Genomic DNA, 134810 nt, shown 5'->3' with positions numbered 1-134810 from the left:
AACATGTTGTTGTTCCACTGACTGAATGACGAGGGACTGAAACATGTTGTTGTTCCACTGACTGAATGACGAGGGACTGAAACATGTTGTTGTTCCACTGACTGAATGATGAGGGACTGAAACATGTTGTTGTTCCACTGACTGAATGATGAGGGACTGAAACATGTTGTTGTTCACTGACTGAATGATGAGGGACTGAAACATGTTGTTGTTCCACTGACTGAATGATGAGGTACTGAATCATGTTGTTGTTCCACTGACTGAATGATGAGGTACTGAATCATGTTGTTGTTGTTGTCCACTGACTGAATGATGAGGTACTGAATCATGTTGTTGTTCCACTGACTGAATGATGAGGGACTGAAACATGTTGTTGTTCCACTGACTGAATGATGAGGGACTGAAACATGTTGTTGTTCCACTGACTGAATGATGAGGTACTGAAACATGTTGTTGTTCCTCTGACTGAATGATGAGGGACTGAAACATGTTGTTGTTCCACTGACTGAATGATGAGGGACTGAAACATGTTGTTGTTCCTCTGACTGAATGATGAGGGACTGAAACATGTTGTTGTTCCACTGACTGAATGATGAGGCACTGAAACATGTTGTTGTTCCACTGACTGAATGATGAGGGACTGAAACATGTTGTTGTTCCACTGACTGAATGATGAGGTACTGAAACATGTGTTGTTCCACTGACTGAATGATGAGGGACTGAACATGTTGTTGTTCCACTGACTGAATGATGAGGTACTGAAACATGTTGTTGTTCCACTGACTGAATGATGAGGGACTGAAACATGTTGTTGTTCCACTGACTGAATGATGAGGGACTGAAACATGTTGTTGTTCCACTGACTGAATGATGAGGTACTGAAACATGTTGTTGTTCCACTGACTGAATGATGAGGTACTGAAACATGTTGTTGTTCCACTGACTGAATGATGAGGTACTGAAACATGCTATTGTTCCACTGACTGAATGATGAGGGACTGAAACATGTTATTGTTCCACTGACTGAATGATGAGGGACTGAAACATGTTGTTGTTCCACTGACTGAATGATGAGGGACTGAAACATGTTGTTGTTCCACTGACTGAATGAAACAGTGTGTGTTATTGAACAGGAGTGATGCAGGATGTCTCACTGTGTGCTGTCATGTCTCTCCAGACCACCAGGGGGCGGAGGCCGAGCCGACAGGAGGACATTGAGCTGGATTACCTGGGTGTTCCTGCAGAAGAGGAAGGAGCTCCGGGAGCAGAGTAACACCTCCTTTAACACACACACACACACCAGTGGCGGCGCCAGAGATTTTCTCTAAGGGGTGGTCTGGGGTAGCTTGACGTTACATAGAGGGTGCTCAAACATTAAGGGTTTTTCACACGCACACACAGTGTACCCGCGACTTTTACAATGAAGGCTCGATAATCAGCTCACTTTTTATAGTGGGGGGTGGACCTCACCTAGTTACAGAACTGTAAACAGATTTTCTATTTCTTTATAGATATTTTACAAATCATATCACTCCCCTTTTAAAACAAACCGTTTGAGACCCACTGAGATAACTAGACTAAAGTGAACTATCTAAACCAGGGGTCGGCAACCCCTGGCATGCTGGCACGCGGCACCGTAACCAGTGGCACACTAGGAATATGTGGAATAAGTGTGCAAAAATATTTAAATTGTATTTTCGGATCCTGAACGAGACCGCCGCCAGAGCGCGTCTCCCCGTTACCTGCAGAAGGAAGCCATGCACGCAATGCAGCCCCGCTCTCTTTATCTCCAGGTGACTTTCTGCCGCTTTCCTCCGTGGTGCAGTGCTGATCGTTTCACCACGGAGGAAAGCACTTCATTAATTGCAGTACCCATAAGGAGCTGTACAAATGCCGCAGTTTTTGCGTGGCTGTGTATTTAGTTGAAAGCCCAGTGGCGATCTGCTCATCTCTCATCGAAATAATATCCTACAAAGGGGCGGACTGGCCATCTGTGTGTTGAACTTTCCTGCCGGTCCCAGACCGTAGTCGAGGAGGGCAGAAGCAACAAGCTTCAGGTTCAATAACCCACTTTAGCTTCAATGACTGGAGAGAGGCGAGCTCTTCTTAGCTGTTCTTCTGTTTCACAAAATACATCACAGACCTCTGTTTTTCTGCTGCCTCGTTTCACTTCCAGAAACATACACACGTGCTGTCGCTCTACCATCCACAAACACACATGCACAAGCCACACTCTCTCTCTCTCTCTCTCTCTCTCTCTCTCTCTCTCTCTCTCTCTCTCTCTCTCTCTCTCTCTCTCTCTCTCTCTCTCTCTCTCTCTCTCTCTCTCTCTCTCTCTCTCTCTCTCTCTCTCTCTCTCTCTCTCTCTCTCTCTCTCTCTCTCTCTCTCTCTCTGTCTCTGTCTCTGTCTCTGTCTCTCTCTCTCTCTCTCAAAGGGACAGCGATCTCATCTCACTCTGCATGACCCTAATATCATAACATGTGTGCTCTGGAGAATCACAGAACGGACGATCGTCCTTATTATTATGCCGTTTAAACCAATTATTTAAATGTGTTTGTTAAATTCGGCATCATGTAAGTTGCGCTGACAGGTCCACACACTGCTTCCCCGAGTGTCAAGCTCCTCAACCCCCCCCCGTTGATAATTCTCGATCGTTGGCGCTGATAAAAAATTTTTTTTAAATGGCACTTATATCAAAAAGGTTGCCGACCCCTGATCTAAACACTGAGAGTCCTTTCCTCCACCTGAGCTGAGGTTATCTGAGACTCTCAGTCTGACAAGAGAGAGTTCTCCCTCCACCTTGTTGTTGAAAAAGCTCCTTATATCCGTTAGCTTGGCTAGCTAGCACCAGATGCTAACCACAACGATGTCCGGTAGATACCCACCAGTAGGGTGACCAGATGTCCCGCTTTGCGCAGGACTGCACATCATTTTCACGACTTTTGGTGCGTCCCGCAAATTGAGACGATGTCCCGCATATTTCATTTTGATTGGCTAAAAAGCTTTTCTTAAAATCAGAGGTGGTGTGTTTGCTGTCAATCAAACTGTAACACACGGCGGGTGCTGGTCAAGTGTTAACCAATGAGAGTAACTCACTCACACACACCCCCCTCCCCCCCCAGCCAAACAACAACAACGAAAGTCAGTCAATAACGCAGGCGACGCAGCAGGTTATGGAAACTACAGCTAAGAAGAAAAGAAGATGCACAAAAAAAAGACTGGGAAGACACTTACCCGTGGGTGAAGCCAGTGCAGATTTTTTTGCAATCTTTTTAATTTTTCGATTTCACATGGCGGTGAATACGACGTCAAAAGACACTGAGAATGCGATTCTCACAAGAAACGTGTCGCTCAAAAAGAGACATCCCACTCTATGGAGACATTCCTGCTCGAACCAAAAAATGATGGCCACTCAGACAAGGTAACAGCAGCAGAAATAACAAGTGTTTACCATACAGTGCAACACTCCCAATCATACAGGTCAAATGACTGTGGTAACAAGCTAGCGCCGACCATTTTTCCAGACTCTGAGATAGTAAAGAAAATGTCATGTGGTCGTACAAAAGCAGCGTCCATAATAACAGATGTGCTTGCCCCTGCCTCTGGAGAGTTGTTTGACAGAGTTAAAGACACCACACACTGTGGGGGGGGCCACCTGTGGTTGCTGTGATGGACAAAACTGAAAGCTATTTTATTTTATGTATTATTATGTTTTTGTTCCCTCCTGGCCAGTTTTGATTTGTATTTATGTTTTTATTTTATCTATACATTTATGTTGTACGTACTTTTACAGGTAATACACACTTGAAGTGAATAATGCCTGCTGCCTTGGTTAGCCTTAGTTTACTTTTCTTTATTAAGATACTAAATAGTTACTGCATTTTGACTTCACTTTCTGTCATTGTTTATTGGATGCTGTTGAATAAACCAAATGAAACAGAATAGAAATGGAGATTTTTTTTCCGGGGTGCTGTTGAGAGGTTGTCCCACATTGTCCCACACAAACATACTCCTTACCCCACATTTGGACCTGGTCACCCTACCCACCAGTGCGCGAGCACATAGCTCTCTCTCTCGCTCGCTCGCGCACGCACACAAAATGGCTCGTGCCACACACACACAGAGCAGAGCTGTAATGAAACACAGAGACCCCGAAGTAAGCTACTTGTACTCACGAGGCCTGTGCAGAATCCCTCTCGCTTTCAGGTGGTTTTGATTGAGTGTCCACACGTGGACGTTTAAGGACTAAAAAACGACCAATTTTTCACTTTGCTGTTAGGAAATAATTTGGCGCTCCAGCTAACAGGAAGTCACTCAAGTGTCACCAAGTAATTTAGCCTATGGAGGGGTCAACAATCGAATGGGTGCTGGCCATTGGCCTAATCATATCACCTGTGTTGTTAGCTTTAAGTTTTTGGTCAAAAATGTGTTTGTTTCACATTTGCATTGATGTAATCAATAATTTTCTAATTTGATTTAATAAAAATAATAATAATAATTTTCGAAAAAAATAAAATAATAAACATATTTCTTGGGGGTGCATAGGGGGTGCTTTGGCAATCCTGGGGTAATAAGTGCCGGCACTAAGTACGGCAAAGTACAGAGAGAACAGGAGAAATGTGTTACAGCGCCACCTGCTGGTGGATTTGAGCTCATCAAGAGATGGTGTTTTTTATTTCTTTTTTTATTTCAACAAGCATTCAAAGCTCAGTTTTATAAAATCTGATGTGTTTTTTTTTAGCGTTCCCTTGTTGTTGACATGCTATTTGTTGTTGTGAGAAGTTTAGCCCAAATGTTGCTCAACATTCATATTATAATACAAATTCAAAACAAAAAGTAACACTTCCAACGCTTCTCGTGTTTAAGGATTCCATCAGTATTTTTGATATTTTAGTCATTAAGAAATGTTTTTTATTTCATAAGAATTTTGCTAAGTTTTGCTTTGAAGTAATTTGTTTTAATTGATTGTAATTTGGTGAAAATAATGTTTTTATATTAAAATATGTCCTATTTGCTGAGCTTAGTTCTGTAATTAAGATTTGCGCTTATTATATATCGTTAAGGACTTGTTTTATTTGAGTTGTAATTCATTTTGATATCATGTGATTGTGATTGTTTGTGGGGGCTTTTTAAGAATTCTGCCCATTTTTGTATTTTGCCATTTTCCTCAAATCCATAAGACTTCTGCCTGATTTAGTCATTAACACATCCTCCTAACTTACAAGTGTTCTGCCCTGTGTGGTAATCAGCTGTTGAGCTTGAAGTTAATAATGATTGCCCTGAACATTTCATAAGATTGTATCAACGTCATAGTTACGGACTGTTCTCATTTATTAAGAATGTTGCTTCATTTTGTGAAGAAATGTTTAGCTATGTGTCTATTTGTTAGTAAATGAGCGTTCCTATATCACGATACGTTTGCTTAATGTTGTATCACACATTGTCTACCATGTGACCAAAAAAACAATAAAAATACTTTAATAATCCAAAAAGATCTGTGGATATTTATTCATGGTTTTCTTCTTGTTCGAATAATTTCTTTAAACTTTCTTTGAATTTGCCATACCATATATCATATCATATATAATGATGACTCTGCATGACCCCCGATATCATATTATGTATTTATTGTTACAACTCAGACACAAAATTATTATAGTGCTGGGTCTAACCTTAATATAATATAATAGCATCCACATCAACAACATCTGAGACACCTTAATATATAATTATTATAGTATAATTATATCTCTATTACAAATAACACCATCCTTACTGTCCCTTTAATTGTATTGTTATAACTGTATGATAACAACCTCTTTACTTATTCTAACACACACACACACACACACACACACACACACACACACACACACACACACAAACTTCCATATGTTTCACGCCCGTTCCTCTGCACTACATGCTGCCTTCAGGAGCGCCTCGGAAATCCCTGCTTCCCACTGAGGCAGCCCAACGAAGTACATTGTGGCTTTTAAAACACAATATTAAAAGGAATAGATTATATATAAGTATTAGGAAAAACAGAAATTAGTCATTTATTATGTGGATATCTCATTTATAATACTTACTTTGTTGTTTCTTTAGTTTGTTTGTGCATTTTGTTTTGTTTACCTCTTTCAAATGTTTGTACATGCAAGTCTGGAAATAGTATTTAAAATAATCTGTCTGATAATCATATGTGGAATGGTTCAAATATTAAGCATGACACAGAAATAAAGAAAAACAAGAGAATTAATGAATATAGAAATTATATTATTATTATTTAATTATTATTACATTTCATTTCATTGAATTTATTTATAGATTTTCTCATAAATATTTAATTGAGTTTTCAGCTGCAGACAGATCATCATGAGCGTCGACACAACACATCAAAACATGTGTCAGGTTAGATCAGACATGTATACATAATCACTAAAGTATTTAAAGTATTGTTAATTCACAGTAAATAGATCCTCCAGCAGCTTCTGAAAACACCATCACTTATTAGACGCTTATTAACTATCTGTTATGCTACGCACGGAATTCTTTAACTTCTCCAACTCAGTGTCGTGCAGCCCGCATCTCTGGTCCTAGGTCGAAGAGGCTGGCTTCAGAGGGTGGTCTATATAAAGGGCAGGTGGTCTAAAAGGGCAGGTGGTCTATATAAAGGGCAGGTGGTCTATATCAATGTTTATTTATATAGCCCAATATCACAAATGTTACATTTGTCTCAGTGGACTTCACAGTTTGTACAGAATATCAGTATGACAATACGACACCCTCTGTCCTTAGACCCTCTGTCCTTAGACCCTCTGTCCTCAGACCCTCTGTCCTTAGACCCTCTGTCCTTAGACCCTCACATCGTACAAGGAAACACTTCCAGAGAAACCCCACAGTTTAAAGGGAAAAATGGGAGAAACCTCAGGGAGAGCAACAGAGGAGGGATCCCTCTCCCAGGACGGACAGACGTGCAATAGATGCCGTGTGTAAATTGAAAAGATAATACATTTGCAACATAGGTAGACCAAATGTTTGGAAATGCATGTGTGTATAATAAGAAGATGAATCCACGAGGATATCCATCCAGGACTTATGATCCAGGACCACAGCCACGACTCAAGATCCAGGACTCGCGATCCATGACACAGGACCGCAGGATCATCCATGACTCCGGATCCCGGCGTATATAGACACCAAAAAGAAAGACATTTGGGGAAGCTGGGTTAATCGGAACATGAGAGTACACAGGTATAGACAGAGAGAAGGAAGAAGTAAGATGTCCCCCGACAAACTAAGCCTATATCAGCAAAACTAGGGGCTGAATCTAATCAGCCCTAACTATAAGCTTTATCAAAAAGGAAGGTCTTAAGCGCACTCTTAAAAACGGATAGGGTGTCTGCCGCCCGAACACAAACTGGAAGCTGATTCCACAAAAGTGGAGCTTGATAAGAAAAGGCTCTGGCTCCCATTGTACTTTTAGAGACTCTAGGAACAACCAACAACCCTGCATTCTAGGAACGCAATGCCCTAGTAGGACAATAGGGTATAATGAGTTCTTTAAGGTAAGATGGCGCCTGCCCATTAAGGGCTTTGTAGGCCAGAAGAAGAATTTTAAATTCTATCCTGTGTTCTATAGGGAGCCAGTGTAAGGCAGCCAGAACAGGAGTAATGTGGTCCCTTCTCCTAACTCTGGTTAGTACACGAGCTGCAGCATTTTTAATCAGCTGAAGCCACTTGACTGACTTCTTGGTACACCCTGATAATAAGGAGTTACAATAATCCAGCCTTGAAGTAACAAATGCATGGACTAGTTTCTCTGCATCGTTTTGAGGCAAGATATGCCTGATTTTTGAAATGTTACGTAGATGGAAGTAGGCGGTCCTTGAAATTGATTTTATGTGGGTGTTAAAGGATAAATCCTGATCAAATATAACACCAAGATTCCTTACAGTCTCACTGGAGGCCAAATTAATGCCATCCATAGTTAATATATCTTCAGATAATTTGTTTCGTAGATTCTTCGGGCCAAGTACAATAACTTCAGTTTTGGTCGTGTTTAACATAAAAAAATGTAAGGTCATCCACGTTTTTAAGTCCTTGAGGCAGTCTTGCATTTTATTTAGATGATTAATTTCATCAGGCTTGATTGATAAATATAGTTGAGTATCATCCGCATAACAATGAAAATGTACAGAATGATTCCTTATAATATTGCCTAACGGAAGCATATATAGGGTGAACAAAATAGGTCCAAGCACTGAGCCCTGTGGCACTCCATGGCTAACTTTGGTTTGCATGGAAGATTCATCATTGACACGTACAAACTGAGAGCGTTCAGATAGGACCTAAACCAGCCTAAAGCAGTTCCCTGTAAGCCAACTAAGTGCTCTAGTCTTTGCAATAGGATATCATGGTCGATAGTATCAAATGCAGCACTAAGATCGGCAGGTAGACCACCTGCCGATATGAAGGGTAGATGGTGGTCTATATAAAGGGCAGGTGGTCTATATGAAGGGCAGGTGGTCTTTATAAAGGGCAGGTGGTCTATATAAAGGGCAGGTGGTCTATATGAAGGGCAGGTGGTCTTTATAAAGGGCAGGTGGTCTTTATAAAGGGTAGGTGGTCTATATAAAGGGCAGGTGGTCTATATGAAGGGCAGGTGGTCTATATAAAGGGCAGGTGGTCTTTATAAAGGGCAGGTGGTCTATATGAAGTGCAGGTGGTCTATATAAAGGGGAGGTTGTCTATATAAAGGTCAGGTGGTCTATATGAAGGGTAGGTGGTCTATATAAAGGGTAGGTGGTCTATATAAAGGGCAGGTGGTCTATATAAAGGGCAGGTGGTCTATATGAAGGGCAGGTGGTCTATATAGAGGGCAGGTGGTCTATATGAAGGTCAGGTGGTCTATATGAAGGGTAGGTGGTCTATATAAAGGGTAGGTGGTCTATATAAAGGGCAGGTGGTCTATATAGAGTGCAGGTGGTCTATATGAAGGGAAGGTGGTCTATATAGAGGGCAGGTGGTCTATGTGAAGGGCAGGTGGTCTATATGAAGGGCAGGTGGTCTATATAGAGGGCAGGTGGTCTATATAAAGGGCAGGTGGTCTATATAAAAGGCAGGTGGTCTATGTGAAGGGCAGGTGGTCTATATGAAGGGCAGGTGGTCTTTATAAAGGGCAGGTGGTCTATATGAAGGGCAGGTGGTCTATATAAAGGGCAGGTGGTCTATATGAAGGGCAGGTGGTCTATATAAAGGGTAGGTGATCTGTCTGCCAGACCCCACATCTTCATCCATGTTTTGAGGCGACCGACCCCAGTTCGTAGACGGGTTAGTGTGGTCCATTGCCGGCGTGGTAGGTCGTCTCCTGGGTCCCAGATCTCCACCTGTCTCTCTCTCACCTGTCTGTCTCCACCTGTCTCTCTCTCACCTGTGTGTCTCTCACCTGTCTCTCTCTCTCTCTCTCTCTCTCACCTGTCTGTCTCCACATGTCTCTCTCTCACCTGTCTGTCTCCACCTGTCTCTCTGTCACCTGTGTGTCTCTCACCTGTCTCTCTCTCTCTCTCTCACCTGTCTGTCTCCACATGTCTCTCTCTCACCTGTCTGTCTCCACCTGTGTGTCTCCATCTGTCTCTCTCTCTCACCTGTGTGTCTCTCACCTGTCTCTCTCTCACCTGTGTGTCTCTCACCTGTCTCTCTCTCTCACACCTGTCTGTCTCCTCATGTCTCTCTCTCACCTGTCTGTCTCCACCTGTCTGTCTCCACCTGTCTCTCTCTCTCACCTGTGTGTCTCTCACCTGTCTGTCTCCAGATGTCTCTCTCTCACCTGTCTGTCTCCACCTGTCTCTCTCTCACCTGTGTGTCTCTCACCTGTCTGTCTGTCTGTCTCTCTCTCTCTCACCTGTCTGTCTCCACATGTCTCTCTCTCACCTGTCTCTCTCTCACCTGTGTGTCTCTCACCTGTCTGTCTCCACCTGTCTCTGTCTATCACTTGTGTGTCTCTCACCTGTCTCTCTCTCTCTCTCTCACCTGTCTGTCTCCACATGTCTCTCTCTCACCTGTCTGTCTCTCACCTGTCTCTCTCTCACCTGTCTCTCTCTCTCTCTCTCTCTCACCTGTCTGTCTCCACCTGTCTCTCTCTCACCTGTCTCTCTCACACCTGTCTGTCTCCACATGTCTCTCTCTCTCTCACCTGTCTGTCTCCAGCTGTCTCTCTCTCACCTGTCTGTCTCTCTCCTGTCTCTCTCTGTGTCCACCTGTCTGTCTCCACATGTCTCTCTATCACCTGTCTGTCTCCACCTTTCTCTCTCTCACCTGTCTGTCTCCACATGTCTCTCTCTCTCTCACCTGTCAGTCTCCACCTGTCTGTCTCTCACCTGTCTGTCTCTCACCTGTCTGTCTCTCACCTGTCTCTCACCTCTCTATCTCTCTCTCTCTCTCTCTCTCACCTGTCTGTCCCCACATATCTCTCTCTTACCTGTCTGTCTCCACCTGTCTCTCTCTCACCTGTCTGTCTCCACCTGTCTCTCTCTCTCACTCTCTCTCACCTGTCTGTCTCTCACCTGTCTCTATCTCACCTTTGTGTCTCCACCTGTCTCTCTCTCTCTGTCACCTGTCTGTCTCTCTGTCTCCACCTGTCTCTCTCTCCTGTCTGTCTCTCACCTGTCTCTCTCTCACCTGCCTGTCTCTCTCCTGTCTCTCTCTGTGTCCACCTGTCTGTCTCCACATGTCTCTCTATCACCTGTCTGTCTCCACCTTTCTCTCTCTCACCTGTGTGTCTCTCACCTGTCTGTCTCCACCTGTGTCTCTCTCACCTGTGTGTCTCTCACCTCTCTCTCTCTCTCTCTCTCTCTCTCTCTCTCTCTCTCTCTCTCTCTCTCTCTCTCACCTGTCTGTCTCCACATGTCTCTCTCTCACCTGTCTGTCTCCACCTGTCTGTCTCCACCTGTCTCTCTCTCACCTGTCTGTCTCTCTCCTGTCTGTCTTCACCTGTCTCTCTCTCACCTGTGTGTCTCTCACCTGTCTGTCTCCACCTGTCTCTGTCTCACCTGTCTGTCTCTCACCTGTCTGTCTCCACCTGTCTCTCTCTCACCTGTGTGTCTCTCACCTGTCTGTCTCCACCTGTCTGTCTCTCACCTGTCTGTCTCCACCTGTCTCTCTCTCTCACCTGTGTGTCTCTCACCTCTCTCTCACCTCTCTCTCTCTCTCTCTCTCTCTCACACCTGTCTGTCTCCACCTGTCTCTCTCTCACCTGTCTGTCTCTCACCTGTCTCTCTCTCATCTGTCTCTCTCTCTCCTGTCTCTCTCTCACCTGTCTATCTCCACCTGTCTCTCTCTCTCACCTGTCTGTCTCCACTTGTCTCTCTCTCACCTGTCTGTCTCTCACCTGTCTCTCTCTCTCACCTGTCTATCTCCACCTGTCTCTCTCTCTCACCTGTCTGTCTCCACCTGTCTCTCTCTCACCTGTCTGTCTCTCACCTGTCTGTCTCCACCTGACTCTCTCTCACCTGTGTGTCTCTCACCTCTCTCTCTCTCTCTCTCACCTGTCTGTCTCCACATGTCTCTCTCTTACCTGTCTGTCTCCACCTGTCTCTCTCTCACCTGTCTCTCACCTCTCTCTCTCTCACACACCTGTCTGTCTCCACCTGTCTCTCTCTCACCTGTCTGTCTCCACATGTCTCTCTCTCACCTGTCTGTCTCCACCTGTCTGTCTCCACCTGTCTCTCTCTCACCTGTCTGTCTCTCTCCTGTCTGTCTTCACCTGTCTCTCTCTCACCTGTGTGTCTCTCACCTGTCTGTCTCCACCTGTCTCTGTCTCACCTGTCTGTCTCTCACCTGTCTGTCTCCACCTGTCTCTCTCTCACCTGTGTGTCTCTCACCTGTCTGTCTCCACCTGTCTGTCTCTCACCTGTCTGTCTCCACCTGTCTCTCTCTCACCTGTGTGTCTCTCACCTCTCTCTCACCTCTCTCTCTCTCTCTCTCTCTCTCACACCTGTCTGTCTCCACCTGTCTCTCTCTCACCTGTCTGTCTCTCACCTGTCTCTCTCTCACCTGTCTCTCTCTCTCCTGTCTCTCTCTCACCTGTCTATCTCCACCTGTCTCTCTCTCTCACCTGTCTGTCTCCACTTGTCTCTCTCTCACCTGTCTGTCTCTCACCTGTCTCTCTCTCTCACCTGTCTATCTCCACCTGTCTCTCTCTCTCACCTGTCTGTCTCCACCTGTCTCTCTCTCACCTGTCTGTCTCTCACCTGTCTGTCTCCACCTGACTCTCTCTCACCTGTGTGTCTCTCACCTCTCTCTCTCTCTCTCTCACCTGTCTGTCTCCACATGTCTCTCTCTTACCTGTCTGTCTCCACCTGTCTCTCTCTCACCTGTCTCTCACCTCTCTCTCTCTCACACACCTGTCTGTCTCCACCTGTCTCTCTCTCACCTGTCTGTCTCCACATGTCTCTCTCTCACCTGTCTGTCTCCACCTGTCTGTCTCCACCTGTCTCTCTCTCACCTGTCTGTCTCTCTCCTGTCTGTCTTCACCTGTCTCTCTCTCACCTGTGTGTCTCTCGCCTGTCTGTCTCTCACCTGTCTCTCTCTCACCTGTGTATCTCCACCTGTCTCTCTCTCTCTGTCACCTGCCTGTCTCTCTGTCTCCACCTGTCTCTCTCTCACCTGTCTTATGATATATGTTGCATTGTGGGAGGAGCTCAGGTCAGAAGAATATCATTGCCATTTCTACACTGTAGCTCCTGTTCATATGACATTAAAATAGGGGTGTCCAAACTACGGTGCGGGGGCCAAATGCGGTCCATCTTGAATCGTCCCTCAGCTAATTAAAAAAGTACAATGAAATTTGGCCCACAAATTAACGTGTGCTTGTCATATATTGTGTGTACACATATATTACACAGTATATTCATCTGTTAAAAAGCCCACTTTTCAAATAGATTCAGTAAATTAAAGTTGGGAAACATGTCAAACAAATCTTAGTTGATTAAAAAAAGCCCAATGACTTTTGAAGTTTGAAATCTAACCTTCATATTTCCTCTTTTTATCATCAATCTGAAGCTTCTGTGTTAAGGGGTGAGCTGCTTCACGTCTTATAACTCAATAAAAATAAACCCTCTGGAGAGCTGGGATGTAGGCTGTTGTGTTTCTAACAGCATTTTCAAGTATGAAGAATAATTTACCTACATTGGATTGAATTTGCTAACTTATAAGTGCAATTATGAGGCGATATACCTCTAGTGAGCGGCCCAGACCTTCCTATATGTTTCTGTATGTGGCCCTCAGTGAAGAACGTTTGGACCCCCTGCATTAAAACCTTTGAATTTTGTACTACAACTGTGTTCTCCGAGCTGACCCTGAACGCCTCCCTCCTCCCCCTCTGTTTGCAGCAACCGAACAGAAGTAGCGGAGTTAGCATCAGGATAGCATCAGTGTTAGCTCCAGGGTTAGCATCGGGGTTAGCATGGCAGGAGTTCTCTTCTCTCTCCTGCTTCCTCTCCATCTTATCTTCTCTTCCTCCATCCGACCCGAGTGTTGATAAACTCCAGCCGGCATTAGAGCCCTCTCTCCGGGGAAGAAGCAGCGTTTGTCCCGCTGGTCCTCCGGAGAAAAGAGGACTGGTTTCCAGACGGATCGCTAACGAGCTGCAGAAAGGCAGAAAAAATAATTTGGGGGGTGGAAGTTTTTCTGAGGTAAGATCAATATTCTTTATATTAGATTTATTTGAAAGTGTTTGAAGGTTGTTTGCTTCTGTCTGAGAAGTTATAGGAGACATTGTTCTGGGCTGTAAAAACTTAAAGTCACAGTAAGAGGAGGAGACAGTGAAGTCAGTCTGATCACTTTGCTTTAAATCTGTCAACAAGAAACTCGCTAAAAAGTGACTTTTACTGTTTTTTACACCAAATATTGTCTTTTTGTAATGGTGTAAAGTTACACTGACTGTGAGAAGTACTCTGATCTTGTACTTGAGTAAAAGTAGAAGTACTCTGATCTTGTACTTGAGTAAAAGTAGAAGTACTCAGATCTGCTACTTGAGTAAAAGTAGAAGTACTCAGATCTTGTACTTGAGTAAAAGTAGAAGTACTCGGATCTTGTACTTGAGTAAAAGTCGAAGTACTCAGATCGTGTACTTGAGTAAAAGTAGAAGTACTGAGATCTGGTACTTGAGTAAAAGTAGAAGTACTCAGGTAAAGTACAAGTACCTCACAATTGCATTAAAGTACAGTACTTGAGTAAATGTACAAGTTACTTTACACCTCTGAATAAGACCCATTATTAGTATTCTTGTAAATCACAGTTTCCAGGTTTATATTGACTAAATATGACTTCCAATATGATTCCTACTCTGATATCAGACAGCAAAAACGCACTGTGGACACGTCGTATTTCCAGTTTATCATTTATCTCAGTGTTTACTGCATTTATAAAAAATATAAATGGTGCTTATAGCTGCAGTTTTAATGTAAATGAGCCTTTTGTCTCAACACGTGGTACATTTATATATATCCCAAAATATAAGTTTTACTATTCCCTCCTTAATTACTAACTGCAATATCAGAATCGGGTTAATTGCCAATTAGGTTTTCACAAATAAGCATTTTTTTGAGGATTGGTGCAAGAAACATTAACTTACAATATTTAAAATGTAATACATATGTACAATATTGCTGTTTAAAACAAATGTGCACTAAAAGATATCGTGACACACCATTACATCGTTTGAATTGATAATAACAAGCTCAACATGTGATTAAATATCCTGTTGAGAACACAAACTCTGTTGAAAGTAATATATTGTAATCTGATTACTCTGTATTTGTGTTTATGCACATAAACACAATTACATTAGTAATTTAATTCCAAAGATCCGGTTGTTTTGCCCAGGACTCATACAGAAGCTGAAGCATACAAAACAGAAAAAGCATCAAAATAAAGTTGTTTCTTGGCGGTTTTTAGTAAATGTTGACGACATTGTACGACTTGCGATGCAATTATTGCAGACATGTGGAAGAGGAGAAGCGGGACACGCAAACAAATGATTAAAGGTCCCATGGCCATTTCTACTGATCATGATTCCATTGTTGAGGTCTACTAGAATATATGTACATTGTTCAATGTTCCAAACTCACATTGGTTTCTCAAACAGCATCTCTGTATAGTATGTGTATTCACTCTCTGTCCTACACGGCTTGTTGGAGCTCCTGCCCCCCCCCTCCCTGTGTGCCCACTGTGCTCTGATTGGTCGGGACGTTGCGAGGCTCGTTGCTGCGAGGAGCGGACAGGTTTCCGGGTCGGCGATACAGCGAGAACAAGCGAAACTCATCCTGAGCACACAAACACTCACAGCCGAAGTAAAAACAATAAGTGTGTCTTGATATTGAGTCAGAAACAGGTTTCTAACGCTGAGAGAATGGGTCTGAGGAGAGCGTTTCCCCACCATCCCAACTCGTCTATTACCAACCAGGGAGCTCTATGCACGTCAATGGGACTCCCTGTTAGTTAGCCAAGGGGTCCCGGTGAGTGAGGGGCTCCACGGATTGGTCCATTTGGGCCAATCCAGTCCTTTGTTGTTGATCTGGGTGTTCACACGTCACAGAACCCAGGAAGCAAACAATGGAAAAAGAGAAATGTCCAACGAGGCGTTCAGGGGCAGCATAGACAGGTCTTCTCTGTGTTAGAGTTTGACTCCTACAGGGTACACTTTGAGGGTTTGTGACTCTGCAGACCGTTCACATGCAGAACAACCTTCATAACACACAAGGGGACGGGTCAGAACCCGAAAAGCATCACATGGGACCTTTAAGAACTGACTAAAAGCGTTTTTCTTTTGGGAGTTCTGATAATAAAGTCAGCATTTCTGAAAAGTTCTGAAAAAGTCTTATCTTTCAAACAGGAAGTGTGATGCTGTGTCTCAGCTTGCGTTATTTTGTACTTAAACTTGCTATTTTCAGTGTTGAAAGGTGGGGTAGGTAATTTACTTCAGAAACACTTTTTGTTATATTCCATGGAATGCTCTTAACATCCGAATGAATGAATATCTGAAGTGCTTTGACAACAAATCCATAAAAAAATATCATCAGTGGAAGCCGTGGCGCTGTAAAAAGGACGACCAATCATCTGAGCCGGCCCGGCTGAAGTAACTGGATGGCCTACCTGCCTGTCAGCCTTCCATCTGTGCACAAACTTATCTGGTGCCCTCATTGGTCATGTGCGCGTTCATGTGTGTTGGGGGAGGGGCTCTATGAGGAAGGGGCAGATTGTTTCTGGTTGTGTATTTTCAGATTCTAGCGCACTGGAGCTGGTTTCTCCATTCTTACCTACCCCACCTTTAATTGTGTGATATTTTTCTAACATTAATACGTCCTGTTTCTGCAGCTGATGCCGTTGCCATGGCCACGGCGTTGGGATGGGAGTGACGTGATGGATCTACTTCCTTCTTCCTCTCTGAGCCTCCTCTTCCTCTCGTCTTCCTGCTGAAACATGGAAGAGTCGGTGTTGTTGGATCTCCTCGAGTGTCCCGTGTGTCTCGAGCGTCTGGACGCCACTGCCAAAGTTCTGCCGTGTCAACACACCTTCTGCCGCCGCTGCCTGCAAAGCATTCTGGGATCTCGTGGAGAGTTGAGATGTCCTGAGTGCAGAACTCTGGTGGAGAGCGGCGTGGACGAGCTGCCCTCCAACATCCTGCTGGTGAGGCTGCTGGATGGCATCAAGCAGAGGCCGAGGGGCGGGGCCTCTGCAGCGAGGGGCGGGGGGCAGAGCACTCAACAGGGGGTCCAACCCTCTGGAGCGAGGGGGGGGAGCCAGACCACCCAGCAGGGGGTCCAACAACCGCAGAGGAACGCCACCAAGAACCCCCTCGTACGGGTCAGTACACATTTTTATAATCTCACTTCATCTTCACCGTCCCACTAGAGGACGCCCTGAAACCCTGACATCACTTCCTGTCCCCTGGTCTGGAGGTCAATGTGTTTTTGGTTGTTATCCTGAAATAAGGTCTGTGGTTCTGACGTGAAGTCAGGTGACCGTGCTGTAGTTCCTTTATAGCCCAACGTTTAGCTTAGCGGTGGTGACGTGAAGTCATGTGACCGTGCTGTAGTTCCTTTATAGCCCAACATTAGCCACCTTTAGCTTAGCGGTGCTGACGTGAAGTCATGTGACCGTGCTGTAGTTCCTTTATAGCCCAACATTAGCCTCCTTTAGCTTAGCGGTGGTGACGTGAAGTCATGTGACCGTGCTGTAGTTCCTTTATAGCCCAACATTAGCCTCCTTTAGCTTAGCGGTGGTGAAGTGAAGTCATGTGACCGTGCTGTAGTTCCTTTATAGCCCAACATTAGCCTCCTTTAGCTTAGCCGTGGTGAAGTCATGTGACCGTGCTGTAGTTCCTTTATAGCCCAACATTAGCCACCTTTAGCTTAGCCGTGGTGACGTGAAGTCATGTGACCGTGCTGTAGTTCCTTTATAGCCCAACATTAGCCACCTTTAGCTTAGAGGTGGTGACGTGAAGTCATGTGACCGTGCTGTAGTTCCTTTATAGCCCAACGTTAGCCTCCTTTAGCTTAGTGGTGGTGACGTGAAGTCATGTGACCGTGCTGTAGTTCCTTTATAGCCCAACATTAGCCACCTTTAGCTTAGCCGTGGTGACGTAAAGTCATGTGACCGTGCTGTAGTTCCTTTATAGCCCAACATTAGCCACCTTTAGCTTAGCCGTGGTGACGTAAAGTCATGTGACCGTGCTGTAGTTCCTTTATAGCCCAACATTAGCCTCCTTTAGTTTAGCGGTGGTGAAGTCATGTGACCGTGCTGTAGTTCCTTTATAGCCCAACATTAGCCTCCTTTAGCGTAGCGGCGGTGACAGGATCACTGTTGGCTGCAGTCTTTGTTTCTGTTTGTTGGGTCGGGTTTATACAAACAGATTAAAAGCAGCGTGTTGCATTGCTCTCTAATCTCTAATCTCTGGATTAACTGTCAGGCTGATCCAACGCCAGACGGTGACAAGAGTAACTAATGGCAGAGATTTACGGTCAGCAAATGATCCTGCAGACATGCTCTCCCTGTAAGAAAGGTTCCCAGTTCTTTCTGAAGGTGCTTTCATAATCTAAAGCTACCGTTTGTCCCAGTCTGAGCAAAGGTAGGGCTGCATATTATATGTTTTTATCATCAATATCCACATGGGCAAGGACATTTAACTCAACCGTGTAATGCTAAAATGTTCTTTAGTGCTTGATCCAAAGAGAAAACTCCGGAGGGAAACACATAAGAAGAAGGGAAACATCAATCATATGGAGATATTTAGGCTACAGAAAAGTCAACGTTGACCGTGTTATCTGGTGACCTTTTGCATATACTCTTCTGTTACTACAGTACATTTTTCTCAGGAGAAAACATAAGTCTGTTTTTATTTACTGATGCACGTGTCCTTTCAGAAGTACTTCTTTTTGGACAGAAATGTGCTGCTTTGCAGGTGCTTTTGGTGACACTGGGAGATATCCTGCTTTAGCGCTCCTACAAAATGCTCCTAAATACTTCTGTTCTGTCACATTTGGCCCAGATGTCCAACAAACGTGGGTCTTCTCTGATGCCTCTTTCACACCAAGGCTTTTCCCGTTCTAGCTCCGTGCTAGAGCTTTTCTGGTACGGAACCGGTTCTTCGGTTCAGCTCCCGCTCTGTTCACACCGCTCCGAGCCCGACTGGTGCTGCGTCATTGCGTCATCGTTTGCGTCATGACGAAACCGTTTGCGTGCCTGCTTCGTAAAGCCAAACCGCCACTCCGTCCGAGGTCTCGCTTTTGGTCCCAATAATCCTTCTTGACTTTTTTCAATTTGTTGCCAATCTGTTCAACGGTACGGTCAAAACCAGTGGTTGCCATCTCTTGCTGCAATTGTTATAGAATTGCTTTGGACCGTGTGCTCCCCTCCAGCTTCCTCTGTACCTCTTCGGAAGACCAGATTCCCATTAGGTAGCTGGTCTCTTCAGTGGACCACTGCTGCTTGGTTTTCCATCGTTGTGTACAAACTGGATAAAACACGGGCTTGTTGTTGTTAGAGGTTGATCCTGCACCTTCCCCTGCCTCCGACATAAGCGTGACGTATGCGGTGCTTGCTTTCTAGACCGACAACTGTTTGGTGCTTGAAACGAACCGGATTCCGGAGCTTAGAGGCGGCTCCGCTGCGGTGTGAACAGGAAAAAACAGTGCTTTTCAGGCTCCAACTTCGAACCGGCCCTGGAACCGCGTTGGTGTGAAAGGGGCATATAAGTCCCTCCCTCCCATGTTTCCTGTTGTCTCCGTCTCAACAAATGTCCACACAGACGGCTCAAAATCCTGCGTCTTGCTCCACTTCCTGCCCTCAAGCCCCACTAAGGGTCTGCCAGTAAACAAGTTGTTTTAGAGTTTGATTTCTGCACAAACACACAGACTTTAGTGTAAGCAGAGTTTGATGAAACACACTCAGTGTGAGGTTGTGAAAGAGAGCTGTTGCTGTGAATGTTCGTGAGAAAGTCAGGGCGGGAACACAGTCTGGAGTTTAATCTGCAGGAGAGGAGAGGTTAAGTATGAGTTGGAGAAAAGACAAGTTCAAGAGAAGAGAGAGAGAGAGAGAGAGAAGAGCTTTCCAACACGGGAAATGGGATTACTTTAGTATGTGTGTCTCATACTGGTGTGTGTGTGTGTGGATGTGTCTTCTACTGGTGTGTGTGTGTGTGGATGTGTCTCATACTGGTGTGTGTGGGGATGTATCGCATACTGGTGTGTGTGTGGATGTGTCTCACACTGGTGTGTGTGTGGATGTGTCGCATACTGGTGTGTGTGTGTGGATGTGTCTCATACTGGTGTGTGTGTGTGTGTGTGGATGTGTCTCATACTGGTGTGTGTGTGTATGGATGTGTCTCATACTGGTGTGTGTGTGTGGATGTGTCTCATACTGGTGTGTGTGTGTGTGTGTGGATGTGTCTCATACTGGTGTGTGTGTGTGTGGATGTGTCTCATACTGGTGTGTGTGTGTGTGTGGATGTGTCGCATGCTGGTGTGTGTGTGTGGATGTGTCGCATACTGGTGTGTGTGTGTGGATGTGTCTCATACTGGTGTGTGTGTGTGTGTGTGTGTGTGTGTGTGTGTGTGTGTGTGTGTGTGTGTGTGTGTGTGTGTGTGTCGCATACTGGTGTGTGTCGATGTGATATTTTCTCCGAGCCTCCCAGTTGTATTATTGCCACACACAGAAAGACAACATGTCCTGGGATCAGGATTCTCACGCTTCCTGCTGTAAATGCCCCTTCATGACACTCTAACATTATTTCTGGGTGAAGCCCCAGGGAGCAGAGACCCCCCCCCCCGGAGGGTAAAGAAGATGAGAAGCTGTGGTCTTGTGTAGAATCACAGGAATGTGGAGGCGCTGATCGTGTGTCGGCTTGCCGCCCAGGTGGAGGATCAGAGACCCCCTCCTCGTTACTGTCGTCTGTTCAGAGCGGAGTTCCCCTCGGTGTCGGAGATTAAGACGTGGACACGGGAAACCACTCTTTAATGTCCTCTCTCTCACGTCTGCAGGATTGATTGTAATCCCTGAGAGTAGGAGTGGTCCTCCTCTCATCACTGACTAGTTTACTAATAGAGAACTAACTATCCAGTGTTCCTTTTGACCTGCAGCTGTGCTTCCTCTCATTTACAGAAATGCACAGCCCTTACATCATTCACTTGTTTTGTTTCTTAGAGGTCCGGCTAATGCTATTTTCAATCACGAGTTAATCTGACGGTTATTTTCCATATTGTTCGTTAGTGTAAAAATGTCCGTCCGTCTCAGAGTCCAAGCTGATGTGTGTGTACATTCAGATGTTAGAGGCTAGGCTGGAAACACATTTAGAGATGTCTCTGCAGTAGTGTTGCACGGTGTACCGATGCTTGAAAGGTACCGCGATACCCTGCCGTTAAAAACGTTATGATTCCTCCGTTTCATTAGTATCGGTACTTTAAGAATGACGGGGGAAAGTACTCCGGTGAGAAAGCGCTGTTTTAATAAGAGCCGTGTGTGTTCAGCGCTCTGCTTCCAATCCCTGCACTGCAGCCATGCCTGCAGTCCCGCCCCTCTCAAGCACGCTCTAAGCCCCTCCCCTCTCAAGCACACTCTAAGCCCCTCCCCCCTCAAGCACACTCTAAGCCCCTCCCCTCTCAAGCACGCTCTAAGCCCCTCCCCTCTTAAGCACACTCTAAGCCACTCCCCTCTCTCGTGCACGCTCTAAGTCCCGCCCCTCTCAAGCACGCTCTAAGCCCCTCCCCTCTCAAGCACACTCTAAGCCCCTCCCCCCTCAAGCACACTCTAAGCCCCTCCCCTCTCAAGCACGCTCTAAGCCCCTCCCCTCTTAAGCACACTCTAAGCCACTCCCCTCTCTCGTGCACGCTCTAAGTCCCGCCCCTCTCAAGCACGCTCTAAGCCCCTCCCCTCTTAAGCACACTCTAAGCCCCTCCCCTCTCTCGTGCACGCTCTAAGTCCCGCCCCTCTCAAGCACGCTCTAAGCCCCTCCCCTCTCAAGCACTCTCTAAGTCCCTCCCCTCTCAAGCACTCTCTAAGCCCCTCCCCTCTCAAGCGCGCTCTAAGGTCCTCCCCTCTCTCGTTCACGCTCTAAGTCCCGCCCCTCTCTCATTCACGCGCTAGCTGCCAGAGCATGTGAGAAAACGAGAAGCACGGCTGCAAGTGGGAGTACGACTGCCGCTTTGCCTCGGCTTGTTGACAAAAAAGACGCATGAAAATGATAAAATAAAAGTATCGCAATTCTTGACTCGGTATCGAAACCAAAATGTTTGTATCGTGACAACACTACTCTGCAGTAAAGACATCAGAAATCAGAAAAGTAGCTCCATGAAAAAGAGGAATTTGTCCAGGTGTTTTTGGTGCATACATAAACATAAAAGAATTTAAAGAAAACTAAACTATAGCAGTATTTACATTGAATATGGATGAGGTCAGGTACACACGTAAACATGCAGCAGAACTCTGAGGGTTTTGCAGGACAATGATGTCGACTAATCAATCGTCTGTTACTAAACAGACAGTTGGAGATGATCTTTGGAAAGTGAACGCGTTAATACGGTTTCCTTTTTATAGATTACATTTATACGTTTTGGTAAAAGAACCCTGATCAGTGGGGGTCCTCGTGAGTCTGATGTGGTGAAGGAATCAGAACTGCAACATGGAAACCATTTTACTGTGCACACTTTGCGTACCACATAACAACACAACCATCCCTGAGAGCGCAAAACTTCCCCTGGGGACTCCTTTCACTGTCGCACCGCTCGAGCGCCTTTCACCACTTTTTCAACGTTACTGCGGTATATACAAATGTATATCATACGGTATATATCCCGGTATTCGGTATGAAGCCAGAGCACTGCGTTACAAAAAGTCTGATGTCTATCCTGCCTAGCAACCCATTTTCTCACCCACCCACTGTCACTCTGGGGGAGTGATTGATAAACAAATGGTTTTTATGACGGGGAGTTTTCCTGTAAGTGAAGGCGTCGGAGACCAAAGGGGACACATGTTTATCGGGTAGCTTCCCCCCCCCCCTCTATCTCCAGGGTGTTGCAGCTGTTTGAGGCTTTTTTTGTAACTTTATTTTTAATTTTCAGGCTTTCCGGAAAAGCAGGAGGCAATTCTAGAAATCATTGTTGATTTAAACTGAAAAACATCAAGACAGGTTTTCACCTCTTTCTGTTAGGAATGTGTCCCAGAGGTGGGAAGTATAATATTGGAGTACAAATACTTCGTTACTTAAGTACACATTTCTGGTATCAGTACTTTACTGCACTACTTATTTTTCTGACGACTTTTTACTTTCTACTTCTCACACTTTGAACACAAATACCTGTACTTTCTACTTCTCACACTTTGAACACAAATACCTGTACTTTCTACTTCTCACACTTTGAACACAAATACCTGTACTTTCTACTTTTACCAGAGTATTTTTAAACACGAGTATCTGTACTTCTACTTGAGTTCAGGATGTGTGTACTTGTACTTGAGTAAAGGATGTGTGTACTTCTACTTGAGTGAAGGATGTGTGTACTTCTACTTGAGTAAAGGATGTGTGTACTTCTACTTGAGTAAAGGATGTGTGTACTTCTACTTGAGTGAAGGATGTGTGTACTTCTACTTGAGTGAAGGATGTGTGTACTTGTACTTGAGTAAAGGATGTGTGTACTTCTACTTGAGTAAAGGATGTGTGTACTTCTACTTGAGTAAAGGATGTGTGTACTTCTGCTTGAGTAAAGGATGTGTGTACTTCTACTTGAGTTCAGGATGTGTGTACTTCTACTTGAGTAAAGGATGTGTGTACTTCTACTTGAGTTCAGGATGTGTGTACTTGTACTTGAGTAAAGGATGTGTGTACTTCTGCTTGAGTAAAGGATGTGTGTACTTCTACTTGAGTAAAGGATGTGTGTACTTGTACTTGAGTAAAGGATGTGTGTACTTCTACTTGAGTTCAGGATGTGTGTACTTGTACTTGAGTAAAGGATGTGTGTACTTCTGCTTGAGTCAAGGATGTGTGTACTTCTACTTGAGTTCAGGATGTGTGTACTTGTATTTGAGTAAAGGATGTGTGTACTTCTGCTTGAGTAAAGGATGTGTGTACTTGTACTTGAGTAAAGGATGTGTGTACTTCTACTTGAGTAAAGGATGTGTGTACTTCTGCTTGAGTAAAGGATGTGTGTACTTGTACTTGAGTAAAGGATGTGTGTACTTCTACTTGAGTAAAGGATGTGTGTACTTCTCTCTGTTGATGACGGAGGAGAAACTGAAGGTTTAAAGAGTCGGTGCTTCTTCACACGATGTCTTGTCCTCCTTTTTGCCCCTCGTTGACTCGTGTAACGCAGCGTTTAGTTCACACATTGGGAACCGATCGGTATTTCTGGGTTCAGGGGTCAGGGGTCGATGAGGAAGAGCTTTCTGAGCACGTCTTCACGTTAGTCCCTCAGGCTCAATACACCGTCTTTATGAGCCTTTCTGTCTTGGTCATAAAAGCTTTCCTGTTCATTTTGTAAAGGCGTGGGGTGTAATTTAGAGTAAGGGCTGGATCTAATGACCTTTTTTATTATCAATAAATCTGCTCGTTGCTTCCCAGATTAATGGTTTGGTGTAAACATGTCAGAAGATATTGAAAAAAGGTCCATCCCCGGGTTTAAAGGGCCAACGATATTGATCTAATGTGATATTAAAGTGAGGAAAGGGCTGGAAACAAGCCTCACACATCTCTGCAGGAAACAGCACTTTAACAGTCATCCCTAACCCGATTACAGAGATAAATAAATAGGAAAAGGTTACACACTTGCTCAGCTCTTGAGGATGTAATCAGGTCTTTAATGAAAGCATTTTACTTCAAACATTGTTAAAGTGACGAACAGAAAACAATATTTCTGTTCGTCCAAAAACGGTTTAATGAATCCAGAAATCTGAGAATCAAACAGAGCGTCAGACGGAGAGACAGCTTTGTTTTCAAGTCACGTAGTTTACTTCACGCTGTTTACGTCACGCTGTTTACGTCACGCTGTTTACGTCACGCTGTTTACGTCACGCTGTTTACGTCACGCTGTTTACGTCACGTTGTTTACGTCACGCTGTTTACGTCACGCTGTTTACGTCACGCTGTTTACGTCACGCTGTTTACGCCACGCTGTTTACGTCACGTTGTTTACGTCACGTTGTTTACGTCACGCTTTTTACGTCACGCTGTTTACCTCACGCTGTTTACGTCACGCTGTTTACGTCACGCTGCTGTTTACGTCACGTTGTTGTTTACGTCACGTTGTTGTTTACGTCACGTTGTTGTTTACGTCACGTTGTTGTTTACGTCACGTTGCTGTTTACGTCACGTTGTTGTTTACGTCACGTTGCTGTTTACGTCACGTTGTTGTTTACGTCACGTTGCTGTTTACGTCACGTTGTTGTTTACGTCACGTTGTTGTTTACGTCACGTTGTTGTTTACGTCAGGAGACCTCTTGTTTACGTCACGTTGTTGTTTACGTCAGGAGACCTCTTGTTTACGTCACGTTGTTGTTTACGTCAGGAGACCTCTTGTTTACATCACGTTGTTGTTTACGTCAGGAGACCTCTTGTTTACGTCACGTTGTTGTTTACGTCAGGAGACCTCTTGTTTAAAGGCGTCATGTTCTCGAGAGAATGAATGCATCTCATAAACAGAGACACAGAACTCCTGCTATATCTTTCTAGAGACACCACATACCTTTCTAAGAGAAATTCAAACTTCAATCCAAAGCACTTCACGGGCTAAATGAACAGTTGACTTCTGTCCTGGGGGAGTGTGAGATATCACAAGCAGTTCAGTTTCTTTAAGACGTAGCTGAAGTAAAGAGTGTAATGGGTTGGAAAGATTAGTCCTGGAATGGTTTACTCTGGAAGCAGTGCTCTGGAAGCAGTGAAAGCAGTTGCATGAGGTTTCAGAGCTAAATGGTCAACAGCCCTCCCATTGGACTCCACTCGCCTCGCTCACCCCTAACCTCCGAGGAGGACGTCTGCGAACACCGAGAGGAATTCTTTATCTGAAGGAACGAGTTGTTTTCTCTCTTCTGTAGTGATTTCTCCCCGCAGAGAGGCAGAATGCTGTTTTATGGGTTCCTCATGTTGGAGGCATCTCATTAACATTCCTCCTTCCCCGAGTCTGAGGTCGCAGTGAGTCACGCTGGCCCTCTTTGATGACATCATATTGTTGTTGAGGCCTTTCCTCTTGGCTGACCTCGGCAGAAACCCGTCATTACGCCCACATGCTGCCCGCACCCTGACACACACACACACACACACACACACACACACACACACACACACACACACACACACACACACACACACACACACACACACACACACACTGCTCTCCGCCCTCTCAGCCAATCACACTTCACCGCTGACTCCGAAGACTTTCCCACGACTTTCCCACGAAGAGTCCTGACTTTTCCTTTTTTTCTTGAACTTCTTTTGAATTCCACAGATATATAACTTACATGGAGACGTACATACAAATCACACCCGCCTCAGTTTACAGTCCGAGCTCCACGTTATTGCTCACACACGCAGACATTACCCCTTTCCTTCCAAGTCTTGGCAAATGATACATAAATACAGACATTTCAATTCTGACTTTTATGTTTGCACCAAAACATCGAGTCAGATTCCTCGTACGTGTCAACCTACCTGGTGATAAACCTGATTCTGATTCTGATACTCCGGACACTGCGGTTTTTTTCAGCCACCTGTAATTTTCTCTTTTGCTGTTCCCCCCCCCGATGCCTCCTCCCTGCTCGCTGTGCACATCCCGTCTATTAGTTTAGTTTTCCTTTGTGCTGGATTAGCCTGTATTGGAGAGTGCCAGTAGTAAAAGGGTTAGATAGAGGGGGGGACATTCGTACGGATTCGAACCTGGGTCCAATCGAGATAAGTTAATGGTTTAAAGCTCTCCGGAAAGAGATATTTTACTCTCTGTTTCTGAGTCTCCTCTCTGCTCGCCGTCTAAACCCTGTCTATTAGTTTGGTTTCACTTTAGTTTTCCTTTGGGCTGCATTAGCCTGTGTTGGAGAGTGACGGTGTTGAAAGGGGAAGATAGAAGCCGGATTGAAACCTGGGTCCTGTGAGCTGAGGAGCTGGGACACTCAATTTAAATCTTATAAAATCACGATGAACTGACGCCTTGACGGTCTGAACCCCTCTGAAGCTTCTGCCCCCTGAGCCTCCTCTCGGCTCGCTGTGAACCCAGCCTGCAGCCGGGTGCAGGTCTGATGAGATCACACTTTGTGAGACGCTGAGTTGGCGCTCTGCTGACTCTCAGGACACACTCGGTGTTCAACCTGCGTCTGCGCTGTATTCTTACACACCTGCCTTGAAGTGCCTTCGCTGAGCAGTTTCTTCAGGGCAGATTATATTTATCAATGAATGATTTTCTAAAGTAAAGTTGAACTAAAGCAGGCAGATAATGGGAGGTTTTCACACCAGCAACATCTATTTATTTCCTACACTACCCATCATGCATTGGGGAAAGGTGAAAGAGACTTGATTTGTACCTGTGGGTAGATTTGATTTGCAGTAGAGAGGGACGGTATCCATCGTGACACTCACTCAGGTGGAAGGAGCTTCCTGTGAGCGCCTAAAGGCTAACAGTGGGGACTAGCCGTGTGTGTGTGTGTGTGTGTGTGTGTGTGTGTGTGTGTGTGTGTGTGTGTGTGTGTGTGTGTGTGTGTGTGTGTGTGTGTGTGTGTGTGTGTGTGTGTGTGTGTGTGTGTGTGTGTGTGTGTGTGTGTGTGTGTGTGTGTGTGTGTGTGTGTGTGTGTGTGTGTGTGTGTGTGTGTGTGTGTGTGTGTGTGTGTGTGTGTGTGTGTGTGTGTGTGTGTGTGTGTGTGTTCGTTCTCTCTCGCTGCTTTACAGTCAGCTGTTATGTTCTTTAAATCTCAGGTAACCTTTTGACTTTATTCAAACGGAGGTCAGAGCATCATCTACATGCTGTCGTGCTCCTGTTTGAAGTATTCTGCCCCCTCAGTCATATCTTTGATTGATATCCCATCTCTGGCCTCTGTTAGCCCCCTATGCCCCCCCCCCCCCCAGAGCCCAGAGTGTGTGTTTTCTTAGGGAAGGTATGTGTGTTGTTTTAGCAATAAATCCTGGGTGGTCTACAAACCAAAAATCACCACATTTGCCAATGACCCGAACACACACACACACACACACACACACACACACACACACACACACACACACACACACACGCATACATACACACGCACACACACACACACGCATACGCACACACACACACACACACACACACACACACCTGCTTCCTCCGTCCTCATCTCCTTCCAGGTCTGTCAGCGGGACGATAGTGAAGGAGGCAGCCATGACCTTCTGCCGTCACACCTGTGGGGAAGGAACAGTCCGGAAGCCTTTATTTAGCACTTTGTCTGTCTGTCAGCAGGACCTCAGGGAAGAGGCTACCCTTAGAAACTTGGTGGGAGGAAATCAGGAGGCGGATAGACAAGTGTTTACACTGTGATGCATTCAAGTGCTGTCCGAATAAAGAAAGACTTCCTTGGGCATCTTCAAGACAGAACAAAGGCTTGGGAAATGATATGACTGCATTGTTTTGAGCTTTAACTAACGATCACAGGAAAGAGACTACGCTTGATTTTCAAGGAACTTGGTGGGAGGGTGACGCATGAACCTAGGTTTTAAAAAGAATCCAAGTCAGGGGCGGATAGACTTTATTTAGCACTCGTTACCTGTGTTTTCAGCAGTTTGTCTGTCAGCAGGATCTCAGGGAAGAGGCTACGCTTGGAAAGTTGGTGGGAGGGAAACGCATGGGCCTGAGATGTTGAGTTTTGACATGGATCAAATCAGGAGGCTGATAGACACTAGTGTTTACACTGTGATGCATTCAAGTGCTGTCTTCCTTGGGCGTCCTGAAGACAGAACAACCGATTGGGGATAAATGATATGACTGCGTTGTTTTGAGCTTTCACTAACGATCATTTTCATTGGTCAGGAAATCAGTCCAATCATTTTGTGATTGATCAAAATTGAAGTAAGTGTTTCTGTAAACAAGCATGTGCTCTAAACTCTACGGAGAGATGTTTCAGTCTGTTTATGGATACTGGATGAACCCCAGATAACTTCTCCAATGTCTGTTTTTGTCATCAACTCAAAGATATACCATAAATGTACATAAAGGAGTAAAGAAACCTGAACATATGAAAGTATCAGCAGCCGGTGTCTGAGAAATGTTGACTTTTATTTCATACCAACTTCTCTGTAGCGTCCAAGCTCATGAACACATCAAAGAAGGAAGAATGAAACTCTGACAGATGAGACCATGCAGTGTTTCCCCTAGGTTTATTGCTTTGGGGGGGTGCTGCCTGTGGGGGGGGGGGGGGGGGGGGGGGGCATTGGGATATATGTATTTTAAATCCTCTGGAGCAGAGAGAAGAGCTGTGGATTATTGCTATTGATTACTGCATCAGTGTTTCTGAGGGTCAAAAACACTAAAAACTCACAACTTCAAATGAAAGCGTATAGTTTATTTAATAAAAGAGCACATGTTCAATGTGAAAAGTGACAGTAGATATAGATTAGTTGCAATTTGGTGCAATATATATATTAATTAAAAACATTATAAATAAAAAAAAGAACTATAATTTTTTTTTTTTTTTTTTAAACACCTTGAATATCAGGGGGGGGGGGCGCGGGGCTCCGTTGGCGAGGAGCAGCCCCACTCCAAGGCAATGGTAGGGGAAACATTGCCATTAGTGCATCACCTGAACGCACCATTGGACCTTCGGCCATCTGAAAGTGATATGTTGATCATCACCTCTTATCAGAAGTTAGCCCTAGATTACCTTCGTGCACTTTATAACCGTGATTCCAGTCATTTTATAAAGACTTATCTCCTCACTCAAGTGTGTGTGTGTGTGTGTGTGTGTGTGTGTGTGTGTGTGTGTGTGTGTGTGTGTGTGTGTGTGTGTGTGTGTGTGTGTGTGTGTGTGTGTGTGTGTGTGTGTGTGTGTGTGTGTGTGTGTGTGTGTGTGTGTGTGTGTGTGTGTGTGTGTGTGTGTGTGTGTGTGTGTGTGTGTGTGTGTGTGTGTGTGGCCCTCTCTAATTCCCCAGGTGGCCCTTTAGCTTGCCCTCTGACCCTCCTCTGTTGTGATTGGTGGGCCTCGATTGGTCATCCACGGGCCGTGTGACTGCAGGCATGTGAAGTGTCCAGTTTAGGTGTTCAGTGGTTTGACCTCTGACCCCCTGGAGCTGTTTCTGGCTCCTGATCACCTCCCTCTGGGAAATTATTCTTTCAAATAAGTACAGTACTTATTTTTTTCTCCAAATCATTATTTTGTTTCTGAATTCTTCAAAATCTCAAATTCTGATTTTTTTTCTCAAAATTCAGATTTTCTCAATTTTGCCTGAAAATCTCAAAATATCTGAATTCTACATTTCTCCTAGAAATATACAAATTCTGACCTTTTCCTACAAATCTCAGAATTCTGACTTTTCCCTCTAAATATACAAAATCTGACTCTTTTGTTTTTCTGAAACTTTTTTTCTGGCTCCTGATCACCTCCTTCTGGGAAATGATCCAATATGTTTCAGACCTCCTCAGATCTCTGGCCTTTCTTCTGTGAGTGTTTGCTGTTTTGTGTCATGTGACGGTTGTTTTGAGCTTTAACTAAATCAGTCCATTCTTATTGTGATTCATCAAATTAAGTACATTTTTCTGCAAACGAGCATGTGCTCTAAACTCTGATGGCTGCTACAGATAGCTGTGTTCAGTCTGTGTACGACTGAGAGAGTTTTTAGATGTTTGGAGGGGAGTCCTTGACAACAGAAATGATTGAGAGACGGATTCAGAAACCCACAAAGAATCATACGAAGAAAAAATCCAGAAGTGTCTTGAAAATAAAGTCATTCAGATAAAAAACAACACATAACATCGACGTAATAAATCTCAGTTGATCAAAGCGGGCACTCGTTGTTTTGGGTTGATTACAGATGGTTGTAAAATGAATAATCTGTATTTAATTTTGGTCCTGAATGTTGAAAAGCTGCTGAAAGCCTGTGGTCTCGGTTACACACGTGGAGTCTCTCGTGAGATGAATTGTTAAAGTGGACTTGAATAGAGAGCAGATTTGTGTCCACAACATGCCGTCTGCACACTTCCTGGAGACGCTCGCACCTGCTCTGATTACCTGCACTTTGAGCCCATTAGTTCCTCACACAGCCTTTAAAGAGCCATGTCTGTCTCAGTGAGTCACACACTGATGTACCTCCACCTTTACTCTGCACACACCCACATAAACACAGGTGTGTGTAGTCGGTACACACGGCTCTGATGGTGTTTCTGCTCTCTGAAGGTTTGATCTTCATTGAGTCAACGAGATAGAGTCTTAAAAGCAGGAAGTGAGTCAGCATTTGACCACTTCACTACAAAGCTCTAAATCCTGCCCAGAAGCTGTGTCTATCAGAATGTGTGTCTGCTCCTGATGTCAGGCACAATAACTTCAGAAGTGACACTGCAGTGAGACGTAGGCTCTTGTTGCATCATCTTGTTGAGTCAGAACATCTTACTTTGAGTTGTATCTCAGATTAAACACATCTTTTTTACTTTTACATATATATTAGAAAATCACCAACTAACATCAGAACACAGAAAACCTTTGAGCGTTTGCGGCTCATATTGTAACACAACACCTCCTGGTTCTGGTGAAATATAGTTCAAAATGAGTTCTCCAGATAATTACAAGATGTGATTTATCTAAATATCCCCTCTTATTTCTAGAGATCTCACCGAGCTAATGTTCACTTGTTCTATTGGCAGATTGTTGAACTTATTTCAAGAGAAAACAGCTTGTTTTCATTATTGTTTAACTTGTTTTTGGAGCAGCTTTTCACCACTTCCTGTTCCCTGGTCTCAGAGCCAATGGGATTTTAGAACTAGTTTAGGAAAGTATCTGAACTAAGGTCTGTGGTTGAGACGCACTGAAGAGACGGATCACGTTTTGTTCTACATTAAATCCATCAGCAGTGACCCCACTGGTGATCTCTGAAGAGTGGACGTGTCTGAGAAACGATGGTTGTTACCAAGTGGCTGAATAGGACTACAGAAGTTGTGGAGGTCGTTGTACGTCATTACGCCGAACACGTAAACACTCCTCTAAGTTAGTTTCTGTTCTGCTTGAAAGCAAGTCCCTGCCTCCTGCAGACTGTTCAAACAAACGCTTCAACTCGTTCCATCTAGAATCTGTGTGTTTGAATATGGATCTGAAGTTGGCGTGACGTTGAAGTCGTGCTGCTGGACTCGGCTGTAGCTCCTTTATAGCATCACGTTAGCATTTAGCTTCTGGACATTAGATTTATGATTCGAACATTATGAAAGTAGAGATGTGGAGATCATCCGGCTGAACTAAACATTTATCAAAATGGTTTCCACAGACTTTCTTTTTTACAATATTCCAAAATCCTCTGGAGAAATCCCATTGCTTTTTCTTGAGGGAACAGCAGCTTCCTTCAGGGTGGAACTACAAACATACGTCCTCCCTGCACCGCTCTCTAGGTTTCAGAGCGTCTGCCTCTCTGCTGGGAACCGTCTGACCGGGCAGAGCAACGTGATGTGAGTCTGTGGCAGCTCGTCAACAGTCTCCAGGTCTGATGTGAGTCTGTGGCAGCTCGTCAACAGACTCCAGGTCTGATGTGAGTCTGTGGCAGCTCGTCAACAGTCTCCAGGTCTGATGTGAGTCTGTGGCAGCTCGTCAACAGACTCCAGGTCTGATGTGAGTCTGTGGCAGCTCGTCAACAGTCTCCAGGTCTGATGTGAGTCTGTGGCAGCTCGTCAACAGTCTCAAGGTCTGATGTGAGTCTGTGGCAGCTCGTCAACAGTCTCCAGGTCTGATGTGAGTCTGTGGCAGCTCGTCAACAGACTCCAGGTCTGATGTGAGTCTGTGGCAGCTCGTCAACAGACTCCAGGTCTGATGTGAGTCTGTGGCAGCTCGTCAACAGTCTCCAGGTCTGATGTGAGTCTGTGGCAGCTCGTCAACAGTCTCCAGGTCTGATGTGAGTCTGTGGCAGCTCGTCAACAGACTCCAGGTGTGATGTGAGTCTGTGGCAGCTCGTCAACAGACTCCAGGTCTGATGTGAGTCTGTGGCAGCTCGTCAACAGACTCCAGGTCTGATGTGAGTCTGTGGCAGCTCGTCAACAGACTCCAGGTCTGATGTGAGTCTGTGGCAGCTCGTCAACAGACTCGAGGTCTGATGTGAGTCTGTGGCAGCTCGTCAACAGTCTCCAGGTCTGATGTGAGTCTGTGGCAGCTCGTCAACAGACTCCAGGTCTGATGTGAGTCTGTGGCAGCTCGTCAACAGACTCCAGGTCTGATGTGAGTCTGTGGCAGCTCGTCAACAGACTCCAGGTCTGATGTGAGTCTGTGGCAGCTCGTCAACAGACTCCAGGTCTGATGTGAGTCTGTGGCAGCTCGTCAACAGACTCCAGATCTGATGTGAGTCTGTGGCAGCTCGTCAACAGACTCCAGGTCTGATGTGAGTCTGTGGCAGCTCGTCAACAGACTCGAGGTCTGATGTGAGTCTGTGGCAGCTCGTCAACAGACTCGAGGTCTGATGTGAGTCTGTGGCAGCTCGTCAACAGACTCCAGGTCTGATGTGAGTCTGTGGCAGCTCGTCAACAGACTCCAGGTCTGATGTGAGTCTGTGGCAGCTCGTCAACAGACTCCAGGTCTGATGTGAGTCTGTGGCAGCTCGTCAACAGACTCCAGTTCTGAGCCTCTGAAGGCCGGGCAGCACCGAGACAGGCATTACAACATGGTTCCTCTCTCCTGCTTCCTGCATGTTCACAGTTAGAGAACTCAAGCTCGTTCCTGTGATCCCCTCACCCCCAAATCCACTATATATTTCTCTCTCTTAACTGTGATGATAAGCCAATGAACTAACTCCCTGTTCGAGGAACTTAAAGGTCCTTTAAGTCCAAAGATCGGGCAACAGTTGTCTGCTAGATCATGAAAAGTCCACGGCTGTTTCAAAGCATCTTCAACCCCAGACTGGAGATTTCTAAAAAAAGGTCTCTCTGTACATCCAATCAGTACAGACCACTGTCTCACTTGTGTGCATATATTTAGCTTTCCACTTCTGAATGACAAACATTACATGTTGAAACGCAATCAAACGGAAACAAAAATAATAGATTCATGTGAAAAAGCATTGAAGAGGGAATGAAAGCTTTTTGATTCAGTCTTCAAGGTCTAACCACGAAGAACTCGTGAGGCCTGAGTCTCTTCCTCAGAGTCTCCCCCCCCCCTCCGTCCAGCTGGTGGAGCTTTGCTTAGTATTCGGGGCGGATGACTAAGGGAAGCTAGGAGGGACATGTTACATCTGGCCGGTGTCCAGGGAGAGATGGACTCTGAAGGAAGTGAGGAACGCTCAGTCTCTTCTCGAGAACAGATGCAGTGTTTGTGCCTCTCTGCCACCAGCGTGTCAATATCTTTGTGTGTGCACTGGAGAGGCGTTCAAAGACCAGCCGGAGAAAGCAGCGCTCCTCAGTCCTCCGCCAAGCAACACTCGTTAGAGGAGGGAAGTCACTAAGTACATTTACTCAAGTTCAAGATCTAAGTACTTCTACTTTAACTAAGGATCTGAGTACTTCTACTTTTACTCAAGTACAAGATCTGAGTACTTCTACTTTAACTAAGGATCTGAGTACTTCTACTTTTACTAAAGATCTGAGTACTTCTACTTAAAGATCTGAGTACTTCTACTTTAACTAAAGATCAGAGTACTTCTACTTTTACTAAAGATCTGAGTACTTCTACTTTAACTAAAGATCAGAGTACTTCTACTTAAAGATCTGAGTACTTCTACTTTAACTAAAGGTCTGAGTACTTCTACTTTAACTAAAGGTCTGAGTACTTCTACTTAAAGATCTGAGTACTTCTACTTTAACTAAAGGTCTGAGTACTTCTACTTTAACTAAAGATCAGAGTACTTCTACTTAAAGATCTGAGTACTTCTACTTTAACTAAAGGTCTGAGTACTTCTACTTTAACTAAAGGTCTGAGTACTTCTACTTTAACTAAAGGTCTGAGTACTTCTACTTTAACTAAAAATCTGAGTACTTCTACTTAAAGATCTGAGTACTTCTACTTTAACTAAAGATCTGAGTACTTCTACTTTAACTCAAGATCAGAGTACTTCTACTTTTACTAAAGATCTGAGTACTTCTACTTAAAGATCTGAGTACTTCTACTTTAACTAAAGGTCTGAGTACTTCTACTTAAAGATCTGAGTACTTCTACTTTAACTAAAGGTCTGAGTACTTCTACTTTAACTAAAGGTCTGAGTACTTCTCCCCGGTAGATGATATATAATGTATATAGTATATCAGGAGGTAGGTGTTTCTCTCTCCTCTCTCTGAGTTACTCTGGATCACTCGGGGAGCAGGTGGCTCCTCCTGAAAGGCTTTGGGAACAAAAGTCAGACGGACGCTCTGAGTACTAAGAGCTTCCTCTGTTCACTGCACGCTTTCAGCCGCTCGCAGTGAAGAGAGGAAGCTCTTAGTACTCAGACTGTAGTACTCAGACTGTAGTATTCAGACTGTAGTATTCAGACTGTAGTATTCAGATCGTAGTATTCAGACTGTAGTATTCAGACTGTAGTATTCAGACTGTAGTATTCAGATCGTAGTATTCAGACTGTAGTATTCAGATCGTAGTATTCAGACTGTAGTATTCAGATGGTAGTACTCAGACTGTAGTATTCAGACTGTAGTATTCAGACTGTAGTATTCAGACTGTAGTATTCAGACTGAGTATTCAGATGGTAGTACTCAGACTGTAGTATTCAGACTGTAGTATTCAGACTGTAGTATTCAGACTGTAGTAATCAGACTGTAGTATTCAGATCAGAGTATTCAGACTGTAGTATTCAGATCGTAGTATTCAGACTGTAGTATTCAGACTGTAGTATTCAGCTCAGAGTATTCAGACTGTAGTATTCAGACTGTAGTATTCAGACTGTAGTATTCAGACTGTAGTATTCAGATCGTAGTATTCAGATCGTAGTATTCAGACTGTAGTATTCAGACTGTAGTATTCAGCTCAGAGTATTCAGACTGTAGTATTCAGATCATAGTATTCAGATCGTAGTATTCAGACTGTAGTATTCAGACTGTAGTATTCAGCTCAGAGTATTCAGACTGTAGTATTCAGACTGTAGTATTCAGCTCAGAGTATTCAGATCGTAGTATTCAGACTGTAGTATTCAGACTGTATGATTCAGATCGTAGTATTCAGACTGTAGTATTCAGACTGTAGTATTCAGATCGTAGTATTCAGATCGTAGTATTCAGATCGTAGTATTCAGATCGTAGTATTCAGATCGCAGTATTCAGACTGTAGTATTCAGATCGTAGTATTCAGATCGTAGTATTCAGACTGTAGTATTCAGATCCTAGTATTCAGACTGTAGTATTCAGATCGTAGTATTCAGACTGTAGTATTCAGACTGAGTATTCAGATCGTAGTATTCAGACTGTAGTATTCAGATTGTAGTATTCAGACTGTAGTATTCAGACTGAGTATTCAGATGGTAGTATTCAGATCGTAGTATTCAGCTCAGAGTATTCAGATTGTAGTATTCAGACTGTAGTATTCAGACTGAGTATTCAGATGGTAGTATTCAGATCGTAGTATTCAGCTCAGAGTATTCAGATCGTAGTATTCCGATTGTAGTATTCAGACTGTAGTATTCAGATCGTAGTATTCAGACTGTAGTATTCAGACTGTAGTATTCAGATCGTAGTATTCAGATCGTAGTATTCAGACTGTAGTATTCAGACTGTAGTATTCAGACTGTAGTATTCAGATCGTAGTATTCAGATCGTAGTATTCAGACTGTAGTATTCAGACTGTAGTATTCAGACTGTAATATTCAGACTGTAATATTCAGACTGTAGTATTCAGACTGTAGTATTCAGACTGTAGTATTCAGATCGTAGTATTCAGATCGTAGTATTCAGACTGTAGTATTCAGACTGTAGTATTCAGATCGTAGTATTCAGATCGTAGTATTCAGACTGTAGTATTCAGATCGTAGTATTCAGACTGTAGTATTCAGACTGTAGTATTCAGATCGTAGTATTCAGACTGTAGTATTCAGACTGTAGTATTCAGACTGTAGTATTCAGATCGTAGTATTCAGACTGTAGTATTCAGACTGTAGTATTCAGATCGTAGTATTCAGATCGTAGTATTCAGACTGTAGTATTCAGACTGTAGTATTCAGATCGAAGTATTCAGATCTAGTACTCAGCTCGTAGTATTCAGATCGTAGTATTCAGATCGTAGTATTCAGACTGTAGTATTCAGATCGTAGTATTCAGATCGTAGTATTCAGATCGTAGTATTCAGACTGTAGTATTCAGACTGTAGTATTCAGATCGTAGTATTCAGATCGTAGTATTCAGACTGTAGTATTCAGACTGTAGTATTCAGATCGAAGTATTCAGATCTAGTACTCAGCTCGTAGTATTCAGATCGTAGTACTCAGCTCGTAGTATTCAGCTCGTAGTATTCAGATCGTAGTATTCAGATCGTAGTATTCAGATCGTAGTACTCAGCTCGTAGTATTCAGATCGTAGTATTCAGATCGTAGTATTCAGCTCGTAGTATTCAGATCAGCGACTGCTGCTCCAACAGATACTGTGGCGTTCAGGAGCTAACCCTCTGCAGGAAACAAGGGAGCTTCCTCTGAGTGCTGCTCGCTCTCAGCGCTAATCCAGGTGATTAAATACACCGTCAATTAAAGTGGCTCTAATCTCAGGCTCAGCCAGCCGTGGGGACTCTGTCTGGTTCTGTCTGAGAGCTCTGAACGGATTCCCCAACGTGACTCAGAGGCAGTGATACCACATCAGCTTAGCCGTACGTGCTCACGCTCAAACGGACTCTCAGCCCACTTTTTAAAGCTGATATTTCAAAATGAGTTTGAGTCTCCTTTACAGTGCACTCGTACGTTGGTTTGATGCCAGATGCTTTGGGACAGTTTGAATAATACAGGTTAACTCATGTGTCCTGAATAACTCAACACCAGCGTAAACTGTTGTCCAGTTCTTCTAAATCTTTAGCAGCAGTGGTGGTGTTACTGTTCCCCTCTTTAGGAGACATGTAAACAGTCTTGAAGAACCTCAGACCTGAACACATGTGCAGAGACCCTTCTTCTATACGAGTGCATGCATATTATTTTATACCATACAGCTCGTTTCAATTGTTCTACAACGCCAATCATTTTTTCATGCAAAGTGATTTCTTCCATCTGAGCACGTCTCTGGTAAAGTGGTGCTTTTGACCTTTACTCAAAAGGTCATCGGGAGCATTTCCTGACCACTTATAAACCAAACAACTCATTGACTCATCCAGGAAACAGCTGGTGATAATAATAATCCCTATGTGAGAAACGGAGGGACTCAGAGCCAGGCTCAGAACATGTGGTTCAGAACTATATGAGCCCAGGATCAGGAGCAGAGTCTGGGTGCACACCGAGCGACACTCGGCTGCAGTGTGGGAAACATTGATCTGCTCCACCGCATGCTGCAGAGAGGCAATGACACACTGAAGCCTTCCAAGAGCTTCTCCCAGACACGGGTCCGGGTGTTTGTTCCTCGCTGCTCGACCAAGCGGTCTGGAGCGCAGATGGACCCTCGCATGGAAACTCTGCTAATGTTTCCTCTGATCACGTGCGCGTTCCTGCTCACTTCTCTCCGGGAGCACGATACTTCAGATTATGGACCGGTGTGATGTTGTCTGCCACAATGCACGTGAATCAGACCTTGCTCTGCCGAACACAGACCACAGTAGACACCGTACACATCACCGCACGATGTACAACAGACTGGCCTTCATTACATGTAAGGAGACACACGCATTGGCTTCCACTTATATTAAATGCATTTCCTTTAACTGTCCCCCTTATTTTAAGCAGTATTTTTGTACCTTCAAATGATCAAGTTAGACACTCAGTCCAGATGTATTCCTCTGTCTCCTCTGTATTGTCAGAAGAGCGTTGACGTGTAAAGCCCCAACAGACTGGAGTACTTGACCTGCTGCTGTAGATCATCATTGGGTTTGTTTCATCATCATCTCACTTCCAGCTGCTCTTGTTATTGATCAAACTGATCTGAGACACTGTGTACACATTGTAATGACTGTAGGTATTACTTCATGAATGTTACTGAACAGACGGTACGTGGTTTGTTTTGCTTTGCTTTCTGTTATTTTGTTCATGTCTGTCTGTGAGACGTGGCTTTTGTCGGGACCCCCTTGAAACCCAGATGGTGCGTCTCAAGGGCTTTACCCTAATCAATACATTTCTATCTATAATACAGACGTGCTATAATGAAGAATTAGCACCACGTGCAAGCTGGTTAAATATGAAGCAGTGGCTAGTGGATGAATATCAGTAAGGCGCCAAAGCAACAACGGTAGTGTAATGAGTTGCTGGCAGGACTGTGCTGGTGATACTGGTTTGTTACTGGTCTGGACACATGACCCTGTAGTGGGCGGGGCTTTACAGAAGTGATGTTAACGTGACTAATGCAGTCTACCTGGTCTATAACAACATGGACACACAATCATGAGTGGAGTGCACGCATAAAGCTGTAGATTAGTGACCAGAAAGAAAGCAGGAAGGAGCAGGGATTCATGGGAAAGGATGAGCTTTCAACTCAGCCTTAGCTTTAGTTGTTGCTAACTGTGGCGCTAACCCCGTTTTGATTTAATGCACAGATGTGGAGAAAGACACAGGGCTGATTCTGACCACCTGGGTAGGAGTGTTGACTGGATACAGAGAGCACACGATGCACATTATTACCTCTACAAGTGTTTTCAAATATATAAGCAATCTGTCCAACCTCAGTCCCCCAAATCTTCCAAATGGACCCAAAATCAATCAAAATCAGCCCACAGAGAGTACGGATATGGCCTCTCTCTGGTTAAAACTGCATTTAAGATCCTGGACATGTCAGAAATGGTCTCAGAATCATTCATATCCCCCAAAATCATTCAAAAAATGGTCTATCGGTGAAGACATGTTTGAACTTTTGTCCAAAGAAGCTATAATGATCAGAATTAGTCCCACAGAGCGGACGTCAGCAGAAAAGCCTATACCCCTCTATAGGCTCTCTACCTGGCCTCACATGAGGAGGGGGGGGGGGTGGTTCTGGGTGGGCCTCTGATCCCTCCGTCTGAAACTGAAGCAACAGGACTCTTTAACTCCGTGCCAGTTCATACAGCCGGCTTTAATGCTGCGCTCACATTTCAGAGGTGAAGCAGAGTATCAGAAACAAGAGGAGCAGTGAGAGATCAAAGAGAGAGGAAGCCTCACCTGTAGTGGTTTCTGTACACACACACACACACACACACACACACACACACACACACACACACACACACACACACACACACACACACACACACACACACACACACACACACACACACACACACACACACTCGCACTCGCACTCGCACTCGCACACACAGATCTCAGGTCAGCGGCAGAATATTTAAAGAGGCCCTATTCTGCTTTCTAATAATAATCAATTGTATTTATAAGCGCACTTTTAATTTGAGTAAATATAACTCAAAGTGCTGCAGAGTCAAATGGTTGAAACGAAACAAATAAAACAAGTGGGGGTTTTAAAGATTTAGTAAAAGGCTATTCTAAAAAGATGCGTTTTAGGCCTTGTGTTGTGGTTTCCCCTCCCCTGTACTGCCTTTTATAGATTTAGTGCATGTAAATGGTAAAAAGTCACCAAATTGGACCCATTTGTTTACTTCCGGAGCATAATGACATCACTATAGACCACTCGCGCTCCTATTGGCTAGCACTCCTACACATGATAAGCTAAGGGGGCGGGGCATCTCTAAGCTGGTTGACCAATCAGAACAGAGCTACAGTTAACCAATCAGAACAGACTGGGCTCTGGTTTCAGACAGAGGGTGAAAAGAGGTGCTGCAATTATTCATTTTTCTGAAAATCTCAAAATGTAGACTTTATTCTGAAAAACTCAGGATTCTAACTTTTGCTGAAATTCTGACTTTTTCAAAAAATCTCAACATTTTGACATTTTTCTTAAAATAATTGACAAATCACTAAATGTTGACTTTTCTGAAAATCACCGAATTTTTACTTGTAAAAAAAAAAAAAAAATCAGACTTTTTTTCTCTCATTCACAATTTTTTCTCTAAATCATGATTATTTTTGTTCTTTCTGAAAATCTCAGCCGGCCAGCTAACCAATCAGAGCAGCTCTGGTTTCAGACAGAGGGTGGAAACAGGAGCTGCAGCACAGGCAGGATGAGAGGAATAAAGAGCTTTCTGAACATGAAAGCATGGAGACACGTCCCAGGAGAGAAAGAGCCTCCACTAACATTCATCTGTTCGTCATCTGGCTATTTATCTATCTAAATAGTTATCACCGTAGTAAACAGTATTTCATTTCATCGTACAATATTTAGTTTCACATTCTGTTCTTGTACATTTCATATTCTATTTACATGTATAGACTTCTTGTATATTATTTATTAGTATTTTATTCTATATGTCTCATTGTGGGAGGAGCTCAGGACAGAAGGTGTCATTGCCATTTCTCCTCTGTAGCTGCTGAGCACAGGATGATAACACCGGAAACGTACGTTTTGTTAAAAGGTGTAATCAAATGTTTTACGTTAACAGGCTAAATGCTTTCCCATTAGTCATATTAACAGCTCATTTGTCTTCCTCTCTGGTTTCTATGGTAACTCCACACAGGGGCCTCTCTTTGGGGCTATGTGTGTGTCGGTGAGAGTGAATCTTCTTAAAGGGAGATATTCAGGATCCGGCCTGTGTCTTCTTCTGGGAGCCCAGGGCAAGATAACGCTCTATCACCTCGGTAAACAGTTTGGTATTTTAAGGATATACACTCTTACTGAAGCATCAATTAAGTATTTATGACAAGAGGAAGTTTAGGGCTACAACTCCTGAATCATTCATCATCGATTACATGCATGATGCACTGTGTCGGAGCGCGAGCCAATAGGAGCGTGAGTCTTTCGTAGTCATGTCACCATCATACTTGCCAACCCTCCCGATTTTCGCGGGAGACTCCCGATTTCATTGCCCTCTCCCGGTTTCCTCCCGGGGTCATATTTCTCCTGCATTTCTCCCGATTTCTGACAAAATCAGATTTACACACGACTGTTTCCACTCGGACTTTAATACAGCTACACCATTGTTTGGTTTCCATGGTAACACGTCTCTTTAGTAGCGCGCGCAACTCAAAGTCTGAGAGGGTGAGGAAGATAGTCACAGAAAACAGAACAAGAATCGACAACTGCTCTACTCTCTGCTCACTCCTTTCCTGTAAAATACAGGTCCAGCCCACACATGCTCCATCAAGGACGGTGCTACAGGCCACAAGGCAGTGCACTTACAACTACAATAAGCATGTTAATGTTAATCTAACAGCTCCGGCGAACCACTAGCACCCCCCCCCCCCCATTTTGCATTTTGAAATGCTCCCGATTTCTGAGGTCTAAAGGTTGGCAAGTATGGTCACCATGTTTCGGATGTAAACAAAGGAGGTATTCCCTAATTCAAAGTGAGAAAAGGGGAAATATTACACACACAAAGAAAGTGACATGTCTCCAGCTCTGCTGATACATATCGTCACTGCGTCACACTCATGTGTCTGGGGATTGAAACCCCTCCTCTGCAAACAGAAGCCAGATGTTAGTTCTCTGGGAACGAGCTTTTCCTCTTTATCCCAGTTTCCTGTAAGCCCCAGACTGTGTGTGTGTGTGTGTGTGTGGGGGGGGGGCTCATTAAAAAAACTCATTAGGAATCAATTTAGAGTAATGCAGCTGTAATGGAGTCAAGATGGCGTGCAGGAATCCTCCCGTCATGCGTTGACGCTTCACTGTGGCCTGTTAATGAGCAACAACTGTCCAACGAGCACCTGTTGGTGTGAGGGTATACAGGACTGTCTCAGAAAATTAGAATATTGTGATAAAGTTCTTTATTTTCTGTAATGCAATTAAAAAAACAAAAATGTCATACATTCTGGATTCATTACAAATCAACTGAAATATTGCAAGCCTTTTATTATTTTAATATTGCTGATTATGGCATACAGCTTAAGAAAACTCAAAAATCCTATCTCAAAAAATTAGAATAGTTCCTCAGACCAAGTAAAAAAAAAAGATTTATAACAGCAAAACACAATCAAACATTTGAAAATGTCCATTAATGCACTCAGTACTTGGTTGGGAATCCTTTTGCACGGATTACTGCATCAATGCGGCGTGGCATGGAGGCAATCAGCCTGTGGCATTGCTGAGGTGTTATGGATGCCCAGGATGCTTCAATAGCGGCCTTTAGCTCATTAGCATTGTTGGGTCTGGTGTCTTTCAGCTTCTTCTTCACAATACCCCACATATTCTCTATGGGGTTCAGGTCAGGGGAATTTGCAGGCCAATCGAGGACAGTAATGCCATGGTCAGTACACCAGTTACTGGTGGTTTTGGCACTGTGGGCAGGTGCCAGATCATGCTGGAAAATGAATTCCTCATCTCCATAGAGCTTTTCAGCAGACGGAAGCATGTAGTGCTCTAAAATCTCTTGGTACACAGCTGCATTTACTCTGGGCTTGATGAAACACAGTGGACCAACACCAGCAGCTGACATGGCTCCCCAAACCATCGCTGACTGTGGGAACTTCACACTGGATTTCAAGCAACTTGGATTTTGCTCCTCTCCAGCCTTTCTCCAGACTCTGGCGCCTTGACTTCCAAATGAAATACAAAACTTGCTTTCGTCTGAAAAGAGGACTTTGGACCACTGTGCAACTGTCCAGTGCTTCTTTTCCTTAGCCCAAGTCAGACGCCTCTTCCGTTGTCTTGAGTTCAGAAGTGGCTTGACCATGGGAATACGGCTATTGTAGCCCATTTCCCGGACACGTCTGTGAACAGTGACTTTTGATACCTGGACTCCAGCTTCAGTCCACTGTCTTTGAAGCTCCCCCAAATTCTGGAAGCGACTCTTCTTCACAATGCTGTTAAGGCTGCGGTCATCTCTCTTGGTTGTGCAGTGTTTCCTGCCACATTTCCCCCTTCCAACAGACTTTTTGTGGATGTGCTTTGAAACTGCACTCTGTGAACAGCTTGCTCTTTGAGAAATGTCTTTTTGTGTCTTACCCTCCTGATGGAGGGTGTCAATGACGGTCCTCTGGACAGCAGTCAGATCAGCAGTCTTCCCCATACTTGTGATTTAGTTTACTGAACCAAGCTGAGTGTTTTTCAAGGCTCAGGAAACCCTTGCAGGTGTTTCGAGTTAATTAGATGATTCAAGTGATTCGTTGAACACCCTACTAGTATACTTTTTCATGATATTCTAATATTTAGAGATAGGATATTTGAGTTTTCTTAAGCTGTATGCCATAATCAGCAATATTAAAATAATAAAAGGCTTGCAATATTTCAGTTGATTTGTAATGAATCCAGAATGTATGACATTTTTTTTTTTTTTTTTTTAATTGCATTACAGAAAATAAAGAACTTATCACAATATTCTAATTTTCTGAGACAGTCCTGTATATCAGTGTGTAGTGTATCTACTTTAAAGAGTCCTCTCCTGCTGATGTTCAGGTGTATATCAGTGTGTAGTCTCTCTACTTTAAAGAGTCCTCTCCTGCTGATGTTCAGGTGTATATCAGTATGTAGTGTCTCTACTTTAAAGAGTCCTCTCCTGCTGATGTTCAGGTGTATATCAGTATGTAGTGTCTCTACTTTAAAGAGTCCTCTCCTGCTGATGTTCAGGTGTATATCAGTATGTAGTGTCTCTACTTTAAAGAGTCCTCTCCTGCTGATGTTCACGTGTATATCAGTATGTAGTGTCTCTACTTTAAAGAGTCCTCTCCTGCTGATGTTCAGGTGTATATCAGTATGTAGTGTCTCTACTTTAAAGAGTTCTCTCCTGCTGATGTTCACGTGTATATCAGTATGTAGTGTCTCTACTTTAAAGAGTCCTCTCCTGCTGATGTTCAGGTGTATATCAGTATGTAGTGTCTCTACTTTAAAGAGTCCTCTCCTGCTGATGTTCAGGTGTATATCAGTATGTAGTGTCTCTACTTTAAAGAGTCCTCTCCTGCTGATGTTCAGGTGTATATCAGTATGTAGTGTCTCTACTTTAAAGAGTTCTCTCCTGCTGATGTTCACGTGTATATCAGTATGTAGTGTCTCTACTTTAAAGAGTCCTCTCCTGCTGATGTTCACGTGTATATCAGTATGTAGTGTCTCTACTTTAAAGAGTTCTCTCCTGCTGATGTTCAGGTGTATATCAGTATGTAGTGTCTCTACTTTAAAGAGTCCTCTCCTGCTGATGTTCAGGTGTATATCAGTATGTAGTGTCTCTACTTTAAAGAGTCCTCTCCTGCTGATGTTCAGGTGTATATCAGTATGTAGTGTCTCTACTTTAAAAAGTCCTCTCCTGCTGATGTTCAGGTGTATATCAGTATGTAGTGTATCTACTTTAAAGAGTCCTCTCCTGCTGATGTTCAGGTGTATATCAGTATGTAGTGTATCTACTTTAAAGAGTCCTCTCCTGCTGATGTTCAGGTGTATATCAGTATTTAGTGTCTCTACTTTAAAGAGTCCTCTCCTGCTGATATTCAGGTGTATATCAGTATGTAGTGTCTCTACTTTAAAGAGTCCTCTCCTGCCGATGTTCAGGTGTATATCAGTATGTAGTGTCTCAACTTTAAAGAGTCCTTTAAAGAGTTTAAAGGTCTCTGTCTGTGACCCTTGAACTGCTGACAGAGCAGTTAAAGAACAGGTTTATGACGTGTTGTGACATGTCACCCTGACTGTCTAGAGCAGGGGTCAGGAACCTTTTTGACTGGGAGAGCCATAAAAGCCAAATATTTCTAAATATATTTAATTGAGAGCCATACAGTATTTTTAACGTATAATAAATTAAATATGTCTTACTTTTAATGCGACTTCTGGTGCTGCATGTTTTTGCTGATGGCCTTGTAGTCTGGTTCATACGTGGTGAGGTTGAGCTTCATGCAGGCGTTGAGGCTTCCATCAGTTAAACGTGAGCGTAGGTTGGTCTTAATGTTCCTCATATGCGAGAATGACTGCTCACATGCATATGTCGAGCCAAACATGATCAACACGGCAATACTCACACGCTGCATTGTGTGATATGTCACAGGAAGCTCGTTCCAAGTTTTAAGAATCAGCTGGTCTTCAGGTTGAAGATTTTTCATTTCTGTCCATGTGTGTTCCCTCGCCAGCTCTGCTCGCTGTCGCGCAAGACTTTCCAACTCTCCATTAAGTGACTTGAACTTACTCATCCACATGTCTGATGCCTTCAGGTCAGCAACTTCCAGCTCAAAGTCTCCGGTAGAGACCCCGGGGATGCATGTCAGGTCGATTTTGTCCACTGCACACTCATGTGGATGAGCGATGAACTTGAAAAGACCATTGGCGCACGGAATTCTCCAAAAGGTGACTGCAGGAGATTGGACGTGAAGCCAGCTAGCTGCTGGAGATCCAGATGTTGAGTGGAGTCACTTGCTAAGCATGCATCTCTAAATTGTTGCAGTCTTTCAAAGTGCAGAAGAGGACCTGTTTCAATGTCCCTGAGAAAGACTTCCAGCTTGCTTTCAAATGCAAACACTGCTCGTTGAAGGGATGAGATTGTATTTCCAATCCCTTGCATTTTCACGTTGAGCTGGTTCAGATGGCCAGTTATGTCCACGAGATAGAGAACCTGCAGGAGCCAGTCAGTGTTGTCTAGCTCGGGATGCTTGACGCCTTTCATTTCAAGAAAAGTCCGGATTTCCCTCAGGCAAGCTGCAAAACGGCTGAGCACCTTCCCCCTTGACAACCAACGCACGTTGCTGTGTAAAAGCAGACCGGGATAATGATTCCTAACTTCTTCTAACAGAGCTTTAAACTGGCGATCATTTAAAGCTCGGGCAACAATAAAGTTGACCACTCGAATGACCAGCGACATCACCTCACCATCTCCTGGCCACACGTCTGAGCGCAAAGCGCCTCCTGGTGCAGGACGCAATGAAAACTTAGGATGGCTCTCTTTTCATGTTCACGGAGAAGCGCTACAAATCCTTTGTTCTTCCCCAACATACAGGGTGCACCATCAGTACAGACAGAAATCAGTTTATCCATCGGTAGTTTTTTTTCTTTAGCAAACTCCATAAAAGACGTGAATAAGTCCTCTCCTCTTGTTGTCCCTTTCATTGGCCAAACAGCCAAGCTTTCCTCACGCAGTGTGTCACCTGCAGCATACCTGGCAATTATACTGCACTGAGATAGATGGCTAACGTCTTTTGACTCATCTAACGCCAGAGAGAAGTATGTCCCGGCGTTTATGTCCTTAATTTGTGTTTCCTCGACTTGATTTGCCATCACGATGCTATGATCGTGCACAGTTCTTGCTGACAAGGGCATGTCTTTTATTCGTTTGATTTTCTCGTCTTTATTTGGGAAGTCATCAAACAGTTCATTGGCCACATCAAGCATGAATGTTTTGGCATACTCGCCATCTGTGAATGGCTTTCCATTCCTTACTATTGCCAAAGCACCCGCAAAGCTAGCAGAATTCCCGTCACCTTGCTTGGTCCACACACGTAGTTGCTGCTGACTCGTCTGCACTCTCCGCTGTAGCTCCTCACATGCCCTTCTCCTGCTGTCCCCCGCTGGATATTTCGATGCAAATGAAGCACGGTGCATATCGAAGTGCCGCTTTATATTTGACCGTTTCATCGATGCAATTTTATCATTGCATATTAGACATACCGCAGATCCTGCTCTCTCCACAAATGCAAATTCCTCTGTCCACGCAGCCTGGAATGCACGGTAATCATCGTCTTTTTTCCTTTTCGCCATCTTTTCCATTATAAGGGTTGAAGCGGATAAACTAGTTGGCTATCTGATCAAATTGATTTTTTCACCTTTACAGTGACCCGGACATGCTCGCGAGCCATTGGTTCCCGACCCGACCCACCCGTGACCCGTGAAATGTATCTTCAAAACTAATTTCTGTTTACTTTAAAATGACACAATATTATTAAGAAATATCTTCTTTTTTTTCCTTTTTTTTTTTCAACTCAAAATTGTCTGGGAGCCATATGCCGTCACCGGAAGAGCCATAGGTTCCCGACCGCTGGTCTAGAACATGGTGGCGTTTCCATCACTTTTGGAGCATCTTTGAAGATATGTCATTAATGCATGTATTGTGTTGAATGAATGAGGCTCATGTAGGATTTGATACTGGTAAATCTGGGTCAACTTTAACCCCTGGGTCATGGTTTTAGGGGGAAATCTAGATATTTCTTGAGGTATTTGGCCTACAAAGTGTTAGGAAAGTTTCCATTGATGTCTCAATATGTCCATAATGGATAAAACAATATCTTTAATGAGTCTTTCCAAAAATGAAGACATGAAAAGTAGGGTTTTATGAATCATTTAGCATCGAAGTTGCATTGTAAAACCTCAATAATGAATGGTTTTGAGTTATTTACCAAAATGTGTCTCGCCTTTACGCTACATGATTCGGATGGTAAATACACAATAGCATTTAAACGTCTGTGAATACTTACGTCTAACTTGCTTTAAGCTGTAGGAGTCCTGTTGGAAGGAAACCATACAGAGACGATATTTAAGAAGCTGGAACCAGATCATTTCTCTTGGAATATCATAAGATTAATGTAATAATTCCCCAGGAGTGGATGAATCCCTGCAGCTCTGACCCTCAGTGTGAGCCAGGTGTTCAGGCAGCTCTGACCCTCAGTGTGAGCCAGGTGTTCAGGTAGCTCTGACCCTCAGTGTGAGCCATGTGTTCAGGCAGCTCTGACCCTCAGTGTGAGCCAGGTTTTCAGGTAGCTCTGACCCTCAGTGTGAGCCATGTGTTCAGGCAGCTCTGACCCTCAGTGTGAGCCAGGTGTTCAGGCAGCTCTGACCCTCAGTGTGAGCCATGTGTTCAGGCAGCTCTGACCCTCAGTGTGAGCCAGGTGTTCAGGCAGCTCTGACCCTCAGTGTGAGCCATGTGTTCAGGCAGCTCTGACCCTCAGTGTGAGCCAGGTGTTCAGGCAGCTCTGACCCTCAATGTGAGCCAGGTGCTCAGGCAGCTCTGACCCTCAGTGTGAGTCAGGTGTTCAGGCAGCTCTGACCCTCAATGTGAGCCAGGTGTTCAGGCAGCTCTGACCCTCAGAGCCATGTGTTCAGGTAGCTCTGACCCTCAGTGTGAGCCAGGTGTTCAGGCAGCTCTGACCCTCAGTGTGAGCCATGTGTTCAGGCAGCTCTGACCCTCAGTGTGAGCCAGGTGTTCAGGCAGCTCTGACCCTCAGTGTGAGCCAGGTGTTCAGGTAGCTCTGACCCTCAGAGCCATCTGTTCAGGCAGCTCTGACCCTCAGTGTGAGCCATGTGTTCAGGCAGCTCTGACCCTCAGTGTGAGCCATGTGTTCAGGTAGCTCTGACCCTCAGTGTGAGCCAGGTGTTCAGGTAGCTCTGACCCTCAGAGCCAGGTGTTCAGGCAGCTCTGACCCTCAGTGTGAGCCAGGTGTTCAGGCAGCTCTGACCCTCAGTGTGAGTCAGGTGTTCAGGCAGCTCTGACCCTCAGTGTGAGCCATGTGTTCAGGCAGCTCTGACCCTCAGAGCCATGTGTTCAGGCAGCTCTGACCCTCAGAGCCAGGTGTTCAGGTAGCTCTGACACTCAGTGTGAGCCAGGTGTTCAGGCAGCTCTGACCCTCAGAGCCAGGTGTTCAGGCAGCTCTGACCCTCAGTGTGAGCCATGTGTTCAGGCAGCTCTGACCCTCAGAGCCAGGTGTTCAGGCAGCTCTGACCCTCAGTGTGAGCCATGTGTTCAGGCAGCTCTGACCCTCAGTGTGAGCCATGTGTTCAGGCAGCTCTGACCCTCAGTGTGAGCCATGTGTTCAGGTAGCTCTGACCCTCAGAGTGAGCCATGTGTTCAGGCAGCTCTGACCCTCAGTGTGAGCCATGTGTTCAGGCAGCTCTGACCCTCAGTGTGAGCCAGGTGTTCAGGCAGCTCTGACCCTCAGTGTGAGCCATGTGTTCAGGCAGCTCTGACCCTCCGTGTGAGCCAGGTGTTCAGGTAGCTCTGACCCTCAGAGCCAGGTGTTCAGGCAGCTCTGACCCTCAGTGTGAGCCAGGTGTTCAGGCAGCTCTGACCCTCAGTGTGAGCCATGTGTTCAGGCAGCTCTGACCCTCAGTGTGAGCCAGGTGTTCAGGCAGCTCTGACCCTCAGTGTGAGCCAGGTGTTCAGGCAGCTCTGACCCTCAGTGTGAGCCAGGTGTTCAGGCAGCTCTGACCCTCAGAGCCAGGTGTTCAGGCAGCTCTGACCCTCAGTGTGAGTCAGGTGTTCAGGCAGCTCTGACCCTCAGAGCCAGGTGTTCAGGAAGCTCTGACCCTCAGTGTGAGCCATGTGTTCAGGCAGCTCTGACCCTCAGTGTGAGCCATGTGTTCAGGCAGCTCTGACCCTCAGTGTGAGCCATGTGTTCAGGCAGCTCTGACCCTCAGTGTGAGCCAGGTGTTCAGGCAGCTCTGACCCTCAGTGTGAGCCAGGTGTTCAGGTAGCTCTGACCCTCAGTGTGAGCCATGTGTTCAGGCAGCTCTGACCCTCAGTGTGAGCCAGGTGTTCAGGCAGCTCTGACCCTCAGTGTGAGCCAGGTGTTCAGGCAGCTCTGACCCTCAGTGTGAGCCATGTGTTCAGGCAGCTCTGACCCTCAGTGTGAGCCAGGTGTTCAGGTAGCTCTGACCCTCAGTGTGAGCCATGTGTTCAGGCAGCTCTGACCCTCAGTGTGAGCCATGTGTTCAGGCAGCTCTGACCCTCAGAGCCATGTGTTCAGGCAGCTCTGACCCTCAGTGTGAGCCATGTGTTCAGGCAGCTCTGACCCTCAGTGTGAGCCATGTGTTCAGGCAGCTCTGACCCTCAGTGTGAGCCAGGTGTTCAGGTAGCTCTGACCCTCAGAGCCATGTGTTCAGGCAGCTCTGACCCTCAGTGTGAGCCATGTGTTCAGGCAGCTCTGACCCTCAGTGTGAGCCAGGTGTTCAGGCAGCTCTGACCCTCAGTGTGAGCCATGTGTTCAGGCAGCTCTGACCCTCAGAGCCATGTGTTCAGGCAGCTCTGACCCTCAGTGTGAGCCATGTGTTCAGGCAGCTCTGACCCTCAGTGTGAGCCATGTGTTCAGGCAGCTCTGACCCTCAGTGTGAGCCATGTGTTCAGGCAGCTCTGACCCTCAGTGTGAGCCATGTGTTCAGGCAGCTCTGACCCTCAGAGCCAGGTGTTCAGGCAGCTCTGACCCTCAGACCCAGGTGTTCAGGCAGCTCTGACCCTCAGTGTGAGCCAGGTGTTCAGGCAGCTCTGACCCTCAGTGTGAGCCAGGTGTTCAGGCAGCTCTGACCCTCAGAGCCAGGTGTTCAGGCAGCTCTGACCCTCAGTGTGAGCCATTTGTTCAGGCAGCTCTGACCCTCAGTGTGAGCCATGTGTTCAGGCAGCTCTGACCCTCAGAGCCAGGTGTTCAGGCAGCTCTGACCCTCAGAGTGAGCCAGGTGTTCAGGCAGCTCTGACCCTCAGAGCCATGTGTTCAGGCAGCTCTGACCCTCAGAGTGAGCCAGGTGTTCAGGCAGCTCTGACCCTCAGAGCCATGTGTTCAGGCAGCTCTGACCCTCAGAGTGAGCCAGGTGTTCAGGCAGCTCTGACCCTCAGAGTGAGCCAGGTGTTCAGGCAGCTCTGACCCTCAGAGTGAGCCATGTGTTCAGGCAGCTCTGACCCTCAGTGTGAGTCAGGTGTTCAGGCAGCTCTGACCCTCAGAGTGAGCCAGGTGTTCAGGCAGCTCTGACCCTCAGAGCCATGTGTTCAGGCAGCTCTGACCCTCAGAGCCAGGTGTTCAGGCAGCTCTGACCCTCAGTGTGAGCCAGGTGTTCAGGCAGCTCTGACCCTCAGAGCCATGTGTTCAGGCAGCTCTGACCCTCAGAGTGAGCCATGTGTTCAGGCAGCTCTGACCCTCAGTGTGAGCCAGGTGTTCAGGCAGCTCTGACCCTCAGTGTGAGCCAGGTGTTCAGGCAGCTCTGACCCTCAGAGCCATGTGTTCAGGCAGCTCTGACCCTCAGTGTGAGCCAGGTGTCTCTAAACGCTTCGTGCTAACATCATTGTGCACAATCTGTCGCTGTGATCATCCCCGTTTGACCCAGTCTCCTCTTGTGTTCCTGCTTTGTGTTTTCACGCCCGTCTGCTCGCTGGTTGTTCACAGTTGGCTGCAGAACACTTGGTTTGAATCCATGTCTGTGGAAGAGAGCGCTGCGGCCGCCAGAGCCCTTTAGCACATGGGCTGATTGCATTATCTACAGTACGAGAGTAACTGCACCCAGCAGCTGATGCTCTCTCTCTCTCTCTCTCTCTCTCTCTCTCTCTCTCTCTCTCTCTCTCTCTCTCTCTCTCTCTCTCCCTCCCTCTTTCTCTCTCTTTAATGTGTTTTAGGTGAGATATAAAAGTCTGTTAAAACCAGTTTAGGACATAATGACTGCATGTGAGGAGGCGAGGAGGTGAGGAGGTGAGGCTACTGAATGGTGGTATGTATGCGTTTAAATGAGGAAATGTAAGAAATTGAAGGTGCAGTGTGAGATGTTATGTACTCATGAACCTAATTGTGATCATTGTAAATGATAATCAGGCCTCTTGAGGGTCTCAGTGGGGTGTGTGTTGCTCTGGAGGGTCTCAGTGGGGTGTGTGCTGCTCTGGAGGGTCCCAGTGGGGTGTGTGCTGCTCTGGAGGGTCTCAGTGGGGTGTGTGTTGCTCTGGAGGGTCTCAGTGGGGTGTGTGCTGCTGTATAATCAGCACACCACACAGAGCAATAGCAGAGGTGGCGCTGGAGGGAGGAACACTAGGACACGCGAGCCCCTCCAGAGAGAACAGCTGATTCAAGGCTGTTATTGCCATCTGCACAGCAGCTACAGGGTGGATATGACAATGAACATCTGAGGCTCCTCCAACAGAGCAACTCAATGAAACTGATGAATGTTATCGATGTTCTTTCAAAGGTTCAGGCGTTTAAGAGCCTGTGCTTCTTTCATTATGATTTATATTTGAGTAAACTTCTATGAGAGAGAATGATCTGAGCACTTCTACTTTTACTCAAGAGCCGCTTTCACCCCGAGTACTTTGCCGTACTTAGTCCCCCCCCCGCTACTTAGTCCCCCCCCTGCTACTTAGTCCCCCCGGACTCTTTAGTCCTGGAACTGTCCTAGTAGATCGCGTTCACACCGGAATAAGTCCCTGTGGGAGGATTAGGCAAATGAAGCCGCTGACGTCACTTCTTCTTCTTCTGCTTTATGTTTACTGCCGCCCGCTCCGGGGCTTCGTGTGGCAGTAAATCGCCAGAAGAGCAGACACCTCCTCATCACTCCACCGTTCCCACGTTTTCTTTTGTGTTGCCATAAGTTAGTGTCTCTCCTTTGGTGCGCTGAGCTAATGTTTATGCTAATAATGCTAATGCTAATGCGAGCAAATAAAATGTCGGCTTCACAAAACCTTTCGGGAGTTTTACGAGGCGTGGTTTGCAATTCGCCCAGCCAATCGGAAAATGGAACCGTTTCCCCCCCAGTGGAGAGAAGCTGGATGTGTGTGTGTGTGTGTGTGTGTGTGTGTGGGGGTGTGTGTGTGTGTGTGTGTGTGTGTGTGTGTGTGTGTGTGTGTGTGTGTGTGTGTGTGTGTGTGTGTGTGTGTGTGTGTGTGTGTGTGTGTGTGTGTGTGTGTGTGTGTGTGTGTGTGTGTGTGTGTGTGTGTGTGTGTGTGTGTGTGTGTGTGTGTGTGTGTGTGTGTGTGTGTGTGTGTGTGTGTGTGTGTGTGTGTGTGTGTGTGTGTGTGTGGAGAAGCTGGAGGTTCAGTGGTGACGGTTTGGATATATTTGGGCGAGAGAGTGCGTGTCTGGCAAACGGAGACGCCTCGTTAAAACGCACTTCATTCAAACTTTACAGAGACTAAATGGAGCTGGGGAGACGGCGGTTAGTCTCCACCTCTGTCCAACAATCACTGCTGGGAATAACCCTTCATTCACACGGAGGACATGTGGCAGCTCTTCTGGCGCCTCTGTAGCTCTGGTTCTCACTGCCTTACCTTCACACAATGAGATGTGAAGACTCGCCTGATGGACAGAATGTAACGCCAGCAGCTTCTATCAGGCCGAGCACTTTCAAACTAGACGACACGAACGCTGCCTTTCGGTGACGTGTAGAGTGAAAGGTCAGAGGTACTTCAATGATCCCAATTTGTAGAAATAAACAATACTAGAATTGTAAACAGCATTCAGAAGTAGAGAATATACAGAGGGCCGTGATGATGATGCAACATGCAGAAGCTCTGTTGAATGGCTTTAGACACGATATAGTATCTGCATTAAGAGTGCAGGGAATGGAATATGGAATTACATTAAATCTAAAAGTGAAATGTGCCGTGTGTCAGTTATCCAAAGAGCAGCGAAGGAGCTTCTCGAAAGGAAGTTATGCATTTCCCCTCAAACTGCTCTGATAGTTTCTGCGTGAGATATAATACGTTACTGCAGCTTTTACTCTCTGCTGTACATTCCTGTTAAAGAACAGCCCCCCCCCCCCGTCTACAGCAGGGGGGGGCAGACACAACAGCTCCGTCTCCATGGATGCACACCGGATATTAACACACACACACACACACACACACACACACACACACACACACACACACACACACACACACACACACACACACACACACACACACACACACAGAGGCCCCTGTATCCCCCCCCTCTCCCTCTCTATGTTAAGCCAAGTGGAACATGGAGATCTACCTGCTGACTTCTCTATGAGGCAGAGAGGGAACAGCTGAGGCTTAGTGAAGTTACTGTGTACTTTACGAAGTAGGAGTACACAGGTCTGGTACTTAGTAAAACTAGAAGTACTCAGATCTTGTACTCGAGTAAAACTAGAAGTACTCAGATCTTGTACTTGAGTAAAAGTAGAAGTACTCAGATCTTGTACTTGAGTGAAAGTAGAAGTACTCAGATCTTGTACTTGAGTAAAAGTAGAAGTACTCAGATCTTGTACTTGAGTAAAAGTAGAAGTACTCAGATCTTGTACTTGAGTAAAAGTAGAAGTACTCAGATCTTGTACTTGAGTCAAAGTAGAAGTACTCAGATCTTGTACTTGAGTAAAAGTAGAAGTACTCAGATCTTGTAGTAAAAGTAGAAGTACTCAGATCTTGTAGTAAAAGTAGAAGTACTCAGATCTTGTAGTAAAAGTAGAAGTACTCAGATCTTGTACTTTAGTAAAAGTAGAAGTACTCAGATCTTGTACTTTAGTAAAAGTAGAAGTCGTTCTGCTCGTTTAACAGAAACTACTTTAAATATCCCTCAAACCTCACATCAGCATTTTAGCTATAAATGTCGTTGTGTGCAAATAATAGACCTTTTCGACGTAGCATTTGATGCAAAAACGTACAAAAGAAGCCTTTTTGAGCGTCTTAAATTGTGATTTGCAATTTATTTGATATCAATAAAGACGGAGTCATTTAGGCTCAGAAGAGCTTGGGCGGTATTTCATTTTATAACACAATCTCTAAAAGAGATCATGAGCTGCAGACCTGTTGTTGTTGTTGTTGTTGTTGTTATAAGACTATATTTATTCTCATTTTTAGAGTGCAATCACTTTGACTGTGTACTAAAGTATTATATAACGTTACTGACTTTTAACCCCGTGTGTGGATTTATAAAGTCTTGGCCTCTGTGCTCAAAATGGAGATTGGGAAAAGATTCCAACTTTCTGGAATAAGTTTTACCGCAAAATAAAGTCAGAAAATCCGGTTTTGAGTCTCTTTTAAAAATGGTGATTTTCTGCTTTTCAGTTTTATATCAATACAAACAATCAGTTTGGACTTCAGGAAAGATAGGAAGATATGTATTTCCTGACACTTTATAGCCCAACGTAGAAGATAAGCCAGCCCTGTTGTTGTTGTTGTGTGTACATGCAAGACTTCATTTCATTTGTATGAGTGCATTGACTTTAACAGTGTGCTAAATAACTGCATAACGATGCTGACTTTGGACTCTGTGTTAATGAGAGTCCTTCAGACCTTTGAAGGGTCCTTTGAAGGGTCCTTTGAAGGTTCCTGTCCTCTGCAGCCTGTCCTCTGCAGCAGGAACACGTTCTACTTTCATTTGAATTTGGATCAGGAGACTCTCCATCAGTCCCCCCCCCCCCCCCTGAAAAGAGGCCCAGTTTGGTGCAGTGTGCAGAGCTCTGATCCAGGGGGGGGGGGGGGTCTGTGTGATTCTGTGCAGCGGGTAATGTCAGCCCGGCTCACCATCACGCCTCATTCTGTACTTTATTCTCCTCTGAGCCTGGAGACGCTTCATTAGCCTTTAACAAGCCTGCAGAGCATTAACCCCTTCCTCTCCGTCATGTCTCTTCTACATCAACATGTGTCCCCTCTTCTCCATGTCTCTTCTACATCAACATGTGTCCCCTCTTCTTCATGTCTCTTCTACATCAACATGTGTCCCCTCTTCTTCATGTCTCTTCTACATCAACATGTGTCCCCTCTTCTTCATGTCTCTTCTACATCAACATGTGTCCCCTCTTCTTCATGTCTCTTCTACATCAACATGTGTCCCCTCTTCTTCATGTCTCTTCTACATCAACATGTGTCCCCTCTTCTCCATGTCTCTTCTACATCAACATGTGTCCCCTCTTCTTCATGTCTCTTCTACATCAACATGTGTCCCCTCTTCTTCATGTCTCTTCTACATCAACATGTGTCCCCTCTTCTCCATGTCTCTTCTACATCAACATGTGTCCCCTCTCCTTCATGTCTCTTCTACATCAACATGTGTCCCCTCTCCTTCATGTCTCTTCTACATCAACATGTGTCCCCTCTCCTTCATGTCTCTTCTACATCAACATGTGTCCCCTCTCCTTCATGTCTCTTCTACATCAACATGTGTCCCCTCTTCTTCATGTCTCTTCTACATCAACATGTGTCCCCTCTTCTTCATGTCTCTTCTACATCAACATGTGTCCCCTCTTCTTCATGTCTCTTCTACATCAACATGTGTCCCCTCTTCTTCATGTCTCTTCTACATCAACATGTGTCCCCTCTTCTTCATGTCTCTTCTACATCAACATGTGTCCCCTTTTCTCCATGTCTCTTCTACAACATGTGTCCCCTCTTCTTCATGTCTCTTCTACATCAACATGTGTCCCCTCTTCTTCATGTCTCTTCTACATCAACATGTGTCCCCTCTTCTTCATGTCTCTCCTACATCAACATGTGTCCCCTTTTCTCCATGTCTCTTCTACATCAACATGTGTCCCCTCTTCTTCATGTCTCTTCGACATCAACATGTGTCCCCTTTTCTCCATGTCTCTTCTACATCAACATGTGTCCCCTCTTCTTCATGTCTCTTCTACATCAACATGTGTCCCCTCTTCTCCATGTCTCTTCTACATCAACATGTGTCCCCTCTTCTTCATGCCTCTTCTACATCAACATGTGTCCCCTCTTTTCCATGTCTCTTCTACATCAACATGTGTCCCCTCTTCTCCATGTCTCTTCTACATCAACATGTGTCCCCTCTTCTTCATGTCTCTTCTACATCAACATGTGTCCCCTCTTCTTCATGTCTCTTCTTCATCACCGTGTGTCCCCTCTCCTTCATGTCTCCTCTACATCAACATGTGTCCCCTCTTCTTCATGTCTCTTCTACATCAACATGTGTCCCCTCTTCTTCATGTCTCTTCTTCATCACCGTGTGTCCCCTCTCCTTCATGTCTCTTCTACATCAACATGTGTCCCCTCTTCTCCATGTCTCTTCTACATCAACATGTGTCCCCTCTTCTTCATGTCTCTTCCACATCAACATGTGTCCCCTCTTCTTCATGTCTCTTCTACATCAACATGTGTCCCCTCTCCTTCATGTCTCTTCTACATCAACATGTGTCCCCTCTCCTTCATGTCTCTTCTACATCAACATGTGTCCCCTCTTCTCCATGTCTCTTCTACATCAACATGTGTCCCCTCTCCTTCATGTCTCTTCTACATCAACATGTGTCCCCTCTCTTCCTCATGTCTCTTCTACATCAACATGTGTCCCCTCTCCTTCATGTCTCTTCTACATCAACATGTGTCCCATCTTCTTCACGTCTCTTCTACATCAACATGTGTCCCCTCTCCTTCATGTCTCTTCTACATCAACATGTGTCCCCTCTTCTTCATGTCTCTTCTACATCAACATGTGTCCCCTCTTCTTCATGTCTCTTCCACATCAACATGTGTCCCCTCTTCTTCATGTCTCTTCTACATCAACATGTGTCCCCTCTCCTTCATGTCTCTTCTACATCAACATGTGTCCCCTCTCCTTCATGTCTCTTCTACATCAACATGTGTCCCCTCTTCTCCATGTCTCTTCTACATCAACATGTGTCCCCTCTCCTTCATGTCTCTTCTACATCAACATGTGTCCCCTCTCTTCCTCATGTCTCTTCTACATCAACATGTGTCCCCTCTCCTTCATGTCTCTTCTACATCAACATGTGTCCCCTCTCCTTCATGTCTCTTCTACATCAACATGTGTCCCCTCTCTTCCTCATGTCTCTTCTATATCAACATGTGTCCCCTCTCCTTCATGTCTCTTCTACATCAACATGTGTCCCCTCTTCTTCATGTCTCTTCCACATCAACATGTGTCCCCTCTTCTTCATGTCTCTTCTACATCAACATGTGTCCCCTCTCCTTCATGTCTCTTCTACATCAACATGTGTCCCCTCTCCTTCATGTCTCTTCTACATCAACATGTGTCCCCTCTTCTCCATGTCTCTTCTACATCAACATGTGTCCCCTCTCCTTCATGTCTCTTCTACATCAACATGTGTCCCCTCTCTTCCTCATGTCTCTTCTACATCAACATGTGTCCCCTCTCCTTCATGTCTCTTCTACATCAACATGTGTCCCCTCTTCTTCACGTCTCTTCTACATCAACATGTGTCCCCTCTTATTCATGTCTCTTCTTCATCAACATGTGTCCCCTCTCTTCCTCATGTCTCTTCTACATCAACATGTGTCCCCTCTCCTTCATGTCTCTTCTACATCAACATGTGTCCCATCTTCTTCATGTCTCTTTACATCAACATGTGTCCCCTCTCCTTCATGTCTCTTCTACATCAACATGTGTCCCCTCTCCTTCATGTCTCTTCTACATCAACATGTGTCCCCTCTTCTCCATGTCTCTTCTACATCAACATGTGTCCCCTCTTATTCATGTCTCTTCTACATCAACATGTGTCCCCTCTCCTTCATGTCTCTTCTACATCAACATGTGTCCCCTCTTCTTCATGTCTCTTCTACATCAACATGTGTCCCCTCTTCTCCATGTCTCTTCTACATCAACATGTGTCCCCTCTTCTTCATGTCTCTTCTACATCAACATGTGTCCCCTCTTCTTCATGTCTCTTCTACATCAGCATGTGTCCCCTCTTCTCCATGTCTCTTCTACATCAACATGTGTCCCCTCTTCTTCATGTCTCTTCTACATCAACATGTGTCCCCTCTTCTTCATGTCTCTTCTACATCAGCATGTGTCCCCTCTTCTCCATCTCTCTTCTACATCAACATGTGTCCCCCTCTTCCTCATGTCTCTTCTACATCAACATGCACACATTACTCTGTTTAGAAAGAGACTCTCTTTCTAAACAGAGTAAATTAGACACACGTTCTCATAATAGACACAAAAAAAGACAAAATAAATACAGCACCTAAAATATTGCTTTAGAAATCGTTGTAGCGCAGATACTGTACTTAAGTACATTGTTCTGGAATCAGCACTTTACTCCACTACTTATTATTCTGACCACTTTTTACTTTCTACTTCTTACATGTTGAACTCAAATACCTGTACTTTCTACTTCTTACATGTTGAACACAAATACCTGTACTTTCTACTTCTTACATGTTGAACTCAAATACCTGTACTTTCTACTTCTTACATGTTGAACTCAAATACCTGTACTTTCTACTTCTCACATGTTGAACTCAAATACCTGTACTTTCTACTTCTCACATGTTGAACTCAAATACCTGTACTTTCTACTTCTCACATGTTGAACTCAAATACCTGTACTTTCTACTTCTCACATGTTGAACTCAAATACCTGTACTTTCTACTTCTTACATGTTGAACTCAAATACCTGTACTTTCTACTTCTTACATGTTGAACTCAAATACCTGTACTTTCTACTTCTTACATGTTGAACACAAATACCTGTACTTTCTACTTCTCACATGTTGAACACAAATACCTGTACTTTCTACTTCTTACATGTTGAACACAAATACCTGTACTTTCTACTTCTTACATGTTGAACTCAAATACCTGTACTTTCTACTTCTTACATGTTGAACTCAAATACCTGTACTTTCTACTTCTCACATGTTGAACTCAAATACCTGTACTTTCTACTTCTTACATGTTGAACTCAAATACCTGTACTTTCTACTTCTTACATGTTGAACTCAAATACCTGTACTTTCTACTTCTTACATGTTGAACACAAATACCTGTACTTTCTACTTCTTACATGTTGAACTCAAATACCTGTACTTTCTACTTCTTACATGTTGAACACAAATACCTGTACTTTCTACTTCTTACATGTTGAACACAAATACCTGTACTTTCTACTTCTTACATGTTGAACACAAATACCTGTACTTTCTACTTCTTACATGTTGAACTCAAATACCTGTACTTTCTACTTCTTACATGTTGAACACAAATACCTGAACTTTCTACTTCTTACATGTTGAACACAAATACCTGTACTTTCTAATTCTTACATGTTGAACTCAAATACCTGTACTTTCTACTTCTTACATGTTGAACTCAAATACCTGTACTTTCTACTTCTTACATGTTGAACACAAATACCTGTACTTTCTACTTCTTACATGTTGAACTCAAATACCTGAACTTTCTACTTCTTACATGTTGAACTCAAATACCTGTACTTTCTACTTCTCACATGTTGAACTCAAATACCTGTACTTTCTACTTCTTACATGTTGAACTCAAATACCTGTACTTTCTACTTCTTACATGTTGAACTCAAATACCTGTACTTTCTACTTCTTACATGTTGAACACAAATACCTGTACTTTCTACTTCTTACATGTTGAACTCAAATACCTGTACTTTCTACTTCTTACATGTTGAACACAAATACCTGTACTTTCTACTTCTTACATGTTGAACTCAAATACCTGAACTTTCTACTTCTTACATGTTGAACTCAAATACCTGTACTTTCTACTTCTTACATGTTGAACTCAAATACCTGTACTTTCTACTTCTTACATGTTGAACACAAATACCTGTACTTTCTACTTCTTACATGTTGAACACAAATACCTGTACTTTCTACTTCTTACATGTTGAACTCAAATACCTGTACTTTCTACTTCTCACATGTTGAACACAAATACCTGTACTTTCTACTTCTTACATGTTGAACACAAATACCTGTACTTTCTACTTCTTACATGTTGAACTCAAATACCTGTACTTTCTACTTCTCACATGTTGAACTCAAATACCTGTACTTTCTACTTCTTACATGTTGAACTCAAATACCTGTACTTTCTACTTCTTACATGTTGAACACAAATACCTGTACTTTCTACTTCTTACATGTTGAACTCAAATACCTGTACTTTCTACTTCTTACATGTTGAACTCAAATACCTGAACTTTCTACTTCTTACATGTTGAACTCAAATACCTGTACTTTCTACTTCTCACATGATGAACACAAATACCTGTACTTTCTACTTCTTACATGTTGAACTCAAATACCTGTACTTTCTACTTCTTACATGTTGAACTCAAATACCTGAACTTTCTACTTCTTACATGTTGAACTCAAATACCTGTACTTTCTACTTCTTACATGTTGAACTCAAATACCTGTACTTTCTACTTCTCACATGTTGAACACAAATACCTGTACTTTCTACTTCTTACATGTTGAACTCAAATACCTGTACTTTCTACTTCTTACATGTTGAACACAAATACCTGTACTTTCTACTTCTTACATGTTGAACTCAAATACCTGTACTTTCTACTTCTTACATGTTGAACTCAAATACCTGAACTTTCTACTTCTCACATGTTGAACACAAATACCTGTACTTTCTACTTCTTACATGTTGAACACAAATACCTGTACTTTCTACTTCTTACATGTTGAACACAAATACCTGTACTTTCTACTTCTTACATGTTGAACACAAATACCTGTACTTTCTACTTCTTACATGTTGAACACAAATACCTGTACTTTCTACTTCTTACATGTTGAACACAAATACCTGTACTTTCTACTTCTTACATGTTGAACTCAAATACCTGAACTTTCTACTTCTTACATGTTGAACTCAAATACCTGTACTTTCTACTTCTCACATGTTGAACTCAAATACCTGAACTTTCTACTTCTTACATGTTGAACTCAAATACCTGTACTTTCTACTTCTCACATGTTGAACTCAAATACCTGAACTTTCTACTTCTTACATGTTGAACTCAAATACCTGTACTTTCTACTTCTTACATGTTGAACTCAAATACCTGTACTTTCTACTTCTTACATGTTGAACTCAAATACCTGTACTTTCTACTTCTTACATGTTGAACTCAAATACCTGTACTTTCTACTTCTTACATGTTGAACTCAAATACCTGAACTTTCTACTTCTTACATGTTGAACTCAAATACCTGTACTTTCTACTTCTGACATGTTGAACACAAATACCTGAACTTTCTACTTCTTACATGTTGAACTCAAATACCTGAACTTTCTACTTCTTACATGTTGAACACAAATACCTGAACTTTCTACTTCTTACATGTTGAACACAAATACCTGAACTTTCTACTTCTTACATGTTGAACACAAATACCTGAACTTTCTACTTCTTACATGTTGAACTCAAATACCTGAACTTTCTACTTCTTACATGTTGAACTCAAATACCTGTACTTTCTACTTCTCACATGTTGAACACAAATACCTGTACTTTCTACTTCTTACATGTTGAACTCAAATACCTGTACTTTCTACTTCTTACATGTTGAACTCAAATACCTGTACTTTCTACTTCTTACATGTTGAACTCAAATACCTGTACTTTCTACTTCTTACATGTTGAACACAAATACCTGTACTTTCTACTTCTTACATGTTGAACTCAAATACCTGAACTTTCTACTTCTTACATGTTGAACACAAATACCTGAACTTTCTACTTCTTACATGTTGAACACAAATACCTGAACTTTCTACTTCTTACATGTTGAACTCAAATACCTGAACTTTCTACTTCTTACATGTTGAACTCAAATACCTGTACTTTCTACTTCTTACATGTTGAACTCAAATACCTGTACTTTCTACTTCTTACATGTTGAACTCAAATACCTGAACTTTCTACTTCTTACATGTTGAACACAAATACCTGAACTTTCTACTTCTTACATGTTGAACACAAATACCTGAACTTTCTACTTCTTACATGTTGAACTCAAATACCTGAACTTTCTACTTCTTACATGTTGAACTCAAATACCTGTACTTTCTACTTCTCACATGTTGAACACAAATACCTGTACTTTCTACTTCTTACATGTTGAACTCAAATACCTGTACTTTCTACTTCTTACATGTTGAACTCAAATACCTGTACTTTCTACTTCTTACATGTTGAACTCAAATACCTGTACTTTCTACTTCTTACATGTTGAACACAAATACCTGTACTTTCTACTTCTTACATGTTGAACACAAATACCTGTACTTTCTACTTCTTACATTTTGAACTCAAATACCTGTACTTTCTACTTCTTACATGTTGAACCCAAATACCTGTACTTTCTACTTCTTACATGTTGAACTCAAATACCTGTACTTTCTACTTCTCACATGTTGAACACAAATACCTGTACTTTCTACTTCTTACATGTTGAACTCAAATACCTGTACTTTCTACTTCTTACATGTTGAACTCAAATACCTGTACTTTCTACTTCTTACATGTTGAACTCAAATACCTGTACTTTCTACTTCTTACATGTTGAAATCAAATACCTGTACTTTCTACTTCTTACATGTTGAACTCAAATACCTGTACTTTCTACTTCTTACATGATGAACACAAATACCTGTACTTTCTACTTCTTACATGATGAACACAAATACCTGTACTTTCTACTTCTTACATGTTGAACTCAAATACCTGTACTTTCTACTTCTTACATGATGAACACAAATACCTGTACTTTCTACTTCTTACATGTTGAACTCAAATACCTGTACTTTCTACTTCTTACATGTTGAACTCAAATACCTGTACTTTCTACTTCTTACATGTTGAACTCAAATACCTGTACTTTCTACTTCTTACATGTTGAACTCAAATACCTGTACTTTCTACTTCTTACATGTTGAACTCAAATACCTGTACTTTCTACTTCTTACATGTTGAACTCAAATACCTGTACTTTCTACTTCTTACATGTTGAACTCAAATACCTGTACTTTCTACTTCTTACATGTTGAACTCAAATACCTGTACTTTCTACTTCTTACATGTTGAACACAAATACCTGTACTTTCTACTTCTTACACGTTGAACTCAAATACCTGTACTTTCTACTTCTTACATGTTGAACTCAAATACCTGTACTTTCTACTTCTCTCATTTTCCAAACAGGCTGGTTCCTTTAGTCTGAATGTGTGTTTGGTGGCGTGATCATTATTATTTAGAGTCATTGCGTGCCTATTGATTTGAACACGATCCGTGTATCCATCATTTCCTGGTCTTCTCTAAAGAAGAGGGACCAATGGAAACGTTGTCATGTTGCCGTTGGTCACCATGGAAACATTCATTAGCTAACAATGACATTATTGTTCTATTAATATAAAGGGAGGTCAGGTACTCTTTAAAACAGCTGCTAGTTATGGGTACTTTTTACTGAAGTACATTTCAAAGCCTCTTTACTTTTACTCTTCTCTGTAGGTTGCAAAAACTGCAGAGAAGTGACAGCACTCTGATAAATGGTGGTAGGGTTTTTTGTTTTTTGGATGCTTCCTCATGGACCTCCCCCTGAATAGAGAACATTGATGCTAATCTCTCTCTCTCTCTCTTTCGCTCGCTCGCTCGCTCGCTCGCTCGCTCGCTCGCTCGCCCCCTCTCTCTCTCTCTCTCTCTCTCTCTCTCTCTCGCTCACTCGCCCTCTCTCTCTCGCTCGCTCGCTCGCCCTCGCTCTCTCTCTCTCTCGCTCGCTCGCCCTCTCTCTCTCTCTCTCGCTCGCTCGCCGACTCTCTCTCTCTCTCTCGCTCGCTCGCCCTCTCCCAGGATTGTCTAACCTCTGAATGGCTCTTTCAGAACGTTCCTCTGCAGGATAAAGAGCCGGAGCCTGTTCCTCACACACACACACACACACACACACACACACACACACACACACACACACACACACACACACACTGTGAACACACACACTCACTGTGAACACACACACTGTGAACACACACACTGTGAACACACACACTGTGAACACACACACTGTGAACACACACACACACACACTGTGAACACACACACTGTGAACACACACACTGTGAACACACACACTCTCACTACCAGGGACAAACTGGACACATTACACACACTCCCTCTTGTTTCCTGTTTGTTTGTATTGAGGATATAACAAATGATGTTTTCCTAAATTCAAAACTGTGAGAGAGGAGCTCTCAGAGAACACAGGGATCTGAGTCGTAGCAGACCGTTAACATGCACTGAACGTAACAGGTAACTTCCCCCTCCAGTGCCAACATGTGTTCAGAAGATAATCTCTGTCAGACCAGGGGTCTGCAACCTTTTTGACCAAAAGAGCCATTTTGCTCCTTTTTCCAAAACATTTTTTTGTCTGGAGCCGCAAAACATATTTCATAGCTTGATAGCTAATAAAGTTGTATTTATTGTTATATCAGACAAAAACTACATTTTTTTTGCATTTATTAGGCTTTTTATTACATTATATAAAACTGTTAACCTCTAATAAGAAACAAAGAACTCCTATAAGGAGAATTAGAAATAATACACAGGCCTACTTTCAAATAAATTAAACACAGCACTTGAGAAGTCATCTGCACATTTGAAGGGAAAAAAAATATTATTAAAATGGGCCCACTTTGAAATAAATAAAACATATAGCTGCACCCTAAAAAGAGTTAAAGGTGTGGTAGGTAGAATGGAGAAACCAGCTCGAGTGCGCTAGAATTTGAAAATACACAACCGGAAAAACTTTGCCTCTTCCTTCAGACTTTCTGACAGAGTCCCTCCTCCAACACACACGAACGCACACATGACCAATGAGGGCACGAGATAAGTTTGTGCACAGATGGAAGGCTGACAGGCAGGTAGGCCATCCAGTTACTTTAGCCCGGCCGGCTAAAATGATCGTGCTTTTTACAGCGCTACGGCTTCCACAGATTAATTTGTTTATGTATTTATTGTCAAAGCATTTAATATGTTCATTGCTATCGGGACGTTAAGAGCATTCCATGGAATATAACAAAAACTCTTTTCTGAAATAAATGACATACCTCATTGAATTATGACTGAAGATTGTCAGCTGTCTTCCTCTCCGTGTTGTTCCTCGATACGTAAAGGCTGCAGCACCTTTGACAACTTCTCTCTACATATCAAACATACCGGTAAACCAGCATCGTTTGCTGTGAAAGCAGATAACTCTGTCCACACAGAATTAAATCCTGTGTTCCTCCGGTACTTTTCTTTGATTTATCCATAGTTCGCTCATCGAGCCGGGGGTAAGGTTATTCGCCTCCAAGAAAAGGCGCTCGCACAGGACCGTAGCAGGATGTGACGCATATTTTAGTTGACCTAATTAAAACTGTTTTGTTTTTTATTTATGTGTCACAGTATCACCTCAAAATACAAGATACGAAACATTTTCAACCGTGCAACAAAATATAAATAGTCCTACAAATACTTTTATTTTATTTCCTTCTTATTTTTGTCTAAACTCAAGGGAGCCAGAGCAGAGGGCTTAAAGGGCCGCATGCGGCCCGAGGGCCGCGGGTTGCCGACCCCTGTGTCAGACAAACGTTTAGTTCATCATCAACTGATACCTCTTCAGCTCGAGCTAACCACAGACCTGATTTCAGGACCAGCAAAAACACATTCAGAAACCCTTGACCTCCAGACCAGGGGGACAGGACGTACCTACCCTCTCTGTTCCTCATGTCCTCTCTCTGTTCCTCATGTCCTCTCTCTGTTCCTCGTGTTCTCTCTCTGTTCCTCATGTCCTCTCTCTGTTCCTCATGTCCTCTCTCTGTTCCTCATGTCCTCTCTCTGTTCCTCATGTCCTCTCCCTGTTCCTCATGTCCTCTCTCTGTTCCTCGTGTCCTCTCTCTGTTCCTCATGTCCTCTCTCTGTTCCTCATGTCCTCTCTCTGTTCCTCATGTCCTCTCCCTGTTCCTCATGTCCTCTCTCTGTTCCTCGTGTCCTCTCTCTGTTCCTCATGTCCTTTCTCTGTTCCTCATGTCCTCTACCCTCTCTGTTCCTCATGTCCTCTCTCTGTTCCTCATGTCCTCTCTCTGTTCCTCGTGTTCTCTCTCTGTTCCTCATGTCCTCTCTCTGTTCCTCATGTCCTCTCTCTGTTCCTCATGTCCTCTCTCTGTTCCTCATGTCCTCTCTCTGTTCCTCATGTCCTCTCCCTGTTCCTCATGTCCTCTCTCTGTTCCTCATGTCCTTTCTCTGTTCCTCATGTCCTCTACCCTCTCTGTTCCTCATGTCCTCTCTCTGTTCCTCATGTCCTCGCTCTGTTCCTCATGTCCTCTCTCTGTTCCTCATGTCCTCTCTCTGTTCCTCATGTCCTCTCTCTGTTCCTCATCTTCTCTCTCTGTTCCTCATGTCCTCTCTCTGTTCCTCATGTCCTCTCTCTGTTCCTCATCTTCTCTCTCTGTTCCTCATGTCCTCTCTCTGTTCCTCATGTCCTCTCTCTGTTCCTCATGTCCTCTCTCTGTTCCTCATGTCCTCTCTCTGTTCCTCATGTCCTCTCTCTGTTCCTCGTGTCCTCTCTCTGTTCCTCATGTCCTCTCTCTGTTCCTCATCTTCTCTCTCTGTTCCTCATGTCCTCTCTCTGTTCCTCATGTCCTCTCTCTGTTCCTCGTGTCCTCTCTCTGTTCCTCATGTCCTCTCTCTGTTCCTCGTGTTCTCTCTCTGTTCCTCATGTCCTCTCTCTGTTCCTCATGTCCTCTCTCTGTTCCTCGTGTCCTCTCTCTGTTCCTCGTGTTCTCTCTCTGTTCCTCGTGTCCTCTCTCTGTTCCTCGTGTCCTCTCTCTGTTCCTCGTGTCCTCTCTCTGTTCCTCATGTCCTCTCTCTGTTCCTCGTGTTCTCTCTCTGTTCCTCGTGTCCTCTCTCTGTTCCTCGTGTTCTCTCTCTGTTCCTCGTGTCCTCTCTCTGTTCCTCGTGTCCTCTCTCTGTTCCTCGTGTCCTCTCTCTGTTCCTCATGTCCTCTCTCTGTTCCTCGTGTTCTCTCTCTGTTCCTTGTGTCCTCTCTCTGTTCCTCGTGTCCTCTCTCTGTTCCTCGTGTTCTCTCTCTGTTCCTCGTGTCCTCTCTCTGTTCCTCGTGTCCTCTCTCTGTTCCTCATGTCCTCTCTCTGTTCCTCATGTCCTCTCTCTGTTCCTCGTGTTCTCTCTCTGTTCCTTGTGTCCTCTCTCTGTTCCTCGTGTCCTCTCTCTGTTCCTCATGTCCTCTCTCTGTTCCTCGTGTCCTCTCTCTGTTCCTCATGTTCTCTCTCTGTTCCTCGTGTCCTCTCTCTGTTCCTCGTGTCCTCTCTCTGTTCCTCATGTCCTCTCTCTGTTCCTCATGTTCTCTCTCTGTTCCTCGTGTCCTCTCTCTGTTCCTCATGTCCTTTCTCTGTTCCTCATGTCCTCTCTCTGTTCCTCATGTCCTCTCTCTGTTCCTCATGTCCTCTCTCTGTTCCTCATGTCCTCTCTCTGTTCCTCATGTCCTCTACCCTCTCTGTTCCTCATGTCCTCTCTCTGTTCCTCATGTCCTCTCTCTGTTCCTCATCTTCTCTCTCTGTTCCTCGTGTCCTCTCTCTGTTCCTCATGTCCTCTCTCTGTTCCTCGTGTCCTCTACCCTCTCTGTTCCTCATGTCCTCTCTCTGTTCCTCGTGTTCTCTCTCTGTTCCTCGTGTCCTCTCTCTGTTCCTCGTGTCCTCTCTCTGTTCCTCGTGTCCTCTCTCTGTTCCTCATGTCCTCTCTCTGTTCCTCGTGTTCTCTCTCTGTTCCTCATGTCCTCTCTCTGTTCCTCGTGTCCTCTCTCTGTTCCTCGTGTTCTCTCTCTGTTCCTCATGTCCTCTACCCTCTCTGTTCCTCATGTCCTCTCTCTGTTCCTCGTGTTCTCTCTCTGTTCCTCATGTCCTCTCTCTGTTCCTCGTGTTCTCTCTCTGTTCCTCATGTCCTCTCTCTGTTCCTCATGTCCTCTACCCTCTCTGTTCCTCATGTCCTCTCTCTGTTCCTCATGTCCTCTACCCTCTCTGTTCCTCATGTCCTCTCTCTGTTCCTCATGTCCTCTCTCTGTTCCTCATGTCCTTTCTCTGTTCCTCATGTCCTCTACCCTCTCTGTTTCTCATGTCCTTTCTCTGTTCCTCATGTCCTCTACCCTCTCTGTTCCTCATGTCCTCTCTCTGTTCCTCATGTCCTCTCTCTGTTCCTCATGTCCTCTACCCTCTCTGTTCCTCATGTCCTCTCTCTGTTCCTCATGTCCTCTCTCTGTTCCTCATGTCCTCTACCCTCTCTGTTCCTCATGTCCTCTCTCTGTTCCTCATGTCCTCTCTCTGTTCCTCATGTCCTCTCTCTGTTCCTCATGTCCTCTCTCTGTTCCTCATGTCCTCTCTCTGATCCTCATGTCCTCTCTCTGTTCCTCATGTCCTCTACCCTCTCTGTTCCTCATGTCCTCTCTCTGTTCCTCATGTCCTCTCTCTGTTCCTCATGTCCTCTACCCTCTCTGTTCCTCATGTCCTCTCTCTGTTCCTCATGTCCTCTCTCTGTTCCTCATGTCCTCTACCCTCTCTGTTCCTCATGTCCTCTCTCTGTTCCTCATGTCCTCTCTCTGTTCCTCATGTCCTCTACCCTCTCTGTTCCAGGGTGTTCCCCAGCTGCCCTGTGCCAAGGCGCTCTACAACTACGATGGCAAGGAACCAGGAGACCTCAAGTTCATCAAGGGTGACATCATCATCCTGCGCCGGCAGGTGGACGAGAACTGGTACCACGGAGAGATGGGGGGGGTGCACGGCTTCTTTCCCACTAACTTTGTGCAGGTCATCAAGCCGCTGCCGCTGCCCCCCCCTCAATGCAAGGCTCTGTACGACTTCGAGCTGAAAGACAAGGAGGCGGACAAAGACTGCCTGCCCTTCTCTAAGGTGAGGCGCTGAAGTGAAACTCACACGACTCACTTCCTCTGAGATCTCCTTCTCTAAGGTGAGGCGCTGAAGTGAAACTCACACGACTCACTTCCTCTGAGATCTCCTTCTCTAAGGTGAGGCGCTGAAGTGAAACTCACACGACTCACTTCCTCTGAGATCTCCTTCTCTAAGGTTTAAATTCAAAAGCTACCCTGCAGAATACAAAGCCATTCAAACTAGCTGCACTGAGTACCTTTACTCAAGTACACATTCTGAGTACTTCCCCTCCTTCTCTATGTGAGCAATAAACAGTAGCTTGCTGATTCAGCAGTTTTCCAGCCTGTGTTTTCCTCCTGAAAGCCCCTTTAATGAAGCCCCCCCCCCTCCCCCCCTCATTACCTCAGTGCTTCCTCCCTCAGCTCCAGCAGCTCTTAGTCTGCAGATTCTTAATGAGCTTCCTCCTCCTCTGTCTCCCTGCAGGACGACGTCCTGACGGTGATCCGCAGAGTGGACGACAACTGGGCAGAGGGCATGCTGGGAGACAAAATTGGAATATTCCCCATCTCATATGTTGAGGTGAGTTCTTTAAATGTCACCAAGCATGAGTGGAATAAATAAGATAGGGTGGACCTCCAGGAGTTTAAACAGCAGCCGGGTAAGAATGAAAAGCAGCACAGATTCACACAGGATTAGAATGATATACAGAAGCCCAATGAAGACCCTTCAAACAGTGCCTTCCTGATCCGTGCTGCAGAGCTGCTCCTGTTCATGGAGCCACTCGCCATGTCTTTGGTGCTCTGCAACAACAGACTCTTTATTTCATGTTTATACCTTCTTTGTTTCTAAAGCTTGGAGAAAACGGTCAGGATGGTCCATTTGTTTAGAAGTGACTGAACTCTCTTCCTCTCAGCGCGCGCCCTCAAACCAAAATGCAGATGTTCCCCGTAGAATGTGACACCAGAAAACAACATTTCTGTTCCTCAGAAACGGTTTGATTCCTCCAGAAATCTGAGAATCAAGCAGAGCGTCAGACGCAGAGACAGCTTTTACGGAGCTACGACGTCACGTTGTTGTTTACGTCACGTTGTTGTTTACGTCAGGAGACATCTTGTTTACGTCACGTTGTTGTTTACGTCACGTTGTTGTTTACGTCACGTTGTTGTTTACGTCAGGAGACATCTTGTTTACGTCAGGAGACATCTTGTTTACGTCAAGTTGTTTGGGTCAAGTTGTTGTTTACGTCACCTTGTTGTTTACGTCACGTTGTTGTTTAGGTCACGTTGTTGTTTAGGTCACGTTGTTGTTTAAGTCACGTTGTTGTTTAGGTCACGTTGTTGTTTACATCAGGAGACATCTTGTTTAGGTCACGTTGTTGTTTAGGTCACGTTGTTGTTTACGTCAGGAGACATCTTGTTTACGTCACGTTGTTGTTTACGTCATGAGACATCTTGTTTACGTCATGTTGTTGTTTAAGTCACGTTGTTGTTTACGTCACGTTGTTGTTTACGTCACGTTGTTGTTTACGTCAGGAGACATCTTGTTTACGTCACGTTGTTGTTTAGGTCACGTTGTTGTTTACGTCATGAGACATCTTGTTTACGTCACGTTGTTGTTTAGGTCACGTTGTTGTTTACGTCATGAGACATCTTGTTTACGTCACGTTGTTGTTTACGTCACGTTGTTTACGTCATGAGACATCTTGTTTACGTCACGTTGTTGTTTACGTCACGTTGTTGTTTACGTCATAAGACATCTTGTTTACGTCACGTTGTTGTTTAGGTCACGTTGTTGTTTAGGTCACGTTGTGGTTTACGTCACATTGTTGTTTACGTCACGTTGTTGTTTACGTCAGGAGACATCTTGTTTACGTCACGTTGTTGTTTAGGTCACGTTGTTGTTTACGTCATGAGACATCTTGTTTACGTCACGTTGTTGTTTACGTCACGTTGTTTACGTCATGAGACATCTTGTTTACGTCACGTTGTTGTTTACGTCACGTTGTTGTTTACGTCATAAGACATCTTGTTTACGTCACGTTGTTGTTTAGGTCACATTGTTGTTTAGGTCACGTTGTTGTTTAGGTCATGTTGTTGTTTACGTCAGGTTGTTGTTTAGGTCAGGTTGTTGTTTACGTCACGTTGTTGTTTAGATCACGTTGTTGTTTAGGTCACGTTGTTGTTTAGGTCAGGAGACATCTTGTATACGGGGTCATGTTATCTTCATATATAAAGACGATCAGAGCCACAGCACTCGTGCCATGTCTTCCTAGAGGACCCTGGGTAGTGTCTCCGTTGCTCGTCCTCTGAACGGCGTCCTGTGAGTTAGAGCTCATTATTAATGCATGAGTCCATGATAACACAGATCACAGCTCTCTCAGTGATATGAGTGAAGTGTGTGTTGATGTTAAATGAGTCCTGAGGGTGATTGACGTCCGGCTCGTATTGAGAGGGTTCATCTGATGGAGGTCATGAACCCTGGCTGTAGCGATGGCTCCATGTGCGCAGCCTTTACATGGATATCAGAGAGCACCATAACAATGATCTTATTGCCTCAAGAAAATTTCATTTCGAAGCCCATACTTCTTTACTTCTACTTGAGTAAAGGATGTGTGTACTTCTACTTGAGTAAAGGATGTGTGTATTTCTACTTGAGTAAAGGATGTGTGTACTTGTACTTGAGTAAAGGATGTGTGTACTTGTACTTGAGTAAAGGATGTGTGTACTTGTACTTGAGTAAAGGATGTGTGTACTTGTACTTGAGTAAAGGATGTGTGTACTTGTACTTGAGTAAAGGATGTGTGTACTTGTACTTGAGTAAAGGATGTGTGTACTTATACTTGAGTAAAGGATGTGTGTACTTCTACTTGAGTAAAGGATGTGTGTACTTGTACTTGAGTAAAGGATGTGTGTACTTGTACTTGAGTAAAGGATGTGTGTACTTGTACTTGAGTAAAGGATGTGTGTACTTCTACTTGAGTAAAGGATGTGTGTACTTGTACTTGAGTAAAGGATGTGTGTACTTGTACTTGAGTAAAGGATGTGTGTACTTGTACTTGAGTAAAGGATGTGTGTACTTGTACTTGAGTAAAGGATGTGTGTACTTGTACTTGAGTAAAGGATGTGTGTACTTGTACTTGAGTAAAGGATGTGTGTACTTATACTTGATTAAAGGAGGTGTGTACTTCTACTTGAGTAAAGGATGTGTTTACTTATACTTGAGTAAAGGATGTGTGTACTTGTACTTGAGTAAAGGATGTGTGTACTTGTACTTGAGTACAGGATGTGTGTACTTGTACTTGAGTAAAGGATGTGTGTACTTGTACTTGAGTAAAGGATGTGTGTACTGCTACTTGAGTAAAGGATGTGTGTACTTGTACTTGAGTAAAGGATGTGTGTACTTCTGCTTGAGTAAAGGATGTGTGTACTTGTACTTGAGTAAAGGATGTGTGTACTTGTACTTGAGTAAAGGATGTGTGTACTGCTACTTGAGTAAAGGATGTGTGTACTTGTACTTGAGTAAAGGATGTGTGTACTTCTGCTTGAGTAAAGGATGTGTGTACTTGTACTTGAGTAAAGGATGTGTGTACTTCTGCTTGAGTAAAGGATGTGTGTACTTGTACTTGAGTAAAGGATGTGTGTACTTGTACTTCAGTAAAGGATGTGTGTACCTCTCTCCTCCCTCTCAGTTTAACTCTGCGGCCCGTCAGCTGATCGAGTTGGACAAGCCTTCAGAGTCCAGTGGAGACTCGGGGGAGGGGGCGTCCTCTCAGATGAATGGGAGAGCAGCAGAGAAGAAGAACAGCAAGAAGAGACACTCCTTCACCTCCCTCACCATGTCCCACAAGCCCCTGCTGGCTCCGCCCCCTCAGAGGCACTCCATGGAGATCAGCGGCCCCGTGCTCATCAGCTCCAGCAACCCCACAGCTGCTGCTCGCATAGGGGAGATCAGCGGGGGGCTGTCCTGCAGCGCTCCTTCACAGGTGAGACAGAGAGCACAGGTAACATGCAGCGCATGTGCACAGGTAACACCTTCACAGGTAACATGTAGAACACCTTCACAGGTAACATGCAGAACACCTTCACAGGTAACATGTAGAACACCTTCACAGGTAACATGCAGAACACCTTCACAGGTAACATGTAGAACACCTTCACAGGTAACATGTAGAACACCTTCACAGGTAACATGCAGAACACCTTCACAGGTAACATGTAGAACACCTTCACAGGTAACATGTAGAACACCTTCACAGGTAACATGTAGAACACCTTCACAGGTAACAAGCAGAACACCTTCACAGGTAACACCTTCACAGGTAACACCTTCACAGGTAACATGCAGAACACCTTCACAGGTAACACCTTCACAGGTAACATGTAGAACACCTTCACAGGTAACATGTTTACATGCACCTTCACAGGTAACATGTTTACATGCACCTTCACAGGTAACATGCAGAACACCTTCACAGGTAACATGCAGAACACCTTCACAGGTAACATGCAGAACACCTTCACAGGTAACATGTTTACATGCACCTTCACAGGTAACATGCAGAACACCTTCACAGGTAACATGTTTACATGCACCTTCACAGGTAACATGTTTACATGCACCTTCACAGGTAACATGCAGAACACCTTCACAGGTAACATGCAGAACACCTTCACAGGTAACATGCAGAACACCTTCACAGGTAACATGCAGAACACCTTCACAGGTAACATGTAGAACACCTTCACAGGTAACATGCAGAACACCTTCACAGGTAACATGTAGAACACCTTCACAGGTAACATGCAGAACACCTTCACAGGTAACATGCAGAACACCTTCACAGGTAACATGTAGAACACCTTCACAGGTAACATGCAGAACACCTTCACAGGTAACACCTTCACAGGTAACATGTAGAACACCTTCACAGGTAACATGTTTACATGCACCTTCACAGGTAACATGCAGAACACCTTCACAGGTAACATGCAGAACACCTTCACAGGTAACACCTTCACAGGTAACATGCAGAACACCTTCACAGGTAACATGTAGAACACCTGCACAGGTAACATGCAGAACACCTTCACAGGTAACACCTTCACAGGTAACATGCAGAACACCTGCACAGGTAACATGCAGAACACCTTCACAGGTAACATGCAGAACACCTTCACAGGTAACACCTTCACAGGTAACATGCAGAACACCTGCACAGGTAACACCTGCACAGGTAACATGCAGAACACCTTCACAGGTAACATGTTTACATGCACCTTCACAGGTAACATGTTTACATGCACCTTCACAGGTAGCATTTTCTGGGGCTATTGTTTTTGAAAAACGTGCCTCATCCTGAACTTACTTACATACATTTCCTCTTTTGGGCTTTTATTTTGAAAAACATGCCTTTTTTCTTCAGTTACCTCTGAGGAAACCTTTACTCCATGAGCCTCTTTTATTTTGAAGAAACAATCGTCCTTCTATGAGTCTGAAAACACCAGTATTATATTCTGGCGTGTCAAATGTTTTTATGCGTCGGACATTATATAAAACTCCACGTCGAGGAACCGGGCAGATTTACGGCAAATCGATTTCCCCCGTCATGCTTTCGACTGTTGTAACCACGGTGACAGCTAACACCTCGTTGTTATAACGGCTGTTAGTGGTCTCCTTTAATCCGATGTTCTGCAGAGACGACTCCCTTTAAAAAGCTAATTAGTGAATATCCGGTTCAGTGGTCATTAATTGGACCTCAGTGATCAGAGTGAAAGGCCCAGTCTCATCTCTTTCTGTCTCCCTGAGATGTGTGTTTCTGTTCAGAGGCTCCTGTGTCCTTCTGTCAGCAATTAGGCCAGCTCCCCCCCCCCCATCACACCAAACAGGCCGTGGCTCCATCCGAGCGTCTGAAAGCGTGGAAGCGTGACTCAAAGCGTCCACTGACACGACGTGGAGCCAGCCCTGGAGCTAGCTTTTGAACTACCCTTTCTAAGTAGGTTTAACTAACTAAAGGGTAGCTTTGCTGTGTTTTATGTTGCATTGTTTTCCAGAATGAATATGTGAAATATTAGTTTCCCCAAATAATATTACAAAATATGTCAAAAAAATATGTGGAAAATGGCAAAAAAAATACTGAAATATCTGGAAAGAAATTGGAAAATGTCTGAAAAATCCTTCACTCTAAAGTTAGATTTTAAAAATATTCAAAATATAGTAAACTGATGTTTTAGGTTTCCACACGTCACTGGTTAAGAGGTAGCTGAAGAGGTGCTAGTTCACCTCCTGGTAACTACCGAGGTGCCCTCGAGCAAGGCACCGAACCGAAAAATCATAATTCTCAGAAAAAAGTCAGAATAATTTTTTTATAAGAATTTGAAGATTAAAGTCAAAATTGTGAGAAAAAAGTCAATCAACAATTTTTCTAATAATTTGGAAAAAGAAAGTCAGAATTTTGAGGCGAAAGTCAACAATTTCTTCTAATATTTCAGATCAAAAATATAATTTCTGTTTTCTGAGAATTCAGAGACAAACATTTCAGAATTGTGGGAACAAAACAAAAAATCACTTTTGTTTAGATCTCAAATATTTCCTTTACATGTCAAGGCACCGATGGGTTAAATGCGGAGGTCCAATTTCCCTGTACTGACAAAACAAAGAGGGCGTGGTCCTCCAGTTCTTCTCCATAGAAGACGTTTCTGTGGATATTAATATTTCCCCCTGCATTGATTCCCACTCAAAGCTTCTGCTTGTTGCTTGGTGATTGTTTCCTTTGTTTGTGTTTCCACTCAAAGGTTCTTTCTGTGCCGCAGACGCTCTGTAACGTCTCTCTGAAAACCGCCCATTAGCTCCTCCATGAATCTTTTATCTGCAGCGCTCAGTGAGAGGAGGCGTCTGCACTGAAGTGGATCCCTAGTCTTTCATGTTGATATAGTGGTGTGTCCTTACAGAGCGTCATGCATGCAGAAACAGGCTTTTAATGACTGCTTTCAACGCCTTGCACACTCAGCATCGGTTGTGACATGTTCACAGGGTTACCTTCAAAATGTCCATAATATTCGTTGGAAATGACGACAAAAAAAATTGGGAAGATTATGTAAAATGTCTTAAGAATAAACAAAAAATGACTAAATTAATATGTGAAGAATGAGCCCAACAGATATTAAAGAATATGTTTTAAAAAATCGAAAAAAATATGAAAAGTGCCACAAAAAAAAAGAAATATCTGAAGAAATTTGGGAACATTTCTGAATAAATCCTTCACTCCAAGGTTACACTTAAAAAATATTCTTTATATAGTAAACTCATGTTTTTGGGAACTAAAATTCATTTGTAGCTTCCTGCCGCTGGTCCTGTCTGTTTCTATCATATATAAAACACTGATTCTAAAGAGACCGTCTCTAACATCAGAAATATCCCTTTTTATCTCCATGTTTCGCAGCGTGTTTTATTTCAGATTATTTCGGGGGTTTCTGACGCTCCTCGTGTCTCTTCTGTTGACAGGTTCACATTTGCACAGCTGGACTCATCGTGACCCCGCCCCCCAGCAGTCCTGTTACCACGGCAACTGTCTTCACGTTCCCCTCGGAGTCGAGCTACACCTCCATCTCCGTGGTACGTCCTAAAAATACACCATGACACTGTCACACTGTCACATGTGCTGAGACCTGGGAAGCTGCTTTTAAATCGACTTGTTTGAATTTATTTCTCTAAAAATGTAATTTATTTTAGTCAACGTCTTGCATTGAGGTGACACACATCTGTGCAACTAGAAACTCAAACTTTCTTTATTTGAATTCGGTGAGTTTGAAGTCAGAAATCAGGAGGAAAATAATCTGAATTATTTTTTCTTAGAATTCAGAGATCAAAGTCAGGATTTGGGGAAAAAAGTCAGAATTTTCAGGCAAGAAATTAAAGAAATCTAAGATAAAAAAGTTAGACTTCCATTTTCTAAGAATTGAAAGATCAAAGTCAGGATTTTGGGGGAAAAAGTCAGAATTTCAGTTTTTTTTTTTTTAAGAATTCTGATTCAGAAAAGTCAGAATTCTCAGAAGAAAAGTCAGAAATCAGGAGAGAAAGAAATCATAGAAGTCAGAATCTCTAGGAAAGAAATTAAAGACATCTGAGAAAAAAAATCTGAATTATTTTTTCTAAGAATTCAAAGGTTAAAGTCAAAATTCTGAGAAAATAGGCAATAATTTCAGATATTTTGCTCAAAATTCTGAAACAAAAGTAAGAATTCCAAAAATGAAGTCAGATTTGTTTTGTTCAGAATGTCTGAGGACGGTGCGTGTAATTCTTCTCAGGTGTTCAAAGATGAATTGGGGTAAAGACAGAAGACAGACAAACATGAATCAATTTAGTTCTCAAATATTTTCTGTATGACCCTCATCCTCTACCTTCAAAACTTGAATTAGGTTTTATGAATCTAAATGTGATGAAGTTTGAATTAGCAGCGAAGAAACTACGTTGTTACATGTTAGTGTATCCATTTATTTGAACAGGGACAGTGCACACTAATCAACTTTTCTGTAAATGTGCCAAGAGGCTATTTTTCATCTGTAGTCCCTGGACAGATTTAGTAAGTCTCCCTAAAGACACATCTCATCAAATAAAAACATGCCACATACATGAGGCTGTGAAACTGTTCAGCGAGAGCACACACGTTATCATTTCACTGAAGGGCAACGAACAAAGTCAGTATAAAGACTTTTCACAGACACGAGGACACATTATTCTGCTGGAGGCAAGAATCATGTCAACTAGGAATGTCCAGAAATCAGCACGCTCACTGTGTGTGTGTGTGTGTGTGTGTGTGTGTGTGTGTGTGTGTGTGTGTGTAGTCAGTATAAAGACTTTTCACAGACACGAGGACACATTATTCTGCTGGAGGCAAGAATCATGTCAACTAGGAACGTCCAGAAATCAGCACGCTCACTGTGTGTGTGTGTGTGTGTGTGTGTCTGCACGCCTCACTGAGGATCTGACGTGATGTTTCTCTACAGATGATTTCTCTCGCCTGCAGGCAGCCTAATTATCTCAGCTCCAGCGTCAGCAGAGAACTCAAATGCACAACGACACTTGAACACACCGCGGGCCGAGGGAGGGTCTCTGGGCTCGCTGTGGGAGGGGGGGGGTTAATGTTGCTCTGAGGAAGAGGAGTTGTCTGGGCCTCCGTCTGTCCTCTGGCTCTCACCGTCTCTAAAGTCCTGCTGTTTGGACGCAGAGACCTAAACACGAAGCAGAGTCTCAGGGTCAGAGAGTGGGGAAGACTTGAGACATTTTACAATCACTGTTTCTCAGAAAGCTTACCTTTTTCTAAACATCTAAACATTCTTACTTTTTTATCAAAATGTTGACTTTAATTCTGAAATCTCAAGATTGAAGAATTCTGTCTAGAAAAATCTACAAATTCTAACTTTTTTCTCAACATTTCTAAATTCTTACTTTTTTCCTAAATCTCAAAAATTCTTACTTTTTTATCAAAATGTTGACTTTTTTTCTGAAATCTCAAGATTGTAGAATTCTGTTTTTCTCTAAACATTCTTTATTCTCCAAATGTTCAAATGTCGACTTTTTGAGAAAAAAAAGAATTCTTATTTTTTCTCAAAAAAAAAAAAATCAGACTTCTTCGAATTATTTTTGATTCTTACCTTTTTCTAGAAATGTAAAAATCTTAAAAATTCCAAAGATATTCTGGTCAATATGGAACAGAGAGAAGCAGCACACCTCAGGATCAGAGGCTGCAAACAGACAGAAAAGCTCTACGTGAAAACCCTCCAATCAACCGATCTTTAAACAATATTTTATTCCTATATAATAATAATAATAATAATAATTTAATTTAGATAGCGCCTTTCACGAAACCCAAGGATATCATTTACAAATATTTTTTAATGCAAAAGTGTCTGAAATAATGGAGATGTGCTGCTTTATCTGTTTTATTTCAAATTCAATGAACATATTTAAACACATCACCTTTGAATCTTTTGGACTCTTATGACTTTTTATTCACAAAAAGTAAGCTAGAAAATAATCAAAATAGTAATAATCCATGATGAGGATTAGACGCAGCCCTATACAGCAGCTTGGTGCTCAAAACAATCCAAACACTCCCCTAAAGTCTTTCTGACCTTTGTGACGTTCTTTAAAGCAGCGAGAGGAGATGACATGTTTTTATGATATTTAATCACGGTAGCTTTGTGTCTGCGATAAAGGAGGAATTCCCCCGACAGCCGGTCTCTCTGTGACGGGTTCCTCCTCTCTGAGGTGCTCAGGTTACCTGTTGTTGTGTTTCTGCGTCACTGAGAGGAAATGCAAAGTCATTTAAAGGGCGGGGGATGGATCAAATCTACAAGAAGCTGTTCTGCTCTCTGGGGGGTTCCCTCTCCTGTCGGCTATAGGTCTGGTCCCTCCAGAGGGAGCGTCTCTCCCACACACTCACGTCCTGAATCTCAGAATTCTGACTTTTTTTTATTCTGATTTATTTTTGAAAATCTCATAATTCTGACTTTTTTCCCAAAATAAAAGATCTGAAAAATGTTGACTTGTTAAAAAACGAATCTCAACATTTTTTTTTTTATCTCAACATTTTGACGATTTTTTAAAACAAAAGTAAAAATGTTGATAATCTGAACATTCTTCCTTTTTCAGAAAATCTGAACAATTCGGTCTTTTTAAAAAAAAAATAATCTCAGAATTCTTATTTTTGTCTTTAAATTAAGTTTCTATCAATCTCAAAATGTTGAGCGTGGGAATATGTCACAGTAGGGTCCTCGCGGGCGTTAGTGGACTGTTACAGCCGGAGACTCGCAACGGCCGTGGACTTTCACAGCGCCGGATCCTCCGGAGCCTCGCAACGGCGGGTGTTTGCGGCGGCGGGTGCGGTACCGGCGCAGCGGCGCTGTGAAAGTCCACGGCCCACCTATGTCAGAGCCAGCGGCCCACCAAAGGCAGCGGCCCACCGGGAAAAGTCCCGAATCTAGTGCTAGTGAATGAACTTCAGAAAAAAAAAAAAAAAGTTTGAGAAACACTGCGCTAGTGGATTGTCAAAGAAAAAAACGTCTATGCAAACGTTAATATTAATCATAATTTAAAAAAAAACATTATTAAAAAAAATTATCAATTTCTTTTTATATATATATATTTTTCCATTTTTATTTTGTAATCATCTCGCGACCCCCACTGACTTTGGGAACCCCTGTGCTATAGGACAGTACAACAAAATAAAAAGTTTAAAAGGGGAGTGATTAGTAAAATATGCATAAATGAAAAGAAAGAATGCTAACTAGGTAAAATAAGATAAGAATAAACCAGTTGAAATGATTTGTTATTGGTTTTGATCATATTCTAAAGATGTTTGGATTATTGAAAAGTATACAGCTCTCTTTCATCTGAGTGTTGAGAGCTGTATCCATCAATTCATTTTTTGCACCAGATTGAGGCATTTCACTTCAACATTAAAAAAAAAAACTTCTTCCCAGGGGTGCATGCCCCCGGACCCCCCTAGAGGAGGTGAGGTCCACCCCCAAATAAAGCAGGTTAAAATTATTAAATTGCATATATTTTCTTTGAGTAAACATTGAAAACGGGTCCCACAGACCCAAACAGCACACAAAGGTTAAAGGTCAGTATATAATAATGTTCAAATGTGCTAAACATATACACTGCAAACAAATAAAAAAGAGGAGTAAAAGTAGTTCAGGACTTGTTTTATTTTTTGAAAGTAGCCCTCATCCTAAAAAGGGTTGGAGACCCCGGTTATAGAACGATACATTTGACAATTTTAAGCTTGGCCTACCATTTGATTGGAGCGATGAGGAACAGGTGGGGCTTGAAAAGGCCCCCCTGTTCAAAGTGGGGAATGACAGAAAGAGTTTGAGAACCACTGAGATAACCTGATTGAGTTTGATCATAAATAAATAGCTAATACCAACAGTCAGTTGTTGCATATTTTTACAGAGAGATCCTGAAAGGATTGTTATGTGATACTAATATTCCTCTCTCTCCAGGATGCTCGCCCTCCCCCCCCCCCTCCCCCCCCTCAATCCTCCGCTGATGGTGCTGCGTTCTCATTGGCTGCCGGTCAGAGACCCTCCCCCAGCGTCAGTGATCAGAGCAGCAGGCAGAGACCCACAGTGTGAGTTACACACACACACACACACACACACACACACACACACACACACACACACACACACACACACACACTAACACACAATAACACACACACACACACACACACACACACACACACACACACACACACACACACACACACACACTAACACACACACACACACACACACACACACACACACACACACACACACACACACACACACACACACACACACACACACATACACACACACACATACACATACACACACACACACACACATACACATACACATACACATACACATACACACACACATACACATACACACACATACACACACACACACACACATACACATACACACACATACACACACACACACACACACACACACACACACACACACACACACACACACACACACACACACACACACACACACACACACACACACACACACATACACACACATACACACACACACATACACATACACACACACACACACACACACACACACACACACACACACACACACACACACACACACACACACACACATACAAACACATACACACACACACACACACACACACACACACACACACACACACACACACACACACACACACACACACACACGCCACACACATACATTTCAAAGCCCATAATTCTGTACTTCTACTTGTGTGTACTTCTACTTGAGTACAGGAGGTGTGTACTTCTACTTCAGGACAGGATGTGTGTACTTCTACTTGAGTACAGGATGTGTGTACTTCTACTTGAGGACAGGATGTGTGTACTTCTACTTGAGTACAGGATGTGTGTACTTCTACTTGAGGACAGGATGTGTGTACTTCTACTTGAGTAAAGGATGTGTGTACTTCTACTTGAGTAAAGGATGTGTGTACTTCTACTTCAGGACAGGATGTGTGTACTTCTACTTCAGTACAGGATGTGTGTACTTCTACTTGAGTAAAGGATGTGTGTACTTGTACTTGAGTAAAGGATGTGTGTACTTCTACTTGAGTAAAGGATGTGTGTACTTCTACTTGAGGACAGGATGTGTGTACTTCTACTTGAGTACAGGATGTGTGTACTTCTACTTGAGTACAGGATGTGTGTACTTCTACCTGAGTACAGGATGTGTGTACTTCTACTTGAATACAGGATGTGTGTACTTCTACTTGAGTACAGGATGTGTGTACTTCTACTTGAGTACAGGATGTGTGTACTTTAGCCCTCTCTGCGTACACTTTTCTGTATGTGGCCCTCGGGGAAAAAGTGTGGACCCCGCTGGCTTAACATGTGCAGTGAGATGTAGGGGGGGGCGTGGGTCTGTCAGTGAGAGCATGTGCACAGGTGAGAGGGTCAGATTCTGAGGGTCTCCTGGGTCTCATCTGATCTGACCTTTAACCCCATTACTCCCGAACACCTGAGAAGAATTACATGCTCCGTCTTGTTTTCATCTGTCACTCGGTTCTGCTCCGACCCCTACAACACACTCAGGCTGAAAGCATCCCGACAGAGACCCCCGACAGAGACCCCCGTCCTCTGAAACTCTTCAGACACACTGAGAGATGGACAAAGTGTGTCTTTTGTTATATGTAATAAAGTAATAAAGAAAGTCAATATAAAGTGAGATGGATCTGAAGTGCAGGAGCAGAGCAGCTTCCAGGATTCTTACGGTCATTAAAAACCTGGAAAAGTCATGGAAATTCAAAATGCTAATTCCAGGTCCTGGAAAAGTTATGGAAAAGTATCTAAAGTTGCATCAAATATAATTTATATTTTATCTAATCTCCGAAATAGTAATTCTATAATGATAATACATACTGTATGGTGGAGTAATGAAACGGGAAATGTCTTTTAACTGACGAGGTGTTTAGCTGGTGAGAGATTTGAGTTGCTTAGCGTGAAGCTAGTTAGCCTATTGGATTTGTTTTAGATAGACAACATGTTTCAGACTTTATTTTCCTGTTCCATGTTCAAATAAACCGTTTTCAGTGGTACGCTGAGAAAGAGTCATGTTTTTGGTCATGAAAATGAGGTAAAGGTCCTGGAGAAGTCGTTGGTGAAAAGGTGTATGAACCCTGAGGAGAGAGAGGCTCTGCCCTCAGTCTCTGTGTGTTCATGAGAGGAACCAGCTGCTCCTCCGTCCCACCATCAAACCAGAAACCCTCCAGTCCTTAAAGGCCATGTAATGCATCTAACACAGGTGTTTTTTAACATGTAGTTTAGATATCACCAGAATAAAAATAAATAAAAATGTTTAAAGTTTGGTCATAATTAAATGACATATACGTTAAAAACCGATGTTGGTTCCGAAGTTTGCCGAGTACGCCCCCGATCACTCCCGAACGAGCGGCGACGTCACACGTGGCAAACATTGCCATCTGATCAAATCAGTCCAAATGGCAAGCAACGCGACAACTTCAGACAGCGACAGCGAGAGCGATCATTCAAGCTCAGATTCAGTGGGTTATCTGGATTCAGTTACAGAAGTAGAGAGTGAACCAGCTAGCCTTTCACTTCAAGGCATCTTGCCTTATCAGTACGAGCCTCCTGCCCAGCAATCGAACAACGAGGCAGAAACTTGTGAAAGAGAAGCGGATTCCGCAGCCGGCGAGACTCGAGTCGGCAATACTGAATGGTAAATTCTGTTTTATTTAATTTGACCTGCACTAAATGTCGATCTTAATTTGTCATCTGTTCCTCACACGTCCGGCAGATATTGTTTTTTTTTTTATGTTATGTACAATATTCAGGTGTAGGCTACATGTCAATGCTGTGAAAGCATGCCCACTGCAGATGAATGTGTATGCTGCAGAGAGATCTGGCAGGTGATGGAACAAATAGACAGTTTGCAACCTACTGACCAGATAGCAGAGTCCTGAATCGGGTCGGGTATCCGTGGGTGGGCCTACCCGACGGGTGACCCGCAAAAAAGGTGATTTGCGGGTGGTATTTTTTCAAACGCTTTTTTCCGGGTTCGCTTCTGGGTAAAACAAAGATGATGCGGGTCCGGTTGCGGGTGTTGCATAATAAATATATTTAAACAATAATATTTTAGTTTAATGTTTAAATCCTCAGACCTCTCCTCCGCGGTACCGAGCATAATCATAACCTCTGCAGTGCATCTATCTGCTGCTGAGCGCACCACATTCTGAATGGCTGAGGTGAAGCTCTCTATAGCGGAGAATACACAATTTTCAATAACTCTTCTTCAAGAACGAAATCCAACGTCTGGGAGGCTTTTGGTGTCATCCTAGATGGAGAAAATAAACAACATCCCAGGCTTTTTGAGCCAAATATGCAACTGCGTGTGTTAATAATTGCACGTTGTCACTGCTTATATATATGCGGGTTCGGGTCGGGTTGCGGATCATGTGCCGGCGGGTCGGGTCGGGTTGCGGAACTAATTGGCAATATGTGCGGGTAGCGGGGCGGGTTCGGTACTGCACGTCACGGGTGCGGGGCGGGAGCGGGTCTTGAAAATCAGACCCGTGCAGGACTCTGCCAGATAGAAGACACCGACGAGAAACCAAGGTGCATTATTAGCCACCCAGGCTTTAGAGAAGGCTGTCTCAGTGTTTGGACACTGAAAATAGCGTATCTTCAATACAAACAACAACACAGAGCAGTTGATGGCCCACTACACCAGTAAGTAAATATTGATTGAACTGCCTATTGCAGCTTTGCTTTCATATAATACTTTTAGTCGCTACAGATATGGTACACTTTTAAAGATACCATTAAACTCTTTCAGTCAAAAACAGCTTGGCTTTTATTTTTTCTGTGTATGCAAGTTCAATGTATGCTTGGGAAAAGAAACAACTACACATGTGAGGAAATATATAAGAGGTCTATGATTCTGTCAAGCAGTCATGTATAACCTCATATTTATTTTGTACAAGTAAAATACAAATATCATGTTATAAGCCAATTTGTAACCATTGCTACATAATAGTACTACATAACATTTTATTTTTCTCCAAATATATTTATAATCTGTATACTTTTTTTTCATTAGGAAGTATCGATATACAGCTTATCGACAGTTTGTACGTTGGTGCTGGGGTGTACTCGGCCCAAAAATCAGAGTCCCGCTGCGTGCTGTAACCGAGATACGGAAGACTTTCCCTGAACCGGGAGGCCGCTATCAGGGATTTCAATGGCCAAATCTGTAATTTGACATAAGTCATGCAGCTGAACTGGTTAAAATGGTTTCGCATGATGTAAATAATTTACAAAGTACATCATTTACAATATTATTTTTCCAAAGAAACATGTAAATATAACAACATTTTCCAAATCACAAATTTGTAAGATTGTATTAATTTACTGTTTGATAAATAAAAAAGGGTTCTTTTGTTAATTTTTCACTTGTATCATTTGATCTTTATTGCAGTGTACATTAGTCTTTTTGGTATGTGCGAGCCCACAAATAATTAAAAGTGGTAAAAATAATAAAGATATTCAGACGTAATTCATTTTTGGCCTTACTTATTTCACTTCAACTTTTATATATTTCAGTCACTAAGTTCACTGTACTCTGGTGACATTTAGCTCAAGCTGGCATAACACCTGTAGTAACTTAATTCTGACCCGAGTTTTGTGCACAATCTTCCAGCACCCATGATCAATGTTTATAGCAATCAGGAAACATTCACAGCTCACAACTACACATCGCTTCCCCATCATGAATTGTTAGATAAAAAAAGTTTAGCGAGGTCCGGTTACACATATGTTGAGCGAAAATAGCGGAAGGATACAAAACAAACAATCCAGACGAGGCTGGTGTTTGCCACGTGTGACGTCACACAGCTGGGTTAATGGCTGGCAAGCTTTTCGCTTCCGGAGCGGAATAACACGGGAAAGTGGCACACATTTCATGTTATTTGGGGGGTATTTATGGAAAGAATCATTGATGTTGATATGTCAAATGAAACAGTGGAAAGTGATGAAGCGATTTATTAACACAGAATAACATTTATTTTGGACATTACATGGACTTTAACCACCTGAATCCACCTTTTACTTCCTTTGCCTCCTGACATGTACATCCTAACATCTGTCTCTGTTAAACACACACAAGACTAACAATACAGTTGAACAAAAGGCAATCAGAGTATGAGACTATATGTTTTAAATGATGATGTGATCATTTGACAGGACACAGCTCTGACGACTGAATGAAGACTAACATCAAAGAAACAACACTTCTTTACAGTCTGCTAAATCAGGGGAATAGAATTCACACAGAATCACTCTCTCAATCATTTCTATTACAAATGTATCTTCATAATCTGATTTAAATGTAGTTTCCTTCTGGTTTCTCATAGCCAAGAGCAGTTTGTGTTAACCATTGGTTACAGGTTGACCGTCCTCGTGCGGAGTCCAATGGAACACAAAGTCACGTTGCTGCTGTAGCAGCTGGAGGTCCATCTGCAGCCTTAAGACCTTTCCAAACAGTGTTTTAACGAGTTGTGTCCTCGCTGCAGCTACGTGGCGATGTTCCCCTACGGCCCCCGTAAGGAGGACGAGTTGGAGCTGAGGAAGGGGGAGATGTTCCTGGTTCTGGAGCGCTGTCAGGACGGATGGTTCAAAGGGACCTCCATGCACACCGGGAAGATCGGAGTGTTCCCCGGGAACTACATGAGCCCCGTCAGCAGGTAGGCCTCGTCACCTCATTCTGGTTCCTCATGGCCAAGAGCTTAACCGTTTCCTATAAAGCAGGGGGTCAAACTCAAGATATCCGGCCCACCACCTCATTGTCCGTGGCCCGCAAGAGCTCTGAAAGAATATCATAACTTTATTATACGGTGACATGCCGCTTTACAGAAGCCCTTAAACTACATGTCCCACAATGCATCTCAATTCTTTTTTTACTCGGAATTTGACTTTTTTGCCTCAACATTTGGCTTTTTCCTCAAATTAGCATTTTCTCAGAATTTTGCTTTTTGCTCAGAATTAGAATTTCTTTCTTCAAAATGTGATTTTTTTTTTTTTTTTTTACTTATTTTCCAGAATTTCACTTGAAAAAAAAAATCGTTTTGTGAAATTCTCACTGAAGAGACTTGCAATTATTCTCCCTAGACTTCTGCTTTCAGACCAGGGTTCCCGCGGGGTCTTAAAAAGTCTTAAATTTGATAATCTGAATTTAAGGCCTTAAAAAGGTCTTAAATATGACCCAAAAAAAAGAAAGGTCTTAAATATGATTTAGAAGGTCTTAAGAATGATGGGATTTGAAAGGTACTTCTGTGTTGCGTTAGCGTCTAAATGCGTTTTGGGGGAAATGTCCGGGCTGCAAAGTAACCGGTACGGTAAGAGCCTTTCAGTTCCGCCCAACAATTTCTATTGAATTAAATCAACATGGAACCAGTAATCACTAACTTTGTTTCCCCCGGCCCCTTATCGGAGAACACCCAGCTTGTAACCTAGCAACCAAGCTTCAGCTAGCGGCAGTCAGAAACTCAGGTATCTTCGAATCTACTTACTAATTCATATGGGGAAGTGTAAATCTCGAATTTAGTGTTTGGTTGAAACCAGTGGAGGGGAACGTGTTTGAAGCCCGCCGCACCTTTTGCCAAAATAAAATAGCGTTTGTTTTGCTAAAGTAGCGTTAGCTAATTTAGCGTTAGCTAGTGGAGCAGCTTCCGCAGCAACACCGGGGGACCTCCGGGCGACGTTTGGGTCTACGTCGCCCCTAAAAGCGGAGGTGCTGTGGATGCTAAATACCGTAGCTAAACACCAATCATACAACAGCAACGATGAAATAGTGTAGCCAAGGCAGCAGAGCTCTGAATATAGCTCTTGTTACTCTCTCTCTATCACACACACACACACACACACACACACACACACACACACACACACACACACACACACACACACACACACACACACACACACACACACACACACACACACACACTTTTTGTCTAACACGCTAACACAGTTCTGTTATGCTGTTATGTTCAGTCATTGTTCTTATGTTGAACATGAATACATTTACTTTGTAAGTAATTATGGGATGTATTTCTTCTTTCATAGCAATTTTCCTTCATACTTTATTGCCTGTCTGCATGTCTGCTACCCGGGTTTCTTTTTTTTAAACTTGTTCCTTATTAGTTATTTTCAAACATTCCCCTTTACATCCACTAGTCCTCCAATTTAGCTGATCAGTTTCTTTAACGAGGAGTCACAACATGTAGAAGGTCTCAAATCCTAATAATTCCACATGAGAATATGAAATCAAATCAATAATAACACTGAGAACGTAAATAACACGGGTATAACTCAAATAACACATGGGTTATATAAGGTCCTGTGTCTCTGTTGATGCTCTGACCCTGAACTTCCCCACGAAGATCCATAACAGTTTAGGGCGAACTTGTCTTGGTGTTTGCATATTGATCGTGTTTAAAGCTAGCTATTGCTTCTATAAAGCATGCTAACCCCTCCTCTTCTCCCCCCCCCCCCCCCCCCCCCTCCAGGACGGCGTCAGGGAGCTCTCAGCCCAAAGTCCCCCTGACTCTGGCCTCTCAGGCGGGCCGAGGCGTCTCCATCGTCAGCCCCTCGTCCGCAGGGGGGCCTCCAGACTCACAGAAAGGCCCTGCTAACCCCCCTCCCCCTGCTAACCCCCCACCCCCTGCAGGGCAGACAGCCACCGGCCAGCAGCCCAAAGCCCCCCCCAACCTCAGCTCCATGATGACCGTCAACCAGGCCAGAAGCGCAGCCAGGACAGGTGGGGATTTAATCAATCAATCGATCAATCAATCAATGTTTATTTATAGAGCCCAATATCAGAAATGTTAGATTTGTCTCAGTGGAATATCAATACGACCCCCTCTGTCCTCGGACCCTCAGATCAGACAAGGAAAAACGTTCAAAGAAACTTTACAGTTAATGTTAGAAACCATTAACTGGTTCTCCTAGAGCAGCGGTCCAACCTTTTTCCCCTCAGGGCCCACTTAAGAGTCTAACATTCGACCGTAAGCAATACGGAGGCTAAATAAAGTTCTGATTGGTCGATTCAGAACATGTGACACGTTGTTATTCCAGTAGAACAGACCGCTGTCAAGGACTGTAATGACCATTGCTAAAGACTGTAATGACCGTTGCTAAGGACTGTAATGACCGTTGCTAAGGACTATAATGACGGCTGTCAAGGACTGTAATGACCGTTGCTAAGGACTGTAATGACCGTTGCTAAGGACTGTAATGACCGTTGTTAAGGACTGTAATGACTGTTGCTAAGGACTTTAATGACCGTTGCTAAGGAGGATCAAGAAAGACAAAGGAAAAGAAGTTCAAATAAAAAAAAAAATCTTAAGAATGAAAATGTTTCGACATAAATCATAATGTTGCAAATTATTTGGCGGCAATTATTGAATTTACATTTACACCCTTTAATATTTTATTTGGGCATTTAGACACAGTTCATAAATACAACTATTCTTCTGGGTAAAAAACATATTTTTAAAAGTCAATCAAGGAGTAATCTTAATTTAAGGTGTTTGAAGAGTAGGTTAGTAGTGGCTCATCACGCCATGAAATGGGAAATATTGAGCTCTAATGAAGAGTGGGATTAAAGGAACAATAAATATCCCATGTTGTGTTTTTGGTGGTATTTTTTGTTTGTGAAATGTTGAAGTGATCCGACTGACTGTATCATTTCTTCTGTTTGTGTTTTGTTTGTGTCTGAGATTGGAATGTCATCTCCTATAAGTTATTGGTATGTCCATGTTTGTGTCTTTAGCCTGTACAAAATTAAAATAATAATAAATAACAATTATTTGGCGGCCCACTTGCAATGCCTTCGCGGACCACTAGGGGGCCGCGGCCCACAGGTTGTGAACCGCTGTCCTAGTGGATATCTTTGTCTATAAAACGGTTTATACAATGCGAAAAAAAATACTTTTAAAATGTTAAAGGGGACCTATCATGCAAAATGCACTTCTGTGTTCTTTTCTACATGAATATGTGTCCCCGGTGTTCCAGGGAACTCACCAAGTGTCAGAAAACACAACCCTCTCTATTTTCCTCCATACCCAAATCTTTTAAAAAGGGGCTGCAACGGATCTGATACAGACTGATCCAGATTTGAACACTTCTATGACGTCACAGAAGTGGCGCTACGGCTATTGGGCCAACTCCACCAATCAGGAGGAGACAGCCACGGACATTGCCGTTGGAAAGCGCTGGAGACGCTGTAGTACATATGCCAGACCTGTAGATGGTGCTGTTCTCACAGAATCAGCCCATGATGCAAAGACAGTGTTCAATTGAGCGAAATGAGGAATGGCTCAAATGCATGATCTGTTTGGTGTTTTGAAAAATGAAAAGTATAAATATGCCTTATATAGGTATGGTCCTACACTATGTTATTCAAATGTAGCATGATAGGTCTACTTTAAATACAAATAAATTCATCTTAATAAAAACTTACATTTTGTTTTCCAGGAGCGTGTCAGGAGCGGCCCCCGCCGACCCCCCTGCAGCCGCCCCCCCCCGGCTCTTACCTCCTCCCCCTGCAGCCCCCCCCCTCTCAGTGCTGCAGCCGAGGGGGGGTGGCGGCAGCGATGGGCTGTGCCGCCGCCTCGCTCACCCCCCCCAACGTCAGCGCCGCCTCCCTGGAGGAAGACGTGCTGAGACCCCTGGCCGTCAACATCGCCCCCCCCTGCAGGCTGGACAAGGACGGCAAGGTGGGGGGACGCTCCTTCATAACCACCATTTATTTATTTTTTATAATCATGCAGCTCTCATATTTTGATAATGCTTTTATACTTTAATACTTTTTTTGCAGAAACTACTATTTTTGAAGCATTATTTACACTTAAAACGAAAAATATGTTAAAAATAATTATGATGTGTGAGAGACAAGTATTTACCCCAAATAACCTGCTGTCTGTTCTGCAGAGAGAGAAGAAGAGCCTCCTGAAGCTGCTGTCCAATAAGAAGAAGCCCCGCCCCTCTCCACCTTCCTCCCCCACGCTGGAGACGGAGCTAGCTGCTGCAGGGGAGGGGCTCCACGGTGCTTCAGGCCCTGAAACAACAGGCTCCTCCCCCTCCTCTGGGATCCAGGACCCTGACCCCCCCCCTCCAGAGGTCTCCTATAGGAGGAGTGGCCCCTCAGAGGGAGGAGCTCCCATCGCCCCGCCCCCCCGCCAGCCATGCTCCTCCCTCCTCTCCCAGCACCAGGACAGCCGGCCAATCATCTGCGAGAGGTACGAGATCTGTTCAGGGGTTTAACGCTCACTGTGTAGTCCCTCTCATGCTCTTTATAGCAGGGATGTAACGATGCACTCAACTCACGATTTTCTCACGATGTTTTTCTTTTTTTAACAGAATGAGCTGCGGACAAATTATGACTGAAAATTATTTCTGTATTTATATAAACTGCACAAAACAACGTACACGTTCTCATCAAAAGTGCAACTGAAACTGTGCAACTGTATTTTATCTTAAATAACAAAAAGTTAATTTTTTGTGAAAAGCATCGATCTGGTGCAAACTAAGAGATCCATGGAAACATCTCTCATGAATATGAAACAGAACTGGAAACTGTTTCTTTTTCTTAATGGATATTTTACTAATCACTCCCTTTTTAAACTGTATTAAAAAATGTCTCAAATTGGGATCAATAAAGTACTTATGTATCTATCATCCATCTTTACTGTCATGCAGTATTTCATACCTGTTTTTCATTTATTCTCTTATTTTTTTATACCTATAACGATCATATAAAGGTTTGCCTCGGAAACACTCGTTTAGATTAATGGCGTTTGAGACTGAGATAACTTTAACTTAATAGTTAACTGTCTAAAAAAGAGTCCTTTGCCTCACTGAGCTCCTGCGCCTTGTTTTAGAAACAGCTCTTATATCCGTTAGCATAGCTAGCTAACCAGATGCTAACAACACCAACCCCCGGTACCGGTGGGCTCTCTCTGTCCAGACTGCTGTTCCAGCGAATCAAATCAAATCTAAATTAGTTCACGCCCTGTGCCGTTTAAAAAATTGAATCGCGATTTATTTTTTAGCTCAACCGGTTTTAATCTTAGCTCAACTGTACCGATCTTTAACCGGTTCACGATGCATCGTTACAACCCTCATTTTTAGGCATACATTATGGCTCTCAGATATTTACAAATATATAAAAAACATATCTCTGAAGTTTTTTGCTCAAAATATCAAACAGATCATTCTAGCCTCACCCCCCTCTCTTCCAGCTGTTACTAAAGTGCTGATTCTGGATCCTCCTCCGTTGTTCCCCCGTTTTTAGAGATGTGGGTACGGAGGGAAAGAGAGGGTTTTATTTCCTGACACTTTGTGAGTCTCCTGACACAGCGGGGACACAGCGGGGACACAGCGGGGACACACCGGGGACACACCGGGGACACAGCGGGGACACAGCGGGGACACAGCGGGGACACAGCGGGGACACACCGGGGGCACAGCGGGGACACACCGGGGGCACACCGGGGACTAGGGTTGGGAACCAAAACTCGGTTCCAGATGAGAACCGATAAGAAAATGCCGGGTACCGGGTACCCTTACAAAATACACAATTTTGGTTCTGCTTAACGGTTCCTAAACGCGGTAGACCCTGTATTCCACCGGGTCCGTCTGCGCCACGGCGACCCGGTGGAATACAGGCATAGCTCAGTTAAAATAAAGCACAGCTATTGTGCAATACATTTGTATTGCATGTATATTTTTTATTTGTAAAAATGTCAGTTAAAGCTTAAAAAGAATAAAGATATTTTTGTCATCTAAACGTTTGACCTCTTTCTTTGGGGAATCGATAAGAACCGGAATCGATACATTTCAAACGATACCCAACACTACTGGGGACACATAGTGACGGAGAGAAGACATCAAAAAGAGCATTTTGCATGATAGGAGACCTTTTAGTCTGTGCTGCATTGCATCATGGGAGTTGACTGAGCAACACAGGGGCATTGTTCACGAGTTCTCAGGTAGCTGTCATTCCCCCCCACTACACAGAGCTCTGACTGTGTGTGTGTGTGTGTGTGTGTGTGTGTGTGTGTGTGTGTGTGTGTGTGTGTGTGTGTGTGTGTGTGTGTGTGTGTGTGTGTGTGTGTGTGTGTGTGTGTGTGTGTGTGTGTGTGTGTGTGTGTGTGTGTGTGTGTGTGTGTGTGTGTGTGTGTGTGTGTGTGTGTGTGTGTGTGTGTGTGTGTGTGTGTGTGCGTGCGCAGGTACAGGGTGGTGGTGTCCTACCCCCCCCAGAGCGAGGCGGAGCTGGAGCTGAAGGAGGGCGACGTGGTGTTCGTCCACCGGAAGAGAGAGGACGGCTGGTTCAAAGGAACGCTGCAGAGGAACGGACGCACGGGCCTGTTCCCCGGCAGCTTCGTGGACTCCATCTGACAGAGAGCATGCTGGGAAACACGCCGCACAACAGGGAGGATGCTGGGAAACAAACAGCGCCACCTCTGACACTTTAAAGAGAAAGGAACGGAGTCTGGAGACAGGAAGTGACGCCGGACAGTGAGAGCAGCGCCTCGTGAACTGTTTCCTGTTTGTGCGTTACTCATATCTCTGTGGCGCTGAGCTGTGGGATGTGTGCCTTGTACTGTCGCTCACTTTAATGTACATACGGACACGGAGATGATTAGTCCTGACCACCAGTATGAGCGGCTCATGTTACACACCTTAACTTATTCCACTGTGGTCCTCTGGTCACACTGCGGGGGTCGAGGGCTAAGCAGCTTCAGAGGGTCCTCTGGTCCTCTGGTCACACTGCGGGGGTCGAGGGCTAAGCAGCTTCAGAAGGTCCTCTGGTCCTCTGGTCACACTGCGGGGGTCGAGGGCTAAGCAGCTTCAGAGGGTCCTCTGGTCCTCTGGTCACACTGCGGGGGTCGAGGGCTAAGCAGCTTCAGAGGGTCCTCTGGTCCTCTGGTCACACTGCGGGGGTCGAGGGTTAAGCAGCTTCAGAGGGTCCTCTGGTCCTCTCCCCCCGTGTTGCTTTGAAGTCAAGAAGATCACTTTGCTTTGCTCTCACGCCTCCAGGGGGAACGAGAGGTTAAAGAGATGGAGAAGAGTCTCAAAGAACTGAATGAAAACACGCTTTAAAAACTCTTTTCTTTGGTCTCTCAGCTCGCTTGGGTTTGAGTGGACCCTGAATGAGAGAGAAGCCTCCTATAAAATATCGCTGACACCCACAAAGACATGAAATGACTCAAAATGAACAATCAGAGACACAGTGACGACTCCACACGGCCAGGAAGGCTACGAGGAGACATGAATACGCTTTGAATAGACGAGAACCAACCAACACACTCACAACGATAAAAAGACGTGTAAAGCAGATTGACCAATCAGAGACCCCCAGAGACTACAAAGACAACATGAAATTAGAAAAGTATGAAAACCAGCACATAATGAGGTTAAAGGCAGCCTTTGAAGATCAGCTGTGTTCATCTCCTCTAAAGCATGGATACCAGACGCCCTCACACTGAGTCCTCTGCTTGATCTGAGAAATGCAATTTACGTTAAACACTCACGTGTTTCTGACGAAGCGATGATGCAATGGGTACATGAGACGTGGGTTAGTCTGCAGGAGACGTTTCATAGACTTTTAAACCGTAAGAACTTGAATGCAACACGGGGCGTTAGCTGAGACACTGGCGATCATACTGAAGCTGCGTTTGTCCTCTGAGCTGCCTTACTTCACGTTTGATCACTTTCCTCCTGCTGGGCAATCTGTGTGTCTGACCGGCAGGCGTCTCTGAAGCTGCAACGCGTCTCGGCTCGGGCTTCAGAGGCAGAGAAGACCCCCCTCTCTTTAAAGGAATCACCTGGAGCTCAGTCTGCCTGTAGAAACACACCCTGTGCTGCAGGACTTATATCATGCCTAACACACTCCTAAGGATCTGCAGCCACATGTTGCTTCCCTCTCTGAGCCACATGTTGCTTCCCTCTCTGAGCCACATGTTGCTTCCCTCTCTGAGCCACATGTTGCTTCTCTCTCTGAGCCACATGTTGCTTCTCTCTCTGAGCCACATGTTGCTTCTCTCTCTGAGCCACATGTTGCTTCTCTCTCTGAGCCACATGTTGCTTCTCTCTCTGAGCCACATGTTGCTTCCCTCTCTGAGCCACATGTTGCTTCCCTCTCTGAGCCACATGTTGCTTCTCTCTCTGAGCCACATGTTGCTTCTCTCTCTGAGCCACATGTTGCTTCTCTCTGAGCCACATGTTGCTTCTCTCTATGAGCCACATGTTGCTTCTCTCTCTGAGCCACATGTTGCTTCTCTCTCTGAGCCGCATGTTGCTTCTCTCTCTGAGCCACATGTTGCTTCTCTCTCTGAGCCACATGTTGCTTCTCTCTATGAGCCACATGTTGCTTCTCTCTCTGAGCCACATGTTGCTTCTCTCTCTGAGCCACATGTTGCTTCCCTCTCTGAGCCACATGTTGCTTCTCTCTCTGAGCCACATGTTGCTTCCCTCTCTGAGCCACATGTTGCTTCTCTCTCTGAGCCACATGTTGCTTCTCTCTGAGCCACATGTTGCTTCTCTCTCTGAGCCACATGTTGCTTCTCTCTGAGCCACATGTTGCTTCTCTCTCTGAGCCACATGTTGCTTCTCTATGAGCCACATGTTGCTTCTCTCTCTGAGCCACATGTTGCTTCTCTCTCTGAGCCACATGTTGCTTCTCTCTCTGAGCCACATGTTGCTTCCCTCTCTGAGCCACATGTTGCTTCCCTCTCTGAGCCACATGTTGCTTCCCTCTCTGAGCCACATGTTGCTTCTCTCTGAGCCACATGTTGCTTCTCTCTCTGAGCCACATGTTGCTTCTCTCTCTGAGCCACATGTTGCTTCTCTCTCTGAGCCACATGTTGCTTCTCTCTCTGAGCCACATGTTGCTTCTCTCTCTGAGCCACATGTTGCTTCTCTCTCTGAGCCACATGTTGCTTCTCTCTCTGAGCCACATGTTGCTTCTCTCTCTGAGCCACATGTTGCTTCTCTCTCTGAGCCACATGTTGCTTCCCTCTCTGAGCCACATGTTGCTTCTCTCTCTGAGCCACATGTTGCTTCCCTCTCTGAGCCACATGTTGCTTCCCTCTCTGAGCCACATGTTGCTTCTCTCTGAGCCACATGTTGCTTCCCTCTCTGAGCCGCTGTGTGAGACGTCTCTCTGCTTTAGGGCTGCACACACTGCAGTTACAGACTCCTGAGGCTGCTCTCACACCGTCACTAACCCCCGTCACACATCAGGAGAGATCATCTACAAATATATTCATTATCACTTAACAAACAAGTCATTTGACGTGAAAGAAATGTCAGAATATTCCTTTTTCAGCGTTTTAAATGCTGCTTCTCTCAGTTTGATATCCTATGAAGCAGCAGAAGACTTTTCGACTCATCACATTGGACTTTAGTAACTCCATCTATGAACTGATCTGAGGCCTGTCTCTCTGAAGGCTCTCCATGTGTGTGAGTGATGTCTTTAAATGCTGCTTTTCTCTGTCTTAAATCATCTTGAGAGACAAAAGGAGACACTTAAACTCATCCCCTTGGACTTCATCGATGCACCCTAGCCCTACTTTAAGCAGTTATTGTAACTTAAACTCATTCCTAACGCGACTCGTGGCAATACAGCGCAGCTAGCTAACGCTCCACAGGAAGTACAGAGATTTATTGAATCACTTTGACCCCTTGATTTGTTATTGTATTATTTAGTGTTTGGGTTTTGTTGTACGTTATACAAAGGTTTAAATATTGTATTGACTTGAATTACTGTCTGTGATTGGAGGGGACCGGGTCCTAGTTTTGGTGCTTGGTGAACTACGGAGGAAGAAAGATGCTAACGAGCTACAACGGCTAAAACTCTTCAGAAGGAACTCTGCAGCTTCAGGAAGGAGTCAGGTATAAAACCACCAAGGTTCCTCTTGAGGAAACATCTCCAGAACAACACGTGCAACGTTTAGAGAACATTCAGCAACGCTTAGAGAACATTCAGCAGCTTGAGGAGACATGCAGCGTTTACTGACAGCTGCAGAAACAAAGTGCTGAAGAAGCTCAAACACAACGGAGACCAGGGGACACTAAAGAGTGACGCACACAGCTGGGAGACCAGGGGACACTAAAGAGTGACGCACACAGTGTCCCCTGGTCTCCATTGTGTTTGAGCTTCTTCAGCGCTTTGTTTCAGCAGCTTTCAGTAAACGCTGCATGTCTCCTCAAGCTGCTGAAGGTTCTCTAAACGTTGCTGAACGTTCTCTAAACGTTGCTGAACGTTCTCTAAACGTTGCTGAACTTTCTCTAAACGTTGCTGAACGTTCTCTAAACGTTGCTGAATGTTCTCTAAACGTTGCTGAAGGTTCTCTAAACGCTGCTGAAGGTTCTCTAAACGTTGCTGAAGGTTCTCTAAACGTTGCTGAATGTTCTCTAAACGTTGCTGAACGTTCTCTAAACGCTGCTGAAGGTTCTCTAAACGCTGCTGAAGGTTCTCTAAACGTTGCACGTGTTGTTCTGGAGTTGTTTCTTCATGTGGAACCTTTGGGGTTTTCTATCTGAATCCTCTCTGAAGCTGCTTCTCCTGATGGACGAGGTTTGTTGTAGCGCGTTAGCATCTGTTAGCCTCCGTACCAAACATTTAAAAACGAAATGAATCCTTGATGTGGGGAATAAGGTCACGTTGTTCCTGTTCTCTTGTTGTTTTTCTCTAAAATGAATTGGACAAATGATGAGAAAGTATTACTATAGCCTCAGTGAAGCCCGCCACATTAATATGACGTGACTCATTCCTCCGTCTGCGAGGTTTGGAAGCACACGCGATGGCTGACGCTGGATCCTAGTGGGTAGTTTGCCGTTGAGGGGACCTCTGTGTAACTGACTGCTGGAACATGTTGAAGTGTGTTTTAAATTGTGGGAAAAGGATGGTACGAATCACTGTTAGGGCCGTTTTGATTATTGTGATTATCCTTTCTGAATATGTAGATTGAATCTGGCGTTGCATCGTTGTCTTGGCACCAGCGACCTCAGGCTCTCAGTGTCCTTCGTTTCACTGTAAGCCTTTAATATTCACCGTAATGCACTATATCACTCTAACGTGTAACAAACTGACGCATCATGCATAGGCTGCACAAACATGAAGCTTTTCTTACAGGTCATAAACTAGATTTTCATTTATTGGACCACCAGGATTCAGCTCTAACCGGCGTCCTCATGCCAAGGTGACTTACTTGATTTTTTTTTTTTTTGTATTTGTCTGTAGCTAGTCTGTTGTACGTCTGAAAACGGTGAAACTGAAAATTGGCACAAATGTATTATGTGAAAAACATTCTGAAATATTTGAGGGAATAGCACATTTTGTAAAAAAAAAAATCTCTATAACAATAAAAGATAATGGTTTCCATAACGACCCGCTCGGTGTGTGTTTGTTTACATGTTGTTGTTTATTCTGAATACTGATATACACCTGAACATCAGCAGGAGAGGACTCTTTAAAGTAGAGACACTAAGTACTGATATACACCTGAACATCAGCAGGAGAGGACTCTTTAAAGTAGAGACACTACATACTGATATACACCTGAACATCAGCAGGAGAGGACTCTTTAAAGTAGAGACACTACATACTGATATACACCTGAACATCAGCAGGAGAGGACTCTTTAAAGTAGAGACACTACATACTGATATACACCTGAACATCAGCAGGAGAGGACTCTTTAAAGTAGAGACACTACATACTGATATACACCTGAACATCAGCAGGAGAGGACTCTTTAAAGTAGAGACACTATATACTGATATAGACCTGAACATCAGCAGGAGAGGACTCTTTAAAGTAGAGACACTACATTCTGATATACACCTGAACATCAGCAGGAGAGGACTCTTTAAAGTAGAGACACTACATTCTGATATACACCTGAACATCAGCAGGAGAGGACTCTTTAAAGTAGAGACACTATATACTGATATACACCTGAACATCAGCAGGAGAGGACTCTTTAAAGTAGAGACACTACATACTGATATACACCTGAACATCATTAGGAGAGGACTCTTTAAAGTAGAGACACTACATACTGATATACACCTGAACATCATTAGGAGAGGACTCTTTAAAGTAGAGACACTACATACTGATATACACCTGAACATCAGCAGGAGAGGACTCTTTAAAGTAGAGACACTACATACTGATATACACCTGAACATCAGCAGGAGAGGACTCTTTAAAGTAGAGACACTACATACTGATATACACCTGAACATCAGCAGGAGAGGACTCTTTAAAGTAGAGACACTACATACTGATATACACCTGAACATCAGCAGGAGAGGACTCTTTAAAGTAGAGACACTACATACTGATATACACCTGAACATCAGCAGGAGAGGACTCTTTAAAGTAGAGACACTACATACTTATATACACCTGAACATCAGCAGGAGAGGACTCTTTAAAGTAGAGATACTACATACTGATATACACCTGAACATCAGCAGGAGAGGACTCTTTAAAGTAGAGACACTACATACTGATATACACCTGAACATCAGCAGGAGAGAACTCTTTAAAGTAGAGACACTACATACTGATATACACCTGAACATCAGCAGGAGAGGACTTTTTAAAGTAGAGACACTACATACTGATATACACCTGAACATCAGCAGGAGTGGACTCTTTAAAGTAGAGACACTACATACTGATATACACCTGAACATCAGCAGGAGAGGACTCTTTAAAGTAGAGACACTACATACTGATATACACCTGAACATCAGCAGGAGAGGACTCTTTAAAGTAGAGACACTACAAGAAAACAGAAAATGGACTAAAGATGATTGTAAATCCCAAAAAATCACAGATTCAAACCAAAATACTTAATCAACACCAAAGAGAACTAAAACAAAACCTATAATAGTAAAATCCCAGAAAAACAACCAGAAAAAATATGTGTCACGATTCTAGAAGTAGATTTAAAAGTAGAAGCAGAGCGACCGATAAGATTCAGAAATAACTTCAGACGCAGAATGATTAAAAACAACGCGCTTCAAAGAAGGCAGAATAAAAGAGTCTGTGTTGTTGCAGGCACGTGCACACATAGACCTCAAAGTGGGCTTGAGCCCCTGCCCTTTGCTTCCTCCAGAGAAAGTGCCCTTTTTATGGGGTGCTTTTTATTTTATTTTTTTATTTTTAAATAAATGAATATGTATCTACTGCTGTTTGCGCTCACTTTTCCAAAAATATATTGATTGAATAAAAAATAAAAATATCAGGTCGGGAGATTAGACTGTGAAGTTCCGCTGCTCTCTCTCCCCTCCCTCCCTCCCTCCCTCCCTCCCTCCACGTGCGGACATCGGCAGTCCCTTCAGACAGGTAGCAGCACCTCCCACCTTACTGTCCCACATTATGCCGGCTTTTCTTGGTTCATTTTGAAGGTGAGTGGTGATGAACAAATGACTAAGCTGCCGGGGTGTGAAAGACACACTCAGAAGCCAAAGTACAGAAGAGAGGCTTTCTGATCTCCTCCTCCTCCTCGCTATTGAGAAGGACATTCCTGTTATCCACAGTGAAGAAATAAACAGCTGCTGTAAGGGAGGAAGGAGAGACAACAAGTGAAGACACGAAAACATATTTAACAACTTCCAAGTGCAAAGAAAGGAACAAGATACAAAGAAAGTTAGTAACAAAAGATGTTATTAACAAAATATTTAATTTCAGATTTCAAGACCTTGTTGAATAATTTCAGTAAAGTTTCAGTATTTTTGAATGTTCTTAATACATATTTTTGCACCGTTTTTTCAGCATTTTTTATGTGTTTTGTCCAATTAAATGAGTAGGAGAGGAGAGCAGAATGCATTAAGTGTAATTGTTGTAACTAAACTTAGGCCTACTTGTAGTTTGGAGTGTAGGTTGGTTCGCGCATTTATGTAGAGAACAGCCTTTTTCAGTTTTGTGTGAAGATTTTTGTTGATTTTGAAGTGTTATTTATTTCAATACCACAAAAATAATTCAAAGTACTTAATGTTGTGCTAAAATAAACTAATTATTATAGCAATTAACGGGTAGCATAGAAAAGATGCACATTGTGGCATAGTTTCCTTTGTTGGTGTCTGCTCTTGCGTGTAGTGAATACTAAAGAAGACCATTGTCTCTGTGTTAACTGATCATTTTGTGGAATTATGTTGAGTATTAAACAATTGCGTGAGTGTGAGGGTATTAAAATTAATTGGTCGGTAAGCCAGAGATTTGCAACTTTATTTAACTTTTAGTTTGACATTTTTTTTAATAAATGATTATGGGATGTGCCCTTTTTCTCACTTGAGCCCCTGCCCCCAAAAGTGTGTGTGTGTGTGTGTGTGTGTGTGTGTGTGTGTGTGTGTGTGTGTGTGTGTGTGTGTGTGTGTGAACTCAGGGTTTATTGGTTGTTTCTATAATTCATCTTGTTCTACTAAACGGGCTGCTTCCTCCCTGCAGACGCTTCTCATTGATCTCTGAGTCTGTGTGGATAATAACGATAATTAAACATCGTTTTTCATGAAATTCTCGGGTCTTTATCTTTCATAACGTCTCTTCTTTCAGACAGGTGCAGAGAAAACATCCGAAGTCCCAACCAGGAGTTTATTTGACTACCTTCGTCTGTCTGTAGATTTCTCCTAAATGTACCAAAAGTCATCATAATGGCTCATTCTTCATATCCAGTATTTCAGAATTTCCATTAAAAATGTTTTGATGATTAAACATTTTATACATAACAATTAAGTAAAACATGTTTTTTACATACAGCGGAAAAGTGATTTTTTTTAAAATTAAATGTAAACAATTTTTTAATGAATCTTAAATGTCTTAATGTTTTAATTAACTTTTTGTTTTTCACAGTTTTATTTTAATTTTATTTCTATTAACTTACTTGATATGTTGTATTTAGAGTCAGCTCTCAGTAATGTGTGTCTCTGTGTGACCACAGCGCCCTCTGTCGGTCACACAGCGTCATCACAACAACAGTGGAAACAAACATGGCGGCGCCCGTCTGACTCTCCGCATCTGTCATTCAGGGAGCTTCTTCTCAAAGAAACAGCGAGCAATCTGAAACAGGTGACTTCAGTCTGAAACAGGTGAGTTACAGAATACACTTTAGTATTTAATCTCAGCTGCAGAAACTCTAAACTACAGACTGAGCCTGAAGTACACACAGCTTTCAACACGTGGACACAACACTGGAAATAAGGGTTAATATTTGTAATAATAAAGCAATTTAACTCTATTTATAATCCACATAACACCTGATAGAGTGTCTTAAGCACAACCAGTACTCGGAGTGTCTCCAGTATTAGTAACGTTAACTAATTGTACTTAACTCTCTTAATAGCTACTAGTAGTTTATCGACAGTATTTGTACACGTTTCTCTCCTAACTTAGTACTGAGTATGATTGTTAAATCTGCATCTCCGCTGAGGCTGTTAAATGCATGAATCACTCTTTCTCCCTGAAGTCATAAGAGGCAGAAGTCACGTGTTGTTCTTGTTTGCATCTGTCTTGTAACACAGTGATTCCAGATCAATGAAGCATTTTATTACAACACTGGACCAGCAGCGCACCTCTTTTGATTCACTCCAACTTCTGAACATTTTCATGAGAAACTGCACTTTTTGGGGAGAAAATATAGTTTTCTTGCATTTTTTTTCTTTTGATATACTGCGTAATAAAAAAAAAATATTTTTTCTCGATAAACATTCATCTGTTTGTCATCTTGCAATCTACCTGTTATTTATATAGATAGTTATCACCGCAATCAACCTTATTTAATTGTGTCTTAATGTACATTATTACATTTCATATTGTGTTCTTGTAAATATCATATTCTATTTACATTTATATAGACTTCTTGCACTATTTTTTATTTTTGTATTTTATTATATGTTGCATTATTGGAGGAGCTCAGAGGCCTGTACTGAGAAGCCTGGGGGGTATACTACGAAGCTGGATGTTCTCTTAGCGGCTAACTTCAGGGAAACTCTGGGTTTCCGGTCCTACGAAGCTCGTTCTCTTTTTAGCGGGCTAGATCTCCATGGTAACTGATGCTGAGCGGCTAGCCTGACCCGGAGCAGGTTAGGTTGCAGGCTAAGAGCTCAACTCAGTGAAAGCACTGCCTGCTGACCAATCAGAGCTCAGTGTGCGGAGTTTAAAGCGATCAAGTCATATTACAGGAGAAAGGAAATACAGAAAAGCTGCCGTTGCAGGAAAGACGGCCGGCCAAAATCACTGACTGTGTGAACGTGAACATGAATAGAATATCACCTCCCATCTTCAGAGCAATCTGACTATTAGAACATTAGCGTTAAGAAAGCTTACTTAAATATCTGCCACTACATAAGTAACCGGATCAGAGTAACATTAAGTACAGTCCGCGGCATATCACATCATAATGTATCATCTCCTTATCTGAGTCAGCTGAGCCGTATCTGGCCGTGCAACACTCACAGTGTCACATACTGGATGCAGAAGGATTATTTGAAGCAACACATTCAGTTGAGGAAACACTGGAGTCAAATGTAATGAAAGTCAGATGGTGTCTTAGACGGGGCAGTGATATCATAAACCTGTTCATGTACGCATTCAAACACTTGTTCTGTTACCAGCTGGATTCACCTTGCAGGTGCAGCTATGTGGCTTTGATCCTGGATCAAGTGTTTAAGTCATGGATGTTTAAAGTTTAACTTCTTCATATGTCTAATATTATAGTTGACTTTTCATTCAGGAAGTATGACGCTGTGCTGTCAGTACGCTTCTCCATGTTTGTGATTGGTCGAATGCTCCAGATACCACCCCTTTCATGTGAACGCTCCTAATTAGATAGGACACGGCTGGCTTGAGCGATCTACTTGATAACCCGCGTCGTAGGACAGTTTAGTGAGAGCGCGTATGTTTGGGATTAGACCAACCGGCTAACTCCAACATATCCAGGTTAGGTTGAACCAGCTTCGTAGTACAGGCCTCTGTTGTTGTTGTTGTTGTTGTTGTTGTTGTTGTTGTTGTTGTTGTTTACTGGTTTCTCCTCCAGGGGGTGTTTCTCTCCACGATGTCCCGGCTGGCGGTGGTGTGCGGGGGCTCCAGAGGCATCGGGGGGGCCGTGGCCCTGCTGCTGGCAGAGAGGGGCTGCAGGGTGGTGGTCCTCTCCAGGGACCAGGACTCTGCCCGGGCCGCGATGGAGGCTCTGCCCGGAGGTATGGAGCAACACAATAATATTAAATATATAATTATTATATAGAAATGTATTTATTAGGATAAACCCCTTGAGATGCACCTTCTGTGTGTCACAGACAGACATGAACAAAATCACAGAAAGCAAAGCACGACAAACCACGTGCCGTCTGTTCAGTAACATTCAGGAAGTAATACCTACAGTCATCACAATGTGTACGCAGTGTCTCAGATCAGTTTGATCAATAACAAGAGCAGCTGGAAGTGAGATGATGATGAAACAAACCCAATGATGATCTATAGCAGCAGGTCAGGGAGACAGAGGAATACATCTGGACAGAGTGTCTAACTTGATCATTTCACGGGTAAGGTTCAAAATACTTCTTTAAATCATTGTAATCAGAATCAGAAGCTGTGCCACGATGGAGGGTCCGAGGCAGGGAGCTGCAACAAGGAGTAGATTCAACGTCAACGTTATTGTTAATCTTTCACTTTGTGTGTTCAGAGAGATCCAAATACTGTGTCCAGAATACAAAAACAAAGATATATAAAGAGAGGTATTCACACAATCAAAGACACATTTATAAACACTCACTTCATGATCTTGAGAATGTGCAGACGGGCCGGAGCAGCGTGAAAAGTGTCTGGTGCCGGGATGAGGGTCTGAGTCTGTGCGGGGTTAAAGTCCAGAAATAATAAATAAATAATAATAATAATAATAATAATAATAATAATAATAATAATACATAAATAATAATAATAATAATAATAATAATAATAATAATTGCTGCTGGATCAGTCTGTTGTTGCTTTAACAATGCAAGACTCTCAGAACCAGAAACGGTGCCATGGTGGAGGCTCTGAGTCTCTGGAGCTGACAGGAACACGAGACCACCGTGCTTTAAAGGTCACCATGTGTCCCCTCTTCTCCATGTCTCTTCTACATCAACATGTGTCCCCTCTTCTCCATGTCTCTTCTACATCAACATGTGTCCCCTCTTCTCCATGTCTCTTCTACATCAACATGTGTCCCCTCTTCTCCATGTCTCTTCTACATCAACATGTGTCCTCTCTTCTTCATGTCTCTTCTTCATCAACATGTGTCCCCTCTTCTCCATGTCTCCTCTACATAAACATGTGTCCCCTCTTCTCCATGTCTCCTCTACATCACCATATGTCCCCTCTTCTCCATGTCTCTTCTACATCAACATGTGTCCCCTCTTCTCCATGTCTCCTCTACATAAACATGTGTCCCCTCTTCTCCATGTCTCCTCTACATCACCATATGTCCCCTCTTCTCCATGTCTCTTCTTCATCAACATGTGTCCCCTCTTCTCCATGTCTCCTCTACATAAACATGTGTCCCCTCTTCTCCATGTCTCCTCTACATCACCATATGTCCCCTCTTCTCCATGTCTCCTCTACATAAACATGTGTCCCCTCTTCTCCATGTCTCCTCTACATAAACATGTGTCCCCTCTTCTCCATGTCTCCTCTACATCAACATGTGTCCCCTCTTCTCCATGTCTCCTCTACATAAACATGTGTCCCCTCTTCTCCATGTCTCCTCTACATCACCATATGTCCCCTCTTCTCCATGTCTCCTCTACATCAACATGTGTCCCCTCTTCTCCATGTCTCTTCTACATCAACATGTGTCCCCTCTTCTCCATGTCTCCTCTACATCAACATGTGTCCCCTCTTCTCCATGTCTCCTCTACATAAACATGTGTCCCCTCTTCTCCATGTCTCCTCTACATCACCATATGTCCCCTCTTCTCCATGTCTCCTCTACATCAACATGTGTCCCCTCTTCTTCATGTCTCTTCTTCATCAACATGTGTCCCCTCTTCTCCATGTCTCCTCTACATAAACATGTGTCCCCTCTTCTCCATGTCTCTTCTACATCAACATGTGTCCCCTCTTCTTCATGTCTCTTCTACATAAACATGTGTCCCCTCTTCTTCACGTCTCTTCTTCATCAACATGTGTCCCCTCTTCTCCATGTCTCTTCTACATCAACATGTGTCCCCTCTTCTTCATGTCTCTTCTACATCAACATGTGTCCCCTCTACTCCATGTCTCCTCTACATCAACATGTGTCCCCTCTTCTTCATGTCTCTTCTTCATCAACATGTGTCCCCTCTTCTCCATGTCTCCTCTACATCAACATGTGTCCCCTCTTCTTCATGTCTCTTCCTCATCACCATATGTCCCCTCTTCTCCATGTCTCCTCTACATAAACATGTGTCCCCTCTTCTCCATGTCTCCTCTACATAAACATGTGTCCCCTCTTCTCCATGTCTCCTCTACATCACCATATGTCCCCTCTTCTCCATGTCTCCTCTACATAAACATGTGTCCCCTCTTCTTCATGTCTCTTCTACATCAACATGTGTCCCCTCTTCTCCATGTCTCCTCTACATCAACATGTGTCCCCTCTTCTTCATGTCTCTTCTACATCAACATGTGTCCCCTCTTCTTCATGTCTCTTCTACATCAACATGTGTCCCCTCTTCTCCATGTCTCTTCTACATCAACATGTGTCCCCTCTTCTTCATGTCTCTTCTACATCAACATGTGTCCCCTCTTCTTCATGTCTCTTCTACATCAACATGTGTCCCCTCTTCTTCATGTCTCTTCTACATCAACATGTGTCCCCTCTTCTCCATGTCTCTTCTACATCAACATGTGTCCCCTCTTCTCCATGTCTCTTCTACATCAACATGTGTCCCCTCTTCTTCATGTCTCTTCTACATCAACATGTGTCCCCTCTTCTTCATGTCTCTTCTACATCAACATGTGTCCCCTCTTCTTCATGTCTCTTCTACATCAACATGTGTCCCCTCTTCTTCATGTCTCTTCTACATCAACATGTGTCCCCTCTTCTTCATGTCTCTTCTACATCAACATGTGTCCTCTCTTCTTCATGTCTCTCTACATCAACATGTGTCCTCTCTTCTACATCTACACGTGTCCCCTCTTCTTCATGTCTCTTCTACATCACCATGTGTCCCCTCTTCTCCATGTCTCTTCTACATCACCATGTGTCCCCTCTTCTCCATGTCTCTTCTACATCAACATGTGTCCCCTCTTCTCCATGTCTCTTCTACATCACCATGTGTCCCCTCTTCTCCATGTCTCTTCTACATCAACATGTGTCCCCTCTTCTCCATGTCTCTTCTACATCAACATGTGTCCCCTCTTCTCCATGTCTCTTCTACATCAACATGTGTCCCCTCTTCTCCATGTCTCTTCTACATCAACATGTGTCCTCTCTTCTTCATGTCTCTTCTTCATCAACATGTGTCCCCTCTTCTCCATGTCTCCTCTACATAAACATGTGTCCCCTCTTCTCCATGTCTCCTCTACATCACCATATGTCCCCTCTTCTCCATGTCTCTTCTACATCAACATGTGTCCCCTCTTCTCCATGTCTCCTCTACATAAACATGTGTCCCCTCTTCTCCATGTCTCCTCTACATCACCATATGTCCCCTCTTCTCCATGTCTCTTCTTCATCAACATGTGTCCCCTCTTCTCCATGTCTCCTCTACATAAACATGTGTCCCCTCTTCTCCATGTCTCCTCTACATCACCATATGTCCCCTCTTCTCCATGTCTCCTCTACATAAACATGTGTCCCCTCTTCTCCATGTCTCCTCTACATAAACATGTGTCCCCTCTTCTCCATGTCTCCTCTACATCAACATGTGTCCCCTCTTCTCCATGTCTCCTCTACATAAACATGTGTCCCCTCTTCTCCATGTCTCTTCTACATCAACATGTGTCCCCTCTTCTCCATGTCTCCTCTACATAAACATGTGTCCCCTCTTCTCCATGTCTCTTCTACATCAACATGTGTCCCCTCTTCTCCATGTCTCCTCTACATCACCATATGTCCCCTCTTCTCCATGTCTCCTCTACATCAACATGTGTCCCCTCTTCTCCATGTCTCTTCTACATCAACATGTGTCCCCTCTTCTCCATGTCTCCTCTACATCAACATGTGTCCCCTCTTCTCCATGTCTCCTCTACATAAACATGTGTCCCCTCTTCTCCATGTCTCCTCTACATCACCATATGTCCCCTCTTCTCCATGTCTCCTCTACATCAACATGTGTCCCCTCTTCTTCATGTCTCTTCTTCATCAACATGTGTCCCCTCTTCTCCATGTCTCCTCTACATAAACATGTGTCCCCTCTTCTCCATGTCTCTTCTACATCAACATGTGTCCCCTCTTCTTCATGTCTCTTCTACATAAACATGTGTCCCCTCTTCTTCACGTCTCTTCTTCATCAACATGTGTCCCCTCTTCTCCATGTCTCTTCTACATCAACATGTGTCCCCTCTTCTTCATGTCTCTTCTACATCAACATGTGTCCCCTCTACTCCATGTCTCCTCTACATCAACATGTGTCCCCTCTTCTTCATGTCTCTTCTTCATCAACATGTGTCCCCTCTTCTCCATGTCTCCTCTACATCAACATGTGTCCCCTCTTCTTCATGTCTCTTCCTCATCACCATATGTCCCCTCTTCTCCATGTCTCCTCTACATAAACATGTGTCCCCTCTTCTCCATGTCTCCTCTACATAAACATGTGTCCCCTCTTCTCCATGTCTCCTCTACATCACCATATGTCCCCTCTTCTCCATGTCTCCTCTACATAAACATGTGTCCCCTCTTCTTCATGTCTCTTCTACATCAACATGTGTCCCCTCTTCTCCATGTCTCCTCTACATCAACATGTGTCCCCTCTTCTTCATGTCTCTTCTACATCAACATGTGTCCCCTCTTCTTCATGTCTCTTCTACATCAACATGTGTCCCCTCTTCTCCATGTCTCTTCTACATCAACATGTGTCCCCTCTTCTTCATGTCTCTTCTACATCAACATGTGTCCCCTCTTCTTCATGTCTCTTCTACATCAACATGTGTCCCCTCTTCTTCATGTCTCTTCTACATCAACATGTGTCCCCTCTTCTCCATGTCTCTTCTACATCAACATGTGTCCCCTCTTCTCCATGTCTCTTCTACATCAACATGTGTCCCCTCTTCTTCATGTCTCTTCTACATCAACATGTGTCCCCTCTTCTTCATGTCTCTTCTACATCAACATGTGTCCCCTCTTCTTCATGTCTCTTCTACATCAACATGTGTCCCCTCTTCTTCATGTCTCTTCTACATCAACATGTGTCCCCTCTTCTTCATGTCTCTTCTACATCAACATGTGTCCTCTCTTCTTCATGTCTCTCTACATCAACATGTGTCCTCTCTTCTACATCTACACGTGTCCCCTCTTCTTCATGTCTCTTCTACATCAACATGTGTCCCCTCTTCTCCATGTCTCTTCTACATCAACATGTGTCCCCTCTTCTTCATGTCTCTTCTACATCAACATGTGTCCCCTCTTCTCCATGTCTCTTCTACATCAACATGTGTCCCCTCTTCTTCACGTCTCTTCTACATCAACATGTGTCCCCTCTTCCTCATGTCTCTTCTACATCAACATGTGTCCCCTCTTCTCCATGTCTCTTCTACATCAACATGTGTCCCCTCTTCTTCATGTCTCTTCTACATCAACATGTGTCCCCTCTTCTCCATGTCTCTACATCAACATGTGTCCCCTCTTCTTCATGTCTCTTCTACATCAACATGTGTCCCCTCTTCTCCATGTCTCTTCTACATCAACATGTGTCCCCTCTTCTTCACGTCTCTTCTACATCAACATGTGTCCCCTCTTCCTCATGTCTCTTCTACATCAACATGTGTCCCCTCTTCTCCATGTCTCTTCTACATCAACATGTGTCCCCTCTTCTTCATGTCTCTTCTACATCAACATGTGTCCTCTCTTCTTCATGTCTCTTCTACATCAACATGTGTCCCCTCTTCCTCATGTCTCTTCTACATCAACATGTGTCCCCTCTTCTCCATGTCTCTTCTACATCAACATGTGTCCCCTCTTCTTCATGTCTCTTCTACATCAACATGTGTCCCCTCTTCTCCATGTCTCTACATCAACATGTGTCCCCTCTTCTTCATGTCTCTTCTACATCAACATGTGTCCCCTCTTCTTCATGTCTCTTCTACATCAACATGTGTCCCCTCTTCTTCATGTCTCTTCTACATCAACATGTGTCCCCTCTTCCTCATGTCTCTTCTTCATCAACATGTGTCCCCTCTTCTTCATGTCTCTTCTACATCAACATGTGTCCCCTCTTCTGCATGTCTCTTCTACATCAACATGTGTCCCCTCTTCTCCGTGTCTCTTCTACATCAACATGTGTCCCCTCTTCTCCATGTCCCTTCTTCATCAACATGTGTCCCCTCTTCTCCATGTCTCTTCTTCATCAACATGTGTCCCCTCTTCTTCATGTCTCTTCTACATCAACATGTGTCCCCTCTTCTTCATGTCTCTTCTACATCAACATGTGTCCCCTCTTCTTCATGTCTCTTCTACATCAACATGTGTCCCCTCTTCCTCATGTCTCTTCTTCATCAACATGTGTCCCCTCTTCTTCATGTCTCTTCTACATCAACATGTGTCCCCTCTTCTGCATGTCTCTTCTACATCAACATGTGTCCCCTCTTCTCCGTGTCTCTTCTACATCAACATGTGTCCCCTCTTCTCCGTGTCTCTTCTACATCAACATGTGTCCCCTCTTCTCCATGTCCCTTCTACATCAACATGTGTCCCCTCTTCTTCATGTCTCTTCTACATCAACATGTGTCCCCTCTTCTTCACGTCTCTTCTACATCAACATGTGTCCCCTCTTCTTCACGTCTCTTCTACATCAACATGTGTCCCCTCTTCTCCATGTCTCTTCTACATCAACATGTGTCCCCTCTTCCTCATGTCTCTTCTACATCAACATGTGTCCCCTCTTCTCCATGTCCCTTCTACATCAACATGTGTCCCCTCTTCCTCATGTCTCTTCTACATCAACATGTGTCCCCTCTTCTTCACGTCTCTTCTACATCAACATGTGTCCCCTCTTCTTCATGTCTCTTCTACATCAACATGTGTCCCCTCTTCTCCATGTCTCTTCTACATCAACATGTGTCCCCTCTTCTTCATGTCTCTTCTACATCAACATGTGTCCCCTCTTCTTCATGTCTCTTCTACATCAACATGTGTCCCCTCTTCTTCATGTCTCTTCTACATCAACATGTGTCCCCTCTTCTTCATGTCTCATCTTCATCAACATGTGTCCCCTCTTCCTCATGTCTCTTCTACATCAACATGTGTCCCCTCCTCTTCGTGTCTCTTCTACATCAACATGTGTCCCCTCTTTTCCATGTCCCTTCTACATCAACATGTGTCCCCTCTTCTCCATGTCTCTTCTACATCAACATGTGTCCCCTCTTCTTCATGTCTCTTCTACATCAACATGTGTCCCCTCTTCCTCATGTCTCTTCTACATCAACATGTGTCCCCTCTTCTCCATGTCTCTTCTACATCAACATGTGTCCCCTCTTCTTCATGTCTCTTCTACATCAACATGTGTCCCCTCTTCTTCATGTCTCTTCTACATCAACATGTGTCCCCTCTTCTTCATGTCTCTTCTACATCAACATGTGTCCCCTCTTCTCCATGTCTCTTCTACATCAACATGTGTCCCCTCTTCTTCATGTCTCTTCTACATCAATATGTGTCCCCTCTTCTTCATGTCTCTTCTACATCAACATGTGTCCCCTCTTCTTCATGTCTCTTCTACATCAACATGTGTCCCCTCTTCTTCATGTCTCTTCTACATCAACATGTGTCCCCTCTTCTCCATGTCTCTTCTACATCAACATGTGTCCCCTCTTCTTCATGTCTCTTCTACATCAACATGTGTCCCCTCTTCTTCATGTCTCTTCTACATCAACATGTGTCCCCTCTTCTTCATGTCTCTTCTACATCAACATGTGTCCCCTCTTCTCCATGTCTCTTCTACATCAACATGTGTCCCCTCTTCTTCATGTCTCTTCTACATCAACATGTGTCCCCTCTTCTTCATGTCTCTTCTACATCAACATGTGTCCCCTCTTCTTCATGTCTCTTCTACATCAACATGTGTCCCCTCTGTGGAAAGAGACTCTGAAAGTTTCAGGATCAAAGATTCTCTCTCTTTTTGATCCATTTCTATAAAAACCTGTCTGAAAATGAGCTGATCAGATTTTGGCCACTTGATGATGTCATAACGATGTTTTGTCTTGTGTAACCATTAGCCAATCAGCAACCAAGGTAACCCCCCCCCCCCTTATCACTTGAATCTCCTCCTAGAGCTCCATTGAGTTCTTTGTAACCAAATGTCTCTCAGAGGGGCGTGGGGAGGGGCTCCTTATTTTCATCTAAAGTAACAGACAGAGAATCAGCACTTTGGAAACAGGGCTGAAACAGAGGGGATTATGGGTAATGCTCCAATGATCTGTTTGGTGTTTCAGCCAATCAGAGACAGGCTCTGTATATATCTGAGAGCTGTGATATATTGATGACAGACAGGAGCAACAAGTCTCAAAGCGTTATCATCATTAGCAGCTACAGAGTAGAGCAGAGAAGGGAAGTAGTGAGTACAAATACTTGTTACTGCACTTAAGTTCCTGTTTCTGGTGTCAGTACTTTACTCCACGACTTATTGTTCTGACAGCTTTTAACGTTGACTTGTTCCATGTTTCAGGAGACCATCTGTCCCTCAGCTGTGACGTCTCTGAAGAACAGGAAGTGCAGAGGAGCTTCGAGACCATCCAGAAAACCTGCGGCAGCGTCTCCTACCTGGTGAACGCCGCCGGCATCAACAGGTGAGAACACCTGAGCTGCTGATGCATCATGGGGGATTCAGACACACATCTCTGCACTATAATTACACTATAACAAATATTATTATAAATACAACTTTATGTAAACAGTTTAATATATATGGTTTACGAATATGAGGTAAAAAGTGTGTGTGTGTGTGTGTGTGTGTGTGTGTGTGTGTGTGTGTGTGTGTGTGTGTGTGTGTGTGTGTGTGTGTGTGTGTGTGTGTGTGTGTGTGTGTGTGTGTGTGTGTGTGTGTGTGTGTGTGTGTGTGTGTGTGTGTGTGTGTGTGTGTGTGTGTGTGTGTGTGTGTGTGTGCAGGGACTCCCTCCTCCTGAGGACCCCCCCTCACCTCATGGTCTCTATGCTCCACACTAACCTGCTGGGCTCCATGCTGACCTGCAGGGCGGCGCTGCGCAGCATGCTGCGGCCACCAGGCGGCGCCATCGTCAACATCGGTGAGGAAATACAGCTGTGGTTGTTATTCTGGACACTAGGGGGCAGCGTGCATCACTTTAGGATTTAGAGGCCATTAAATGTTACATTTAATTTATTTTAACCCTAAAAATAAACAAAGAACTGGAAAATGATGACTCTTGTTTCTTTTTAACCGTTTTACACATTAATGTTCACATCGACAAGTTTTATACGATTTTTTCTCTTCACGGTCTACTGCATATCTTCTACTTCTTAAAGCTGTGTTCATTCTATTTGGAGATGTTTCAATTCTAGTATTGTTTATTTCTACTCTTTAATTTCTTCTCATGTGCAATGCAGTTCGCAATTTGGGATCAATAAAGTATAGGTGCAGTAAACACATAAAGCTTGCTGCCAGAGCTTATTTACAACCTTCCTGTTTGTTGTTGTTGTTGTTGTTGTTGTTGTCCCAGGCTCTGTGGTGGGTCTGAAGGGGAACGCGGGTCAGAGCGTCTACAGCGCCTCGAAGTCCGGTCTGCAGGGCTTCACTCGCTCTCTGGCTAAAGAAGTGGCTTCAAGAAACGTCAGAGTCAACCTGCTGCTTCCAGGTACACAACAACAACACAACAACAACAACAACAACAACAACACAACAACAACACAACAACAACAACATTGCATTACGTCTAGCTGACGCTTTTATCCAAAGAAACTCACAATAAGTGCAAAAACCATAAATAACCAAACTCTGAACAACAAGGGAGGAAATATTCACTTCAAGCGAGTCATACCATAATCAGTGAGTTACTTACAAGGCCTATATTCAATCAACCAATCAATCAATCAATCAATCAATCAATCAATCAATCAACCAATCAATCAATCAATCAATCAATCAATCAATCAATGTTTATTTATATAGCCCAATATCACAAATGTTACATTTGTCTCAGTGGACTTCACAGTTTGTACAGAATATCAGTATGACAATACGACACCCTCTGTCCTTAGACCCTCTATCCTTAGACCCTCTGTCCTCAGACCCTCTGTCCTCAGACCCTCTGTCCTTAGACCCTCTTTCCTCAGACCCTCTGTCCTCAGACCCTCTGTCCTCAGACCCTCTGTCCTTAGACCCTCTTTCCTCAGACCCTCTGTCCTCAGACCCTCTGTCCTTAGACCCTCTTTCCTCAGACCCTCTGTCCTTAGACCCTCTGTCCTCAGACCCTCTGTCCTTAGACCCTCTGTCCTTAGACCCTCTGTCCTCAGACCCTCTGTCCTTAGACCCTCTTTCCTTAGACCCTCTGTCCTCAGACCCTCTGTCCTCAGACCCTCTGTCCTTAGACCCTCTTTCCTCAGACCCTCTGTCCTCAGACCCTCTGTCCTCAGACCCTCTGTCCTTAGACCCTCTTTCCTTAGACCCTCTGTCCTCAGACCCTCTGTCCTCAGACCCTCTGTCCTTAGACCCTCTGTCCTCAGACCCTCTGTCCTTAGACCCTCTGTCCTCAGACCCTCTGTCCTTAGACCCTCTGTCCTCAGACCCTCTGTCCTCAGACCCTCTGTCCTTAGACCCTCTGTCCTCAGACCCTCTGTCCTTAGACCCTCTGTCCTCAGACCCTCTGTCCTCAGACCCTCTGTCCTTAGACCCTCTGTCCTCAGACCCTCTGTCCTTAGACCCTCTGTCCTCAGACCCTCTGTCCTCAGACCCTCTGTCCTTAGACCCTCTGTCCTCAGACCCTCTGTCCTCAGACCCTCTGTCCTTAGACCCTCTGTCCTCAGACCCTCTGTCCTTAGACCCTCTGTCCTTAGACAGAATAGTTAGTGACAGAGTCAAACAGAGAGCCACAGGACACAACATGCTCATTAAAGCAATGTAACATGGTGGCCCTGTCCGATATAGAGCCAGATGCTGTGGTGAGGCACGGAGGTAGCTCATTACGGATCTCACCGGGGGATATCGATTTTATGGCTTTCCAAAATTTCCTAGGATTATTTAGGTTTTCTTTGGTAACTGACAGATAGTACTTAGATTTAGCACTTTTGACATTTGAAGTGAAGCTATTCCTTAGCTGCCTGAAACGCAGCCCTTCTACCTCTGAGCCTGATTTCCTAGCCTTTGCCCAGGCCTTGTTTCTCTCATGAAGGAGACTGGACAGTTCAGCAGGAAACCAAGGATTGTCTCGTCCCTTTACTCTAAATGTACGCAGAGGTGCATGTCTATCAATGATCTCCATAAGACCAAGATAAAAATGAGACCATGCAGTTTCTACCTCAGCACACAGATCCATTTTCCCCAATCAAACCCAAACAGGTCATGAACAAAACCCTGCTCCACAAAATGTGTTGTGTCTCTTACTGATAATGCGAGGTTTAACCTTTTGGACCTTAGTGTCCCTAATGTGGCTACAGCACAGAGATCACTCAGATCATTCACTAATACTCCATCAGATGAGTATTTATAGGGAACATTAGTTAGAATGAGATCAATTAGGGAGGGTTTATTTGGGGACTTAGTGTTAGGGCGAGTAGGACTGTCTATAATCTGTCTGTTTTTAAAAGACACCTGTCACTTCCTGCTCTAATATAAATTGTTGCTCACTTGAAACCCTCAGGTTCTCCAAGCGATGTTGTCCCTGCGCGATCTTTCAAAGATATCTGGGACATTGTTGGACTTAACGTTCTTAATATAACTAACAGCAGCCTGACTACAGGAGAAGTACCAAAGTGCCTCAAACATGCTGAGGTCCAGCCTTTGATTAAAAAACCAAACCTGGACACCTCTGTTTTTGACCATTTTCAACCTATCTCTAAACTTCCTTTTATGTCCAAATCTTTTGAAAAAGTGGTCCTGAAGCAGTTACAGTCCGTCTTAAATGTGCACGGTATTCTTGAGGTATTCCAGTCTGGGTTTAACCCCCTCCACAGCACTGAATCTGCTCTTTTAAACGTTTTGAATGACCTGTTTTTAGCTACTGACTCTGGGAACAGAGCTGTTCTTATACTTTTAGAGCTGACGGCTGCCTTTGACACTGTCGATCACAGTATTCTCATTTCTCGCCTGCAGCATTTTGTGGGAATCAGTGGTACTGCTCTAGACTGGTTTAAGTCGTATCTGTCTGAAAGAAGTTTTAATGTAAATCTTAATGAATGTACTTCCTCCTCTGCTCCTCTCCCATACGGGGTACCCCAAGGCTCCATTCTTGGGCCGATTTTATTTTCCCTGTACCCGCTCCCCCTGGGCGCTATCATTAAGAAATATGGTGTCTCATTTCATTTTTATGCAGATGACTCGCAAATCTACATGCCCCTGAAAATAAATGACCCAAACCCTCAGCAACGTCTGTCTGGCTGTCTGCAGGACATCAGAGCCTGGGTGGCGATGAACTTTTTGTCCCATATGTGAAACCCATTGTCACAAACCTGGGCGTACGGATTGATCGTGATTTTAAACTAGACAAACAGATGAACTCTGTGGTCAAATCCAGCTTCTTTCAGCTCCGACTTTTAGCAAAGGTCAAGCCTTTCCTTTCTTTTAATGACTTTGAGAAAGTAATACATTGTTTTATATCCACTAAACTGGATTACTGCAATGCTCCTTATATTGGAGTGACCAAGGCTTCCCTGTCACGCCGACAGCTGGTCCAGAATGCTGCTGCGCGCCTCCTTACAACGACAGACAGGCGTGAACGTATTACACCTGTACTCGCCTCGTTACACTGGCTACCAGTCCATTTTAGAATACAATTTAAAATGTTACTGTTCGCATACAAGGCCCTAAGCGGTTTAGCCCCACCGTACCTGGCAGATCTTTTCAAACCATACACACCCACACGGTCACTGAGGTCTGCTGACAGACTCCTTCTGGAAGGCCCTACATCGAGGTTGAAGCAGCGAGGAGACGGAGCCTTTGCTGTTGCAGCTCCAAAGTTATGGAACGAATTGCCCCTCCAGGTTAGACTTGCCCCTCCAGGTTAGACTTGCCCCTCCAGGTTAGACTTGCCCCTCCAGGTTAGACTTGCCCCTCCAGGTTAGACTTGCCCCTCCAGGTTAGAATTGCCCCTCCAAGTTAGACTTGCCCCTCCAGGTTAGACTTGCCCCTCCAGGTTAGACTTGCCCCTCCAGGTTAGAATTGCCCCTCCAGGTTAGAATTGCCCCTCCAGGTTAGACGTGCCCCTCCAGGTTAGACTTGCCCCTCCAGGTTAGAATTGCCCCTCCAGGTTAGACTTGCCCCTCCAGGTTAGAATTACCCATCCAGGTTAGACTTGCCCCTCCAGGTTAGACTTGCCCCTCCAGGTTAGAATTACCCATCCAGGTTAGACTTGCCCCTCCAGGTTAGAATTGCCCCTCCAGGTTAGACTTGCCCCTCCAGGTTAGACTTACCCATCCAGGTTAGACTTGCCCCTCCAGGTTAGACTTGCCCCTCCAGGTTAGACTTGCCCCTCCAGGTTAGAATTACCCCTCCAGGTTAGACTTACCCCTCCAGGTTAGACTTACCCATCCAGGTTAGACTTGCCCCTCCAGGTTAGAATTACCCCTCCAGGTTAGACTTGCCCCTCCAGGTTAGAATTGCCCCTCCAGGTTAGAATTGCCCCTCCAGGTTAGACGTGCCCCTCCAGGTTAGACTTGCCCCTCCAGGTTAGAATTGCCCCTCCAGGTTAGACTTGCCCCTCCAGGTTAGAATTACCCCTCCAGGTTAGAATTGCCCCTCCAGGTTAGACTTGCCCCTCCAGGTTAGACTTGCCCCTCCAGGTTAGACTTGCCCCTCCAGGTTAGACTTGCCCCTCCAGGTTAGACTCATGCAGGAGTTCCTCAGTCTCTTCTGATCTGGGTTCAGTGTCTCGTGTTTTACATTTGTTTCATGTGCTGTCTGTTTTGATGTATTTAAGCTATGTTTTTATACAGTTGTTGATGTACAGCACTTTGTTCAACTCTGTTGTTTTTAAATGTGCTCTAGAGATAAAATGGATTGGATCATCTGAGTAATATTCAAAGAGATGCAAAGGTTTTAAAAATCCTCTGACACAGAAGTTAACCAGTCCCAGTTCAAATCACCAAGCAGCACTATTTCCTTGTAGGAAAGTTGAGATAAAAGTTTTGCCAATGAAGATAAAGAGTCCTTGACAGCTGAGGGGGGTCTGTAGCAGCCCACCACCATGACCTGTTGACCCTTCTGTGGCACAGACTCCAGGTGTTAACCCCACCGCTGGGCCTCATGAAACGACTGCAGCGGCTCCTCGTGGATTTCTTCTGGTCGGGTCAACACTGGGTGCCAGCATCGGTCCTGTACCTGCCTGTGGCGGAGGGGGGGGGCAGGGCCTCGTGGACATTACTGTGAGGACTGCTGCTTTTAGACTGCAGGCTGGTGTATGGTGCCTCTCCCTGCTGGCTGGCTAGGGTCCGGCCGTTGCTCTGGAGGGCGGGGGGCTTTGGTTTGGATAAACACCTGTTTCTGCTGAAGGGCCCTGCGTACAAGATAACTGGACTTACACCTTTTTACTGCTCAGTCATCAATGCCTGGAAGATTCTGAGTTTCACCAGACCACCCGACCCCCGACCCCCGACCCCCGGCCTGGGAGTTGGCTGTTTGAGGAGCCACTGTTTGACACTGGTTTTCTTTCTGGAACCCTTTTCTCTTCGGCCACCCTAAAGAATGTATTAATTGAAGCGGGAGTGGTAAAGCTTGGCCATTTGACGGGGGTCTCCACAGAAACACTGGCTGAGGTGACGGCCATTCGATCAACCCGAGTTCTGGAGAACTTGGTAGATGAGGTGTGGCAGTCGCTGTCGCCATCCCACCGGACTTTTGCTCTGGATGCAGATCTGGCTGACCAGTGGAGAAAGGGACACGAGTATGTTTTTCCTGCCTTGAGGGTGGGTCCTGCGGTGGGGGAATGGAGAGAGGAGGATGGTCTCCTGCTATCACTGGGGACTCTAACACCTGGAACGTTCAGCTCCTGCAGTGGGAAGAAGCTATACCTTAGCTGCGTAAAGGTTCTAAACCTCAGCTCGCTCGCAGGCGTCAGAGAGTCGAGGCGGACGGATGTGTTTGGCTTGGGCTTTTAATAATAATAATAATAATAGATTTAATTTGTTAGCGCTTCTACAGGTGCTCAAAGACGCTTTACAGATACAGTGAAGAGAAAAGAAAAGAAAGGAACAACAAATACATATAGAGTTAAAGATAAAGTAAAATAATACAAAAACAATCACACATTAAAAGCCAGATTGAAGAGGTGAGTTTTTTGAAGGTGGTGAGGTCGGTGCAGTCTCTGGTGGGTTGTGGGAGTGAGTTCCAGAGGGAGGGGGCAGCGACGGAGAAGGCTCTGTCCCCCCAGGTCCGGTGATTGGTGCGGGCGGGGATGGATAGGAGGTTGGCTTCTGATGAGGGGAGGCAGCGGGAAGGGGTGTGGTGGTGCAGCAGGTTTGTGAGGTAGGGGGAAGGGGTGTGGTGGTGCAGCAGGTCTGTGAGGTAGGGGGAAGGGGTGTGGTGGTGCAACAGGTCTGTGAGGTAGGGGGAAGGGGTGTGGTGTTTCAGCAGGTCTGTGAGGTAGGGGGAAGGGGTGTGGTGGTGCAACAGGTCTGTGAGGTAGGGGGAAGGGGTGTGGTGGTTCAGCAGGTCTGTGAGGTAGGGGGAAGGGGTGTGGTGGTGCAACAGGTCTGTGAGGTAGGGGGAAGGGGTGTGGTGGTGCAGCAGGTCTGTGAGGTAGGGGGAAGGGGTGTGGTGGTGCAGCAGGTCTGTGAGGTAGGGGGAAGGGGTGTGGTGGTGCAGCAGGTCTGTGAGGTAGGGGGGGGCCTGGTTGTTGAGGGCTTTGTGAGTAATGAGGAGGACTTTGAAGTGGATTCTTTGACGGACGGGGAGCCAGTGGAGGTTCTGGAGGATGGGAGTGATGTGGTCTGGGGAGCGGGTGTGGGTGAGGAGGGGGGCAGCAGAGTTCTGGATGCAGTTTATTGAGGAGGTTGGATGGTATGCCGTAGAGCAGGGGTACTCAAATACAAATGTTAAAGGTCCAAAAAAATGTTTTTAATAAGACAAAGGTCCGATGATTACGGTCATTCAACATTTTAAACAATTGCAACAAGATTCTTAACACGAGGTTGCAAAAACAAAAATAATCTGTGTGCAGCAGTTTTCATTGTTATTGCGTCTGTGCTTGATCCCTCAGAGTCGCAGAGCTGCACAGTTATGAATAAAGGCAGCCGCACCCTCTTTCATTCAGCATTCCCATCATTGCTTTATAAGTGTCTTGCCCCCTTGTGTGTCCACTGAGGTTCGTCAGGCCCAACTCATCTTCAACAAACTCCCCCTTTGCCTCATCATAAAAACTCACAAACACCAGCAACTGAGCATTGTCAGTGGTGCCAGTGGACTCATCCACAGCTAAGGAAATGCACTGTGCATTTTGTATTCCATCACAAAGCTGATTAATCAAATCACCAGCCAGTATTTATGTTCTTCTGGTTGCTGTGGAATCTGAGAGGGGGATTTGCTTTATTTGACCTGTCATTTCCTCTTTTTGTTTGCCTTCAAACATGGTCTCCATCACTTCAGTCATGCATTATTTTATACTTCAGTTATTATCCAGTGGAAAGTCCTTACCTACTGGCCTAGTTAAAAAAAAGTGGTTACTTTTTTTTGGCTGGGCAGTGTAGTTTTACACACCGTCTTATTTGACTTTCTCAGGACTTAGAACAGTTTTTTGGGGGCAGACCCCCACAAAGAAAAAACTCGTAAGGTCATCATCTTAACAGTTTTGTATGCTCATCCCGTGAGCAGAGCATCATGTCTATTACAGCTGAATGCCGCGATTACCATTTTGTTCAGCAAAACGCCTCACCAAATTAGTAAGATCCAAAGCTTTAGTGCGTTTTGATTCAATGAACAGCCATTGATTCAATGTACAGCCAAACTTGACAGTCTCTTCTCTGTCATTGTAGACCGCAAATACCTCATTCCTTCAGTACTTAGGTCCGAATCAGTCTATGGTCCGAATGCTTCTCGTTTTGCGCCGTACCGTTCAAATGAAATCGCCGCCAATCATATTTCAACGCTCGCGCCATGGGTTGACGTGCGTTACAAGACGTGTGTCTTGTGCTGCATTCACTTGCACTCGGACATTAGAGACGTTCTCTCATAAATGTCCGATGAGCCACAACTTTTCTTTCAAAACAAAGCTGCCAACTGGGTGGCAAGGCCTATTTTTAGGGTGGCAGTTGCCACCCCATGCCGCCCCGGGGTCCCCGGTAGGTGAAACTAGGCTGCTAGCTACAGTACAGATGCAACTAGATGAGCTGTTAACTCTCGCTCTGACTTTTTTTTTTTTAAACACACATTTTTCCCACCCGCATTCCGCGAAGACCCGCCCTACTGTGCCTCTGATTCGCAGAGTGTTGGTGGGGGGGAAAAAACGCTGACGGGATGCTGAATGTGATTGGACCAATGCGTTGACAGACACACACAGACACACACAGACAGATAGAGCGCTGTTTGTACACAGCGGAGAATTTTGACTCGTTGCGTTGTCTCAAAAATAACACAGATAATACATATGAAAAGTATAATTTCGCTCAGAGTCCAGAGACAGTTGTCGTTCGGTCCGGATCCGGACCGGAGTCCGGACTTTGAGGATGCCTGCCGTAGAGGATGCTGTTGCAGTAGTGGAGTCGTGAAGTGATGAATGCATGAATCAGGGTTTCAGCAGCAGAGGAGGAGAGTGACGGGCGGAGACGGGCAGTGTGTTTGAGGAGGAAAAAGGCGGTCCTGGTGATGTGATTTATGTGGTGGTTGAATTTGAGCTGACTGTCGAAAATGACTCCGAGGTTGCGGATGTGAGGGGGGGAGATAGAGTGTGGATGTGAGGGGGGGGAGATAGAGTGTGGATGTGAGGGGGGGGGAGGTAGAGTGTGGCTGTGAGGGGGGGGGATAGAGTGTGGATGTGAGGGGGGGGGGATAGAGTGTGGCTGTTAATGGTGAAGTTGAAATTCTGGATGTCTTTGATCCGGGATGGGGGGCCGATGATGATGATGTCTGATTTGGCGCTGTTCAGTTGGAGATAGTTTGTTTGCATCCATGCTTTTCTTTCTGAGAGGCAGTTGGTGAGAGTGGAGTGTGTTGTGGGGGTGATGGTTTTTGTTGAGATATAAAGTTGGATGTCATCGGCGTAGCAGTGAAATTAAAGGTTGTGGCGACAAATTATTTTGCCAAGGGGGAGCATGTAGAGGATGAAGAGGAGGGGGCCAAGCACCGAACCCTGGGGGACGCCTTGGGACAGAGGAGCAGTGGAGGAGGTGCAGCTGTTGATGTTGATAAACTGATGTCTGTCGGTGAGGTAGGATTTCAGCCAGGAGAGTGTCGGTGATGTTGAGTGATGATTCGAGGAGGGACAGCAGGATGGTGTGGTTGATGGTGTCGAATGCTGCGGTGAGGTCGAGGAGGATGAGGATGTTCAGGTTGCCGGAGTCAGAGGAGAGGAGGAGGTCGTTTGTGATTTTCAGAAGAGCTGTTTCTGTGTTTTGATCGGAAACCGGATTGAAATGGCTCAAAGAGGTCAAAGAGGTCGTTGGAGCTGAGGTGGGATTTTAGTTGTGAGGCAATGACACGTTCAAGTATTTTTGACAGAAAGGGGAGATTTTCCCCTTTTCCCCTCAGGGCAGCTGGCGGATCCTGTATACATCTCTGGTTCAGAAACGGATGGCTGACATCCAATGGAGAATTATACACGGAGCAATAGCCACTAACAAATACAGAGCTCATTTTGACCCAGGCACAAGGGGGCGCCGTCCGTTCTGTTTTATGGCAGAAACATTGGAGCATTTAGTGGTGTCCTGTCCCCGATTAGGTGGTCTTATGTTACAGGGGTGGGTGGAAGGGTTGGGGGAGGTTTCCTCCTTACCACTTTGTGTCCATGGCCCAGATACATCCTGAGAAAGAGGGAAGCTCTAGTACTGATGCATTTCTTGTTTGCTAATGCAACATGAGCGATCTGGAAAAGTAGAAAGAACCAAGTTGCTGGAATGGGATGGACGGATGCAGTGCTCTGTCTGAGGGGGCTGGTGGCAGCGCGTCTGAGGGTGGGTTCTGGATGTGTGGGCTGTTGGCCAGGCGCTGTGCTCACTGGGGGAGAAGGACTCTCTAATATTGAAATGTTAAAGGATAGGTGTAGTCTTTGTTTTTAAAGTGTGTAAAGGAGGATGTTTTTAAATGATATTTACTCATGAAAATCTGTTTATTTATTTGATTTTGTAATGTATTAGGTTTTTCCAACTCTTTTACAGGGTGGGTGTATAGTTCAAACAAATGCAAATAACATTTGTTTTAAAAATCTTATCTCACCTCACCTCATCTCATCTCACCTTATCTTATATTTCCTTATCTCATCTCATCTTATCTCATCTCATCTCACCTCATCTCATCTCACCTCATCTCATCTCACCTTACCTCATCTCACCTCATCTCATCTCATCTTACCTCATCTCACCTCATCTCACCTCATCTCACCTCATCTCATCTCACCTTACCTCATCTCACCTTACCTCAATTCACCTTACCTCATCTCACCTCATCTCATCTCACCTTACCTCATCTCACCTTACCTCATCTCACCTTATCTCATCTCATCTCACCTCATCTCACCTTATCTCATCTCATCTCACCTCATCTCACCTTACCTCATCTCACCTTATCTCATCTCATCTCACCTCATCTCATCTCACCTCATCTCATCTCACCTTACCTCATCTCATCTTACCTCATCTCATCTCACCTCATCTCATCTCACCTTACCTCATCTCATCTCACCTCATCTCATCTCACCTTATCTCATCTCATCTTACCTCATCTCATCTCATCTCACCTCATCTCATCTCATCTCACCTCATCTCATCTCACCTCATCTCACCTTACCTCATCTCACCTTACCTCATCTCACCTTACCTCATCTCACCTTACCTCATCTTATCTCATCTCATCTTATCTCATCTCATCTTACCTCATCTCACCTCATCTCATCTCACCTTACCTCATCTCACCTTACCTCATCTCACCTTATCTCATCTCATCTCACCTCATCTCACCTTACCTCATCTCACCTTATCTCATCTCATCTTACCTCATCTCACCTCACCTCATCTCACCTCATCTCATCTCACCTTATCTCATCTTACCTCATCTTATCTCATCTCATCTTACCTCACCTCATCTCATCTCACCTCACCTCATCTCACCTCACCTCATCTCATCTCACCTTACCTCATCTCACCTCATCTCATCTCACCTTACCTTATATTTCCTTATCTCATCTCACCTTACCTCATCTTATCTCATCTCATCTTACCTCACCTCATCTCATCTCACCTTACCTCATCTCACCTCACCTCATCTCATCTCATCTCACCTCATCTCATCTCACCTTATCTTATATTTCCTTATCTCATCTTACCTTACCTCATCTCATCTCATCTCATCTCACCTCATCTCACCTTACCTCATCTCACCTCATCTCATCTCATCTCACCTCATCTCATCTCACCTTATCTTATATTTCCTTATCTCATCTTACCTCATCTCACCTCATCTCATCTCATCTCACCTCATCTCATCTCACCTTATCTTATATTTCCTCATCTCATCTCATCTCATCTCACCTCATCTCACCTTACCTCATCTCACCTCATCTCATCTCATCTCACCTTATCTCATCTCATCTCACCTTACCTCATCTCACCTTACTTCATCTCACCTCATCTCATCTCATCTCACCTTATCTCATCTCATCTCACCTTACCTCATCTCACCTTACCTCATCTCATCTCATCTCACCTTACCTCATCTCACCTCACCTCATCTCATCTCACCTTACCTCATCTCACCTTACCTCATCTCACCTCATCTCACCTTACCTCATCTCATCTCACCTTACCTCATCTCACCTCATCTCATCTCATCTCACCTTACCTCATCTCACCTCACCTCATCTCATCTCACCTTATCTCATCTCACCTTACCTCATCTCATCTCACCTTACCTCATCTCACCTCACCTCATCTCATCTCACCTTACCTCATCTCATCTCACCTCATCTCATCTCATCTCACCTTACCTCATCTCACCTCACCTCATCTCATCTCACCTTACCTCATCTCATCTTACCTTATCTCATCTTACCTCATCTCCTGCAGGTTTTATCCGGACCAACATGACGGAGGGTCTTGAGGATTCGGAGCGTCTGATCCCTCTCCGGAGGTTTGGGACCGGACAGGAAGTGGCTCAGGCCGTCCTCTTCCTGCTGGAGAGTCAGTATGTGACGGGGGCGGAGCTACTGGTGGACGGGGGGCTGCATCTCAGCATGTAGAACACACACACACTAACTAAATTCTGTGTTTGAATTCCATCTGTTGCTTCTCTCTGTTGTATATCTGATTAAAGTGAACAGTGAGAAAGAAACTGCTCATTAAAGATGCCTATAAGAAGCTTTGACTAATAAATAAACTTCTTCTTTCTCCTGTAGAGCAGCACAAGTGCATTATGGGAATGTAAATAACAAGGTGTTGATTCTTGAATAAAACTGTATGTGAACTCTTTCAACTGTTTTATTCTCTGACACTGTCTGATGAACACACACACAGGAACACACGCACACACACACACACACACACACACACACGCACACACACACGCACACGCACACACACACACACACGCACACGCACACGCACACGCACACGCACACACACACACGCACACAGGCCGTATCTCTTTTCTGGGATTTCCCCTCCTCGACTCCTTTCTTCGAGACTTAGTCCCGCCCACAGGAGATGCGAGCGGAGGAGCCGAGGAGGGGAGCCGAGGAGAGAGGAGCCGAGGAGAGAGGAGGGGAACCGAGGAGAGAGGAGGGGAAGCAGCAGGCGGTTAGAGAAATGAGAACTCCTCTCCTCTGAGCGGTCATTTTAAAGAGACATCCATTAATGATGACAGGAGGCACAGCAGCCCTCTGTCTGATGGACAGATGTGTTCATGACCACTTATATATTTACTTTGATTCATTCACAGTGCGGTGTAATGAGACAATAACAGGCTACAGATGCGCGCGCACACACACACACACACACACACACACACACACACACACACACACACACACACACACACACACGCAGATATATATAGTTATATAAATATATAACATTTCAGAATCAAACCAGTATGAGAGCACTCTCATAATAAGGTAACACTACCAGAGACTGGATATATTGTGTATGTATATATGTGTTCATGGAGACGTTCCTGCGCAACTTGCCTTCCTGTGTCCAGACGGCGCTAGCCGACACGTCCATTACGGAGCCCCGTGCCCTGGCTGAAGAAGCCGACCGTTTTTTCCTGGCTACCCAGCAGCCCGGTGACGCTCGGCGCCCCCTCTACAGTTAAGAAGGCTTGGGGGAGGCTGGACGTGACGGTGCCAAGCCGGCGTGGGGACACAGGAGAGTTTCTTTACCACGTGCGGTTCGGGGCCAGGGCGAAGAAGTGTGTTGCTCCCTGCAGCTACAAGCCTCCAGGAAACGGAGGAGCCGGCGCTCGGTAGTGGCCCTGAGCGTTGGCGGCACGAGCAGGCTTCTCTTCGTCAGCGACAGAGTCTCAGGAAGCTTGTTTCTGTGTGACACAGGAGCTCAATGGAGTGTTGTTCCTGCGTCGAGGGAAGACGTAGCTCGTGGGGGACATTTCATTTCAAACCTTTTTTATCCAGATTGTCCCTTGAGATCATAGATCTCTTTTTCAAGGGAGACCTGCAGCAATTAGGTTCCACATGAAACATAAAACAATAGAGGATATCATACAACATATTTACAAGCTACATTTACATACTTATCAACATTTACAAGTACCCATAGTTTCAAAGAGCATTTTACTTAGACTTGCTTTAAAAACATTCAGAGGAATGAGATCGCTCAGTTTCAATTCTTGCTGTAGATTGTTCCAAGCAAGTGGAGCTGCGCACATAAAAGCTGTCTCACCTAAGACAGTCCTTGCTCTTGGCACATCTAACAAGACTACATCATGAGATCTCAGACATTAGCTGCTTGCAGCTCTCTGTGTTATCAGAGAGCAGATATAATACAGGAGTTTACCCAACATGGCTTTATAAATAAACGTGTACCAATGACTGAGCCTCTTTACAGTGAGTGAAGGCAGACCTGCCCTGGCATACAGGGTACAGAGATGAATAAGTGCTTTACAGTTAGTGACACATCTCAGAGCGCTGTGATAGGCGGCATCTAACTTGTTCAGGCAATGGGCCGGTGCATTCATATAGATCAGATCACCATAGTCCAGCACAGGTCAAAAGGTCACAGAGCCTTTTCCTGGCTTCAAGTGAGAAACAGGACTTGTTCCTGAAGAAGAAACCTAGCTTCACCCTCAGCTCTCTAAGCAGATTAATGACCTGAAGTTTAAAAGTGAGACAATCATCAAGCCAGATACCAAGGTATTTGTAACAGGTAACCACTTCAAGTACTTGTCCTTGCACAGTTACAATATCTAAAACATGCTCTGGAGTCTTTTTAGCTTTAGAAAAGAGCATTACCTTGGTTTTATCAACATTTAAAAGAAGCTTTAGTTCAGAGAGCTGAGTCTGAATAATGTTAAAAACAGCCTGTGATTTAACACCAGCCTCCTGAATGGAGGGACCTGCACAGTCCATCACGGGATCATCCACATACAAATGTAAAGTAGCTTCATCCACATTTTCACCTAAGCTGTTGATATATATGGAGAATAAAAGTGGACCTAAAACAGAACCTTGAGGAACACCATTAGTAATGTTTAACCACTCAGAAGACAGCCCATCAAAGTGAACACATTGGGACCTTTCAGAGAGGTAGTTCACAAACCACCCCACTGCATGGCTGGATATGCCAATACTGAGTAGCCTCTGCTTTAAGATGTGATGATCGACGGTATCAAACGCTTTGGACAGGTCAATAAATAGAGCTGCACAACTCTGCTGATTATCTAAGATACTCCTAATGTCATTCACCTCTTTCATTGTGGCAGTGATGGTGCTGTGTTGCTTTCTGAAGCCTGACTGATGTTTAGACAGGATGTCATTTTTACATAAAAACTCCTTTACTTGCTCACTCACTAGTCGTTCGAGCACCTTCGCCAGAACTGACAATTTAGACAAGTGAGGAGGAGCAAACATTTAACAACGAGGGAGAGATTGAACAAAGAGAAAGAGTAGAGGACAGAGAGAGTAATGCAAGAGATGGAAGAGAGGGTGCAGGTTATGGAAAGGAGAGAGACATGGAAATGGAGACTGAGGGAAATAGCACAGGAGACACAAGGGGAAAAGAGAGACCAAATACCAATACTAGAGTAGACCAGGCCGGAAGAGAGATGGCAGGAATAGATGAGAGAGAGATGAGGGGTGAGAGAGAGATGAGGGGTGAGAGAGATGAGGGGTGAGAGAGAGATGAGGGGTGAGAGAGCTGATAACGGTCAAAGAGAGACTACATGAATTTGATCCAGCCAAGTATAAAAATAAAGCACTGACTGATGAAGAAACAAGTGGTTCAAACATGAACATAATTACCCCAAAACAAAGTTTGGTGAAAAGCAATTTTGCTATAACATGAAGTGGGAGGAGAAATATCCTTGGCTAAGATATTCTGTTTCAGAAGATTCCACCTATTGTTCCATTTGTATGTCATTTAGTAAAAAACAAAAAATACAATCTTCATAAATGACGGATTTCGAGACTGGAAAAATGCCATTGGAAGCGGGGCATCATTTCTAACCACAGTTGTAGTCCAGCACACCTACATGCCTCGGAGCTGGCTGAAAATGTTCTGTCAGTAGCCCAAGGGCAACAGAAAAGCATGAATTCTGTTCTGAGTGATGCATATGAGAAGGTTGGAATGAATCGCAAAGCTCTACTTTCCATTATTGATGTTGTCAACTGTCAATCAACTGATTCTTAAGCATTACACTTTCAAAAATAATTTATATTGCAGCCCACTGACTTGGTTTGAAATCAATATATTATCCAATTTCAGACCCCCCACAGGACTTAAAAAGCACCTCACTAGATCATGAAAATCCCAAAAATACCCCCCGAACCCCCCTTTAAGGTTTGGAAATCGATATTTAGGAAATCCTAGATACGGCCCTGCGCACAGGCAGAGGTCGTTTTTCCGACTCCGGTGCTCAGGAGTCGTGGGGGTCGTCCTGTCGTTCCGCCTCGCCACGCTGACTTTGTTTATGGGTGAATTCTGGGGGGGCTTGTGTGGTGACACATTATTAGTACATAATTCACCCCCCCCCCCCCATCTCTTAGGCTTAGTTTGTCGGGGGACATCTTACTTCTTCCTTCTCTCTGTCTACACCTGTGTACTCTCATGTTCCGATTAACGCAGCTTCCCCAAATTTCTTTCTTTTTGGTGTCTATATACGCCGGGATCCGGAGTCACGGATGATCCTGTTGCTGCGGTCCTGTGTCCTGGATCTCGAGCCCTGGGTCTTGAGTCGTGGCTGTGCCTGTTGCTGCGGTCCTGGATCATAAGTCCTGAATGGATATCCTCGTGGATTCATCTTCTTATTATACACACATGCATTTCCAAACATTTGGTCTACCTATGTTGCAAATGTATTATCTTTTCAATTTACACCATCCATCCATCCATCCATCCATCTTCTCCCGCTTATCCGTGGTCGGGTCGCGGAGGTAGCAGTTCCAGCAGAGAGCCCCAAACTTTCTTTTCCCTGGCCACATCAACCAGCTCTGACTGGGGGATCCCAAGGCGCTCCCAGGCCAGAGAAGAGATATAATCCCTCCACCTGGTTCTAGGTCTACCCCTTGGTCTCTTCCCAGCTGGACGTGCCTGGAACACCTCCCTAGGGAGGCGCCCAGGTGGCATCCTAACTAGGTGCCCGAACCACCTCAACTGGCTCCTTTCGACGCGAAGGAGGAGCGGTTCAACTCCGAGTCCCTCCCGGATGACCGAACTTCTCACCTTATCCCTAAGGGAGACACCAGCCACCCTGCGTAGAAAACCCATCTCGGCCGCTTGTACCCGCGAGAGATGTGCCTTTTATGCAGCTGAAGAGAGACAAGACTGCTACGTTTTAACCACACACACACACACACACACACACACACACACACACACACACACACACACACACACACACACACACACACACACACACACACACACACACACACACACACACACACACACACACACACACACACACACACACACACACACACACACACACACACACACACACACACACACACACACACACACACACACACACACACACACACACACACACACACACACACACACACACACACACACACACACACACACACACACTGGCGACCAGACATCTTCTTCATAAAACTAATAATATGGCGTAATAATTGGGTAGTTTGATGTGTGTGTGTGTGTGTGTGTGTGTGTGTGTGTGTGTCTCTGTGTGTGTGTGTGTGTGTGTGTGTCTGTGTGTCTGTGTGTGTGTGTCTGTGTGTCTGTGTGTGTGTGTCTGTGTGTGTGTCTGTGTGTGTGTGTGTGTGTGTGTGTGTCTGTGTCTGTGTGTGTGTGTGTCTGTGTGTGTGTGTGTGTGTGTGTGTGTGTGTGTGTGTGTGTGTGTGTGTGTGTGTGTGTGTGTGTGTGTGTGTGTGTGTGTGTGTGTGTGTGTGTGTGTGTGTGTGTAGGTGTGTGTGGTTAAAACATTGCGGCCTCGATCTCTCCTCAGCTGTTCTCATGAAGGTAAACAGGCTGAAGGTGGTGTGTAAAGTCCCTTACACACCGAGCCAATTTCGGCCGTCGATAGATGTCAATAGATGTCAATAGATGTCGATAGATGTCAATAGATGTCGATAGATGTCGATAGTGGTGTCTATATACGCCGGGATCCGGAGTCATGGATGATCCTGCGGTCCTGTGTCATGGATTGCGGTCCTGTGTCTTGGATTGCGAGTCCTGGATCTTGAGTCGTGGCTGCGGTCCTGGATCATAAGTCCTGGATGGATATCCTCGTGGATTCATCTTCTTATTATACACACATGCATTTCCAAACATTTGGTCTACCTATGTTGTAAATGTATTATCTTTTCAATTTACACACGGCATCTATTGCACGTCTGTCCGTCCTGGGAGAGGGATCCCTCCTCTGTTGCTCTCCCTGAGGTTTCTCCCATGTTCCCCTTTAAACTGTGGGTTTTCTCTGGAAGTGTTTCCTTGTACGATGTGAGGGTCTAAGGACAGAGGGTCTAAGGACAGAGGGTGTCGTATTGTCATACTGCTAGTGGATCGCCGGAGCTGTATTAGCTGTATTAGATTAACATTAACGTGCTTGTTATTGTAGTTGTAAGTACAATGCCTTGCGGCCTGTAGCACCATCCTTGATGGAGCTTATGTGTGGGCTGGACCTGTATTTTACAGGAGCAGAGGGTGGAGTTGCTCTGTTTGCTGTGACTGTCTTCCTCACCCTCTCAGACTTTCAGTTGCGCGCGCTACTAAAGAGACGCGCTACCATGGAAACCAAACAATGATGTAGCTGTATTAAAGTCAGAGTGGAAACAGTCCTGAGTAAATCAGATTTGGTCAGAAATCGGGAGAAATGCGGGAGAAATATGACCCCGGGAGGAAACCGGGAGAGGGCAATGAAATCGGGAGTCTCCCGCAAAAATCAGGAGGGTTGGCAAGTATACACACACACACACACACACACACACACACACACACACACAACATTACATTACATTGCATTTAGCTGACGCTTTTATCCAAAGCGACTTACAATAAGTGCATTCGACCAGGAAGATACAACCTTTAAGAAAACAGAATCATATAAGTACATCAGGTTTCATAGAGCCAAACATTTCAAGTGCTTCTCAACTGGCATTTAGAAAGCCAGCCCTTTATTAGTATATAAGTTCTTTGTTAGTAATTCTATCGCTCGAAGTGGAGTCTAAAGAGATGAGTTTTCAGTTTGCGTCGGAAGATGTGTAAGCTATCTGCTGTCCTGATTTCAATGGGGAGCTCATTCCACCATTTTGGAGCCAGGATAGCAAACCCACGTGTTTTTGCTGATGGGAACTTGGGTCCCCCTCGCAGTGCGGGTGCAGCGAGCTGTTTGGCTGATGCAGAGCGGAGTGCACGTGCTGGGGTGTACGGTTTAACCATGTCCTGGATGTAGGAAGGGCCAGATCCATTCACAGCATGGTACGCAAGTACCAGTGTCACACTCTCTCACACACACACACACACACACACACACACACACACACACACACACACACACACACACACACACACACACACACACACACACACACACACACACACACACACACACACACACACACACACACACACACACACACACACACACACACACACAGCTCCTAAAGCATAATCAGGCTACAGCCGTTGTGTATTTTATTAAGTGAAGCACTAAATGGTCTTAGAAAAATATCGACTCTTTGTTTGTAGATATCTACTAAACTACAGCAATTAAAGAGAGTAGGCCTGTTACACTGAGTGATATATATTATACATTTATACACGCTCTGCTTTCTGCACGGACCTCACAGCTGTTCTCACTGTAAACATCGCGTCGTGATGAAAGCAGTTTCTAAAATAATATCCAGGGGATGCATGCAGAGCTGTCATTGGCTAAGATAAGTCCGGCCGTGTGTAACGGCTCCACCGTTCCCGGAAATGCATCCGTGGAGGACCGTGGAGGACCCATCAGTGTCTCCTCGGTTAGAGCTCCTCCAGAGACCCTCCCCGACGCTCGATCCTCGGTCCCCGAAGTGCATTTAGAGAAATGAGATGTCCTTCAACATGGCGCGCTGAAATTATTTCCGGGTCACTACCGGAGGACCGAGGAGTCGAGGAGTCGAGGAGGGGAAATCTCAGAAATGAGATACGGCCAAAGAGGGATTAGCTCTGGTGTATTGTGGTGCAAACATAAACAACTTAAGAACATAAGTTGTAAAAAGAGGTCAAAAATATACATTTAAATATACAAAAGAACCTAAAAAACGTAAAAACTAAAAGACTTGGAACACTGAATATATGTCAGACTACAGTGTGGTATATTTTAAGATAAGAAGTACTTTATTGAACTCAATCTGGGAAATGTTTGCGTTGCAGCAGCA

At 44.3% G+C, this 134810-nt stretch overlaps 3 protein-coding genes across 4 annotated transcripts in view; 2 read left to right on the top strand and 1 right to left on the bottom strand.

Moving 5' to 3' along the window:
- Positions 1 to 13345: 13345 nt before the first annotated feature.
- On the top strand, positions 13346 to 96450 carry sh3rf1 (SH3 domain containing ring finger 1). Its single transcript, XM_079693410.1, has 12 exons — positions 13346 to 13692; positions 16376 to 16864; positions 69883 to 70158; positions 70621 to 70716; positions 73826 to 74119; positions 77638 to 77748; positions 82146 to 82273; positions 87763 to 87933; positions 89758 to 90008; positions 91727 to 91968; positions 92183 to 92490; positions 94483 to 96450. The coding sequence occupies exons 2-12, from the start codon at positions 16481 to 16483 to the stop codon at positions 94649 to 94651; spliced, it is 2430 nt and encodes an 809-aa protein (XP_079549536.1). The 5' UTR covers positions 13346 to 13692; positions 16376 to 16480; the 3' UTR covers positions 94652 to 96450.
- Positions 96451 to 103204: 6754 nt separating this feature from the next.
- On the top strand, positions 103205 to 127222 carry cbr4 (carbonyl reductase 4). 2 transcript variants are annotated; one of them, XM_079665450.1, is made up of 6 exons: positions 103205 to 103360; positions 105307 to 105469; positions 114110 to 114230; positions 114550 to 114686; positions 115119 to 115253; positions 126817 to 127222. In XM_079665450.1, exons 2-6 carry the CDS (start codon positions 105325 to 105327, stop codon positions 126987 to 126989), a joined length of 711 nt encoding a protein of 236 aa, XP_079521576.1. In that variant the 5' UTR covers positions 103205 to 103360; positions 105307 to 105324; the 3' UTR covers positions 126990 to 127222. The 2 variants fall into 2 exon arrangements, with proteins under 2 accessions (XP_079521576.1, XP_079521577.1); XM_079665451.1 differs by having other exon boundaries at positions 103251 to 103340.
- Positions 127223 to 134743: 7521 nt separating this feature from the next.
- The window catches only part of LOC307020054 (NACHT, LRR and PYD domains-containing protein 12-like), a gene marked incomplete at its 5' end in the record, with an annotated part of 50085 nt that continues 50018 nt past the window's right edge, over positions 134744 to 134810 (bottom strand). Inside the window, one exon of the mRNA XM_079651151.1 lies at positions 134744 to 134810. This exon is cut by the window's right edge and continues 1314 nt beyond it.

The sequence above is a fragment of the Notothenia rossii genome (assembly GCF_949606895.1).
Source record: "Notothenia rossii genome assembly, chromosome: 1".
In the NCBI taxonomy this organism is placed as follows: Eukaryota; Metazoa; Chordata; class Actinopteri; order Perciformes; family Nototheniidae; genus Notothenia; species Notothenia rossii.
This window is presented reverse-complemented; position numbering and strand designations above follow the sequence as displayed.

Bases quoted from the DNA above. Each gene is read 5' to 3' on its own strand.
- sh3rf1 (XM_079693410.1), top strand. From the start codon at position 16,481: ATGGAAGAGTCGGTGTTGTTGGATCTCCTCGAGTGTCCCGTGTGTCTC. The intron at 77,749-82,145 runs GTACGTCCTAAA...CTCTCTCTCCAG, and splicing joins GCTACACCTCCATCTCCGTG to GATGCTCGCCCTCCCCCCCC. The intron at 82,274-87,762 runs GTGAGTTACACA...TCCTCGCTGCAG, and splicing joins AGCAGGCAGAGACCCACAGT to CTACGTGGCGATGTTCCCCT.
- cbr4 (XM_079665450.1), top strand. From the start codon at position 105,325: ATGTCCCGGCTGGCGGTGGTGTGCGGGGGCTCCAGAGGCATCGGGGGG. The intron at 114,231-114,549 runs GTGAGAACACCT...GTGTGTGTGCAG, and splicing joins AACGCCGCCGGCATCAACAG to GGACTCCCTCCTCCTGAGGA. The intron at 114,687-115,118 runs GTGAGGAAATAC...TTGTTGTCCCAG, and splicing joins CGGCGCCATCGTCAACATCG to GCTCTGTGGTGGGTCTGAAG.